The sequence below is a fragment of the Tachypleus tridentatus genome, chromosome 10 (assembly GCF_004210375.1).
Source record: "Tachypleus tridentatus isolate NWPU-2018 chromosome 10, ASM421037v1, whole genome shotgun sequence".
Lineage (NCBI taxonomy): Eukaryota > Metazoa > Arthropoda > Merostomata > Xiphosura > Limulidae > Tachypleus > Tachypleus tridentatus.
This window is the reverse complement of record NC_134834.1, coordinates 79,009,404-79,153,582: the sequence shown is the minus strand read 5'-3', so window position 1 is coordinate 79,153,582 and position 144,179 is coordinate 79,009,404. Positions and strand designations below refer to the sequence as shown.

General features: G+C 35.0%; 1 protein-coding gene and 1 long non-coding RNA gene across 2 annotated transcripts; one reads left to right on the top strand and one right to left on the bottom strand.

The window, feature by feature from the left end:
• Positions 1-85,824: 85,824 nt before the first annotated feature.
• On the bottom strand, positions 85,825-143,500 carry LOC143228385 (ski oncogene-like). Its single transcript, XM_076459649.1, has 6 exons — positions 142,176-143,500; positions 107,794-108,029; positions 105,828-105,920; positions 99,934-100,148; positions 98,402-98,622; positions 85,825-93,304 (listed from the first exon to the last, which is right to left on the bottom strand). The coding sequence occupies exons 1-6, from the start codon at positions 143,103-143,105 to the stop codon at positions 92,879-92,881; spliced, it is 2,121 nt and encodes a 706-aa protein (XP_076315764.1). The 5' UTR covers positions 143,106-143,500; the 3' UTR covers positions 85,825-92,878.
• Positions 108,246-111,069, top strand: LOC143228128 (uncharacterized). Its single transcript, XR_013015208.1, has 3 exons — positions 108,246-108,349; positions 108,504-108,589; positions 110,670-111,069. It is a non-coding gene; the product is annotated as an uncharacterized LOC143228128 (long non-coding RNA).
• Positions 143,501-144,179: the final 679 nt, after the last annotated feature.

Here is a 144,179-nt window from a genome sequence, read left to right as displayed (position 1 = left end):
GTGACCCTCGAATTACGAGTCAAACGCCTTAACACGCTTGGCCATGCCGGGCCCTTGTAATAAATGACTTATATAAACAGTATTCCTACCAACATGAATAGTGTGATTGACCGAACATTATAACGCCCCCACGGCTGAAAGGGCGAGCATATTTGGTGCGATCGGGATTAGAACCTGGGACTCTCGAATTACGAGTCGAACGCCTTAACACGCTTGGCCATGCCGGGCCATTGTAATAAATGACTTATATAAACAGTATTCTGACCACTACGGTGTTTGTTCTGTCTCGGTCGGAATACTGTTTATATAAGTCATTTATTACAATAAAAATTGTTATGACTTAAATTTCAGTACTACTGGTTATCATACATTTGTATCAGGCCGATTATTCTGTATTCTTTATTTAGTCTCTCAGGAATTTTTCAAGAATGAGAAAAGTTTAAAAGCATAAAACCAAAAGATGGCCACAGTAAATAACACTTGTTACTAGGTACTAGTATTAAGCTTATTGTAATTTTATCATTGCATTCTTTATCATGTTCCTTTAGTATTTTGAAGAATTAGAAGAGTGTATAACAACAGTATCCCAATCACATCCCTTGATTTTATACTTTTTGCCCAAATTACTTTGTCAAGGCAAATTTAAAAATCTGAAATTCCTTGTTCGAACTCTCGCCATACCAAGTTTGTTCATTACCAAGTGAGCTGAAGAAACTAACCGTAACACCTCCAGTAAAGCGTTACTTAAGAACTTATTTCAAAGCAAGGTCTGAAAGCTGAAGTTTGTTTGGATTGTTTTATATTTAGCACAAAGCTACTCGAGCGACATTTATGCCAATCGTACCTAATTTAGCAGTAATGGACAGGAAAGCTGCTAGTCAACACCACTCACCGCCCTCTCTTGATCTGTCTTTTTTTTTACTAACAAATACTAGGATTGACGGCAAATTATAACGCTCCTTGTTCGAACTCTCCCCATACCAAGTTTGTTCATTACCAACTGAGCTGAAGAAATTAACCGTAACACCTCTAGTAAAGCGTTATTTAAGAACTTATTTTAACGCATAGGTTGAGGTTTTTTTCAGGCATTTCATTGTGCCTAATATATTGCACAGGTGACTTCTATTATATAGAAGTATGCTTTATTTTTTCACGTTTTGCTATATATTATCATGCGCCTGAGAGACTCATTACATTATTATTAAGAGGTGTGCTTTTCATACTCATCTACTGAAATGAAGTGTAGTCCTCGCGTGGCTTTGCGCGAAATTCGAAACAAAATCCATCCATACCCTACGAAGTCGTTACAATAGTAGACAGCAGACTGTATCATTTTATTTATATAGATGTATATGTATATAATATTAATTCTCAAGAGTCAACTAAAATAAATCAAAAGAAAAGACTGCGTTAAAACAACAAATCCAAACTTCTGACTAATAATATTTTCTAACAAACAAAAATAAAAAAAATGCTGCACGAATTAAAAGGTTCCCAGGGTACAGGAAATAATATTTTTCTTTTCCAATATATGATTTATCCTCTTTTAATAGTAATGTATCAACGCTTCTGTTGACTTCACAATTATTTTGATTTTCTAAAATTTGTAATAAATTACGATATTTTATTATTAGTGTTGAAATATTGATGCAAAAATAAATATTTAATTATTGTCTGCAGGCAGTGAAGGGTAGTATAGATATGGCGCTTCAACACTCCCATATCGCCCTCCTAATTTCTATTTCATTTGATTATTTTATTATTTATTATTATTATATATGTGTATGTGTGGTTTTCTTATTGTAAAGCCACATCAGGCAATCTGTTGAGTCTACCGAGGGGAATCGAACCCCTGATTTTAGCGTTGTAAACCCGTACACCTACAGCTGTATCAGCGGGTAGGGGGAGACTATTATTTATGAATTTCTTCACATGAGACTGACAAACGGAGGTTAAGACTAATAGACGGTTTATCCCCACCGCATCGTGGTACATTTTATATCCCACATTATACCCTGTACTCTGGGGATACTTTTAATTTATGCAGCGTTTTTAGTTTTTGTTAAGGCTTGTTTTTGTTTATTAGAAATATATATATACATATATTCTTAGTATTTGTGTGTTTTATATAAGCTTTCTAACCGTGCGACTGACGTAGGAGTTGCGAGAGCAATGACCCGGATTTAGTAATTGATCAGTAATTCCTTGTGGTGTCATCAACAACCTCAATATATTTTAAGTTAATTGATAGTAAAAGAAAGAATGATTAATAACAGCTTTCAATTAGAGATATTATTTCACTGAGAAGAAACGTTTTCGAATCTGAACCGCTTAGTATCATTGGCCAAATATGTCGTTGTATATTTCACATTACTTATTTAAATTAGGTAGTTGTTTATTTTACGATCCTTGTTTAATAACCCGTGCGCGACTCGTGGAATGAAAATCACGAAATAACTTAAACGAAATGTAAAGTAGTCAAACGGAAAGAACGTCAGACATTCTTCATTGTAACGTCAGAACAGAAAATGCAAATTTATTAATATTTTTTACCAGTTTCAACTAAACTGTCTTTAAACAGAAGTAAAACGAAGTAATAACACAGTCTTCCACCATACTAATTTCGTTATATGGTTTCTGGAAAATTCTATTGTCTGCTGAAATATAAAGACTTTCTACCCTACAGAAAGGTGATCATAAGCTTATTGACGATATAAACTATTTCGAACTTAAATCAAAAGAAGACGTACACTGTGACAATTTAATGTAAGCAAGTAGTGATTTGCTATTAATTACACTGTGTAACAAAATTTTTACTTTTTCTGGTTCCTGGGTAGAGAGTGTTATTTCTCAATTGCTTATGCCTTAAGTAAATGGAAAAGGCCTATTTTTCTCTTCAAACTTTGCTTTTGTGACCTGGGAGCGTATAACGAAAACATGATGAGGCTATATTCGGAGGCTGATACGTGAAAGTGATTTACATTACTGTCGCAAATCTCGAAAAACTACTCACTTCTAAACATTTCTGTACAACTTCAGTGTAAATACATGTAAATCTTGATTCATATGTTGATTTATTCAGACCTTATGTAAATGTAAATGAGCAAATTTGCCCGTTTTTACATAGAAAATAGGTTAATTTCTAAATTTCATTATCCAGGTTACAAAAGCGACGTTTGAAGGGATTAATGGCCATTTTCTGTACTTTTACAACATAAAAAATTAAGAAATAACACATACTCTCCAGGAACAAAATTTTTATATAGTGTTATTGAACGTTGTATTGAGCAGTTCTAAAACAATTTAACTGCAACTGTCACAGAAACTGGTGTGTGCTAAAAGTATGTAGGATTTAGATAGATGAAAAGTGGTTTGGTTTCTTTTGAATTTCGCGCAAATATATTTACACGAGAGCTATCTGCGCTAGCCATTCCTAATTTAGCGGTTTAAAACTAGAGGAAAGGCAACTAGTAATCACCACCTACCGCTAACTACTAGGCTATTTTTTTACCGTCGAATAATGGGATTGACCGTCACATTATAAGGACCCCACGGCTGGGAGGGCGAGCATGTTTGGCGCGACGGGGATGCGGTCCTTAGATTGAGAGTCGAGTGCCTTAACCAGCTTGTTGGGATGTGAATATGCAATCACTGTTACACAGTCCGGGTAGTGTAGCCAATAGGCCACTCCTGGCACTTTACATGGTGCAGGTATTATGTTTGTTTCCATAACAACTTCACTAGAAAGAACTGATTTGGAGTTTCGTAAAGAAAATAATAATGGATAATTAATGATCGCTAAGTCTACATTAAATTCATTTACGGAAGCTAAAAAATACAGATGTATCGTTACATGTTTGCATTTTAGTTAAAATAAATTTAAATAGTATTTTACTTGCATTTTAGTGTAGTGTTTATTTTGAATTTCGCACAAAGCTACTCGGGGACTATCTGCGCTAGCCGTCCCTAATGTAGTACTGTAAGACTAGAGGGAAGGCAGCTAGTCATCACCACCAACCGCCAACTCTTGGGTTACTCTTTTACCAACGAATAATGGGATTAATTGTAACATCATAACGCCCCTACGGCTGAAAGAACGAGCATGTTTGGTGTGACAGGAATTCGAACCTGCGAATTACGAGTTGAATGCCTTAACCACCTGGCTATACTGGGCCTCAGCGTAGTGTTTGAGAAAAATCTTTTATGTGTCATGATATTTTTTTATATTTTTAACACATAGGTTTTTCAGTAATCACAGTTCTAATAACAATGCGAATAATTTTTGCGAAGTAGTTACTATTAGAAGGAAGTTTTTAGTAATATCACATACATAAATACTATACCTGTATTTTAAAAGTTATAATTCATAACTTTAGTTACCATTGGTCTCATTAAACTAACCTTCACATGTGTTATACAGTACACTATTTTTCAAAAAGTATGTTATGTCACAATATATATATATATTTTTTAATCGCGTTTATAGTCTATCAGTACCAGCTTCTAGAAAAGTCTACCGTTAGAAACTACAGCATAATAAATGTTTTTGACAGTTAGGCTTAATCCACATGTAAACAAGGTATTATACTAGCAAACTATTTAATAAATTTAATATTTTGTGGTAAAGTCATGCAGCTGATGGTACATAGTTGCAAAGCTTTGTGTATAGCTGTAGTAACCGCAAGGGAATTTTTTAAACTAAAAGTAATTACCGGACATGCTCTGTGTTTACTTAGACATGGCTCGTGGTACTGAACTTAGAATGTTCTTATATATATTCATTTACAATTCTCTCATTATCACCAGTGCAGAAAAAAAAAAAAAACGTTAGTGGTATTGGTCTATTCTGAAGACCGATTATATACAAAGGTGTTTTTTCTTGAAAAATCAAAGCTAGATATCAATCATTGGTCCTTAACATGATCAAACATTTTGTCGAACAGTAAGTAGAGGTGCCTTGAAGAGGAGACTGTACTTGTTAGAGTTTCTCTTTCTTTACTTTTATATCTCTGAGAGCATGTAGTTCTTGAGATGTACTACTAACCATACTGTGGCTGAGTCGACCAAGCTAGTGCGTTTTTGCCTTCAAATCATCCTTGTATTTTTACGGGGGGAATTTTTTAATGTCTTCACGTTCTAATTGGACAGTGTATGTATGTGTGTGTTTTTCTAATAGCAAAGCCACATTGGGCTATCTGCAAATTGGACAGATCGAGTGCTGTGTTTTTCTCATTGTCCAATTACTGAATCATGTTTTGCGAGAAACAAAAAAAAAAGATTTTCTCGTTTCACATTGTTGTTTTTACCCAGGAAAAACCTGTAACACGATTCTTGTTATTTTAATGTTGTTTTTTCTATATTATTTACTAAACCAAAGACTAGCATCGTATTACAAAACATACACAACCGAGGGATAAAAATGTTATAGAAATAACATAAAAATAAATAAACACAATGAAAATAAAAATAAAGCAAAATATAATTTGGGCTTGTGTATAAAAATAATCTATACTAACACATTCAAGAAATAAAATTTGTGTTTGATCAATTTATTATTAGTATTTGTAAAATTAACGCACACTCACACACACACATTTATATACATGTGCAAATATTTCATTTAAAAACATTTAAATATAGATTTATATTTCATAAAGACCGAAATGACCCAGAGCGTAACCTTGCTGAGCAAAGTTTTCGATTTACTAATATGTATGAGACAGATATAGATCGTAACATTTACGAGTTTATAATACTGTATTTAATAATAATGAAATAGTTTTATGTGGTTTAGAAACTTAATTATTGTATCTAATATTGTCTCAATTCACACTTACGTTCACTGATTGCTCTGTTTTGGTCACCACTACACGAAATTTATACTAAAGAGTCCCAAGAAGTTGGTTTAATGGAAGGCTTTCTCGGGGATCGGTTGAGTATATCCCATATATGATCACTGGGCTTTATGTTTGGTGAATGGTTAGGTCATGACAGGTTTGTGATGTTCTTACCCTCCATCCATATCAGTAAGTGTATATTTACTTATATGTCAAGTCTCCGTATAATGTACTTATTAGATAGCAACTGTATTGAAATACACTGTTTTAAAAAACACACACTAAACACAACAATATTAAAATACTTTATTTTGTTTTCCAATATGTTTTTATCGTTAATCATAAATTTCCGTACTATAAGTTTTAAATTTAATTGGCTACTTGATTTTACTAATTGCAGTAGTCACCACTTGTGGATATAAATCATAATAACTCTGGCGGTAACTGAGAGCTTCATCGGTGGTCTGTGAATCACTTGCCAAAATGGGGTCATGTCAGGCTGGATAACAGTAATCGTGGTAGAAATCAACTTACATTACTTTGTCTAGTAAAATTAACGACCACACTTAGTCATTACCATGCATTTTGAATTCAAAACGATATGGCATGACTAGGTGGTTAGGGCGCTCGACTTGTAACTGTGGATCGCGGGTTCGAATCCCCGTCACACCAAGATGCTCACCTTTTCAGCCCTGAGGGTGTTATAATATGACGGTAAATCATACTATTTGTTGGTAAAAGAGTAGCTCAAGAGTTGGCAGTGGGTGGTAATAAGTGGCTAGTTTCCCACTAGTTTTATATTGCTAAATTATAGATGGCTAGCGCAGGTAGTTCTCGTGTAGCTTTGGGCGAGGTTCCAAACACAAACAAACAAATACAAAACATACTGATTCCTTCCACTGCGGGCCCGTTATGGCCAAATGGTTAAAGGCGCTCGACTTGTAATCCGAGGGTCGCGGGTTCGAATCTCCGGCACACCAAACATGCTCGTCCTTTAAGCCGTGGGGCCCTTATAATGTGACGATCAATCTCACTGTTCGTTGGCAAAAGAGTAGCTCAAGAGTTGGCGGTTGGTGGTGATGACTAGCTGCCTTTCTTCTAGTCTTACACTGCTAAATTAGGGACGGTTATCGCAGATAATCCTCGTGTAGCTTTGCTAGGAATTCAAAACAAAACAAAACTTTTTAGTGCATGTATTTCAGAACTTCATAATGTCTGAAGGCAAAATATGGACATCCAAACAACTGTAAAGTTTATTTCTTTAGTATTTTGTCTAATCACCTTTATCTTACATCAATCCTCAAAGCTTATAAGGAATGCTTTCTTCAAGCTCTGGAGATACTTTGGAAGAACTGATTTCCAAGTGTTTTGATGTACTGCCTGGAGTTCCTCTGGTTTTTGTTGATTTTGTTCTTTTTCCCCATCTAGATTGCCCCCCCCCGCCACACACACACTCTAGAATATTATAGTCTGGGGTCTGCAGAGGTTACATTAAACATGCAAAGTTCATCTACTTGTTTTCTATTAAGACAAATTAACAATTGGGATTTATCTTACGAAAGAACGTCCAGACGAAACAGCATAGTAAACAAGTATTTGTTTGTATCAGGCAGAATCCACAAATGCTCCACCAGCGTTGTAGAGATTATCAAGTTCAGTTGTAGTAAAACAGTCCACACTTACATGTTGCCTCCACCTTGCTTAACTGAGGGGTATAGACAATTTTCTTTTAATTTCGGACCATTTCTATAGCCAACGTGCTTGCTTTTGCATGCCTTAAAAGATTTAGATTTCGTCTTATCAGACAAAAGCTTTTTTTTTTGCACAAGGGTTGTGCGTATTTTTGGAGTTTTTACAAATTCAAGTCTCTTCTATTTTTAACTTTCGAGAAAAAAGGTTTTCATGCTGCAATGCAACCTTTCAGCTCTTGACGCAATTTCGCATTGTAAAATAATCAACTTTAACAACAGTAAAACACTTTCTTGAAATTCTGGTGCAATTCATCCAGAATTACGCCTGTATCAAAGTGAGGTGGAATGGTTTACTGTCATACGTTTATTTCAATATCTACAGGTGTTTCAGTTTGAGGCTTGTGACATTTATTGTTGAATGTGTATTGTGCCTGTCCCTTCTATTCTCTAAATTTGTAGACGATTCTCGGGAATAAGAATCAACAATATTTGTTTTGCGAAAACGTTAGGGTGTTTTCGAATATTGTTGAAAGTTCGAGAAACTCGCGTGATTCGTACAGGAGCTGCTAGCCAAGACAGTTATTATTATTGATCAGCTATAGTCAGTACATTATAAGCCTCGGAAGCTATAATTATGATTAACGCTTATTAATCGGAAAACTACAGAATTTGACCAGGAACGTTTATAGATTACGAATATTACAAACCGTTCAACTTCATTGAATTATTAGGTTGTCCAGAAATAAATATTGTTTTTGAACTGTGGAGTTTGGAAAAGTACAAGCCAATGTTATAAAACATGCCTTAATCAAGGTAAGCACCATTTGCTTCAACACACTTTTGCCAACGTGTAACGATGCTGTTTATGCCCCTGCTATAGAAATCATAGTTTCTATGGTCATTGAACTCCCTCAAAGCTTCTTCTGCAGCTGCTTGGTTTTGAAAGCGTTTATTGCTCCAAAATTTGTCAAAGTGCTTGAAAAAATGAAAATCTATAGAGAAAGGGTCTGAGGAATAAGGTGGATGAGGTAGAATCTCGATTCCCAATTCGTTCAATTCTTGGAGTGTCATCATTGGCAGGTCTCATAACGCCGATTTTGTTGATCTTCATTCAGCTCATGCAGAACCAACTTATCCAATTTCTTCGTCTTTCCAGTCGCACTGAGTTGGATGGCAATACTTGATTTGCTTGTGCCTAGCTTTTCTGAAAACGTACATACTGTTGTTCGAGGTTCTGTCTCAACTGCTTCCTTTATGTTTTCATCTAAGGATGGCTTCCTTCCGCAACCTTCGTGATCTTCAAGATTTTCACCTCCATGTCGAAACATTAGGAACCAACGCTGAACTGTACGTTCAGTAACAGATCCATGGCCGAATGTCTGGTTGATATTCCGTGTAGTTTTGGTAGCTTTTCATCTTAGTTGGAAGTCGTAGAGAAAAATCAGACGAACGTCCTTCTTGTCCATGCTGCCTTGGGAGTTGCGAAAGTTACTTTAAATAGAGTGAAACAGCAGACAATTAAGACACCTTATAATCGACAAACGTTGGATTAAACCAACTAACAATAAGTTACTCAATATTCAGCTTCTAAATTCCATTTTTAGAATTCCGACACTTATTTCTACGAGGACATTAAATATGTTCATCGGGAAAAAGTCAGCGACGTGAAGCCAACCAAGCCAGCTAGTTTAAGCGAGGTGTAACAGAACCAACTCGGAATTAATTTTCTTGTCGTGGACTTAGATCATCGATAAAATATTCAGTTCTAGACCAGATATAAAACTCAGTATTGTCTGTGAGTTTGTAAATTTGTTGTGTATAAATCAGTATTTGTAATATCCATTATTATAACTTGTATCTTTTTGTTGTTTTTAGCCATAGTTTTAATATTTTCGTGTCTGCGGAAATGTTCAACTGGCCGTAGCTCTCTTTATATACATCTATTATTATTTGCTTTACTTCATTAGAAAATGTATTTTTGGTACATTATTATGTACAAGAAAGTAATCTTTGTTAGTCATAGAGTAAAGAACATTGTATTTACCTTTTATAAAAGTATATAATAACTCTGATAATCATGAGTAATATTACTGTAAAACATCAATCAATGTATGGAATGCTATTTGATAATGGACGTCATTGTAACATGTTAGCTACATTATTACACAGTCTAAATCGATCGTGCTCCAGTTTTAGAAACAGAACTGTTATAAGTACTAACGTTTTTATATCTTATGTTCTGCAATTCATTAAAATTTAACACTCGATTTGGAAGGCATTTATAGAAGTAAAGTAATTAGATTGGCATTATTATTACATTTTATGGTGGACAGCTTTCACATGGGAGAGTGAATGGTAGTCTATAATTTATAAACAATGGTGTATATATAGTAAATATGATATTTTCAATCAGTAATAAATTATTATCTATGATGATTGAGCAGAATAAATGTAACAATATGTATTCAACAGATAAGGATTTCTATCATCAGAATATTTTGTCGACGTCTATCGTCTCTCGGTGTGACAGTGATCAGTTTACTGGCTTTAAAAATCTATTTGAGGGTCGCAGATTCGAATCGCTGTAGCACCAAACGTGCTCACCCTTTCAGCTGTGGTGGCGTTATAAAGTGACGGTCAATTTCACTATTCGTTGGTAAAAGAGTAGCCCAAGAGTTGGCGGAAGGTGGTGATGACTAGCTGCCTTCCTTCTAGTCTTACATGGCTAAATTAGGAATTAATAGCGCAGACAGCCCTTATGTAGCTTTGCGCGAAATTTGATAAATAAACAAACATGCAAAGCTAAAATATGGGGTTCGATTTCACACATTAGACACAGCAGATAACCCAGTGTAGCTTTGTTCTGAAACAAACAAACGACACCTACCGTATTCTATAAACTTCTAACTAAACTTTCATGATGTAATATAAGAAAATGGTTATCGTTTTTAAACAATTATGGTACAACACAAAAGCATTTTCAAAAAAGAAGAAAGCGTCTGAATAATTTGTACCGAAAATTCTCCCGGATCTGTGGTTTGTCCCTACACTTCCCAATAAATTCCATTGTTCTTCTCTACAGGGACTACATCTACTAAATGACTCGTGAAACCACAAATTATATCTCGTGCTACGTTATTGACTCCACATTGACATAAGAGGTATTTGAACTTCGCTGGAGCTACTTTCAAAGCCGAGTATAATTCATTAGTAGTTGTTTACATCATGCGCTGTGAGGGCCTAAAAGGTTAAAAACCGCAAACAACGATGGAGCTGGAGAAGGAGAAAAAATGTAGAAATAATTATCTGAGAATGATAGTTTCCTAGCAACTATAAATGCATGCTTTGGTACAGGAAGACAAACTGTAGAAAGAAAATGCGTGTCTTACAAAGATGTACAGAAATGTAAGATTAAGCAATTTTTCTTTCTGCTTTACACTAAAGAATTACTACAAAAAGACAAAAATATTAATTTCAAAATACTTACAAGTAAATGATGGTTGGAAGAGAGCTTAAATTATTATTTCAACCACCTGGCCATGCCGGACCATTTTGTATAGATACTTTGTGGAAACCAAGACACGGTTCAGAGTTACATCAGCTTCTTCACTGTCAAACTATCGTTAGAAGCCTTTGAACTTACAGTAGAGACATCGGAACATCTTTAAATAATAAAAATATTACTTGTTTCATAACGTTTCTAGCTGTCCTCATTATACTTTCTCTGATCTAATGCACCTTTTAATATTTTGGTATAGTTTCCTCTTGTCCGGTTATTATTGATATAACGTTCATACTTTTTATTACAATAAGTTCGTTGACACGAGATTATTTGATCGTCATCTGTCTCAAAGAACGAATTCTTGGACATTTTACGTCACTTTTGGAACACTTCTCTTATTAGCACTCTATTATTTTGGGTCTTGCATGCAGCTCCTATTGAAACATGGTGTATCATGAGTGATTTTTAAATACTTGTCATGTGTTATTTCATTCCTGGGAACCATGACTAGACCACACATAGTACTGCTACTACTGGGAATAGTATCACTCTCTGTAACTGTATAGATTTTATATTGACGTGGTATTTTGTGAATGCAATATAAAAGCGAATAGTTGTACTGTGCATTAAAAATTGTGTGCAAATCCTGCGTTGTACGCAGAGAGTAACAACTTATTTCACGTGAATATGGTTTACTAAGCTTGGTTTTCTATGACCGGTTATTTACGGTACGACCTAAAATATCATCACGTGACTTTTCTCTGATATTGTTCATTTTCACATAACGAAGAGTTGTCATTCCCATACTTTTAACCCTTTTTTCTAATCGTTTCTGTAATTATTTCCAATACATTATATGTGCATGTTTTGTATTAATGTGAGAGTTTCAAACCTTGCTTACCTTATATTGGTGTCACGGATGGTCATATATTGTCCTTGCTTTGTTCATACATGTATGAACAATTGACACTGAAAGGTAAGGTTTAGGTCACTGATCGTCGTAAAAAGATTGTTTTACATTACGTTCCAGTGAGCTTATTACACAAATACATGATAACTTTTGTTAACCCTAAAACTCTTTAGTATTTAGTACTTCTTTGTCGTCTTAGTATATCATATTATTGTGGATAATATACTTCACCTGCAATAGTGTAGTGCTAAATAAAAATGTGCCGGAATACAAAATCTACTGCATAACCGTGTAAGGTGTGATTCGTTTAAAATAGTGACGGTCTTTGCGTTCCCTCTCAGCGACACCCCTGCTTACTTGTGCTAATGGTACTTTTTGCTTAGATTTTATGTATTCTTGTAAGTGCTACGTTATGATATTCCTAATTCTAACCAGCAAAATGTATGTGAGAGAGAAAGGGGACAGATACTTTTGAGTATCCCCGTCACACCAAACATGCTCTCCCTTTTAGTCGTGGGAGCGTTATAATGTGACGGTCAGTCCCACTAAGTGTTGGTAAGAGAGTAGACCAAGAGTTGGCGAATGAGTGGTGATGGCTAGCTGCCTTCTTTCTAGTCTTACGTTGCTAAATTAGGGATGGCTAGCGCAGACAGTCCTCGTGTAGTTTGCGCGAACAAACTTTTAAGTTGTAGCAGTATGAACATTGTATTCCATTGTAACTTCGACTTTTCATTTCAGATTATATACAGTTTCCTGTTTGAGTGGAAAACTTGGATACCAGATATTTAGCGTCAACATTCTGCCAGTTATATATGAAAACCACAAAGAACAAGAATGCTCAAGAGCACAGGAAACAGTTATTGACAAAGAAAAGCTTCAAAGCAATGACGTGGCTATGCTGTTATATCATGCTGTAAGTAAAGAAGAAATTTACCTACTGACTGAATATTCTGTTATAACACGCTGACAGTAAAGTACCTGAGCTATTTACTTGGTACTATAACACGTCAGTAAAGGAGGTCGTGTTCTTGTTGATACAACACACTGTCAGTAAAGGACGTCATTTAGTGAATATGTTGTTATAACACACTGCCATTAAAGGACGTAAAGTATTCTCTCTGATACTGTAACACGCTGTTGGTATAGAACTTCCTTGGTATGATGACACATCAGTAACAAAGGTCGTGACGTAGTATTCATGCAGTTAGTAAGTAAGGATTTCACCTGGTGGATATATGTTGTTATAACGCACTGTCACTCAAGGGCTTGAAGTATTTTCTCTGGTACTATAACATGCTGTCAGTAGAGGACTTCCTTGGTACTGTAACACTTCAGTAAAGAAGGTCGTGACGTGGTGTTCATGTTGTTATAACATGCAGTTAGTAAATAAGAATTTCACCTTGTGCAGGGATTTCCAGCTTAAGAGTGTCCGAGAGCCATAACTATATTCACGAGTCTAGTGGCGGGCAGCGTTATATTTTGTCAGATTAGTGCTTATTGGTGTATTATATTACGTAACGCAAAATAAAAAGTAAATAGATCCATGGTAGGGTTAATTTATGTCCTTTCAACATGATAAAATGAGTTACGATTGGGGAAGGAGTTAATCTGAATGGGACTTACTTTACGTTACGTGATATGTGGACAGGCTTATTTGTGAAAAAATATGTATTTCATTGTGAAAATAAAAAGAAAATGATATTTAAACATGTTCAGTTACGTAATAAATAAACTTAATGAAAAAATGCTGCATATAAAAGAATCTAGAGTAGCAAATATATCTATGATATTTAACGAAGTAAGGACATAAAATTTTCACTGTGAACTTTGAGGTCGCTCAGCAGCACTGACCAAAGTGGGGATGTCGACATGGAGTTCTATCGTTGCTAGTCTCAGGAAGTGAAGCAGTGAAGAATTTATGAGGCAACTTCTGTTGCGGTTCTTAACGAATTTCATCGTGGATAACACACTTTCACATATGTATATGCTTCCAATCATTGAAGTCATTTTCTCTCCAAAAGCACGCAGATTTGGAAATCGATTTTTTGACAGAAGTTTCAAGAAATCTGGTCCTTTTTCTTGTCTGGTTTGCAGAAATGGATCAGATTGCAAATCACATAATTCAAGCTGAACATCAGCTTGTTGATTTTCTATGTCAACACAAAGAGGATTATTGAACAGCTCTATCCTGCTTTTTAACATTTCAAATTTTTCGAATCTTGCGTTAAATTCATCTAGGATTTCTCCAATATTTACACAAAATTTTGAAAATCAAGTGGCTCGTCATATTTCAACTGTTCTGCTAGTTGCTGACAACTTGGAAAGTGGACCAAGTCGTTGTTTTATAAACAAACTTTGGAAACTCTTACCGTTTTTTGAAACCCATTTATGTTTCCCATTAAATCTGATACCATCTGGTTCCGCCCCTGGAGCTTCGGGTTGAGATCGTTAAGGTGAGTGATAATGTCTGTGAGAAAAGCCAGTTGTTTCAGAAAATCCTCACTTTTGAGCTCTTCTTCCAACTGTGTTGTATCCGATGGAACAAAGTGATCGAGGAAGGTATGTATTTCTTTCCTTATTCTAAAGAATCGTTCAAAACACTTTCCGGTACTGAGCCACCTTACTTGGTTGTAAAGAGCCAAATCCCCATATTCTGCCTCCATATTCTCCAAAAACTGCTTCAGTTGTTGATGTAAAAGAGCTTTGTTCTCTCCTCTTATCATGTTAATAACTTTAACAACAAGTTTAAAAACTTCGTTTTGTTTCACTGATTTCCCACACAGAGCTCCTTGATAAATAAAACAATAAAATGTTGGACAAGTTACTTCATTTTCCTTTAGAAAACCAACAAAGCCTAATTTTTTCCAATCATTGCAGGTGCGCCATCTGTCACTATTGCTGAACAATTATTGAAACTTCCGATTTTATCAACTGAATTTTTTATTGCCTCGAAGATATCCTTTCCTTTTGTGGCCCCACGAAGAGCACATACTTTCAATAATTCCTCTTTCGTTGAAAAATCCTCATGAATAATGCGCACAGATATTAACAGCTGACTAACGTCTGTTTGATCAGTACTTTCGTCAAGACAAAGTGAGAAATAAGTACTTTTTTCAACCAATCCAACAAGTTGGTTTTCTAATTGTTCTCCCATATTAGTGATCCTTCTTTGTATGGTTTGGTTGGAAAGCGCCACTGATTCAAATTTCTCAGCAATTCTGGCATTCCCAAACGCCTTTGCCATTTCAACAGCACATTTCTTTACTAAACTGCCATCAAGAAAAGGTTTCTTTGTTCTTGCAAGTTCAAGAGAAACGATGTACGTAGAATTCAAAGCAGATGTCTGGCTTTCTGACAACTTGCTGAACGTTCTCGTTTGTTGTTTTAATTTCTTGCTGAAATCCGCAATCTGAACTTTTCAAGTTTCTCCTTCATATTTATTATATTTTTCTTCATGCATCATTGAATAATGTCTTTTCACATTAAAGTCTTTGGACACTGATATAGTTTGCATACAAACCAAACACTGCAACTTGCCATTATTTTTTATAATTAAATAATCAAGTTCTCAACGTTCCTGGTACACTATATTTTTACTGTTAATCTTACTTTTTTTTAAAAATTTGCTCATGTTTATATTTACTACGGAATTGAACAGTGATAATTTACAACACGTCAACCTCCACAACAGCAAACCGACAAACTAGCAACAACCACCAGCCGGGCGAACTCACTTTGTCTAGCAGGGGGAATGATGGTATAATATGCTGAGATATATGTGATATAAGTTAAAAGCTATCACTATCAAGTTATTACTGTAAAATTATAGAGGCATAAATAATAAACACATAGGTGCACACAAAATAAATTTTAAAATTTCATGAGTGAATGTCAGTTGGAGCTTTTATGCATTTTTACCTCGCAAGTCAGAATTTTTCGTTTCTTCGCTACAAAAAGTGTTATAAAAGTAGGTTATTTTTCAATAGACTCTCGCGGACCTCGTATGGAAATCACTGACCTAGTGGATATGTTGTTATAACACGCTGCCATTCAAGGACATGAAGTATTCTCTCTGGTACTATAACACATTGTCAGTAGAAGACTTCCTTCGGTACTATAACACGTCAGAAAAGAAGATCGTGACGTAGTGTTCTTGTTGATATAACATGCAGTTAGTAAATAAGGATTTTACCTAGTGGATATGTTCTTATAACACGGTGTCATTCAAGGGCATAAAGTATTCTCTCTGGTACTGTAACATGCTGTCAGTAGAGGATTTGGAAGTATTCTGCTTGGTACTATAACACGTTTTACCTAGTAATCTTGTTACTATAGCACTTTGTCTCGTAATGACCGCTCTAATATAACAAGCCGTCATTTATGAAGGACTTAACGTAATAACCTTGATAACATAACAGGTTATGAGTAAAGAAATATGCCCCCCAGTGGCTCAGCGGTATGTCTGCGGACTTACAACGCTAAAATCCGGGTTTCGATACCCGTGGTGGGCAGAGCACCGATAATCCATTGTGTAGCTTTGTGCTTAATTGAAAACAAACAAAGTAAATAAATACTTGAATTAATGACTTTGCTTCTGTAACATGAAGTTTTTAGTAACAGAAAAATTTGGTTTCATATGTGTTTTTACTAATAGGTAAGCTCCCTAGTGGCTCAGCGATATGCCTGCGGACTTACAACACTAAAATTCGGGTTCGATACCCGCGGTGAGCAGAGCACAGAAAGCCCATTGTGTAGCTTTGTGCTTAACTCAAAGGACAACAACAACTAATAGGTAAAGCTTATATGTAACAGCCTTGCTACTTTCCACTGCAGCATGAACTTCTCAGCAATGACTTTAATATTGTAAGTCATCGTTGCTGCTACAACCATAAAAACCGAATTAAACAACGACATGGCGTTTGCTACAATCAAATGAGTGTAATGTATTGCGGGAATTATGTTACTGGTTCGCTGTTTCACGAAACAAAAATCGTAAGTTCTGTAAATTCTTCATACAGTGATGATGCACTAAGCACACTGTTTTGTTATTACAGTAGTGGCACATACCATGCACTAAATGCACTGTTCTGTTATTGTAGGCGGCGTGACATACTGTGTTCTAAACATGCTGTTCTATTATCATATTAGTAACATACTGTGCTCTAAGCACATTGTTCTGTGATAGTTTAAAACAGTAGTGACAATGCACTAAGTTCACTATTTTGTTATTACAGGAGTGACGTACAGCACACTAAATAAGTCTATTTTTATGTTTTCTCTCTACGTTGACTTAGCACTTAGGGACAATATACCTATTACAAAATTTTCAAACGCTCAGACAGAATGTCTAATTAAAATTGTTAATAATTCAGAAATCAAAGTAAATAATTTCGTGTGTGTTATTATCAGCATAAAGGATAATTTTCAAGGTTATTATAAACGCCTCGATTCAGTTGAGCACGTGACAAAAGTAAATGGTATAAATTTGTTGTCCTTTTCAACTGCTCGTATGTTTAGTAATTATTGATTATTCTATCGTTAGAAAAATGTTTAAATTCTAGTCGTATTGTAATATTTTTGGTGTTTCTCGAATGACCAGAAAATGGTTGTTGAAACAAACATTGGTGCATTTACATTTCATTCTACGAACTTATGAGCGAAGTCAAAAAGATAATATGTTACATCAACCACAGAGTATCAAATGCTGGCATACGAAAGACATAATAGAAGTGGTCTAGGTACTATTTATATCATCAACGTCCATGAACATCAACTGTTATGTTGTGAACTAGATTGAGTAAGTTAATTGTAGTTATTATCAAATCATTTACTGATAATATTTTTAATTTTAAGGATTAATAACAATATTATTTATCTATATCATATTTAATATAATTTATTCAATATTATTGTTTAACTATCTTTACCATCACCTAGAAGAGTTGGCGTACCAGTAATTGTTGTTGTTGTTTGTTATTAAGCACAAAAATACACAAAGGAATACCTGTGCTTTGCCCACCACAGGAATCGAAACGAGGTTTCTGTCGGTATAAGTCCGCAGACGTACCACTGTGCCACTGGGGGGGGGGGCGGTGAACCAGTAATCAAATATACTTATTCGTTAGTTTCGCATTTGATGCAAGTACAAACAAGCAATGATTTTACATGTAATATACTTGTACGAAAGGTCTGCCATCTGGTTATACTTACACGCCACCTGCTGTGAAACTGATGAGTTTTCATTCTGGCATGGTTGGTGTACATCATTTTGAGTTGTATATGTATGCGTACGTATTATCTGTGAGAGTTTTAAAAGATAGTCATTGATTTTTAACTGAAATTTCAGTTTCTCTGGAAAGTATTTGCTCAAAGTTAACTCTTCAAATGGTAGACGATGTTACATTATGGAAACAAAGTTCTAAAACTTTCTAAAATGAAAAAAAAATTATTTAGAAAACAAATATTGCACAGTATTCAAAAATAAATTGTAATGCTAATAAGTTTTAATATAAGCGTTGTAAAAACGTATCGTGATAGACAGATGTCTAAACATTTATTTTTATTTTGGACATTTTGGTATCAGCAGGTTACATACATAATAAAATTTGAAAGAATTATACTTTATATTAGAAGATGTATGTGTTTGAGACATACTTGTTGAATGAGGGTTACCTTTCAATACAATACTGAGCGTGTAAACATTGTTTTAACTTTTTAATATCTGATGTATCTAAAAGTTGCGTAAGGCATCTTGTGTAACAATATTTTAGATTTATTTGGGTGAAAATTATACAAAAAATGTAAAGAAGTTTAACTATTTCACGTGTAAAATTTAATTGTTATTATTTAAGTTGTCCAGAGGGCGTTTCACGTAACTAGTTTCTATCGGTAAAGAAAGGAAATTAATTACAAGAGTTTGTTACTCAAGTTATTGAACTATTTGTAACTTAAACTACGGTAAAAGCTTTAATTCTTTTTGTTATTTATTAATATTAATGTCGCTGTAATTAAGCCTTTATTATATTTTTAACACTTTCTTTTTTTATTTAACAAAATTTGGATTGCGTAGTTACCCAGCTACAATAGTTGATTTTCAATTTCAACGAATACGCTCTCCTTTTTAGTCGTGGGGTGTTACAATATAACAATTAAACTAATTTATTGCGTACCCTTTCTAAGAATGAGTTTTGTTGTACCTCTCACAATTCCATATAACTACTTGTGTGTGTGTATATATATATATATATATATGCTGTACGTGTCATTTTTCCCATTGTTGTTATTATGTCACGTAGTATATGTACCGCACTTTTATTTTTCAATTTGTTGTTTCAAATATAATTTAAATTATCCTGTAGTCATAGTTACCTTTTAAGAAGGGGGTGCACCCAATAGTTTGCGCTCAACGGCTCTTGTCTATCACTTCAAAATTAGGGAAGGATAGCGCAGATAGCCCCCTGTAGCTTTACACTATATTCAACAAACAACAAATTATTTTTAATTATGGTAAACAGTTTTGTCCGGAAATACGTTTAAAGAATAGATGTAGGCTATGTTATTTTTGTTTGTTGTGGTTCATGTCAAAACAGCCTAACATGTGGAATGTGTGTGTGTGTTTTCTTATAGCAAAGCCACATTGGGCTATTTGTTGAGTCCACCGAGGGAGACCCAACCCCTGATTTTAGCCTTGTAAATCCGTAGAGTTACCGCTGTAGCAGCGGGGGACATCAGGAATATTTATCTTAGTTTGTTCATAACAGCTTGAATTAGGACATACGCAAGTTATTCTGTGCAACGTAAATAAAAAAATATAAAATATTTCCCAGAAAATATCAATTTACTTCTAATATCGTTTTACATAAAAGTACTATATTTATCCATATCTTAATTCAGTTGTTAGGAAAAAAAATCTCTCTATATATAAAGGGCAAGAAAGCCTTAAGCAAAGATCTGGTTGTGAATTATCCAGTTTCGGTCATTTCATGTTTTACGAGTTGTTTTTTCGATTAATACCAACATGTTATGTGTCGCGCTTAATGTGAAGTAGAATGATTGCATATTACACAGAAGTTATAAAAATAGGGAAAATTCATCTATTTTAATACACACATAATTCCTTTAAGAAAAGGGTGGTCTGGCACTCATTTGCACATTGCAATGCAGAGGTCTGTGAATCAAAACGAGACGAAGCTGTTGACCCAGCTGTAAGCGACCGTGCTGAACTTTTCTTGATACAGATTAATTACATCGTGCTGAGGAATGTTATCACAACGCATAAGACGGGATTTCCAAGTGACAGATTCTCGGGAACATCTTACCAGGCAGATATAGAGTGAAATATCCAAACGTCTAATACTGTCAGGTAAAGATGTCTACGGGATGTACTTATGCAACGTTACCGGAAATTAGATGTACCATGAGAAGAAGAAAAAAGATTAAGTTGAATCATTTTCACATATATTCCATTTTAACAGAAGAAGCATTTTTGTGTATCTGACGGATTAATCTTGTTAATATTACGAACCTTATTTTTAATAAAACGTATGCTACTCACAGAATGTCGTATGAGCTTTGCATTACAAAAGTGTGATTCAGTACATTAAAGTACAGTGGACAAAAGTGCCCGATTTAAGGAACACATTTATTGTTTGAAGTAAGATCAGAAATTTGGTTGTAATAAAAAAAAATATTTTTTACCTTCATGTCGTTATTGGGCTAAAATGGCTAACAGGATGTTGAAATAAAAAAGTTATTATTTTTTTTGTAATTCCCGCAAAGCTATCCGTCCCTAATTTAGCAATGTAAGACTGTAGGGAAGGCAGCTAGTCATCACCACCCACCGCCAACTTTTGGGCTACTCTTTTAACAATGAATAGTGGGGATTGATCGTCACATTATAAGCCCCCTCGACTAAAAGGGCGAGCATCTTTGGTGTGGTGGGTATTCGAACCCGCGACCCTCAGATTAAGAGTCGAGTGTCTTAACCACCTGACCACGCCAAGCCTGCTGAAAGAAACGGTGAAGCCATTTACCAATAGAAGGAAATTTAAAAGACCACGTCCTGAAATCAACGTTTGTTTTTAAATACATTCCACGAGATGTTAATGAAATGTTTGTAAGTTGTCTGAAGAGGACTCGATATTTTTAAAGATTTTATACGAGACTAATCGTTGTTTGTTTACTTAAGTTCATCATCAGAAAATGAGATGCAGGATCGTTAAACAGTAAAATCACATCTTGAGATGCGATAATAGATATATTTTGTTTCCCACACATTGCGTATGTGTAAAAGTGTATGTAGAAAGCAATGCTTTACAATTTGCTTCGCCCCCAGTGGTACAGGGTTATGTCTGCGAGCTCAGAATGACAGAAAAAGGGTTTTGATACTCATGATGGGAGGAGCACAGATAGTCCATTGTGATTAATTACAAACAAATCCTATGTTCCATATGAGGAAAAAATTAATCTTTACATTAGGTCAACTTCAAAAGAGAAAATTTTAATGAACGCCAGCACGAATAATATGTCAACTGATAATTAATGAAAAAAAAAAAATCTCCAACTTGTGTATCTAAACAGTTTAGCTGAGTTAGAATTTCCTAAAAGTATGTGTTATAACAATTTGTTTTTCTGGAGCTCCAGCATTGCTAGCCTTGGTGAGAAGTACGTGTACCCGGAACCAAAAATAACAATTGAAGAAATTCCAGGAGAATGCCTTTTACAGCACTTTATTATTACTGTCTTTTGCTTCTTCTCCATTTTTCTTACTTCCATACTGCCATATATCAGATTAGTTTTACAAAGTTAACATATTGTTATTGGCTTTTCTGATTTAAAACTGGTAATTTTTTTTCCTCCTGATTGAGTCAGTTCACGTGTACTTGTATCACAGTATATTTTACATTGTATAGGCTTTGTAATATTTCAGGAGAATGAAGTCTGTGTGTGTTTCCTTATAGCAAAGTCACATTGGGCTATCTTCTGTGTGGACTGAGGGGAATCGAACCCCTGATTTTAGCGTTGTAAATCCGTAGACTTACCGCTATACCAGCGGCGGATGGAAAACGAAGTATACAATAAGTGTACTTTAGGATTATTAAATAATCATTTTATCTTTTCTAGCAGTTCAAGCGATCTTGATTGTTGTTGTTTGTTTGTTTTTGAATTTCGCGCAAAGCTACTCAAGGGCTATCTGCGCTAGCCGTCCCTAACTTAGCAGTTTAAGACTAGAGAGAAGGCAGCAGCTAGTCATCACCACCCACCGCCAACTATTTTGGGCTACTCTTTTACCAACAAATAGTGGGATTGACGGTCACATTATAACGCCTCCACGGCTGAAAGGGCGAGCATGTTTGGTGTGACGAGGATTCGAACCCGAGACCCTCGGATTACGAGTCGAACGCCTTAACCCACCTAGCCATGCCGGGCCTCGTTGTTGTTATAAGCTCCGATTTGTAGAAAAACTATTCTAAAGTATATGATATTGTTAAACATTAAGCCTGCCCCCCAGTGGCTCAGCGGTATGTCTGTGGACTTACAACGCTAAAAATCGGGCTTCGATACCCGGGGTGGGCAGAGCACAGATAGCCCATTGTGTAGCTTTGTGCTTAATTCAAAACAACAACAAACATTAAGCCCGCTACCTATAACTTTATTTCTTTAATATTCTCAGTTCATGTAATATTTTCATACATTCACTGTTTATTAGAGTCCGATCATGAATCCTTTAAACCAGTTGTTGGAGACTGTTACATTTCTGGTATCATTTGATTGCAGCTGCTTGGAGATCGACTCTTTTTTGATTGTTGTCTGGATTTCCTGTGTAAAATTCAGAGTAGTTATTTTGTAATATTTCCGTTTCATTGGTAAATGCTAGGAGGCGTGTTTTCCAGTTTTGTTCCATCTCTCCTCCAGTCTTCGTCCAGTGTCAGTTTTAATTAGAAACCAGATATTCAAAAAGTATGTGTCAAAAGGAAATAGTTGATAAACAGTAAAAAGGTTATTTTAAATGAAAAAAAGGACTTATTATTGTTCCTCGGTGGACTCAGAAGATAGCCCGATGTGGCTTTGCTATAAGAAAACACACACACGTTTATCATTTATATTCGTTGTTCTTAAGTATATTTTGTTTCTGGGTTTTTTCATCTAATCTGATGCTTTTCATTTCTCAATACTAATCCTTCACTACGACAAATTTCGAACTTTTTTTTAAATTCAAACTTCAGTCCCTTATTTGTCATTTAGATCCAAAATTATTGTGGCGAACCTTAAAGCGGCTCTCCATTTGCAAATATCAAAAGTACGAAAGTAAGTGGCCGGGCATGGCCTAGCGCGTTAAGGCGTGCGCTTCGTAATCTGAGGGTCGCGGGTTCGCGCCCGAGTCGCGCCAAACATGCTCGCCCTTTCAGCCGTGGGGGCATTATAATGTGACGGTCAATCCCACTTTTCGTTGGTAAAAGAGTAGCCCAAGAGTTGACGGTGGGTGGTGATGACTAGCTCCTTCTCTCTAGTCTTACACTGCTAAATTAGGGACGGCTAGCACAGATAGCCCTCGAGTAGCTTTGTGCAAAACAACAACAACAATGAAAGTAAGTAAGTAATGATGTAAATGTATATGAAATGTATATTTCAAAATATTTCTGAAGATGTAATTTTAAAGACTGTAAAAATAATCATACATCTCGTAAGTTTGTTACAGCCCTTGAGTTAAGTTTTGACAAATTTTAATTCTATTTTTGAAAGAAATACCAGATTTAAACGTTTCTTGTTGAATTCTGGTATGTATTTCATTTATTTATTATGTCACGCATTATGATTTGAAAGAGCCTAAAATTAAGTTAAATCGTAATTTTAAATTTAGAAATTAATTAAATGTAGAGATGTATCAACTTTATGATGCTACCCAAGATTGATGTGTGTGTTTTTCTTATAGCAAAGCTACATCGGGCTATCTGCTGTGCCCATCAAGGAGAAACGAAACCCTGCATTTAGCGTCGTAAGTCTGTAGGCTTACCGCTGTCCTAGTGGTAGATACCCAAGATTAATATACACAGTTTTCTTTCTTAACACAAATATATTTTAAAATACAAATAATAACACAATTTCTTATATCGGTTGTTACAAATAATTATTTATATAAAAGAAGTTTTAATAAAATGATACCAAGGCTTCTATATGATCTGGAACGGAATATTTTATCGACAGTTCACGATGAGCGAATTAATTCTGAGTTGATATACGTGCACTTTGTTGACCTCATGTGAGTTTTTCACAGCTGCAGTTAAACGATTTGTAGTATTCGAAATGTAAACGTCCATTGTCAAATATCTATAGTTTCCCAATTAATAAGCGTTAATCATAGTTATAGCTTACGAGGTTTATACTATACCAACTGTAACAAACTAACAATATATTAGTTTGTCCAGAAATAAATGTCGTTTTTGATCTGTGAAGTTTGGAAAAGTACAAGTCAATGTTATAAAACATGCCTTAATCAAGGTAAGCACCATTTGCTTCAACACACTTTTGCCAACGTGTAACGATGCTGTTTATGCCCCTACTATAGAAATCATAGTTTCTATGGTCATTGAACTCCCTCAAAGCTTCTTCTGCAGCTGCCTGTTTTTTGAAAGGGTTTATTGTTCCAAAATTTGTCAAAGTACTTGAAAAAATGAAAATATGTAGAGGAAAGGTCTGAGGAATAAGGTGGATGAGGTAGAATTTCGATTCCCAATTCGTTCAATTCTTGGAGCGTCATCATTGGCAGGTCTCATAACGCCGATTTTGTTGATTTTCATTCAGCTCATGTGGAATCCACTTATCCAATTTCTTCGTCTTTTCAGTCGCACTCAGTTTGATGACAATGCTTGATTTCCTTGTGCCTAGCTTTTCTGCAAGCTTACATACTGTTGTTCGAGGTTCTGTCTCAACTGCTTCCTTTAATGTGTTTTCATCTAAGGATGGCTTCCTTCCACAACCTTCACAAGATTTTCACCTCCATGTCGAAACCAACGCTAAAGTATACGTTCAGTAACAGATCCATGGCCGAATACCTGGTTGATGTTCCGTGTAGTTTTGGTAGCTTTTCATCTGAGTTGGAAGTCGTAGAGGAAAATCAGACGAACGTCCTTCTTGTCCATGCTGCCTTGGGGGTTGCGAAACTTACTTTGAATAGAGTTGAAACAGCAGACAATTAAGACACCTTGTAAGCAACAAATGTTGGATTAAACCAACCAACTAATGATAAGTTACTCAATATTTAACTTTTAAATGTAATCATCTTGTGAACTTCGACATTTATTTCTGAACAACCTAATATATTGTCTCTTCGCGTTGCGTTGATTACCTTTTTATAAGACAGAGAGACGAGTTTCTAGAAATTTCAGCTAAGACAACAATACTGGTGATCAAGTGTTTATGTTCACACATAGTACTTTGTTGATTCTTACACTCGAGAATTTATTGTAACTTTAGTGAATAGGCGGGTATTTCGCAAAACAGATTTGATGTTTTGTGCTTTTTAATTTATTAAAGTATTTCATAATAAAATTAAGCATGCCAAGACTGACAAGTTTTGTGTTTGACTAAAATATTGTTTTAACTAGATAACATATTATCTGTTTTTCAAACGTAACTTAACTGAAGTTAAACTCTTATTAGTATCATCACAATATTGGTTTGTTCTGAATTTCGCCAACTCTTGGGCTACTCTTTCACTAACGAATAGAGGGATTGGCCGTGACTTTATATAACGCCCCCACGGCTGAAAGGGGGGGCATGTTTGGAGTGACGAGGATTCGAACCCGCGCCCCTCAGATTACGAGTCAAGGGCCTTAACCACCTGGCCACACAGTATTGACCTGAATATAAAAATTTGAAAATTAGATTACAATTCTATAAAACACTTTTTCTTTATAACACCAGCACTTTACAAATGAAACCAATGATTAGAAGCGTATCGCTGAAAGGTAACAATTGTTAATGTTTTAAGATCTCCAAATCATATTATGTTAATTCTTTTTAATGCTAGTATGTAAAATGTGTCACAATTTGTTATATTTAATAGTTCTATACATATAAGATCATTTTATATCAACTAGTTTGACGTTAGTAGGATCAAACGATGTTGATAAACGTCACTGTAAGCGATAAAGCCGATAAATGAAAAGAAACATCAACACCGGACCTTGAACCCAGGACCTGTGCTTAAAATTGTCAATGTTCTATCCAACTGAGCTATTTAAGTACAAGTAATGGAAAATAAAGATGATGTAGAGTAGGAATGAAAACACGAAGCCGTACGAAAATCCGTGTATAAATAGCGAAATATTTCTAAAAATGTTTTTTATCTACAACTAAATGTTGAGTTCCTTTCAGTTGCATAAATTTAGGTTTTAATAAAGCATTTAAAATGACTACCGCTATAAAGTCTTATAATGGCTAATTCCCATAAGATTGTATCATTGACTCAGTGGCAACTTATGGAGGTATTTTTTATGGTTCTATGTATTCATCCCAATTTGGTTTCTGTACGTTATGGTATTACCATCCTTATTTTCTCAGATTTTTTTATTACTTGTTACCCATTCCTTCTAATTTTTAAACAGTTCCAATGAATGATACTTGCAACGAAAGCAGCAGGTTCTAGCTTGACGTGATGAGTAGTTGTGTTGATGAACATCATGTGCTGAAGTTGGCGAAATGCTGCATTGCTTCTGCATTCCCTAATTTCAAATGCAACATTTTAGTCTGTAAGTCATTACAGTAACTTCAAGCACAGGTGAATAGGCATGTCGACGCCAGAATCCGTATAATCACCAGAACATTTGGCTTACGCTACTTGCCAGTTCTATGCTTTAGGTCTAAATAGCTTTCGAAAAACTAAGAATATTATAAGAGATATTTGAGACTAGGATGAGCAATACACAATATGCGGCGGCCATTTTCCCCTGACTCACCCTTAGATACTAACCACTAAGGGGTTTAGTGGTAAAAGCTGTTCCTCTCTCCCCTCACTCACAAGGCTTAACTTTGAGTATGAAACTCCATAATATTTTATATTGTTGTGGTCAGGCATTTAGTAGCTTGAATTACCACCACCAACCAAGTTATAGGATTAGGAATCTAACAAGAGTCACAAATATATGTGTACTTTTAATCTTATATAAATTGTGAACCGTCTCGTCCTTCCTAATGTTCGTCTGATTCTCGTTTACGGCAATCACTTTCTACGCCGCGTTTGAAAAGCTGCGCACGCAGACGAAACTTAACATTCACACATAAAATGAATGGAAAACAGGCGATACCAAATTTTATTTCTCAAACAGAATATTCTACACTAAGTTGTTATGAATTAATCACACTATCGTTCATGTTTTAACATGTGATGTAAATTAAATAATAAAAATGTAGATTTACCTTTTGTTACTGTTTAACGGGTCTCACCATAACTTAAATGCTCAACAGTCACCTTTCGCAGTAGATGATACAAGTAGTTCAGAACTTTGGCTCCGAGTGAAGCCAAGAGTGTAATATAATTAACCTTTTTAAAGTCTATTAAATAATTTAAATTAAAACTGCAGAAAATGACCATTATTCCCTTCAAACTTTGCTTTTGTGGTTTGGATAATGAAATTTAGAAATTAACCTATTTTCTATGTAAAAACGGGCAAATTTGCACATTTTCATTTATATAAGGTCTGAATAAGACAGCATATGAATCAAGATTCATATGTATTTCTACTAAAGTTATACAAAAATGTTTATAAGTGAGTAGTTTTTCGATATTTGCGAATGTAATGTAAATCACTTTCACGTATCAGCCCCCAACTATAGTCTTCCATCTCATTTTCGTTTTACGCTCCTCGGTAGCGGCGTTCAAAGTCCAGTATATCTTGGTGGAAGCGCTCGCCTTGCTCCTCTGAGTATGCTCCGATGTTCTCATTGAATTTATCAAGATGAGCGTCAAGGATATAGATTTTCAGGGACATCCTTCAGCCCATTTTGTCGTAGTTCTTCACCGGAACCTTAACCAGTTCTACATAATTTTCGGCCTTGTGATTGCCCAAGAAGCCCCGAACCACTGTGACAAAGCTGCCCCAAGCATTTTTTTCCTTCCTACTGAGCTTCTTGAGGAATTCTGTGCACTCCAGGATCTTCTTTATTTGTGGTCAAACGAAGACACCAGCTTTGACCTTTGTCTCAGAGAGCTTAAGGAAGAAGTCTCGAAGATACTTGAAGGCTAAAGACTCCTTATCAAGGGCTGTTACAAATTGTTTCAAAAGACCCAATTTTATGCGCAATGGTGTGAACAACACCTTCTGGAGGTCCACTAGTGGCTCACACTTGAAATTGTCCCTCCCCACAGAGAACTCAGTCCATTATGGCCAATGCTTCCTGTTGTAATGTGCTGTGGTGTCCCTGCTGTTCCAAAGGCAAAGATGGCAGGGAAACTTGGTACAGGCTCTTTGGAGACCCATCAGAAATTTCACAATTTTGAAGTATCCAGTAACCTCCCAGCCATACTTATCATACTTCAAGGCTTCTAGCAAGGTCTTGATGCTGTTATATTCCTCTTTGAGGTGCACCGAAAGATATTTAAAATTTAAAAGGTCTAAAATTTTTATAGTATAAAATCTTACTATTCTTTTCTTTTTGAGTTTTTTTGCAGTGCTTGTAGGTAAAATGAGGTGTTCAGGGTTTGTCTTGATCCATAACAAGCATGCCGATATATGTCTTGTAGGCTTCACACATTTTAGAAGATGCTATCACAGAATACCTTTTCACTCTTGACTTTATAAATTGACCACATAATAGCAGAATGCGTCTGGAGAATGCTTGCAGCTTCTTGATGCCATCTCTGTTAAAATAAGATACGTCTATGTGTTCAGTTAGGAAGCTAGAACTAAATTGAAGTGGTGAGCCCCTGTATATATATATATTACTATGGAAAGTTCGAAAAGGTTCTTGAAAATTCTCGTAAGTTCAACAACATTCTAAAAATTTCTTGTAAGTTCTACAACATTCTGGAAAATTATTGAAAATTCTTGTAATTTCGAGAAATTTCTCTATCAGCATTGAATCTACCTGGAATGTTCTGGAAAATGGGTAAATTTAAAACTTTCATTATCGAGGTTACAAAAGCAAAGTTTGAAGAGAAAAATAGGTCTTTTCCATTTACTTTAGGTATAAGCAATGGGAAATAACATTTTCTGCCCAGGAACAAGAAAAAGGTAAAAATTTTGTTATACAGTGTAATTGAAAAGCTTTGCGATAGAGAGGAAAAAGAGATGGTGTGTGTTTGTGTGTGGTCTTGTATAGGTCCTTTAGATGAAGTGTTATTTTTCTTTCAGTCACAAGTTCTGGATTCAAACCTGCGTCTCGGAGTTTCTTTCTACTTATCGTTTTTTTTTTTCGCTTATAGTAATGTTTCATAGAAAGTGTAATTTCATTGACTTAATGTGAACTTCACTTATTTACAAAAATTCTTCTGAGGTAAATTATTCCTTATTAACTATTTTCTATGTTACTATATGAATAGGGTCATACTGTATGTAATAAATATTTTCAGCTGTCTTCTGTAAGTTCACATATATTAACTTTTTATAATTTTCTTAAAGTTTTTGTCTTTTATTTGTAGTTAGGCACAGATATACAAAGGATTATCTGTGCTGTGCCCTCCGCAGGCATCAAAATATAACCACGGAGGGAGGGACGTTTCTCAAGAAAAAAGTTTGAAATGAGCGTTTGAAAGCAATACCATTAAAATAGGTATATTCTCCATTATGAGGAGTTAGGTACAGTTCGTTTTGGCGTTTCTTCTAAACCTAGGTTTCGTATGGCCAAATGATTGAAGCGCTCGACTCGTAATCTGCTGGTCGTGAGATCAAACTTAAACATACTCGTCCCTTCAGTAGTGGGGGCGTTGTAATATGGTAGTTAATTCCACAATTCCTTAATCAAGAGTAATTCAAGAGCTGGCGGTAGGTTGTGTTCGTTAACTGCTCTGTGTCTATTCTCTCATCACTTCACAATTAGGGACAGTTAATGCAGATAAACCTCGAGTACTTTTGCGCAAAAGTTAAACAAAGAGACAAACAAATAAGCTTGTTGCGGTGAACGTGTGTTTTATTATAACAAAGCCACATCAGGCTATCTGCTGATCTCATCGAGGGGAACCGACCCCCTGATTTTAGCGTTGTAAACCTGTGGAGTTACCGTTGTACTAGCGGGGGGCAGCTTATTGCTGATTACCTTTTACTATTGTCAAAAGTAATGACTTACCTTACCATGAAGTGTCAGTTTTATAAGATTAATATAACTTACTATTGAGCCACGTTTAAAATCTCAGAGTTGTTTTTCTTTAAGACTACTTTTAACGAGGTGTTCAGGTATTTATGTATTTTATGTACACTGAAACGTATCCATGTTAAATGCCTTATTTTTGCAATATTTGTACTCATTACACTGATAAAGTTTTTTTGTCAGAGAGTAATTTTATAAAAATAATTTAATTATATCATTATTAGTCCACACCAGTTGGATAATCAACATTTTAATATTTCAATTTGTTTAAAAACGTAAAGTTGGCGTTTACTTTGGTTTTGTTTTTTGTTAAACGCAAAACTATTCAATGGGCTATATGTAGTGTACCCACTACTGATGTCAAAGTCTAGTTTTCGTGTTATAAGATTATTAATTATTATAAGATTATTGAAGTATTAACGAATACTACTCGGCGTTTCTCTTTTTTTAAAGTTTACAAAAGTAACCATTTCAATAGTTGGAAACGTTGTGTAAAGGAGGTCTTGTTTGTTAAAATGAAAACGATTACCTGTCTTTCACTGATAAATTGCATAGTTATTGCAATTTTCATAAGTGTTAAAATGAAAACGTTACAATTACACTGCTGACCAAAATCTTAAGGCCAGTGAACATAAAGAAAAATATGCATTTTGCATTGTTAGACTTAACCACTTATTTGAGTTGAGCTTCAAACAATGAAAATAAGAAAATGAAAACAAAAATAAAAACTTTTTAGCATTTAATAGGGAAAATGTGAAGGCTATGAAATTAGCCTAAATACTAGCTGGTCAAAAATTTAAGACCACACTGAAACGAAGCGTTAATTGTTAAACACGTAACAAAATTTAGTCATTTGTGTTCAAGCACTAGCATTGTCAAGATCTTCCACTGACATCTCCCGTGTTACATTGGGTAAAAACATGGCAAAGGCTAAAAGGTTGACAGAGTTTGAACGTGGCAGAATTGCCGAGCTGCAAAAGCAAGGTCTCTATCAACGTGCCATCGCTGGTGAGATTGGGCGTAGTAAAACTGCTGTTGCAAATTTCTTAAAAGACCCTGAGAGATACGGAACGAGAATTTCAAGTTGTCGGCCTAAGAAAATTTCGCCGGCGTTGAGCAAGAGGATTCAAAGGGTTGTCCAGCAAGACACCAGCTGATCGTTGAACCAAAATAAGGTCCTTACGGACGCAGAATGCAGATCAAGAACAATGAGACGGTATCTAAGAGAGAAAGACTTTAAAAACCGTAAACGTCTTCAAAGGCCACGCCTTTTTCCACACCACAAACCAGCTCGGTCAAACTTTGCTGAGCAGCACCAGACATGGGACGTAGAAAAGTGGACGAAGGTTTTGTTCTCAGATGAAAAAAAAATTAACCTGGATGATCCAGATGGCTTCCAACGTTACTGGCACGATAAGGATATCCCACCAGAGACATTTTCTACACGACACAATGGAGGAGGTTCCATCATGATCTGGGGTGCTTTCTTCTTCCATGGAACAATGGAGCTTCAGGTTATACTGGAGCATCAAACAGGAGGTGGATGCATTGGAATGTTGGAGAGAGCATCCTTATTGACTGAAGGCCCTCGCTTGTGTGTAAATGACTGGATCTTTTAGTAGGACAACGCTGCAATCCACAATGCCCGCAGGACAAAGGACTTTTTCATGGCATATAACGTGATTCTTTTGGACCATCCAGCGTGCTCGCTCGAACTGAACCCCATTGAAAATGTTTGGGGGTGGATGGCAAGGGAAGTCTATAGAAATGGACGTCAATTCCAAACAGTGCATGATCTTCGTGAAGCCATCTTTACCACTTGGAATAACATTCCAGCCAGCCTTCTGCAAACGTTTGAAGTTATTCGCAATGACAGCCGTGCAACTCACTACTGAGGTCTCTTTTTTGGTCATTTCCTTCCCTGTTTAGGACCTTTTTTGGTATGGTCTTAAACTTTTGACCAGCTAGTATTTAGGCTAATTTCATAGTGTTCACATTTTCCCTATTAAATGCTAATAAAGTTTTTATTTTTTTTTTCCCTTTTCTTATTTTCATCTTTCGAAGCTCTACTCAAATAAGTGGTTGAGTCTAACAACGCAAAATGCATATTTTTTCTTTATGTTCATTGGCTTTAAGATTTTGGCCAGCAGTGTATATCATCAGCATATTTATAGCTATCGTCGTAGTCGTCTAATGATGCATTGAAAATGTATTCTGTCTTATCTTTTTATGAAAATGGTTATCAATGAAGTGGAGTAACACCTGTGCACTGTAGCACTTTGTATATAATGTTAGGCTTTGTTAGTCCAGAACAAGTTTTAACTTAAATAAGATAAGTCTTAAACAGAAGTTTTATAACTTAAGTACAAACACTGTCTTCCGTTCCTTGAACACTCATGTCTGAATTGTACTGTGTGTTTATTTGTGTTCAATAAAGTTACTTATGTTTACTAAAATATTGTGTACAGTCTCCTGTTTAAGTTCAGTTACTAAGAATGTCAATTCTAACTCTCCTATTATTTTCTGCTAAGTTGTTGCGGTTATAACTGTTGTTTGTTTAGGTTGCCAGTGTATCTCAGAACACCACACTATCGTAAGCTTGCATGGGAAGAGTTTCCAGTTAAACACGAATTTTTAAGATATAATCAATTTAAAATGTGAAATTTCCCTTATAGTCACGTTGTGTAATACTTGACATTCCAAACACGATATTATGTCGTTCTATAAGGTTTGTGAAAATCTAGTTTTCGGGAGACAGTAGCAACACCGCATGAGTTATTAAAATAAAGTTGTTATGCACCTACATACAAACAGTAGCTTTGTTGTACGTGATTTTAATACATTCTACACTTTTATTGTTTGATCTTATTTGAATTATTATTTTTTAATAATTCATATTCTTTAATGTTGTAATATGCTTATACTTTCTGACTATATTAATTCCCCCCTCCCAGTGCCACAGCGGTATGTCTGTGGACTTATAACACTAGAAACCGGGTTTCGGTACCTTGGTGAGCAGAACTCAGGTAGCCCCTTGTATGGCTTCATAAACAAACAAACTACATTAATTATATTCCAAACATTGGATAATTGTGGTTGTTTTAAGGAATCGAAGCTATACTCAAGAACTGTTTTACATCATTAACAAGCTTCATTGTGAATTGTCGTATTATTAAAATATTGGGAAAATGGATGGTTTTTCTTGCAGTTTCCGACAGAAGACATACGTCTGGAAGTCAACTAGTATGTTTCAATAGCTTCTCTTCCTCTAGGACAGAGGCTTAATTAGGTCGCTTGACTCGCAATCTGTGAGTCGTGAGTTTGAATCCTCATAACACCAAATATGTTCGCTCTCTCAGCCGTGGGGCGTTATAATGTTACGGTCAATCTTACTATTCATTGGTAAAAAAGTAACCTAGGAGTTGGTGATGACTAGCTGCCTTCCCCTTAGTTTTACACTGCTTTGCGCAAAATAAAAAAAAACAACAACAAACCCTCTTGGAAAGACCCCCAATTTAAAAAAAAAAAATCTTACATCCTACTTTGGGGCACAGTTGAACGGTCGAACCCCACAATTCGGTATGATAAGAGTATCCAAATAGTTATCGGGGGATATTGTTGACTAGCTGCCTTCCCTGTAGAGTATTACACAAGATAGGGAAACGGGCTAGAAGCGCAGATAAGAAACCCTCAAATAGTTTAATACGAAATTCATTGTTTGTTTGTTTAGAATTAAGCTCAAACCTACACAACTGGCCATCTGTGCTCTGCCCACTATGGGTATCGAAACCCGGTTTCTAGCCGTGTGAGTCCATAGACATACCGCTGTGCCACTGGAAGGCCTACAATATTCAACAAGCAAATAAATTATTATTATTCAGTATTCGCTAATGTGTTTATCTTTCTTAAATTATTAACTCTACTGAACTTGCTCTCTATCCACAGTGAAAGTGAATTTGAAAGCTTATAATGCTAAAAACCTAAACTCGTACGAGTAAGTCATTCTGCTAAAAACGTTGGTTTTAAAGTCAACAAATGCGTCAAGTGGTGAAAGAAATGACAGCTTGTCAATATACAAAGAAATGACAGCTTGTCAATATAAAAAGTTTAACCGCAATATTTCTATTCTATATGTTGACATTTAAACAACTTTCTGTACCAACATATTGAATTATTTGATTCCACTAGTTTGTTTAGAAGAGTCTGTCTTAGTTTAATTAGTTGCATTTTAAACTGTTTCAGACAAAAACTGTTACTAAAATATTGTACTGACTTTAATGAATCGAAACATCAGATAAACTTGTTTCGTTGGTACCTTCAACGAATTACGCATTTACGTCCATTTATAAAATGTTGAAAACCATCCATTAGGAGGAAGACACTTCAAGAAACAAGATAAAAGTGTTCAATTGAGTGATTTTTGTATTCCGTGTTTCGTACATTAGTAAATAAGACGCTGGAAAGAGACAGTGTGATGCACGAGATTAAAACGTAACTTAGTTTTTCTGTAGTTACAACTGACTACCCATTTCCTATCTGTTGTGAAGATGACCAGAAATAAAGTCACGAAAAAAAAATGCCACAATTTTGGCTAGGAGAAAATTAGTCAAAAAATCTTAATAGTCAAATTCAATGTAAAGTTCATTTTAAGTTATTTATTGCAATAACAGCACGATGTATATTTAATATTATATGAAAAGTACACGACATAACACATTATATATATAATAGTAAATTAGGAACAATGTTACTTAGATGTGTAACCATTACCAGAGGAACACAGCTTTACATCTAACCTGAGGAACGTGATGTTTAACCTGACCTCATATTAGAGCAGTCCAGATTACAATTCTTGGTGGCATCTCTTACATTTCGAACATTATATATTTAATTTATTAACATATCGTTAAATATAAGCATTTCTTAATTAAGATTCATAATATTAAGCTGTTTATACAATAGCACTATATAAACAGTCTGTTGACAAGTGTTTTTATATATAATGCAGAGTCAAGCGCACTTTTCAGGCATATATGAAGTCAATCATCACATGAATAAATGGAATAATTTAAGTTCCATAAACTTAATGAATTATAAAAATAAATTTTCAGATTGTGACTTATTCTTACATTCGTTGCGAAAGTTGTCTTTGCTGTTAAGATTTCAAAGGGCCAATAACATGTTATTTTTCATCTTAAAATACAAACGTTTATTAATAAAATTGAATCAGAATGAGTTGTTAGTTAACGATATTTGGTCTTTTTGTTTTACTCATAATAAGGTCGATTTAATAAAGAAATATCCTTCACATGGACGTCATTGTTCAAACTGATCACTTGTGGTTTACACGTACTATGTCATAAGCAAATAATATTGTAATCATTATTGATAGCATAAAACCTTACAATGGAATATCTTGGTTTGTTTTGAATTTTACGTAAAGCTACTCGAGGGCTTTCTGCGCTAGCCGTTCCTAATTTAGCTAGTCACATCACCACCCACCTCCAACTTTGGGCTACTCTTTTACCAATAAATAGTGGGATTGATTGTAACATTATAACACCCCCACAGCTGAAAGGGCGAGCATATTTGGTGTGACAGGGATTCGAACCCGCAACCCTTAGATTACGAGTCGAGTGTCTTAACCATCTGGCTATGCCATATCTCCCATAATTATTGTGTTGTAAATAGTGCGTCACCAAGGAGGGGTCGTATAATAAATTCCTTGACCAAGGAACAACTTGCATGCTAAAAATTCTTATTTGTTAAAGTAGTTTATTTTTATAGTTCGTTTAATTCATCACGTACAACTTTGTTAACTAGTGGATTCATAGACAATTAAATTGTTGTTCTGGGTTCTTCTGCATATAGGTTCTTTCACGTAATAATTTAGTAAATATTCTTTAAATACACATATTTTCACTATTATGCATCAAATCTCAATGGTTTTAGTTATCACCTACAAGTATTGAAAAGTTGACGATATATAGAATGTTTTAACTGATTGGAAATTTAGTATGTCTGGCCAAGTTTAACTCATTGTTTTAAGGTATAAATGTAAATGAATAAAATATTTTGTCGAAGATGTTTTATGTTAAAGCGCAGGTATGAACACATAAAAATGTGCGATTCTTTGCATTTTTAAGTGGTTTTATAAAGACGAAATATAAATCCACAACTACGCTATTCACTTCGACTTAAATACATGTAAACCACAAGAAGTACAAACCTAATGCTTGTTCTATTTTTATCTTAATGATCTCACTGTAATTGCGTGTTTCGCCGAAATCAACATTCTCTGTTTTCTTTAGCTAATACACATAACATACCTTTCTAGAAGTGTTGGTTACTTTCCTTATACTGATTATAAGTATTATATATTCTCAAATTAAACAGTTATATCAGTCCTGTTCTCATAAGAAATATGTATGAAAGAAAAAAGTGTGACCGACAATAATGTCTTAAAACGTGTGAAACTTGAAATTCTAAGTGTGCTTAGACAAAGGATGATGATTAATTTTCTTATATCCTCAAATCTATGTGAATTTCAATAAATTTATTCAAAAGACTAATACGTTATTTTTCGAAACTAACTATAAAAAATAGCTATCGATTTTTTTTATTGATCTATTATTGCATGTCCCTAATAGTGTTTTTTAATGTACCGTCATAAACCAAGTTTATTGAAATGTTTGAAGAATGTTGCGTCAGACAACACAAAGATGGTTGGCACATAATACTTCTGTTGGGAAAATTGTTTCAAAATATAAGAAATCGTACGACTCTTCTGAGTTTCTTTAACAAAATTAACAGCCAGTGTTTATGGATATGATATTTTGTTATAATTATTGTAAATACGTTATTCTCGTAAGTATACATGTAATAGGCGCTTTGATAACATTTTTACTGCATTATTTACAAACGTAGCCACATTGTTAGGGCGATCGACTCATATCCTGAGGATCGTAGGTTTGAATTCCCGTCACATCAAACACGTTCGCCCTTTCAGCTGTAGGAGCTGACGTTCAATCCCACTATTCGTTGGTAAAAATGTAGCTCAAATGTTGGCGGGGGTGGTGATGACTAGTTGCCTTCCCTCTAGTCTTACACTGCTCTAAATTAGGGACGGAGCACAATTAGCCCTCTGTTGCTTTGCACGAAATTCAAAAAACAAACAAAACCATTTTGAAAGCGTTATAAGTCTGTTTGGGTAACTTAAATAATATAACTTTTATTTATATAAGTCTTAAAATAAAAATGATACTTCAGCTACATAACAGTAACATATCAATTTGACAACGGTAATATTTTACACCAAACAATCTTGCAATAGAAAAAGCGAAAAACAATATTTGATACTGCAGCAAACGACATCCTGTCTAACTTGAGCAGGTGTTCTCTGTTTCATTTTGTTTTTATACAAAGCGCGTTTATGAACTTAAGACAAAACTCCAGATATCAAATGTTTATAAACTTCATATATTATAAAGTTTTGCTCAAATACCCATGAAGTGTTCTATCTACAAGGTATACTGGAAAGCCATCAACCAAGAAGTTGTTGTTACTTGGAATTTCATCTCATTATTCGAAACTATCCGTCAAAGTATAGTACTTATTAGTATAATCGTTGAAAGCAACTAGGTAAATAACGATTTGCTAAGGCATCGTTGTAAATCTAGTTTCTTTATTAGTGCAAAGCTACGCAATGAGCAATGTTTCAACCACGAAGAAATGAACTCCAGATCTTAACATCTAAGTCCGTAATTTACTGCTAAAATGGAGTACACAAATCGTATTTACCAGCACAAACCATAACTATATCTATTAATTATTTATAAACTTCATATATTATGAAGCTTTCTGTTTGCCCAAAGAACCTTGAATTATTTCTTGATGTTACAAACTTCCTCGTGAAGGAATTGACGAGTCCTTGAGATTTTAAATGTAAGATGCATGTATATGACTTGATAAGTTTAAATACAAGCCAGAGTTGAGGGGAAACACGGAATACGATTCCTTGCAAACTCGTTTGCCTTCTCTATCATCGGGCCTGGCATGGCCAAGTGGTTAAGACACTCGACTCGTAATCCAAGAGTCGTGGGTTCGAATCCCCGTCACACCAAACATGCTCGCCCTTTCAGCAATGGGGGCGTTGTAAAGTTACGATCAATCCCACTATTCGTTGGTAAAAGAGTAGCCCAAGAGTTCGAGTGGGTGGTGATGACAATCTGCCTTTCCTCTAGTCTTACACTGCTAAATTAGGGATGGCTAGCGCAAATAGCCCTCGTGTAGCTTTGCGTGAAATTCAAAACAAAACAAATAAACCTCTATCATCATGTTCCCGAGGGCGCTAAGTCCACCTTTAATCTACCATGTGATATTGCTGTCATGGTAACAATATTAAAAAAAATATTATCATGTTTACTATTTAGCTTTTTTAGTAGTTGATGAAGATAGTAAAGATACTTCAAGATAACACACAGTCATGTGAAAGAGTTAGAACACCCTATGAAAGCCTGTGTATTTTTGTAACATTTTTGGATATATAGATATTTAATCTCAAATTTAACAATACTGAGAGATTGTAGGAATATAACTAAAAATTAAAACTGAAGAAAAGACTTTTCAAGATCTTCTGTAAATGTTCCTCCACAAAAATGCATATTCTAACTGAGGGAAAAGTTAGAACACCCTACCCCCTAATAGTTAGTGTTACCCCCTTTGGCTGAAATAACTGCAGTGGTACACTTCTTGTAGCCATCTACCAGTCTCTGACATCGGTCTGAAGAAAGTTTGCCCCACTCCTCAATGCAGAATTCTTTCAGCTGTGAGATGTTTGAGGGGTTTCTTGCATGTACAGCCCGTTTCAAGTCACCCTACAGTATCTCAATTGGATTAAGATCTGGGCTTTGGCTTGGCCATTCCAGGACTCTCCATTTCTTAGTTTTCAGCCAGTCCTTTGTGGATTTATTGGTATGTTTTGGGTCATTATCGTGTTGCTGGGTCCAGTTCCGCTTCAACTTTAATTTTTGTACAGATGGTCTCACATGAACCTCAAGAACCCTCTGATACACAGTAGAATTCATGGTGGATTCTATGATTGTGAGCTGTTTAGGTCCTTCTGCAGCAAAGCAGCCCCAAACCATGACACTTCCACCTCCATGCTTTACAGTTTGTGTGAGGTTCTTTTCCTGGAATGCTGTATTTGGTTTACGCCAAACATGTCCTCTGTTCTGCTGTCCAAATAATTCAAATTTGAACTCATCTGTCCAAAGAACATTATTCCAAAAGTCCTGGTCTTTGTCTACATTCTCTCTGGCAAACTTCAGTCCGGCCTTGATGTTTCTCTTAGAGAGCAAAGGTTTCCTCCTTGCACACCTCCCATGCAAGTTAAACTTGTGCAGTCTCTCTCTGATTGTAGAGGCATGCACTTTCACATTAACAGTAGCCAGAGCCTGCTGTAGGTCCTGTGATGAGATGTTAGGGTATTTGGAAACCTCTTTTAGCATCTTGCTGTCTGTTCTTGGGGTGAACTTGCTTGGACGACCAGACCTGGGCATGTTGGCAGTTGTTTTGAAAGCCCTCCACTTGTTGACTATTTTCCGGACAGTGGAATGGCTGATTTCAAAATCCTTTGGAATCTTTTTAAATCCTGTACCAAACTCATAAGCTGCTACAGTTTTCTTTCTGAAGGCCTCATACAGCTCTTTTGTTCTCACCATGGTGCTCACTCTCACTTCAACAGTCAGGAGCACACCAAACTAAATGTCTGAGGTTTAAATAGGGCAAGCCTCATTCACAATGCTGAGTAACGATCTTCTAATCATGTTCACCTGGTGTAATACACCTGTGTGTGAGTTGAGCCATTTTAAGTGGGAATAAATGTGGGGGTGTCCTAACTTTTCCCTCAGTTAGAATATGCATTTTTGTAGAATTACATTTACAGAAGATCTTGAAAAGTCTTTTTTTCAGTTTTAATTGTTTAGTTATATTCCTATAATATCTCAGTATTGTTGAAATTGAGATTAAATATCTATATATCAAAAAATGTAACAAAATACACAGGCTTTCACAGGGTGTCCTAACTTTTTCACATGACTGTAAATGTAGTTCTGATACCTCCTGTGACCAATAAAGTGACATAATATATTTTGGATTTTTCTCTTACATTGTCTTTCATGAAAATAAATAAAACGATTTAAACAACAAAAGAAAATAGATTTTTGGTTGAAAAAGTAATTAATTTGATAAGTCCCCCGTTAGTACAGCGGTAAATCTTCGGATTTACAATGTTAAAATCAGGGGTTCGATTCCCCTCGGTGGATTCAGCAGATAGCCTGATGTGGCTTTGCTATAAGAAAACACACACACACACACACACACACTAATATCATAAACAAAGTTTGGAACGTAGAATAGATTTAAATCAATATTACAAGTTAGTTCAATGCTTAACAGAATTGTTCCTTCTAATAATTCTATCAAAACTAGCCAATAGCTTTATATTATGAAACTTCAAATCTACAATTTTACTAAATAGTTTAGAATTATCCACTAAAGTAGAGTCCTTATTAGTATAAACATTCAATAATTAACAACTTGCTAGTGAATCATTACTTCTTACTTTATTGGTGTAAAGCTACAGGATAGGTTATCCACAGTTTGTCTACAGCTGGGAACCAAATCCCCAAATTTTAGTATTGTAAGCCTATAAACTTACTGTCGACACAGTGGAAGACTTTAAGTTTGATATTTAAAATAAATGTTCTTAATGGATATCCATTCTTACGTACTTTAGGTGGTACATAAAATTTATGGATGACTTTCTAATCATCTAATTTCTATGTATTATCTCTGAATTAATAAATAATCGTTCTCTAGTTTTAATAAAGACCTTTGCAGTTTCTTTTCTTTATGTATTAGTAAGATCTTGATTCATTTTAACAAACTAAATAGATTTGTTCAAAATGTTACGTATTTTACTCAGATAATCTTCTTTACCCAATATAACAATATTACTTCTCTTATCAGATTTAGTTATGACAACATTATTATTCTTAATGTTACAGCATTTCTACCTTACGTGTATTTTGAAGTGGTAATCCAACTTGCAGTTATTAAACATATTACACTTAATTGAATTAGTTCTAATATTACTAAATGACTCCCCCGTTTCTATCTAGATAGATTGTTTAGAAACTTGTTGCAAAAACTGCTCAAGTTTTAGAAAATAATCTTCAAAGTTTCCTTCAATGAGTAGCTTGAATGATTAGATACTACAGAAACGAATGGTTCTGTAAATATATCTTTTAACTTGATATCGTCTTGGTTAGAAAAATTCATCCAGACGATTATTTTCAGTTCCCAGCAGAAACTTACTACTTTGTGTGATTACCCCGGTGAGACAGCAGTAAGTTTACAAAACTACAATGCGTAAAATCCGGGTTTCGATTTTCCGCGGTAGACACAACGGGTTGTCTGATGTGCCTTTTTTGTTCAGAGAAATAAACACTTTGTGTGTTTATATTAATTAAGTTGAAGATTTTGAAAATCTAAGGTAGTGACTTACTCTCTCAATAAATCAAAGATTTCAGTAGAGTAACGAAATGAAGAGTTTTACAAAAGCTTGGCATCAATCCAACTTATTTTGAAGCCTTAACTGTGAAGTCAATGACGAAGAGTCTCCATATTAAAAAACGTTACTTACTCATCAGTAGAGGTCGCTACTGAGCCAAATTATTTCAACACATAATGGGGGTCTATATGTGCATGTACGTAATCCTGTTTGTGAACATTAAGTCGACATTCTTAACAAAAGCCAAAAGTTAGGATCATGTGAAACTGTGGAATTTGGATTACGATATTTCCAGTAATAGCCCAAAACTTGGCTCTCTTTCAAAGAGTATGCAAAAGTGTTAGAAAAGGTCTTGGCATCCTCTCGACAAAATAAAGAAACGGCAAGAAAAGGTGTACGCATAGAAAGATTACAAATCTATAAATATACGTCATGAACAGATAAACAGAGATTAGAAACACACACATATACGGTATGAACAGATAAACAAAGATTAGAAACACACACATATACGGTATGAACAGATAAACAGAGATTAGAAACACACACATATACGGTATGAACAAATAAACAAAGATTAGAAACACACACATATACGGTATGAACAAATAAACAGAGATTAGAAACACACACATTTTCGGTATGAACAGATAAACAAAGATTAGAAACACACATATACGGTATGAACAAATAAACAGAGATTAGAAACACACACATATACGGTATGAACAGATAAACAAAGATTAGAAACACACACATATACGGTATGAACAAATAAGCAGAGATTAGAAACACACACATATACGGTATGAACAGATAAACAGAGATTAGAAACACACATATACGGTATAAACAGATAAACAGAGATTAGAAACACACACATATTCGTTATGAACAGATAAACAGAAAATAGAAACACATATACGTTGTGAACAGATAAACAGACATTAGAAACACACACATATACGCTATGAACATACAGGATCAGGGATTAGAAATACACTGTACACGTTATGAACATACATAACCAGTGGTTAGAAATACACGTGTGTGCATTACGAACATAAATAATTGGGAATTAGCAAGAAACGCTAATACGTTTAGAACGTACGTACTGTGATGTCTGTGAAGGAAGAATGAGTGAGTAGTTCTTCATACGAGATCTGTTCAAAAAATACGCGGACTGACGTCATAAAACAAAATGTACTTTATTTAGAAGTTACAGGTCTGGGACCCCTTCAAAGTACTCTCCTCCCCAACGCACACACTTATTCCAACGGTGTTTCCACTTGTTGAAACAGTCCTGGTACGCTTCTTTTGTAATGTCCTCCAGCTCCTTCGTCGCATTTGCCTTAATCTCGGGAATCGTCTCAAATCTTCTTCCTTTCAAGGGTCTTTTGAGTTTGGGGAACAAGAAAAAATCGCAAGGAGCAAGGTCAGGTGAGTAGGGGGGTGGGGAAGAACAGTGATCGAGTGTTTGGCCAAAAACTCACGAGTTCTGAGGGCTGAATTTTGCAGCAACGCGGTGCATCTTCAATTTTTCGGTCAAAATCTCGTAACAAGATCCAACTGATATCCCACACTCCCTGACAGTCAGACGTCGATTTGCCCGCACCAGGGTGTTGATTTTGTCGACGTGTGGGTCGTCAGTTGACGTGGAAGGACGTCCAGGACGCTCATCATCTTCAATGGACTGTCGACCATTCTTAAAACGTTCATGCCACTTGAAACATGCCGTACGATTCATAGCAACATCACCTTAAGCCGTGTTAAGCATAGCAAAAATTTCAGTCACAGATTTTCCAAGTTTAACACAAAATTTCACAGCAAGTCGTTGCTCCTTCAGGTCATTCATTCTGAAATCCGCCAAACGAAAAAAATCGCACTTCACTTAAAACCGCGTAGCTAATACACAAATGAAGATATCTGCAATCGGGAAATGGCGTCGTAATCAGCTGATCTGTGCGAACCTAGCGACACCAAGCGGATCCCCCCTGAAACCAACTGGAGCCGCGCAATTCAAACAGTCCGCGTATTTTTTGAACAGCTCTCGTATCCCACTTCTGACAAAATATATTGGGAGGAAGAGGTCAAATGTACCTGACCCTCCTGGGTATTTAACAACATCAATACCCAAATACCCACACAGTCAAACTTGGAACAGCCCTCGTATATGTTGCATGGTAACCTTTCTTCTTCTACAGGATTAATTTCTGGTCAAAAATTAGATCATTACATGTATACATGCATATAAAAAAACTGGTATGTTTTTTCTTACAGACAAGGTAAATGAGATATCATTTTATATTTCTCTCTAATCTGGATTAATAATTTTAATGTAACTGTCACATCTGGATTCTGTTAGAGAGACGAATATGATGGCATTTTGTTGTTCTACACAGAGCTACAGAATGGGTTACTTGTGATCTAACCACTGTGGTTATCAAAAACAAGTTGTAACTTGTAAGCCCTCAATCTTACTGCTGCGTCACATTGTAAGCCACCAACCTGACTGCTGACTCATGGAGGAGCAATATGGCGGTAAGAGTATATAATCCTAACAAAAGATATCTTGAATAAAAAGCTAATGTCTTCAAAGTTAAAGTTTATATAACTTAATATGTTTTTGTAATTTATGTTATCGGTTGTTATTAAGACCTCTGGTGGCTCAGCTGTGAGTGTGAAGGTTTATCATACTAAAATATTTGTTATTTTGCTTGGTTAATACAAAAATACCGCTAGTACAGCGGTAAGTCTACGGATTTACAACGCTAAAATCAGGGTTTCGATTCCCCTCGGTGGGCTCAGCAGATAGCCCTATGTGGCTTTGCTATAAGAAAATAACACACACACACGCATATAAAAATACTATAAAAAATAATAATTGGAAAGCAGTGTGTAACTTTATATTGTGAGGTGAGTTTCATGTCAGTTTTACAGAATATTCTTGAAAACACACGTTTAAATAACAAACACAAGTGAACACCTATTCGAAAAATGAATATTTACCATATAACATGATTTTTTATACTACAGTTCCGGGTGTTTTTCAGCTGCAATTAAAGTTACATGAATGGTTCTGTTTCAAAGTAATAGCCCACTCTAGCTCGCGTAAACGTGTGCTGGTTTTCAAGTACTGCTGCAAGGTGTGTTCTTGTTTTGTTTGTTTGTTTTTGGAATTTCGCACAAAGCTGCTCGAGGGCTATCTGTGCTAGCCGTCCCTAATTTTGCAGTGTAAGACTAGAGGGAAGGCAGCTAGTCATCACCACCCACCGCCAACTCTTGGGCTACTCTTTTACCAACGAATAGTGGGATTGACCGTCACATTATAACGCCCCCACAGCTGGGAGGGCGAGCATTTTTGGCGCGACTCGGGCAGGTGTGTTCTTAAATACAGAGCTGGTATATCTTCAAGTTGGTTTTGTTATGTGCATTTAGGAACAAAGGAAAATAAACTTCATAATTCAATCTACGAAACAGAAGACTCGCAGTCTGCCACAGACAAGCAGCAGTTTTACTAAACAGAAGCTCTTTCTATCACAATAAAATTACCCCACAATTTCTTATAGACAGCTATTGTTGTTACCTAAAAATAACGCCTTATGGCCAATCGCAACTTTTGAAACATTTTAATAATGGTTTAATATAAGAATAGTGCATGCAAATTGAGTATACAGGAGCGAGTCTTAATGAATTTCAGCTTGGTTTTAATACTAATGAAGTAGAATACACTTTAGATATTAATAACGAAAGGAGACAAGGACCAGAATAGCTGGAGAAAAATGTGAAATGCTCTACCGTTGCAGATTCTGCGATTTCCCGAAATCCACCCTGATGACTACGGTCAGTTATTCATTGATTGTCAGAGATCATCTGGTCCACTGTGGAGAGATACATTAAAAATACGACTTGACCCTTTTTTCTACGAAAATAACATGCTTCGTCATCTGGAAATATATTATTTGTTGTCATATAGTATGATGGTTTGATATTGTGCACGTCATAAGAAATGTGTAAAGTGAGGTGTTAGAGACATATTGTATGATGGTTTGATTTTGTGTGCGTTTTAAGAAGAAGGTAAAGTGAGGTGTTAGAGACATATTGTATGATAGTTTGATATTGTGTGCGTTTTAAGAAGTAGGTAAAGTGAAGTGATAGAGACATATTGTATGATGGTTTGATTTTGTGTGCGTTTTAAGAAGTGTGTAAAGTGAAGTGATAGAGACGTATTCAACACATGTTTATTGATGTGCATATAGGTCGAGGAAAAGTACAGAATGGTCAACTCACCTTGTGATGAAGTTGACATTGAAACTTCCAAATCAAACTTTGTCCACGCTTGTTTGTTTCTGTTATTCACTATACTAACCTCTTTTAATTTTGAACTGATATACTAGATGGAATGCAGTTAATCAACAACACCAACCACCAAGTCACTTATAAAATGTATCCACAGCCTCAGAGTACATAACGCGATTTTATAGCAATGAGACGAGAGTCATGGGCTGTGAGTTTCACAGCAAACACAATGTCCACTCTCGGTCCATCTCTGTTGATTATTAGACTATGATATCGTTACCAGTAGCATCATTTTAGAAATTGGTCGAAAAGTAAGAGGTTCTAGTGTTCTTCAGATATTTCTATATATCGTTTGATTCTCTTCAAGTCCTTGTATTTTGTATTTCACTTATGGACTACCTCGTTTAAAGTTTCACTTATGGAATATTGTAGTTCCATTCAAGTTCTTTTATTTTGTATTTTATCTATATATTATCTAAATTTTCTTCCAGTCTTTGTATTATATAATTCGTTTATGAACTACCTTGGTTGTCTTCAAGTCCTTATATTTTGTATTTCACTTATGCATTACCGTGGTTTATATTTAACTCCTTGTATTGTACATTTTACTTAAGGATTACTGTAGTTCCCTTTAAGGCCATGTATTTTGCATTTCATTTATAGACTACCGAGGTCCTCTTCAAGTCTTTGTATCGTGTATTTCCCTTATGGACTGTCTTATTTCTCTTCAAGACCTTGCAATTTGTATTTCACTTATGGACTGCCTTTGTTTTCTTCAAGTTCTTTTTGTATTAAACTTACAAATTGCCTTGGTTCTCTTCAAGTCCTTGTGTTATGTATTTCGCTTAGGGACTATCTCGGTTTTCTTGAAGTTGTATTTTGTATTTCATTCATAGAGTATCGAGGTTCTCTTCAAGTTAACACAAACATAACTTTTTCAGTAGCACCTTTCTTATTTATATATGGCCTATTGGTGACAAAACATTGGACCATTAGGTATTTTTTCTTCACGCAAAGTATCTAACATATCTGACCATATTCAACAACACTTTTTGCACTACAATAAGCCAAGAGATGGAATTTTGACTGAGATCAAAGTTATAATACAGCTGAACGCAGTATAAGGAAAACTGAGTATTAAAATCTACTGAATGAATTCACAGTTGGGGGCGGGTTGTTCAGTTTTAGCTTTTCTATAAAGACAAGTCCGAAACCTTTGTTATCAAGGCTGATAAAATAGGAATGTTTGTTTAACACTTGGATTACCAGTGCCCCATGTTGTTCATACTTTAAGCCTGAGTGTTTTAAACCACCGAGTTTCTTGTTTTGATTGGAACACTAAATTGCTTTACATAACTAGAAATCTGGATAACATTGTTTGTCTTTCAGCACTGGAATATAAATCTAAATATATCAGCCAAAAATATATTTGTATTAAAACATTTCAACTGAAATATTACTGTACTGTGTAAAGCGACACAACGTACTAAGACGAATTTGGGGAACATACCTATCAGCACAAGACAGATTGATTAAGCCGACCGCAAAAAACAAAGATAAAAACGTTGTCACCAGTGGGCATATTTCTATACTACGTGTTCAGTGTGTCTTCCTTCATTTACAACTATAGCATCCAATCGAGAAATGGTGTCGTAAACAGCCGAACGTAACGTATTCTGAGGAAAGCAAAACGACTTCGTGTTTGATTGCACCCTTCAACATGTTCAGTGACTAAATAACATCCTGGTAAACATGAACTTTATGGTAACTTACCCTGATCAGTAATTTGCCAGGTTCATATCTGCATTCTCTCGTGGAGTCACTTTAACAGTTTCTGTAGCCAGCGTACAAGTTAATTATCATGTTTTAACATTTAGTTTGATTTGATTAAATATTCAAATTGTTGTTACAAAATAAATAGAGGCAAGTCCTAATCTTTCTTTTAATCAGCTGATCTACCTTTTCTGGTTAGGACGTTCCACAGTTTCACCTTTATACGTTCTACCTCTTTTCACCACGATAACAAGGCCAATGGTCATAGAAATTTATGGTCACCCAGAACTTTCATAAGTGCATCAGTGTTTACCATAGAAATCAAACCTTCTCTAGCATTGCACCTAACTGTAAACCCCATTGTTTGACTGAGAAAATCAAGATAATAAAAGTAATATCCAACACAGAAAATTTCTGTTTTATTTCTAGAATAGTTACGCTTGTATTTTATTATTATATATCTTAATTTGTTAGGTAGTAAGAATATTAAACATGTTCCGGGACAAAAGTTTAATAGTATGACGTGGAATAAACGTGTGTTGAAACAGCCTCGTTTTCATATATTCTTTCTTCCATTTCTATGTAGTAATATGCTGTGTCTGGCTGTTTTATTGTACACCAAAGTTAATTCTCTACTGTTTTGATTGTGTTGTTTAAGATTAAGGTTCTTCATACGGTCAAATGGAATGTGAATATTTCACGTGGTACGAAGTTAAGGAAGGCAGTTCGTTCGAATATAGAGCACGCAATGTGCTGTCTACTTCCTGAAGCAGGTGCGTATAGCAGCACCAAAGGAAGTTCAATCTGGACATGTTTGTAGACAAAATAATTTATTTTTGTTTTTACTGAAACGTGGTACGAGTATCAAATCTTCCACCTTGTGCCTTTCTGTTGGTGCCTCAATAACATTTTATCAGCCATTAGTAAATTACTTCTACTTCAACCTTTCTTGTCTTTTAAATTACATCATTGTAAGCCGTTGTTTACTCGCTGTTGGTTTGTTTTTTTTGTTTTAGAATTTCGTACAAAGTTACTCGAGGGCTATCTGTGCTAGCCGTCCCTAATTTAGTAGTGTAAGGCTAGAGGGAAGGCAGCAAGTCATCACCACCCACCGCCAACACTTGGGGTACTCTTTTACTAACGAATAGTGGGATTGACCGTAACATTATAACACCCCACGGCTGAAAGGGTGAGCATTTTTGGTGCGACTGGGATTAGAACCCGCGATCTTCAGATTACGAGTCAAACGCCTTAACCCATCTTGCCATGCAGGGCCTTTCTTGCTGTTGGCGTCGCAGTGAGGGAATTGATTTTGTACTCAAATTTTTCAAGGAAAATAAATAAACTAAAGTGTTATTTATATTTAGTATATATACTAACATATAAAATTGTTGTTTGTAGACGAAAGAAGATTGGTCACCATAACAGAAGAGTACAAGTGTGACGAGAAAGTTGGTTTAGAATATAATTTCCGGTATTTTCATGTGTAATAATTAAAATTAATTGATAATATTTATTTCTTGTATGCGTTTTAGCAGATCGTTCGCAGTTTGTTTTAAAATAAAATTAGTTTAAGCCTGAGAAGTCTTAATAGAATTAGCGATAAGTGATGTAAAATACATGTTCAGTGTTAAGTGTGGTCAAATACTAATCAAGTGCTTCGTCTACTAAATATTATGAAAGAATGAATGTTTCTACAAACCCTTGAATAACTAACTGTAAATATATTCCAAGTATTATCAGAAGTTGTTTTTTCTTTTTTTAGCAAAGTAAAACAACTAGTTGTCTTGTGTTCTACAACAGCACTAAAAAAATAACAATAGGTGACATGCGAGATGATGTGTTCAATACCCTGACTATGTTTAGCTACTGGAACAATAATTTTTTGCCACAATAAGGGCCCGGCCTAGCCTGGTGGGTTGAGGCGTTCGACTCGTAATCTGAGGGTCTCGGGTTAGAATCCCCATCGCACCAAACACGCTCACCCTTTCAGCCGTGGGGGCGTTATAATGTGACGGTCAATCCCCTATTTGTTGTTAAAATAGAAGCCCAAGAGTTGGCGGTAGGTGGTGATGGCTAGCTGCCTTTTCTCTAGTCTTACACTGCTAAATTAGGGAGGGCTAGCGCAGATAGCTATTGTGTAGTTTTGCGAGAAATTCAGAAAACAAACAAACAAACTTACCACAATGGCTAAAAACATTCACTCGATTTTTTTATTTTTTTTTACTATCGCTACCTGTTGTGAAGTTTCAAAGCCTTATTTAGTATACTCCTGCACTTATTTATAGAAATATATTATTTTATAAGCCAATGGTTTCAGATTTCAAGGGACTGGGTTAAAGGTCAATATGGATAAGCACGCATAATTTTGTGGCATCCCAAGCCTAGCCGAAATATACGATTCTCTCAATAATTAATCTTAATGAAATGAAACTATAAACCGTGGAAATATTATTTTTTCACATTGCATTACAATATTTTTCTAAACGGCCTACTGTTTCAATAAATAAGGGTCCACGAAACAGAACTATGGTATCCATATATTTATTCTAATATGATAAGCTTTGATGCTAGTTTCGTGGTTATTTTTATTCGTTGTTGTTTAGTCCTTTAGTTTCGTACTTCATTTACAATCTCTTGGATTTTAGAATCATGAAAATATCAAGCATGCAAACAGGAAGTGTTTGAAATGTCGCCAACTTAACCTTTCCCTCTTTAGTAGAACCTCTTTTTTCATGGCATGGCCAGGTGGTTAAGGAACTGGATTCGTAATCTGAGGGTCGCGGGTTCGAATCCCTGTCGCACCAAATATGCTCGCCCTTTCAGTCGTGAGGCATTATAATGTGACATTCAATTCCACTATTCGTTTGTAAAAGAGTGGTCTAAGAGTTGGCGATAGGTGTTGATGACTTACTACTTTCCCTTACTCTTACACTGCTAAATTAGAGACGGCTAGCGCAGATAGCCCTCGAGTAGCTTCGCGCGAAATAAAAAAAAAACAATAACAGGAACTTATTTTTAGTAACGTTCTGTTTTCTGTGTAAAATAGTTGGCGCCAATTACTACATTTGTTTCGTCATGAATACACCGCCTGAATCAGACATGACATTTGAAGTTCTATAATAATCCAGTGTTTTTTTTTTTCCTTTTTGTCTTATAATTTAGATTATCGTACATAAGACGTTATTTACTTGTGGTGAGTATCAAAATGGGGTAAATGATGTGGTAATTATATTACCCTCTCTGTATCCATGAAGTACGGCATGTTTTTGAACTAGTGCTTCTTGTGTTATGTTGTTCATAAACCAAGACGTTGAGAGATAACAAGGAGATCGAATGGTCTCTGCAGTACATTAAGTATCTTTATATATTTTCAACACTTTTTAGTCATAGATTATTACTATAAATGAAACATAAATATTTATTAATGTTACTGAACATTTCTTTAGTTCATACAACGAATTCTTATTTCTTCATTCAGTACGTAATAAAATCTTTAGAAACATCTTATCGATACAAGTGTTTGTTAGGGGGGGGGAGGAATGAAACAGACTAGCCCCCCACTAGTACAGCGATATGTCTAAAATCAGCGGTTCGATTCCCCTCTGTGGGCTCAGCAGAGAGCCCGATGTGGCTTTGCTATAAGGAAACACACACACACACACACACAATATTATATTTACACTAACAGACGTTAACGCGCACCAGGTTAAATAAATTATCACATATTTGAAGACCTTAGGGTGTAAATAATAATAGAAGTTACGCCAAATGAGTTTATATAAGCTACACGATCTCAGTATTTAAATATAGAAATTTCGTAATATAAGATTAAAATTCTGTGAACAATACACACTAGTTTTGCAGCATGAAAAATGTAATAAAAAGCAACAAGGCTTAAGTTTGTTAGTGATAACACCTTTTGTTTTTTTCTACAGAAGCTGTTTTAAAATTCGTATTGTTAAAATTTTGACAGGGGCGCACAGATTATCACTCACGTTTTTTAAAAACCAACTGAGACCAGATATAAACGTAGCCTATTGGTTAACGTGCCTGACAATGGATCTCTGGGTCGAATGTTTACCATCTGTTACCATTACAAAAAAAAACACATTCCCGTTTTTCTTTTGGGACCGTGAGTGCCTTGTAAGGATTATAGTGAAACCTAGCCTATCGGTTCGAAATTCGGGAAGGCTAGCATAGAAATGCTCTAAGTACGTTACGAAAATTTCCGAAAACGAAAGCGAAATGCGAGATCGTTTTGTAGTATTACTTTTGGATATATTTGTGTCAATTTAGTGAACAATATTTACTTGCTCATTCACGGCTTTGGTTGAGAAAAATTTTTTATGCAGAGGAGCGAACAACGTTTCGACCTTTTTTTTTTCTTTCTTTGTGAACCTGACGATGACCGAAGAAGTTCGAAACGTTGTTCGCTCCTCTGCATAAAAATTTTTCTCAACCCAAACCAGCCGTTTCTACATATATATTTTTCTATACAAGTGGGTTTTCTCGTCATCACTGTCAATCACTCATTTGTTACTGATTTACTTTTACAACAATTTATCGATTTTGTTCTTTTTCTTTCTGTGTTATTTCACCAGTGACGTCAAGTCGTTCGATCATACTAACGCAGACTTAACATTAATTACACTGGTTTCTAGAATAATTATGCTTTTATTTTGCGTGACTAACAGCCATATTTACTGAGAAAGGGGGACTGATAAGCTCTCCTGAGCGAAGACTGATTAGACCATTAACTTCTGTTTCTTTGCTTCACCGATATGCAATTTTGTGTGTGTGTGTGTGTTTATACAGCACTGTTGTTCTCAAACACAATGTATGTTTGTGCATGATTACAATTGCATGCGTTTTGATTGGCAGATTAATGCGGGAAAGTGCAGTTCAACTCATTCAAGTCGATCGAATGTTATCCAATTAAAGTCTACTGAGAGCAAATTTCGTTTGTGAAATGGGACAGAATGAATTGAAACCAGTATTTTACTTTTTAGTATGTGATATAATTGAATATTTTTAATGTGGTTAATTTTCAAATGTGATACAACCAAACATATTTAGAAGACTTACTCTTGTGCAGAAGAGTCGCATGAATCTTTTATTCGGATAGGCTGGCTATTCTATCATATGTGGGTGGTTGCACAGTTGAAGAGAAACAGTTCTCGAATACGCCCTCTTTCGGTATCTTTCCGTATGTGGTGTATAATATTTTTGAGTTGGAGAGAGCAATACCCTTTGAGGAATAGTTTATGCGGGGATTCTAATTCTATCTAATGATCCTATTTTGTTATTAATCACGTAGCTTTTCAATAATTTACGTGACTTTTCTGCTAAACGTAACTGGAAAATTTAATCCGACAACGAAACTCTGAATTGAATTTTATGTTCAACATCTGTAAATTTATTTTGAAAACTTAATTAATGGACACAATTCCTACTCATCAACTAGATATATTAAACAAAAATAATAAACAAATCAGTGTTTAAAATTTGATCCAAACAAGTAGGTGTGTTAAACGTAAAGAAATCAATAGATACACAGAGAGGGGACGGGTTAGCTCTGTGGAAGAGGTTTGAATTTTGTAACTGGCGAACCGGGGTCGAATCAGAGCAATAATTCAAAATATTCTCCCCGTACTTTTACTTTGTACGTGCGTATAAAAGTGAGAGTCAATCCTTTAAGTAGGGTGCTGCTTTGTTTGTTTGTTTTGAATTTTGTGCAAAGCTATTCGAGGTCTACCTGCGCTAGCCGTCTCTACTTTAGCAGTGTAAGACTAGAGGGAAGGCAGGTAGTCATCACCACCTACCGCCAACTCTTGGGCTGCTCTTTTACCAACAAATAGTGGGATTGATCGTCACATTATAACATCCCCACGGGGGGAAAGGCGAGCATGTTTGGGGCGACCGGGATTCGAACCCGCGACCCTCGGATTGTGAGTCGAACGCCTTAACACGCTTGGCCATGCCAGGCCTAGGGTGCTGCTGACTAGCTGCCTTCACTTTCTTCAGTAGCTCAGAATTCTACACATTAACTAGACGTAATAAACGAATTATCATCAACGAGCACAGTTTCTACCTAGCAACTAGAAGTAATAAACAACAAAAACCAACAATTAATACAGTTCTTACCTAACAACAAGTTGTTATGAACAAAAACGAAATATCTGAACACAGTATCTTTCGATCAAGTTAATGCATAGTGAGCATTTATACTTTATGTGTAACTACGTTCCCTATTTAATATGCATAGCAATGGGTAAATATATGCCTAAACTAAGACACAACCCACACCATATGTGTACACAAACTTACCAGCAGAAAAACAGCCTTTTCAAACAAAACATAAAAAGTCAAAAGCATCGCCTTAAATAAATTCGCGTTTCTTTAATAGTAATTATTCTACGAATGTGTGAATAAAATTAATGCCACGTGTATTGATGTTTTTATCACTTAATACATAATATAGGTGTGGGCTCCCTAAAGACATCGATTGTATAATGTACAAAGCATTGAGTATCTACTTGTAAGAATCATCTAGCGTTTGTCTATTATTGGCTGGTAATTCTTTACCAGCTTTATCTTGTAGCTAAAAGCTTGGTGATTTAAAAACATTTACACATATATTTAAATAGCCGTTTTATGTTTATGTTATTTTCCATTTTAGAACCTTTACTTCAATAGTTCAACAAAAATTATAAAATATTGTTGCAAAGTTTCACTTTTTTTCTGTGCAAGATGTGTGTGTGGCTACTGGTGAGGGAAAAACCTTTATAATACTTGTCGCTACAATATAATAAGGAGCAACTAACTGAAATTGTTTTGTAAATGTGGACGATTGAAAAGGTAGCTGTAAGTAACCTAAAGCTGTATTGTGGTTTAAATAGCTGTAAGTAACGTAAAGCTGCAGTTTGGTTTAAATAGCTATAAGTAGTTGTTGTTGTTTTGCACTAAGCACAAAGCTACACAATGGGCTATCTGTGCTCTGCCCACCACGGGTATCGAAACCCGGATTGTAGCGTGTAAGTCCGCAGACATACCGCTGAGCTACTGGGGAACAGCTGTAAGTAACGTAAAGCTGCAGTATAGTTTAAATACAGTGGAGCGCCATAAAGCCGCGGACCAGTAAACCGCGAAATCGCTTAAGCCGCTGTAGCAAGTCTTGTGAGCGATGTGAGCGAGGATTATCGCGGCTGACCGCTAATTTAAGAACGTGTAAAAACGCGGCTTACTAATTTAATCCTGGCTTTATAACTTCAAGGGGATATTTAAAAATGATTACCTTTAATTTGGGAAATAAATAAAATATATTACAATAGAAATCGACCGTTAATCTACCTTGTCCGCTCTCTATGTCAGCTTTATGGAGGCCGCCATTGTTACCGAATCACACCTCTCCATACATTAAAGTTAATCCGCGGTAAATCCGTGAAAAAAGTGATCAATAATTAAAGTATTATTTTTAATTCGATAATCCGATATTTTTATGGAATTGTATAAATATTGGCCACAAACCCAATAGAATGTTTGTTTGTTTGTTTTGGAATTTCGCACAAAGCTACTCGAGGGCTATCTGTGCTAGCCGTCCCTAATTTAGCAGTGTAAGACTAGAGGGAAGGCAGCTAGTCATCACCACCCACCGCCAACTCTTGGGCTACTCTTTTACCAACGAATAGTGGGATTGACCGTCACATTATAACGCCCCCACGGCTGGGAGGGCGAGCATGTTTGGCGCGACGCGGATGCGAACCCGCGACCCTCAGATTACGAGTCGCACGCCTAAACGCGCTTGGCCATGCCGGGCCAACCCAATAGAAAGCACTTCAGTTTCTGAATTAATAGTGAGCATAACATATTGACAAATTCCTATCCCATGAGTACCAAACGTAAACATGCATCGTATGACGTTCAGCAAAAGCTGAATGTCATAGAAAGAATACGAAACGGCGAACCTCGTGCTAAAGTTAGTAGAGAGTTAGGCATACCTGAGTCTACGTTGCGTGGGGGGGATTAAATATGAGAATAAATTAAGAGCATTTCTTGATGAACTTGATGAGGGTGGTTTGAAACACAAGAGAGCTAGAACAGCACAAGATCCTGAGTTAGACAAGGCAACGTTCAATGCATTTTATGAAGCCAGAAACAATGGAATTCCCATATCTGGACCAGTTATTCAAGCACAAACAGAGAAACTACACAAGGAACTTCATGGCCCTAATGCACATCCAGAGTTTACTGTTTCAAGTGGTTGGTTAAGAAGGTGGAAGCAGCGACAAGGCATATTGCAAGTAAAAATCAACGGCGAGATCAAGTCAGCAGACGCTGTAGCAGCAGAAGAGTTCATCCCTAAGTTCCAAGAATTCGCTGAAGAACAGCAACTTGTTGAGGAGCAGATCTATAACGCAGATAAAACAGGTCTTTAGTATAGAATTTTGCCAGATAGAACTTTAGCTATGAAGAAAGACAAGAACAGCAAAGAAGGCTACAAACAAATCAAGGACAGGGTGACCATGTTGTTCTGCTGTAACTGGACTGATCTACACAAGCTGACACCACTCTGCATCGGAAAGTACAGGTCACCCAAGTTCTTCCATAAAGTAAACATGTCAACACTGCCAGTAGACTACACCCATAGTCAGAACGCCTGGATGACAGCTGCGATCTTTGAAAACTGGTTTCACAAGACGTTCGTCTCTAATGTCCGGAAACGCCTGAGGAACAAGGGACTAGAACCTAGAGCCTGCCTACTCCTAGATAACTGTCCAGCCCACCCGCCTGCAGAGACGTTGAGGTCCAGAGATGGGAAGAATTTTGTCTACTATCTGCCCAAGAACACAACATCTAAGATCCAGCCCCTAGATCAAGGAATTAATATTTCAGCTTTTAAGTCCAATTACAGAAAAGAGTTAATCAAGTCCATGGTAGAAGAAGACAAGAGCGTCCCCGAGTTTCTCAAGAAGGTATGGGTTAAGCAAGCGTTCTATTTATCAGAGACAGCGTGGCAAGCGGTAAAGGCAGAATCGATCCAGAAGTGTTGGAACAAGGCCCTGAGGGGTCCATTCACTGAAGGCAACAGAGAAGAAGACTCAGATGATGATGAAGAAGAATTCCTTGGTTTCACCCCAGCAGAAGTGAAAGAAGCAGAGCAGAAGTTAATGAAAGCTGTCCACTCAACTGTTCCCGTCCAAGAAATTCTGTCAGCGTGGTTTTCCACTGATAATGATGTACCAGTAGCTTCCTCAATTTTAGCAGAAGACACCATGAGCGAAGATGAGGAAGAAGAAGATCCTGCCCCAGTACCTCCAACAGGAACTGCAGATGAAGCCGTCAAAGGACTTGAGGTAGCCCTAGAGTACTACGAGCGTGAGGGAGACAAGCACTACAACTATAGTCCATGATTAGAGACGCCAAGAAGAGGGCAACAATGAGCAAGAAGCAAGCAACAATAACGTCATACTTTACCAAGAAATAAACTGTATTTGAACTATATTATCTGTATTTGTAATTTTTAAAATTAATAAATTGAATAAAATTTTTCTGATAATAATGTAAAAAGTGGATAAAAATTTAATGTGGTTTCGTATATATTCGTAAGAATTTCAAATGTAATAACTCAGCATGAAACTAAGTTTTTTGTTTATATTTGTTATGTTTTTAAAAAATGTGAAATAAAATGGTTTGAAATGTATTTTATTTGTTTTTTCTTATTGTTTAACTGCCAGTTAATAAATTCGGTATTAAAAATTTAATAATTTATGCAACTGCGCAATATTGCTACCACGAGATTTAAAATGGCGGCCCGCATGTAACACGGGAAGACGAAATTTTACAATAAAAAGGTTTATTTTATTGTAATCTTTATATTATTAATAAATTTTAATCAAAATTGTGTTTTATATTTTATTTATTGTAAAGGGGACAAGCGAACCATCGCAATGCATTGGCCGTTTGTGTTAAAATGGCACTGGTCAATTGTATCTGAATAGTCTATACATTAATATTATAATGATCACGCAATGGCCCGGATGAGGCTCCTCGGCGGAGCTGTTGGCAACTTCGGCTTTTCAGTCACAAAGGTTTAAGCCGCGGACCACTTAAGCCGCGGTTAAGCAGGTTGACTCCCCAAATACCGCGGCTTAACGGCGTTCCACTGTAGCTATAAGTAACGTAAAGCTGCAGTGTGGTTTAAATAGCTGTAAGTAACGTAAAGTTGCAGTGTGGTTTAAATAGCTATAAGTAACGTAAAGCTGCAGTGTGGTTAAAATAGCTGAAATAAATCATCAAAAACTGGAACAAACATATCATTACGTCTTGACTGAAGCTGCTTGTACTTAGCCCCCTCTTCCCCCTCCACTATCGCGCAAAAGGATATCGCCTCACGACTCCATAGTTCGAAGTTTTGGTACGAGAAGGCGCGTTGTCTTAGGCTGATATAATAGGCTGTGATGATGTCATAATTCGACAATGCAACATAAAATACATGTCTAAAAATATAATTAGTTAATTAAACTGTCATAAAAGGGATGCTTAACAATAATTAATTAAATAATTTATAAGTTGTTAACTAAATCGTTATAATTAATCATCCTTGATAGGATGCTTAACACTAATTAATTAAATAATTCATAATTAGTTAATTAATACATTTACGATCAAAAGTTCAAAAAAGACACTAAATATTTAGTTAATTCTAAAAAAAAGGATTAATTGATTAATACTAAAAAGAAGAGTGAGTGGTAATTAATTAATTAATAATTAAGTCATCCTACCACAAAGTAGATAACATGTTTCTAGGTGGCCATGACTCATGCAATACGTTTCATCATGTTGGCAATTAGTAATTAATTAATCAAATCATTCTTAAAAGTACAGTTAACACTAATATAATTTATAATTAATTCATATTCTAAAAAAGATTATTAACACAAGTTTATCAGTTAATGAAATTTCCTGTCCTAAAAGGATGATATCTTAATTAAATCTTACTCTTTTAATTATCAATCAAGTGTACATCAATGATGTACAACAATTATTAATTATATTAAAACATCAAATGCCATATTTCCAACCAGCCCACGAATATTAGATATTAAATACTCAATTCGCGATAAATTTATATATACAGACCTAGTCTGTATATAAGAAAATCGTCGTATATTTAGATTGAATACAGGTTTTGTAGGTCTATACAAGGGTTAAATTCAATTATTTCAGTATTTGTCTGTTACCTTTACCCAGCCGGGGCCCTAACTTTCTATCTTTTCACTGTCAGAAATAATGCTGTAGCAACCAGTTTACCTTCAAGAGATATCAACGATCATAAAACTATTGTAAAAGGTGTTTTCCTTCTCCATTATTCACTTTCTAGTCTTTAATACGAAAACATATTTCAGTTGTGTTTTATGTGCTTTATTGGTATGGTATGATTTAAAGTGAATAATCTACAGAAAATGATAAGTTTACCGTTTTAGGTATTGGTAAACTAGTTGTTTAAAGAATAATAAGTGGTAATTCCTTAAAACAGTGGCAGTCTCTTCTTTTTAACCATTGATGACATTATTAAGACAATGATGTTTTCAAATTTCGTTCATAGCATAAGTGACCACGTGATCGTCTTTGACACACGTTCGATGTCGCATTCATGAGCTAGTGTCAATGTTTTGTAAACTTCTAATAGGAAAAGTAAGTCATTCCTTCATTATTTTTGTTGTAGCAAAAATGAATTACTTGACAAATGGCATAACAGCGAAAGAGTGTGTTTTTTATATAATTAAATTAACATGGTGATTGGTGTTCTCCAAGATATTTTATACAATTAGTATGTTCTTTGAGTAATTGTAATAAAACCTGATGGAGATGTTTATGAAAACAATTTTGTCCTTTCTTGGATTTTAAAGGTGTTGTAAAATAAACTTATAGCTGCTATTAGATAGATCAAATTAGCCGTTGTCGATTATTTGAAATCTTCTTCTAACATACAACAACAACGTTTCTAAACATGAGGTAAATAAAATAATAACGAACTATTAAACCAATGATTAAGGCGCTCGATTCGTAATCCGAGAGTCGCGGGTTCGAATCTCCATCACACCAAACATGCTCTCTCTTTCAGCCATGATAGCGTTATAATGTAATAGTTAATCCCATTATTTATTAGTAAAAGAATAGCTCAAGGGTTGGCGTTGGGTGATGATGACAGTCCCTCTAGTCTTACACTTCTAAATTAGGAATGGCTAGCGCAGATAGCTCTGGTGTAGTTTTATGCGAAATTCAGAACAAACTCTCACAAGTGTTTTGTACATTTAACAGTGATCAATAGCTATATAGAAAATGAACGAAGTCAATCATTTATTATTTTTACTACAAATAATGAACTTTAATATAATTAAATTTAAACATAACTTTTACTGTCACAGATATTTGTTAATATCCTACGGTAATAACCGGGATTAAGTATGAACGAAAGTCCGTCTCTGTAAAACGTATAAATTATTTTGTCACAAACTAGTAGAAGTTTTAATTACACTATGTAACACAAATTTTGTTCCTGGATAACATGTATTATTTCTTAATTGCTTATGTTGTAAAAGTACAGAAAATGGCCATTATTCTCTTCAAAGTTTGCTTTTGTGACCTGGATAATGAAATTTAGAAATTAACCTATTTTCTATGTAAAAACGGGCAAATTTGCACATTTACATTTACATAAGGTCTGAATAAAACAACATATGAATCAAGATTTACATGTATTTACACTGAAGTTGTACAGAAATGAACAAAAATGTTTAGTAGTGATGAGTAGTTTTTCAAGATTTGCGACGGTGTTGTAAATCACTTTCACGTATCAGCCCCCAAATATAGTCTCCCATCATGTTTTCGTCATACGCTTCTAGGTCAGAAAAACAAAGTTTGAAGAGAAAACCAGGTCTTTTCCATTTACCTTAGACATAAGCAATTGGAAAATAACACTTTCTGCCCAGGAACAAGAAAAAGTAAAAATGTTGTTACATAGTGTAATTGCATGTGTGTGTGTGTTTTCTAATAGGAAAGCTACATTGAGATATCTGCTGTCTCCATAGGGGGAAATCGAACCCCTAACTGTAAATTCGTAGACTTGCCACTGTCCCAGACGGGGAACTTTAGTTATTGCATAACAAACGTTCTATTGAAGACGTAAAATGTCGTATAAAGTAAAAGTTTGAATTATTGCATGATATTAGTGCATTTTAGAACGTTTTGATTATAAATGTTTTAATTAACTAATCATAAATTATTTAATTATTTAGTGTTGGGCATCCTATTTAGGATGATTAATTGTAAATGATTTAGTTAAAATTATAACTTATTTAATTAATTAATGTTAAGCAACCTTTTATGATGATTTAATTAATTAATTATATATTTATTGAGACACATTGTACGAGTCATGTCCATCTGTTATGGTGGACTGAAAGCACGTTCTCTTCTTTGTAGTACAATTATGTAATCATCCATCATGGCCGCGAATCTGGTATCGAACTATAATTTCAGCCTTCCATAAGTTAGTGACACTTGTTGAATTATGACATGATGGTAGCCTGTTATGGCGGCCTAGAAATGCGCTTCCAACTACGGGCCTTCGCGTACTAAAATATGTGCCCCCCCGCTAGTACAGCGATATGTTTCCGGATTTACAACGCTAAAATCTGGTGTTCGATTCCCCTCGGTGGGCTGAGCAGATAGCCCGACGTGACTTTGCTATAAGAAAAACACAGTAAAATATGTAAGTATCGTGCGAGGCAGCATCCTTTTGTCGTGATAGTTAGGAGAAGCTATCGCTTCAATGAAGTCATTTTTGTTAATCACTGATGCTACATAGAATGTGTAATAATCGTATTTTTTAACTTATAGGTTAAAAACCTAACATTACCTTGTAAGTTCGAATTTTCAAGACTTGTAAACATTGCATAGCTTACAGTATCTTTAATTAAGGGCATAGTCAAAGCGCCATTTTTACCTACCTTTACATAGTTATCATTATTCAATCGGTTTTATTTTATTCGAAATAAGAACTTTGCCATACGTCTCTTATTTATAATGAACTGTAGAACATCGAGTATTTTATCATGCACCTCTACGCGCTATGTGTTTTCTAATTTCCTAGGGTCCAATCTCATTATGTTATAATTGTGTTTCGTATTTTGCTTCTAAAATAGGTATGAAAACGCCCAAAATTTTTCATGAGATATTTACCACGTTAATTGTATTTCCGGGAAAACTTTTAACAACAATGGGTCTACAAGATTATAATTCCTATTCAATGACATTGTTGTAACGTCATTGAGTCGGTAAGAAATTAGTTCTGTAGTAATTAAATTTTGGAAACACCGAAGAGTGCTCGTAAATCTTTTATGCTTATAGTATGACCCGAGTTCTTACTCTCAGGACCGCGTTTTTGTCACCCGTTATGGAAAGATTCCATAACTCTAAACAGCATATAATGATGAAAAACTAATTCATAATTATTTTCAGGCATGGATTCTCTTATTTCATCAAAACTTATTTCGTTTCAAATTATGAACTCGTCCTGATATACCAGCCCAAAATTAGTTTTTCAAATTTAATGTTATTTTTTCTGTTAATTAATACAGTTATTTTGGGTTTTCCGGTTATATAAAAACTCGTTAGTCTTGCCTGTTAAGTGCTTAAATAATCTTGCTTATTGACAAAATTACAACTGATTGTTAACAAATATTTATACATTTCATTGCAAAATAAGTTTCTAAGTGTAAAATGACGATAATTAATTATGTGTGTTTCTCAACCACACTTTAAAAAGTTTTCAAAGTCGTTGGGGGTTGGGGCATTGGGTACTTCAGTGCTGCAAGCTTGGTTGAGGGTATTAATTTGTAAACAAATAGGTGGAAATACCTCCAAGCTTGGAGTGTTTGTTTGTTTGTTTGTTTTTAATTTCGCACAAAGCTACTCGAGGGCTATCTGTGCTAGCCGTCCCTAATTTAGCAGTGTAAGACTAGAGGGAAGGCAGCTAGTCATCACCACCCATCGCCAACTCTTGGGTTACTCTTTTACCAACGAATAATGGGATTGACCGTCACGTTATAACGCCCCCACAGCTGAAAGGGCGAGCATGTTTGGCGCGACGGGGATGCGAACCCGCGACCCTCAGATTACGAGTCGCACGTCTTAACACGCTTGGCCATGCCGGGCCGACCCAAGCTTGGAAATATCCTTAAGAGTTCCGTTGTAAAGTTTACCACGGCAGCCCAATCAAAAAACAATGGGCCCAGCATGGCCAGGTGTGTTAAGGCATTCGACTCGTAATCTGAGGGTCACGGGTTCGAATCCCCGTCGCACCAAACATGCTCGCCCTTTCAGCCGTGGGAGCGTTATAATATGACGGTGAATCCCACTATTCGTTGGTAAAAGAGTAGCGCAAAAGTCGGCGGTGGGTGGTGATAAGAAGCTGCCTTCCCTCTAGTCTTACACTGCTAAATTAGGGACGGTTAGCACAGATATCCCTCGAGTAGCTTTGTGCGAAATTCAAAAACAAAACATACAAACAGTAAACACTTTGTAAAATATAACTATAATAGTACAATTAAAAACACTTTGTCCAATTTTACCTTAACAGTCTAACTAGAAAACACTTTGTCAAATTTTACCATAATAATCCAATTAAAAACACTTTGTAATAGTGTCTTAAAACTTTGTAAAATTTTAACGTCGTAGTCCAACTACAAAACACTTTGTAAAACTTTACCATAGTAGTCCAATTTTAAAAAAAACACTTTGTAAAACTTTATCGTAGTAGTCCAATTTAAAAAAAAAACCTTTTGTAAAACTTTAGCATAGTAGTCCAACTAGAAAACACTTTGTAAAACTTTTGAAAGAACATTATATTCCAAAACAAGAAGTCCCAGAATCGATTACTGTGTATAAAAAGTGTCATCTCTCTTTATATGCTCTTTCTTGTCAATATTCACAAGGTAGAAAAACAAGATAAGCCAAACAAATTATCAAAATAAAATAAACTGTAGACGGAGAATAAGCATTGACCTTTAATTTCTGATAGGTCACGCAAAAGCACTCAATTCACTTTCCTTCTTTAATGACATAATGAGTGAGAATCATGGACTACTCAGTTGAATCACTGCTTCTATCTCATAAAGAGAGTCTTCTTACCTCACAGTAGGTCGATGTCTACAGTATTGAAAGACATTTACCATCTTTCCAGCTAAGTGTTACAACATTGTAATTCTGTTTGTTTTCAGTCAATGGGGCTTCTAATGAAAGCGTATTGAGATTCAATAAGCAGGCCAAGTCCTTCACGACTTCTATCTGAGATACAGTGGAGTTTATTTGTTTTCTCATTTTTTTCTATAATATCTGTGTTTTCGGTATAACAAAGTTTTCACTGTTCACAAATTCGAATTAATTCTTCAACTTCTATAAATTATTTACCACATTTACAATTATTACAACAATTTTCAATTTTATTTGAATCATTTCTCTCAACGTATTTTTGATATAAGTAACTTACTTCCAGCTGGAAAAACAAATAATGTTCCAGCAGTGACAATACATTTATTTTCAGAAGTGGCAACTGACGCATATACTGGTGGTATATCATTTAGATGCATATTGTGAAACTGCTTGGTACGTATTAATAGTTCTATTATTATTATTATACGTCTTATTCATGGTTCCCTTAATGTTGAAAGTAATATTCATATCTTCTAAATCCTTATATATATTTGTTATATACACATGTTTATATATCCGTTACATATATTATATATATATATCTGTTATATATATCTTATGTATACCGTTATATATTATATATATATATCTGTTATAAACTTTTCTTTCAGTATTTGTATTTTCTCGTTAAGTTGATGTTCTTACTCTGTCTATAAACAAACTCCTACTCTTCCTGTAACAAAACTCACACTCTTCCTGTAACAAAATTCACACTCTTCCTGTAACAAAATTCACACTCTTCCTTAACAAAACTCATACTCTTCCTGTAACAAAACTCATACTCTTCCTGTAACAAAACTCACACTCTTCTTGTAACAAAACTCATTCTCTTCCAAAAACAATACTTCTACTCTTCCTGTAACAAAACTTCTACTCTTTCTGTAACTAAACTCGTGCTTTTTCTCTAACAAACTCACACTTTTCCTTTAACAAAACTCCTACTCTTCCTGTAACAAAACTCATTCTCTTTCTTTAACAAAACTCCTACTCTTCCTGTAACAAAACTCATTCTCTTTCTTTAACAAAACTCCTACTCTTCCTGTAACAAAACTCATACTCTTCCTTAACAAGACTCATTCTCTTTCTTTAACAAAACTTACACTCTTTCTTTAACGAAACTCACACTCTTTCTTTAACGAAACTCACACTCTTTCTTTAACAAAACTCTTACTTTTCCAATAAAAAATTCATACTCTTCCTGTAACAAAACTCATACTCTTCCTTAACAAGACTCATTCTCTTTCTTTAACAAAACTCACACTCTTTCTTTAACGAAACTCACACTCTTTCTTTAACAAAACTCTTACTTTTCCAATAAAAAATTCATACTCTTCCTGTAACAAAACTTTTACTTTTCCAATAAAAAATTCATACTCTTTCTGTAACAAAACTCACATTCTTTCTGTAACAAAACTCATACTTTTTCTCTAGAAAAACTCACACTCCTTCTTTAACAAAATCTTATTCTTCCTATAAAAAAATTCATACTTTTCTCGTAACAAAACTCATACTCTTCTCGTAACAAAACTCATACTCTTCCTGTAACAAAACTCATACTCTTTCTCTAGCAAAAACTCACACTTCTCCTTTAACAAAACTCTTATTCTTCCTATAAAAAATTCATACTCTTCTCGTAACAAAACTCATACTCTTTCTCTAGCAAAACTCACACTCCTCCTTTAACAAAACTCTTATTTTTCCCGTAACAAAACTCATACTCTTTCTGTAACGAAACTCATTCTTTTTCTCTAGCAAAACTCACACTCCTCCTTTAACAAAACTCTTATTCTTCCTATAAAAAATTCATACTCTTCTCGTAACAAAACTTGTACTCTTCTCGTAACAAAACTCATACTCTTCCTGTAACAAAACTCATACTTTTTCTCTAGCAAAACGCACATTCCTCCTTTAACAAAACTCTTATTCTTCCTATAAAAAATTCATACTCTTCTCGTAACAAAACTCATACTCTTCCTGTAACAAAACTCATACTTTTTCTCTAGCAAAATGCACATTCCTCCTTTAACAAAACTCTTATTCTTCCTATAAAAAAAATTCATACTCTACTTGTAACAAAACTCATACTCTTCTTATAACAAAATTCATACTATTCTTCTAACAAAACTCATACTCTTCCTGTAACAAAACTCATACTCTTTCTATAACAAAACTCACACTCTGTTTATTAAAAAACTCACATTTTTCCTTTAAGAAATCTCTTACTTTTCCAATGAAAAATTCATACTCTTCTAGTAACAAAACTCGTACTCTTCCGTAACAAAACTCATACTCTTTATATAACAAAACTCACACTCTTCTTGTAAGAAAACTCGTACTCTTCCTGTAACAAAACTCGTACTCTTCCTGTAACAAAACTCGTACTCTTCCTGTAACAAAACTCATGCTCTTCCTGTAACAAAACTCATGCTCTTCCTGTAACAAAACTCATGTACTCTTCCTCCTGTAAAACTCATTACTCTTCCTGTAACAAAACTCATACTCTTCCTGTAACAAAACTCATACTCTTCCTTTAACAAAACTGATACTCTTCCTGTAACAAAACTCATACTCTTCCTGTAACAAAACTCACACTCTTCCTGTAAGAAAACTCGTACTCTTCCTGTAACAAAACTCATACTCTTCCTTAACAAAACTCATTCTCTTTCTTTAACAAAACTCATACTCTTTCTATAACAAAACTCACACTCTCCTGTAACAAAATTCACACTCTGATTATTAAAACTCACATTTTTCCTTTAAGAAATCTCTTACTTTTCCAATGAAAAATTCATACTCTTCTAGTAACAAAACTCGTACTCTTCCTGTAACAAAACTCATACTCTTCCGTAACAAAACTCATACTCTTCATATAACAAAACTCACACTCTTCCTGTAACAAAACTCGTACTCTTCCTGTAACAAAACTCGTACTCTTCCTGTAACAAAACTCGTACTCTTCCTGTAACAAAACTCATGCTCTTCCTGTAACAAAACTCGTACGAACTCTCTGTAACAAAACTTGTACTCTTCCTGTAACAAAACTCATACTCTTCCTTAACAAAACTCATTCTCTTTCTTTAACAAAACTGATACTCTTCCTGTAACAAAACTCACACTCTTCCTGTAAGAAAACTCGTACTCTTCCTGTAACAAAACTCGTACTCTTCCTGTAACAAAACTCATACTCTTTCTGTAACAAAACTCGTTCGTACTCTTCCTGTAACAAAACTCATACTCTTCCTGTAACAAAACTCATTCTCTTCCAAAAACAATACTTCTACTCTTCCTGTAACAAAACTTCTACTCTTTCTGTAACTAAACTCGTGCTCTTTCTCTAACAAACTCACACTTTTCCTTTAACAAAACTCCTACTCTTCCTGTAACAAAACTCATACTCTTTCTTCAACAAAACTCATACTCTTCCTGTAACAAAACTCATACTCTTCCTGTAACAAAACTCATTCTCTTTCTTTAACAAAACTCATACTCTTCCTGTAACAAAACTTCTACTCTTTCTGTAACTAAACTCGTGCTCTTTCTCTAACAAAACTCACACTTTTCCTTTAACAAAACTCCTACTCTTCCTGTAACAAAACTCCTACTCTTCCTGTAACAAAACTCATACTCTTTCTTCAACAAAACTCATACTCTTCCTGTAACAAAACTCATTCTCTTTCTTTAACAAAACTCCTACTCTTCCTGTAACAAAACTCCTACTCTTCCTGTAACAAAACTCATTCTCTTTCTTTAACAAAACTCATACTCTTCCTGTAACAAAACTCATACTCTTCCTGTAACAAAACTCATTCTCTTTCTTTAACAAAACTCATACTCTTCCTGTAACAAAACTTCTACTCTTTCTGTAACTAAACTCGTGCTCTTTCTCTAACAAAACTCACACTTTTCCTTTAACAAACTCCTACTCTTCCTGTAACAAAACTCCTACTCTTCCTGTAACAAAACTCATTCTCTTTCTTCAACAAAACTCATACTCTTCCTGTAACAAAACTCATTCTCTTTCTTTAACAAAACTCCTACTCTTCCTGTAACAAAACTCCTACTCTTCCTGTAACAAAACTCCTACTCTTCCTGTAACAAAACTCACACTCTTTCTTTAACAAAACTCACACTCTTTCTTTAACAAATCTCTTACTTTTCCAATGAAAAATTCATACTCTTCATATAACAAAACTCCTACTCTTCCTGTAAGAAAAATCATACTCTTTCTCAAACAAAACTCATACTCTTTCTTTAACAAAACTGATACTTTTTCTATAATAAAGCTCACACTCTTCCTGTAACAAAACTCATACTTTTTCTATAATAAAGCTCACACTCTTCTTGTAACAATACTCCAACGATAAAGTGAATACACAATAAAAATTTCTATTTAAAGACCGATCAACGGTTGTAAAAGACATTACATGTTTCGACGTTGGTTTACCTCATTCTCTGGAGTGCTTAAAACAAGCACTGTGCCACCATATAAATATAAAAAGCCATAGCCATGTGACTACTAGTTTACGAATTAAAGAGTAAAGATCGCTCTATCTTCATACTTTCTGATGAGTAAACTGGAATGAATGACAACTGCCTGCTGTGAAAACACAAGTGTGGAGGAAAACATTTCGAAAGTCTTTCGTCTATCAAAGAATTCATACTTTATGACTTTTGTAACCCTTCGTGGTTATTTAAGATAAAATTATTTTTACTGTGTTTCATTATTTCGAATATTCACACAAGTTCTTAGAATTTTAGCAAATAGAATTCAACTTTATATCATTTCTGACAAGACAACTGATGTGTACAATTAAATTTATCAAAAGAACAGAGAACCTCAATTTGGAAAGAATAAATGATGTAATGTATGTGGTTTCTTAGGTTATTTTTCCCGCTACAACATATTCTTGAGTACAGAGTAAGAAGAGACGAGTGCCATAAATACGTGCTTGTGTACGAAATCCGCCAAAATAAACAGTTTGAAATTATCAAATTTAATTGTAATCTGAATGCCCTGTAAAACATTTAAACTGTGTTTTTAATTTATGTAGAATTTAAAGCATATTCTCCTACGATTTCTTAATTAAGAACACATTTTAACAATGCTATGGAAGTTACACTTTGTCCAATTTAAATTCCCTGAAAGAGACCCAAAGACTAACTGGAGGAGTCACCTGTTTTAATCACTCGCGCCTCTATACTTTAGTGTATAGCCTGTCAGTCAGTCAGTTGACACTAAAATGACGTCAGATAAGAAACTTTGGCGTTGCAAGTTGTACTGTCGTGATGTTAGTAAAAATGCGCATGCCATTTATTACAAGAAGAATTATGCACTCTGTAGTCTACAACACAAAATGAAAATATGAATTTCAAAACCAAAAAACAAAATTATTTGTTACTATTAATTTTGGTTTTATTTACTGTTGAAACATAGCACTTTCGGGAACCTTGCGCAAGTACATCTAGTACATACATAATATAATATATTATCCTTCATTTTTGCGTGCTGTCTGGACAATAACCTTTCCTGGTTTCTATGAAATAATGTACTGTTGTATAATTCCAGTGAATTTAAACACACAGAGCGTTTAGCTGGAAGATAGAAATTGTTTGTTTTTGAAATTCGCGCAAAGCCACACGAGGGCTATCTGTGCTAGCCTTCCCTACTTTAGCAATAAAAGAATAGAGGGAAGGCAGCTATTCATCACTACCCACCGCCAACTCTTGAACTACTCTTTTACCAACGAATTGTGGAATTGACCATCACATTATAATGCCCCCACGGCTGAAAAGGCGAGCATGTTTAATGTGACGGGGAGTCAAACCCATGACCCTCGGATTGCGAGTCGGGCACCTTTATCACCTAACCATGCTAGGCCTAAGATAGAAATATTTAGGTGTTCTAGGTCTAACTGATAACAAACGGGAATTTTTAAAATACATTTCATTCTTTGAAATGTTATACACGTCATCGCACACTTTTAACGAAAACTGCTTTTTGAACATTTATAATTTATATAGCGATAACATGTAAATATTTCAATACTTAAATGATATAGTTTTGTGTATGTGATATATCTGGATACAAAATTGTAACTAAATTCAGTGGGGCAACTTTCAGTTAAGAAGTAAGATTTTTAGTTGCAGAAACTAAACAATATTGCTATATGTGCACAATGATACCAAGTACTATATCATAATTAAGCATGACAAAATGTTCCAAAGACTTAATAACTGAAACCATAAAATCAATCTATAAAAATGAGATTGAAGTACAAAAAATCTAGCTTCGTTTTCCGTGTGTTATTCTGAACAATGGCTTTTGTACGTTGTTAACACGTACCTTAATTTCACTATGTGTAAAATCAACTTATATGTTTGTCATTATTGATTCAATAGGCTTAAACACAATATCAATAATTTGTTCTTTTTGTAGAGATTGCTTGCTTTTATATCACACAAAACTTCATCCTGACTTTCTTTTAGGATCTGGACCGATCAGAAGCTTTCCTCTAATTCTTTCTGTGTTTTGGTACCGGCAGCTCACTAAATTCTGTTCATAACACAGTACAAAGTCAGAATTTTGACAAACACATTCATCAAGCATACTGTGTAATTTGTTTTTATCGTAACTTGGTTTAGAATTTGTTGTTAGAAAATCAAACTTTTACTCTATCCAGTTATATGTATGATTACTAATTTATTCAACAATTTAAGTCATTCTTTTATAATGAAGATTACAATTTTGAAATGGCAGCAATTGGAAATGTGTAAGTTTTGTTATTTCTACTCACGTTATTATTTTATTACTAATTGAACAGGTATTAGATATATATCAACAACTGTTTATATCTGTCGATATGTATTTTACGCAACGCCCCCCAGTGGCTCATCGGTATGTCTGCGGACTTACAACGCTAAAAACAGGGTGTCGATACCTGTGGTGGGCAGAGCACAGATAACTTTGTGCTTAATTCAAAATAACAATAACTTCACGTAACGATCTCCCAATATTAAAATTACGATACGTTATTACGACATCCTACGAAATTAATTTATAAAATTTATTTTCATTCCATATGATCATCTCAATACCAACGCAGAAATTACATATAATTCTTGTTAGTCCTAGAACAAAAACTATTTAGTTTTAATTTCTGCATGAAACGTTTAGTATTGCTTTATATTCCTTACAAGAATATTTTAATTTTTAAAATGCATTGATAGATGCTCAACAAACTGATTAAATAACGCGAGTAAGTTAATTTACAGTTAGCATATTCTAATATTTAAAACCTTCTGTTGAACCTGGTAATATTTCTATAGACTTTATGTGGTTGTTTGGTTTGGTTTTTGGAATTTCGCACAAAGCTACTCGAGGGCTATCTGTGCTAGCCGTCCCTAATTTAGCAGTGTAAGACTAGAGGGAAGGCAGCTAGTCATCACCACCCACCGCCAACTCTTACCAACGAATAGTGGGATTGACCGTCACATTATAACGCTCCCACGGCTGGGAGGGCGAGCATGTTTGGCGCGACTCGGGCGCGAACTCGCGACCCTCAGATTACGAAGCGCACGCCTTAACGCGCTAAGTGGTTGTCACGGGAGGAAATTGTTTAATTTCACTATCGCCAGAAGCACGAAAGCGTGTGTTTTGCGATTAGTTTCAGTGAATAATTTTGCATCACAGTGAGACCTAACGATTGATTGTAACATTAATACATTTATTTATTTGTGGTGAATTTGTTTGAAAATTTTCGAAAAAAAACAAAAAAAACACGACACATAACGGTTCCTTATGAAGAATTGACAGACTAGTCCTAGGTTAAAGGCGGTTAGTCAACACACCCACCTGGATTATTGGGATATTCTCGTCTTACTGAACAGCGGGAATTAACAGCCACACCTATAATGCATCCAAAGCTCCGGAGCACGTTTATATTATTATTAACGGTTGATATTGACTTAAAATATTCGTAGTAATTTATATTTTCGTTTGGGTACAGAAGGTTATCTAGGCAGACCAAGCCTCTGACTTTAACGGGGATACAACTAGTAAAATTATTCACTGCCAACTCATGCATTACTCAACTCTGATCGAATATTGGAATTCAACGCTCACTATTGTGGTGATCCACGGACTAAAAATGCGAAGCTCTTTTATACGAATTCACAGTCCATGTACACTAAACCTCATTGCTATAAAGTATTTATATTAATCAAAGCTTCAAGTATAGATCATAAGTTGTCATTCAGGGTTTTAGTGAGTTATTCAAATCCTTACATGTGATTGTTGGATCACACAGGTAATTTTCCTTTGTGCTTTTTACCTTTTACTGTAATAAGATGATTTCACTCAACCTTTTTATGTACTCCCTAAACTAGCCGTTTTGAACTATTCGTGGTTTAGGGCCGAGAGTGACTCAATGCCTAGTATGACCCTGTGGTTCTGTGTTTCACTTCCCGTTATAACAAAAAACATTGTACTCCGTACACTGTGGCTACGAATGCGTTATAAGAATGACAGACAAATTCTACTATTCGGTATGGCAAAAATATTCAAGATTTGGCTATGAGTGATGTGGGATAGTTGCCTTTTCTCGATTTCAATACTTCAAAATGAACAAGCAAACAAAATCTCGAAGGTTAATGAACAAAACGAGTAAAGATAATTACGTTCAAAAGAGATCGTTAAGCAAACTGAAGTAAGCTTGAAGAACTGGATTTCTTAAAATTGTAATTTGTTTACTTTTCACCCACGTTTACTTATAATAATAAGCCAGACATATCTTAGAGGTCAGCGTGCCCTGACTGTGACTCCTAGGGCTCAAAGTTCGAGTACTGATGCCGTAGAAAACGTACTCTGAGACTGACGGTGAACTGCAGAAGGTTGAGTCTGTTGCATCAAAACGACTTTGAATACGAAAATTAGCAATTCATGTAGCAACCACAGGCAATGTAATGTTGCAGTAGAACACTGTGTATACATATGCCATAACTACATTATGACATCAGTTGGAGTTAGGTAGGGAGTGTGATGCCACAAGATATTTTGTGCTTTTGACAAGGGAATTTAACAGCCCTTTCCAATGCCAGCTATTCATACATTAAGATCATAAAGATATGTTCTTATTAGGGATTTAGTATTACCAGGACAGTGATATCACTTGTAGTTAATTGCATTGGAAAACAAAGGAATGTGGACCACCCAGAAAGAGACCTGCAATAACTCCTACACAAAGGTTAAAAGTTTGGTTTGGTTTCTTTTGAATTTCGCGCAAAGCTACTCGAGGGCTATCTACGCTAGCCGTCCCTAATTTAGCAGTGTAAGACTAGAGGGAAGGCACCTAGTCATTACCACCCACCGCCAACTCTTGGGCTACTCTTTTACAAACGAATAGTAGGATTGACCGTCACATAATAACGCCCTCACGGCTGAAAGGGCGAGCATGATTGGTGCGACCGGGATTCGAACCCGTGACCCTCGGATTACGAGTCGAACGCCTCAATACACTTGGCAATGCCGGGCCCGTTATAAATGTAATAGCCAATACTGTGCTATTCGATCACCTAAAAGCAACAAAGAGTTGGTGATGGATGCTGTTAACTAGCCGCCTTCTCTCTAGTCTCTCAATTTAAATGTATAGGTGTCTATGCATGCACCTAATACAGCCATAAGTTTCAATTGTTACCTACAGCTTTATACAGAATTCTAAAACAATACATTTATTGTAATCTTTATTTAATTCAATGAGCACAAGAAAAGGAATTAAGATTTTTTTCTCCCTTTCACGATGGCCGCCAATATATTTAGTAAGTGGTCACTTTGTTTGTACCAATATATTTTGTATGTGGTCACTTTGTTTGTACCAAGATATTTTGTAAGTGGTCACTTTGTTTGTCCCAAAATATTTAGTAAGTGGTCACTTTGTTTGTACCAATATATTTAGTAAGTGGTCACTTTATTTGTACCTATATATTTTGTAAGTGGTCACTTTATTTGTACCAATATATTTTGTAAGTGATCACTTTGTTTGTACCAATATATTTTGTAAGTGGTAACTTTGTTTGTACCAAGATATTTAGTAAGTGGTCACTTTATTTGTACCTATACCTACTCATGGGTTGGACCACCTTTAATATGAATAAGAACTGTACCATAGGATATGCGAAGTGTTAGAAAGCATTCTGAAGGTTTTATCCAGTTAGTAACACTCTATGCAATTCATGTAGGCAGTGAATCATGATGACTGATATGTCTTTCAACTTCATTCCACAAATACTCAATATAATGCTCGAATATAAAGTCAGAGGTTGTGGCAGTCATATAAAATGCCTGAGGTCTTTACTGTGTATCTTAGTTCTTGCACGCGCGGTTGGTGGGAGCATTGTCATCCTAGAAATAGCTCACCACAGCAAGATACACATAGAACTTTGCAGCAGTTACTTTGTAGGAAATGTTCAAGGTCAGCTGCGGTATTGTTTTTCCTTTTTAAAGGGGCCAAGAAACCAATGGTGTGTCAGGAAAACATGTTATAAAGCATGAATCTAACATCAGTAGCTTGTGTAATACGAACAACATCAGAGTGCAGAATTATTTTTGGGATTTTTCAAACTCTGTCTTCTCCAGCCTGTACTAAAAGCATAAAGCATAGTCCACTGGACCACGATTCTTTTCGCCAGTCCTTATTAATCCAGTATCTGCGACTTTTTACCCCACTCAAATATTTTTTATTGTTAGTAACCAGATTCAGTAATTCATATCATGGTCTTCTACTGCTATAGCGCATTTATTGCATCGTTCTTCATAATTTACCGTTGGAGATGGATAGAGATTGCCCTCCATTGAATGTCTGCCACTTGGTTTACTGTTTCATGATGGTTAAATCTATTGTTATAATTTCTAATTGCTTTTATCTTCTTTCTGTCACTAGGTGCTCGTAGCCACAATTCCTCTCAGCTGCTGACGTTTATTCATTTTTTTCATTGTTCATAAATTCTATTGATCGATATCTTGGAGCAATTTACCAATGAAACCATCCTTGCTACTATGGCACCTGCTGGATTTGCATCAACTATTAAGCCTCTTTTGAACGTTGCAGTATATCTCTGTTGTTCCCCAAGTATGTTTAACTGGGTACAAATGTGCTTACTCCAGTCCTATATAGTATTGCAGAAATTACCTCATAATTCATGTTATCAGCTTCATTTGAGTCTACATTTCATGTCAGTACCAAAAGTGAAAAGGTGTACGAGGTCTGTTAAAAAAATACGCGGACTGACGTCATAAAACAAAATGTACTTTATTTAGAAGTTACAGGTCTGGGACCCCTTCAAAGTACTCTCCTCCCCAACGCACACACTTATCCCAACGGTGTTTCCACTTGTTGAAACAGTCCTGGTACGCTTCTTTTGTAATGTTCTCCAGCTCCTTCGTCGCATTTGCCTTAATCTCGGGAATCGTCTCAAATCTTCTTCCTTTCAAGGGTCTTTTGAGTTTGGGGAACAAGAAAAAATCGCAAGGAGCAAGGTCAGGTGAGTAGGGGGGGGAAGAACAGTGATCGAGTGTTTGGCCAAAAACTCACGAGTTCTGAGGGTTGAATTTCGCAGCAACGCGGTGCATCTTCAATTTTTCGTTCAAAATCTCGTAACAAGATCCAACTGATATCCCACACTCCCTGACAGTCAGACGTCGATTTGCCCGCACCAGGGTGTTGATTTTGTCGACGTGTGGGTCGTCAGTTGACGTGGAAGGACGTCCAGGACGCTCATCATCTTCAATGGACTGTCGACCATCCTTAAAACGTTCATGCCACTTGAAACATGCCGTACGCTTCATAGCAACATCACCGTAAGCCGTGTTAAGCATAGCAAAAGTTTCAGTCGCAGATTTTCCAAGTTTAACACAAAATTTCTCACCAAGTCGTTGCTCCTTCAGGTCATTCATTCTGAAATCCGCCAAACGAAAAAATCGCACTTCACTTGACTCGCGTTGCTAATACACAAATGAAGATATCTGCAATCGGTAAATGGCGTCGTAATCAGCTGATTTGTGCGAACCTAGCGGCACCAAGCGGATTCTCCTGGAACCAACTGGAGCCGCGCAATTCAAACAGTTCGCGTATTTTTTGAACAGCCCTCGTATAGTTCTTAATAAAGTGATCATCCATATGTTTACGCAAACATATTGAACGAAATTTGAATTATAACTTTCAAACATTGTTATTAAATAAATTACAATGTCCTCGTACCTTTTAATTAATATTTACATAATTCCTATATTATATTCAATTTTACCATATTATTTAGTCAGTTTAATTTTAGTAATCCATTTTCCTTTTTCATCTCATTAACGTGTATTCTTTTAAAAAGCGGTAGTTGTACTTTAACAGTATATGTATTTGTTGATTATACCGAAAGGTAAGAAGAACCCATAATATAATCTTGGTGAATAATATAATCAATTATATTAATGGAAGAGAACATAGTAGTGGAAAAAATTCCCCTAGTGGCACAGCAGTATGTCTGCGGACTCCCATTGCCAGGAACTCGGTTTAGATATCCGTGGTGGGCAAAGTATAGATAGCTCATTATTTAGCTTTGTGATTAATTACGAACAATGGAATGAAACAATTCACAATAATAATCACTCACAGTTACTTCGATTGTGCTGTCATCTATTATCCAATATGTGACTTGCATTTATCAAGTTTGGATGCTAATTTTAAGAAATTTCCAAATTTTACTACTAGCTGCATTTAAAATAAAACTGAATTACTGATTTATAAGTTCATTTTATAACAAAAAATAGAAGCACTGGTTATATATTTCTGATATAATACTACACAAACTTAAATTCTGCCAGTGATTTTCCATAATTGTGTTTTTATACGCTAAAGATTCACAGCACATTGTTGTGAAAGTTCAATTAATTTATTTTGAGCTAAAAAATAACAGTTTACTGGTAAACAGCAGCACAAGAGTGTATCTAATAGTTTAAAGATATTTAGACAAAAATAAGTTACTGTTATTAAACTTTTTACAAATTAATTGTTTTATTAATCAAACTTAAAGCAGATCTATTATTTCAAAAACAAAATCAAGAGTTTATTAATAATCCCTAACACAGTAACATTCAATTATTTGTTTGTTTCTTGAATTTTGCGTAAACCTACTCGAAAGCTATCCGCGCGAGCTATCCATAATTCTAAAATAATAGACAAGAGGGTTGATATCTAATCAAGACCACCCACAGCCAAATTTTGGTCTTCTCTTTAACAACGAATAGCGGGATTGACCATAACTTTATAACGCTTCTGTGGGTGAAAGGACGAAAGTGTTCGGAAGGAAATAGATTTCAATCCCGCAACCCTTAGATTATTAATCGATCGTTCTAACTATCAGGCTTAACAGTTTATCTCAGTGATTAAATGTTATGATATTTAGAACTGCAAAGTAACAATTAGAGTATTAATGGGTTGAAAACATGCTAGTATGAGAGTGTATATTCATTCATTATAAATTCAAGTTATAAGTCATAAACAACATTTAACGACAAAACATTACTACTGCAGAAATCTGAAATGATTGAGGGTAATTCTAGTGTACTGATGTCAAACATTCACGCAGAATTTGTTCATCACCACTAAATTTTGAATTATTTTAATATCTCAATATTTTGTCAGAATTGCGTGAAATATCATACAATCAACCCAGTACAATAGAGTTATGCTGTGAAATTAAGTTTACTTGGACAATTTAATGGATAAAACTTATACACTATTGATAACTTCATAAATTTACCGTAAAATTTGTTCATATATGTTATTTGTTCTCGATATAATTGTAGCGAATTGCACAATTTTGCTTCATTTCCATGGTCACCTGTTCCTAGCGAATTGCACAATTTTTGCTTCATTCCCATGGTCACCTGCTCCTAGAGAATTGCACAATTTTTGCTTCATTCCCATGGTCACCTGCTCCTAGAGAATTGCACAATTTTTGCTTCATTCCCATGGTCACCTGCTCCTAGCGGATTACACAATTTTGCTTCATTCCCATGGTCACCTGCTCCTAGCGAATTGCACAATTTTTGCTTCATTCCCATGGTCACCTGCTCCTAGAGAATTGCACAATCTTTGCTTCATTCCCATGGTCACCTGCTCCTAGAGAATTGCACAATTTTTGCTTCATTCGCATGGTCACCTGCTCCTAGAGAATTGCACAATTTTTGCTTCATTCCCATGATCACCTGCTCCTCGAAACCCTCACGTGTACAGTTTCCTAGAATAATCAAGAAGACCCTTGACTGAACATAAAAGGAGCCTCTCTCTGAGTTGCATCTCACTCATTCACTCGTTTACTTTGCCTTATTCTTCTTCCTCGTGCCACACCAACTATATAACCAAATTCTGCAAAACTTTGTTTTTCAAATATTTTTAACAATAATACTATAAACATATTTTTTAAAATCATTTTAAAATCTGGCTGCTTCCAGTTTAAATAAAGTCTGAATGTGCAGAAATCACCGAAACAGTTTCTGCTACATTTGTGGAAAATATATTACAGTTTCATGAAGGTGCAACTTAAAGTAGTAACATAATACAACTATTGTGGCTGTAAAGTTGGTGACCAAGAAAAACATTGGACTCAATATGTGTTTGTGTGTTGTACAGTTTGCACAGCTGGCTTGACACAGTGGCTGAGTAAAAAGAGAACATATACACCATTTGCAGTTTGCAGTTCCTATGATATGGCCTGAGCCCAAAGATCATCTAACCGACTGTTATTCCTGCATGGCCAATGTTTCTGGATATTCAGGCAACACTGAACAATACATTAGATATCCAGGTGTTGTATATGCAATAAAACCAGTACTTCGTGGAGATGGTCTTCCAATGCCACATCCACCAGTGAATTGAGAGAAAGAAGATTTATCCTGTGAAGAAGACAATAAATCATCTTCATCGTCTTCATCTGGTAAATCTATTCCTGTTGCACCTCAACAAAATATCATGAGGAACTTCTTCTTTTTTGTTTACAGCAATGTAATTTATTAGCTACAGAAACAAGAGCTTCAACTTATTAAGCCACCATGAAAGTATTGTTTCTCACTACTACATACAAGTTATTTTGTGTTTCTGTATGAATATTGATGCACTAATGGAAGAATTAGAAACTGAACATCATACTCAAGAATGGAGACCTTCTGTCGACTCATTTAAAATGTACTTTTGCACAATGGGAATACTAAGTTATCGAGTTCTGTTACTCATGCTAGACGATGAAAGAATATTATTAAAGTATGCAGATTATACACTCTTAAATGCAACTTTCAATGAATAAATAAAGTTATTAAAGAAAAAGTTACTTTCACGATAAATAAGAATATTTTGGATAAATCTGTCGTAGCTTGAAAATTACAGACGACCAGTAATTTTCAACATAATGTTTAGAATCAGAATTGTCAAAATTACTCAGAAGCAGTTGAATATTTTTTGGTAATGGAGAAATTACTTTCGCTGCTGTTGTCCAGTGTTATCATTAATCTTAATGTCAGTTATGTTACTTACTATAGTGAAATGTCAAACTTTATAGCACATAAATAAGTTGGTAATTTTGTAAGGCATAAAAAAATAATTTTGCTCAGCAATAGATCTTTTGATAACATTTTTTATGAGACAGGTTTTTGGATTAAGACTATTTTATGAAACAAATTAACACCATAAAGGTTGATAACATCGAATCTAATATCAAGGAGATTGTCACGGGTAATATTTTATTCAAATCTCACGCGCTTCATTTCATACCACCTTTATGTTCAGGGCTGTATTTGTGGTTAGTCTGCTGGGCTTCAAACCTAAAGTATCCACAAAGATTAACTAAAGAGAGCTAATGGTTCTAGCTTAGTCATTTATAATTATTAAATACTTATAAGAGGGAGGATAACCGATTTTCAGGATTGACTTTCATGATTACGAGAAACCGTATAGGCGGTGAGTGTGGACTGGTTGTTCTCACTCTGATAAGCAATTAATGATTATAAATAGTAAGCTGCAACCTTTAGCTCTCTAATCTGGTCACTTAGTCCTAACGTCATAATCCTAAGGAATGGTTCGGGATGCAAATATCAAGTATAACGATGGTAGTGCCATCTTTACACGATAAAAGAAAGCAACTGTAACAGACTTATAAATTTTTTTTAAAATTATTCTTTCATACTTTTTATGAATTATAGTGCGCCTCAAAATAACAACTGAAATCATAATTACAAATCTTTTAGCTGAAACGTTTGGAGAAACAACATCTTTGTTCCAAACATACTGTTAGTTTGAACTTGCTTTGTAATCACTATGAGTAAAGCCTATACGCTGGTTCAGTGAAATGAAGAAAACGTGTCATTGGCCACTATTTAGTTCTTCATATGTCACAGCTGAAGGATAGGAGATATAACAAATAAAATTAGTATTCCGAAAATTCTTTAATTAAAATATCTCTGCAATGCTTAGTTTATTTATTAATATTTCTGTTTGATATTTTGAATTTCGCACAAAGGTACACAAGGGCTATCTGTGCTTGCCGTCCCTAATTTAGCAGTGTAAGACTAGAGGGAAGGCAGCTAGTCATCACCACCCACCGCCAACTCTTGGGCTACTCTTTCACCAACGAATAGTGGGATTGACCGTCACATTATAACGCCCCATGGCTGAAAGGGCGAGCATGTTTGGTGCGACGTTGATTCGAACCCGCTACCCTCAGATTTCGAGTCGAATGCCTTAAACCACCTGACCATGCCGGGACTTAATATTTCTGTACCTCCTGTAAAAGAAATCTAGTTGGAGCTACTAGGCTAGAGCAAAAATTGTATAAACAAAACTTTGTTTGTTTGTAATTAAGAACAAAGCTACGCAATGGGCTATCTGTGCTGCGATTATCGAAACCTGATTATAAACTTTATAAATCCGCAATCATACTGTTGAGTTACTAATGGAGAAAATTAGTAGAGACAAGTAAAGCAAGAGCAGAGTCTTCAGACTAAGAACATCTAAATGGGTCGTGTAAGTTCTTTATGTCATTATCTTCTAAGTTGTCAATATGAATGTGTTTATAGATATAGTCTGAAAAATCATTACCGATGTTTTTGTAATTATAAATAATATAAAGTCTAGACAACTGGTTTGGTTTGTTTGGAATTTTGCGCAAAGCTTCACCAGGGCTATCTGCACTTAAGGGACTAGAGGGAAGGCAGCTATTCATCACCACTCACCACCAACTCTTGGGCTACTCTTTTACCAACGAATAGTGGGATTGACCGTCACATTATAAAGTCCCCGCTGCTGAAAGGGCGAGCATATTTGGTGTGACAGGGATTCGAACCCGCGATCTTCAGATTACGAGCCGAGTGCCTTAACCACAACTGAACAAAGATGTATGAAATTAAAGTCCGTATAAGATGTGTTTTCAGTTAAAGTTTGCAACGGGAAAAAAACAACACTTATAATAAAATTTTCAGAAGTTCTTTGATCAAAATAATTCGAAGTAAAATGTGTGTACATTTTATAGTAAAGCCACATCAGACTGTCTGTGTCCACCTGGGTAAACATTCCACTCAATTACATAACGGTTGAAAAAATACCAAACTCGTACAATCACCTAAATTGTCTGGGGAAAAGTTTGGCGCTAAGCTTTTGTATTTGGTAGGTAAAATTACCTTCGTTGAGCCTTGCATACATCACGCAGATGATGTTTTTCCCTGAAACTGCTCCAGATAAAACCAGGGAATTTGAATCAGGGAAGAATTTTGTTATCAGATAAACATCAAAGGTATTTGAAGTGTTTGTTTGACCAATCTCAAGCAATTGTTTTAAATGACTTAAAGTCAAAGTAGATTGGTATTGTCGGATTTAGTAGAGAGCAAAATCCAGCCATGAAGCAATATATATGACAACGCACGAATACAATCCTATTTTGAGAAATTATAAAACAATGCATGGCCTAAATATTTTGATAAAAAGTATCAGTCATGAAACAAAGGAGTCTACTATTCTGATAATTGAGCAAGATATTCAGAAATTCTTGCGAGTTATAATGGATCGCTTTGTAACTTCGTTTTTGCTTAATATAAATGATAACAGGAAAGAATCTGAGCCATTAAAGAAATATTGTTACAGTAGAGTCAGCCCATCTGAGATGAAACAAGCATGGAAAAACACAAAAGATATTGAAAAGAACGCTCGGCTTTGAACGCATTGAAGAACGACTGAACTCTAGCACAACACCAATCGAAAGGTTAAATATCAAAATGTTTGTCAACGCACCTACAAACAATATCGGGGAGAAAAGAATTATCAGCTTGCTGGAATTAAACTGTGACCAAAAGAAAGAAATATCACTCTTATACATTTGTTTGAATATGAACTTTCAAATAATCCGCTGGGGATTGCATTGGTGACAGACCCTTAGCGAAAAGTAACAAAACTGAGACCACGAGAGATACTACGACTCGCCATCAGAGGGAAAAAAGTTTAAACATTAACTACGTGATGTGTGTTCGAAAGATGTCACTGATGACTGGTATCAAGATAATTGGAGACTTGCAGAAGATCTGGAAAAGTTTATTGAATCTGCTTTTCTCAAAGGGAAATATTGTTCACGTAATATCAAATAGTTATGATAATAACGTATTCAAGAAAACTGCACAGAGAAAAAAACGCGATTGTGTTGTCTGCGAACAACAGGTTCTACCAGAAAATGTAATGTACACCCGAAAAATTCAAAAAATAAGAATAATCTAAACTGTTCTGCTTTTAATGAATGGACATCGAGTATGCCTAACATCCTAAAATACTCTATCAGATTCACTATTTATCATTGTTAGGAGTGTTTCTCTAACATGAAAGTTGTTTCAACTGTTAAAGGCAAACTGTAAGTGTTGAGTGACATGTATTAAGAATAAAATATCTACCTAATTCTTCACGCCTTGGATTCAAATACTGGTATCGGGACAACCACAGCCATTATATGTATGGTCCCTTAATATCTATATTATACTTTTGGGCAAGTATTTCAGTGAGAATATTAGTATTCAAGTGTGGTAATAAAAGAAACACTTACTACCTTCCAATAGTCAGTGTTGAGGGGAAACGTGAGAGAGAGTTATGTTTTCTTCTGGTACTGTTTCATAATTTGACGGGATGTGACAGTACTAGTTTCTTTAAGGGTAAGGGTAAACAGAAGGCATATAGTATGCTTATAGCCAACACAAGAAAATAATTTGCTTTAGCACAATTTAGTGAGTCTGTGCTATTGACTGTTGAGGTGATACAAATTGTGAGGAATTTGTTTGTAGAATGTATCAGTCAAACAATGGCAACAGTAACATTGAGGTGTGAAACGTTTTGTTAAAAGCAAGTGTCAAATCAAAGTTTGCAGCAATCCCGCGACACTCTATTGAAGAACATTGAAAGGACAAATTATCACAGTGCAATTTGGAAGGAATCTGTGGTAGCACAACTTGTGTTGAACTATCCAGTGGACATGAATGGAAACGCTAGGATGATGGCTTGGAACTTGAGCTCATGACACAAGTGTCAGCACCAAAAGAAATATCAGATTTTACAACATGGCAATACAGGAGGTCTATATATATGCTTGTAAACTGTACAAATGCGTTAAGGTGAAGTTACATTGCATTATTGCCTGTTTATATGAAGATCACTGAGATACATGTGAAAAGACCAGTAATTCGAGAGCATGTAAATGAATTCTCTCGGACAGTGGTCACAAATAACTATATATGCAGATAAACTGGGTGTATGTAATGTAATTAACATTTACAAGCACCTTTAAGTGACAAATTTGGATACACGGAAGAATTACTTATTCATTACACTCAAATACTTTATGTTAACCTGATAATGACCTAAGAAAGTAGAAACATTGTTCTGTACTTTATTTTAATACTCATACCAGCCGTCTTGAAAATACATTTTTATTTCAAGTTGGTTTCTCGTCATCAAGAAGTCCCAGATCTGCACAATCGAGTTGAGGCTACGGCTTCGTGGGGGTCATTGCATCATTTGAATGACTCCACCAACTTCTTTATCAGCTAATTAATTTCTGTATAGATTGGATCAGTGTTTAAAGTTATTATCTTCTTGGTGTTAGAATCGCTTACCAATAATAAGGAAACCACTGGGTATATCATGACGATTTGTTTGATTGTTTGTTTTTGAATTTCGCGCAATGCTACATGAGGGCTATCTGTGCTATCCTTCCCTACTTTAGCAATGTAAGAATAGAGAGAAGGCAGCTAGTCATCACCACACACAGCCAACTCTTTGGCTACTATTTTATCATCGAATAGTGGAATTTACATTCACATTATAACGTCCCCACGGCTGAAAGGGCGAGTATGTTTGGTTTGAATGGGGTTCGAATCCACGACTCTCGGATTACGAGTCGAGCGCCTTAATCACCTGGCTATGTTAGGCCCATATCATGAGGGATCAGTATCCGATGATACTTGAGCTAATCCATTATTCCACCTATTTTACAAATATCTCTTGTCACCTCAGAACAGAAAAACACCCCAAACCATCATACTGCCTCTCTCCCATGCTTCATGATAAGTGCTATGCATTGAGGTATCTTTCAGCTTTCTTCCGCTGGACATACAGTCTACACTTTCAACGAAATATTTTAAATTTGGACTCATCCGTCCATAAAACCCTTTTTTCAATCATCAACAGTTCAGATTTTGTACTTCATAGCAAATTTCAGTCTCTTGACAATACTTAGAGATCCAAGTGAAGATTTTCAACTTCTACATGACCAAATATTCCATTCTTGTTGAGTCTTCTTGATTGTTTATCTCATGCTTGAGATCAGTAGCAGTCTTCCTTCTGTCCTGAAGGTTGATTAAACGAAGATACCTGACATCAGTATCATTGTGTTTAGGTGTTCTGCCTCTTCCTTTCCTACTTTCAAATATACCTGTCTTAGTCTTATGACTTAGGTTGTACTTAATCATCATCACATAAAGCTTTAGTGTAACTCCTCTGCTCTACTAACAATTCTCTACGGTTTTTGGGCCGTGGCAGAACAATCTAACGTCACATTTTGTGTTAAGCACTGTTTTTACCTAGGTTTATTTGTGGAGTTCTATAGAATTGATTTCTTCTATCACATACCGATACGGTATGCCAGCTCCTTTCTATATAGCTAAGATACTGCATGTGATATCATGACAGCTATTTCATGCCCTAAATTTGATCAGTACTTTCATTCAAACAGAACTCTTATGATATGCCCTTGGTACAAGTACATGGGAATTCTAAAAAATGACAAGTATTTTTACCCTGGCGCATTCACTTGTAAACAGGGATCAGTGAAACATTACAATGTTGAGATTTACATTCTGTAATGGCATGTAAGAATTAGTCTCATAAAATGGAAAGAATGAGAAGGTATTCTCTTGTTCTAATACTTTTGCACCGTACTATACGATGTATATTTTTCTTTATACAAAATACAGTTGAAATGCAGTTTCAATAACTTCCGCTCTATGAAATAATGTTTTGAGCGTTTTGTTTTCAAAAGTCTTACTAAAAAAAAAAACGTATTTAAGAATCTAATTCACGAAACAAACGATTTAGTAATATTGGAAAAAAGCAACTTTATTTGTACTTATTTCTACAGCATCTTGATCAGTAATAAACTGAAAAAAACAACATTCGTGGAAGAACCAATGGGTTACAGAAAGTGTCTTATTACTGACACAAAGATAATAAGATAGAAGTTAAATGATGCTGACTATTGTCTCCAATTTTTGTTAAAACACTTATACATAAAAATGACAAAATATCAACAAAGAAAGCACTTGTAATAAAGACAGTTTTTACTTTTAACATTGCTATAGTAATTTAACAAAATGATTTGTGTTTGAATGTTGATTAAAGAACCGCTACTTTATCAAATGAAACAGACCAAATATGTTACGGGACGGAGTGTCATCATGACGTTTGTACAACCTATTGACGACATGATTATAGGTCTTACTTTTACCATTAATGTAGTTACAGTACAATGTGAGCTTAAATGTTGATTAATCCTAACCGTAACGTTATCAAATAAAATATGTTACAAGAGGGCGTGTCATCATGACTTTTGTACTACTTACTAATGACGTGATTACAATATCATCAAAAACGTGAACATGGTAACAGTACTATGGTAACATAATGTTCACTAAACAACAATTATATTGTGAAATCAAACAGACCGAATACGTGATAGAAGGACATGACAACTAAACGATACGAGCTTAAATACGAAAATTACAAAATCATATCACGAATACGTAAACTGATTCTGCTAACAAGGAACGAATTCACAAAACATTTATTTATACAAGCAGAAAACAAATATATCAAAGCTGCCATTCAGAAACATTATCCGAGTTGATCTTAATAGCGAAAAATGAGAGTATGTCGATTCCTTTAAGATGCCTCAGAGATTAGTAATGTTTCATTGATAAATATACATGTGATGAAACCAGTATGAAGCCTAAGTATTTTCAGGGTGCATATTTTTAATACTTTTCATGAATGTCATAAATACATTTCCATAGAAGTATCTACAAAAAGGTTTATGTTTCGTGGCGAGTTATTTTTTTAGCGTAAGCATTATGTAAATTGAGCTCATTTACGTGGAAGAATGTATTGGAATAAATGCATAACATATTATTAACCATAAATTCAATAATAAACTTTTATAACTCTTTAAAACAGAGCAAAAGAAGGTATGTGTAGACCATGAAAACATTGGTTTGTATGAACAACAATTGGCGTCCTTATCTTTAAATAATCGTGATGAAAAATACAAATAACTAACAAAGTTGTGAGATTATATAGTAGGCTCGGCATCTGGTGGATATTTTCATATTATAAAGTTTTATTTTATCCATACATCTAAAATGATGTTTTTAATGAGATCAAAAATCTTATTTTACTTTTGTTTTCATGAACAACAGTAAATCTGTATTAATATAGATCTAACACGGTAAATCTATATTAATATGTATGACATATAATAAAACAGATCACCAAAGTCGTCAAAAATCAAGAAAGATAAGTATACCAGTTTTATAAGACACTAAGAAACTAGAACCGAACAATTAATTCGGTGACGCACAGACTCGAGAAAGTATTAACATTACAACACAATTACCTAACTATTGTTTTCTGACGTTACTGAAGCGTTTTTATTATTGCCAACTATAAGACTATACAGGGTCGAACCCTGAATTTTAGTATTATAAGCCTGCGAACTTACAACCGAGTTAGAACTTGCTATACAATGTAAACTGGTTGTTAGTAAAGGTTATACTTCATTACATTACTTATCCAACTAAAACAGAAAGGTGGATTTTCTCTTTAAAAATAATTAGGTTCAGTACAGAATTTGAATGAATGTCGTCATTTAACTGTGAAATTTGTTGAGTAATCGTAATTACAGTAGCAATAATGAAGATTATATATTACGTCACGGTCTGTTTGCTCGTGTAAGTTTATCTTCATCCTATAAGAAGAAACCTTCATCATGCAATATACAAGTCAACAGTAGATACTAAACATAATAGAACATTCAACGATGACATAAAATGTAAAAACCTAAGAAACAATAATTTGTTTCAAACTTCCATCTACACCTCAATATTACAATATGTAACAAAGTTTTTACTTGTTTCTGGGCAGAAAGTGTTATTTCTCAATTGCTTATGCCTAAAGTAAATGGAAAAGACCTGTTTTTCTCTTCAAACTTTGCTATTGTGACCTAGGAGCGTATAACGAAGACATGATGGGAGACTGTATTTGGAGCCTGATACGTGAAAGTGATTTACATTACAGCCGTAAATCTCGAAAAACTACTCACTTCTAAATATCTTTCTTCATTTTTGTATAACTTTAATATAAATACGTGTAAATCTGATTCATATATTGTTTTATTCAGACCTTATGTAAATGAAAATGTGCAAATTTGCCCGCTTTTACATAGAAAATAGGTTAATTTCTAAATTTCATTATCCAGGTCACAAAAGCAAAGTTTGAAGAGAATAATGGTTGTTTTCTGTACTTTTACAGCATAAGCAATTGAGAAATAACACATACTATCCAGGAACAAAATTTGTGTTACATAGTGTTATTATGAGTGTAGCAGGAATTGGTTTCTGAAACGACAAATCACGTGATTCTTATAAAGTAAATAAAAAGCGTTATGGCTCAACAAAAACATTTGTACATCACCGGCATTTCAAAGTTTGGCCACGAAATAAAGAAAATCTGACCGATTTGATAACTTAGACTAGCAAAAGTCTTGTAAACTATATTGTAAGTAATGATAATTTTTTTGGCTTTTCTAAAATTAACACATAAAACATATGCACCGGTATTTTTATATTACGAACAAAACAGGTAATTACAAAATATGATAAAAAATTTTCATCTTGGATGCACCGTTCTCTTACAAGGAACACGAGGTTTCTTGTTTGAAGATTTTTAAACATTTTGAGCCTTTAAAAGACTTTTGCTTCTAATAGTGTTTTAAGATAAAATATTTCCATATTAGTCACAGAATAAGCTTCAGTCCCAAGCAACATACAGAAACAATAAAAAACGTTTAAGTAAAACAAAAATTCCTTACTGTCTTATTTAAAAAGTAGGCCCGGCATGGCAAAGCGTGTTAAGGCGTGCGACTCGTAATCTAAGGGTCGCGGGTTCGCATCCCCGTCGCGTCAAACATACTCGCCCTTTCAGCCGTGGGGGCGTTATAACGTAACGTTCAATCCCACTATTCGTTGGTAAAAGAGGAGCCCAAGAGTTGGCGGTGGGTGGTGATGACTAGCTGCCTTCCCTCTAGTCTTACACTACTAAATTAGGGTCGGCTGGCACAGATAGCCCTCGAGTAGCTTTGTGCGAAATTCTAAAACAAACAAACAAGCAAAATATAAAACGTTTTCTCTGGCGTATAAGGTAACTTCGAAACTTGAAAGTTTGGGCTCTAATTATTAGTAAAGAAATCAGATTTGGATACCCGTAGTGTGCAGACCACAGATAGTCCATCGCGTAGCTTTTTGCTTAATAGCAAACAAAAGAAATAAAACTATAACCAATGGTCTAGGATGTATTGGGCGGTGACGTAGTAAAAAATATATATTTTTTTAATTTGGGTTGGAACAAAACAAGAACATTCTTATACTCAAATATGCGATGTTTATAAAGCAACAGATGATCAACAATGCATTTTTAAAAACGAAGTTTTAATTTTTTTTGTCTGTATTACCTAAGTACTCCATGGCAACAATTAGGGTAGGGAGCACTATAGAGTAAGAAATGGGGTTGTTTTTTACCCAAATAATTTAAGTGATATAAATACTTTAAGTGTTCATTTAAAAATAAAGGAAATCATAAATAATGGAGCTGTTAGACATTTTAGAATCTCTCAGTGGTCTTTCGATTTCTTAGTAATCCAAATACTTATCACACATCTACGCCACTGTTGATATTAAAAATACTCAAACAAAGAAATATACAACAGTGATTTTTTTATCTCAGATCTTCTTCTCAGAGGTACCATGACAACACTTCCATGTGACAAAAACGCATTGCTTAATGTGTCCTTATCCAAGTAGTTTTACGACAATATACGTAAGACACTGATCACCTCTACCCCCCCCCCCAGTGGCACAGCGGTAGTCTGTGGACTCACACTACTAGAAACCGGGTTTCGATACCCGTGGTGGGCGGAGGACGGATAGCCCATTTTGTGACTTTGTATTTCATTCCAAACAATCAGTTTCTGATTACCTCTACAGTGAACAATGTGTGTGTGTGTGTGTGTGTGTGTGTGTGCATATATATACATAGGTCTACGTGCATAAATTAGCTGATATATTTCTCCATATAACTTAGTTAGTGGCGTTACCTGTCAAGGCAACCATAAAAAAAACAACAGCAGCCCTTACAAGTTTCAAAAACTTCCACAATCCATTGATTCTGAAGAAAGTAGTTCCGACATAATGTTAATCTCAATGTATAAAAGCAAAAGAAATCTGAGACTATAGCGTTAGTTCTTAATAATGCTTGCTGACTTATTGATAACTTGCTGTATAAAAACAAAGGAAATGTCTGAGATAACGATATAAGCTCTTTATATTTCTGATTCTCATGTATAACAAAGATGTAAGCTGTTACCAAATATGGTGCAATTTTTAACAACTTCCCCACTAATTATTATATTTAACATACAGGGTAGCCCAAAAGCTAGATATTTTTCAGTTAAATTTCTTCTATATAAAAAATATTTGAGGTATATCAGCAATGTTTGTCGGTCCTTTGAAAGCCTTTTTGTTAAGCTTATAGATTCCTCACATATTTTCGCACGTTAATTTGCGGAAACAGACAAGAATTGAAAAGAAATAGTATTTTGTTGTTTTTGAATTTCGCTCAAAGCTACTCGAGGGCTATCTACGCTAACCGTCCCTAAATTAGCAGTGTAAGACTAGAGGGAAAGCAGCTAGTCATCACTACCCACCGCCAACTCTTGGGCTACTCTTTTACCAACGAATAGTGGGATTGACCGTCACATTATAACGCCCCATGGCTGAAAGGGCGAGCATGTTTGATGCGACCGGGATTCGAACCCGCGACCCTCGGATGACGAGTCGAACGCCTTAACACGCTTGGCCATGCCGGGCCTAAAAAATAGTATCCAACTTTGAACAGCTAACTTTGAACAATCTGCTAGTAAATTATTTTTAAAATTCCAGTAATGGAAGCTTTTGGCACTCGTTACTCTGGAATTTTAACTAATGAGACATATCACACAGACATAAGAACTTGCGCATTGCAGAGATCAAGATATGAATCTTTACAGAAGGTCATATACGTGCATAATTAAAATAACTAATAAACTTGAGTACAATAAAAGCAACGGAAAGCTAATCTTGAAGGCATGCAATTCCGGCTACGGACAGAATCTTTCCACACAGCTTATTGCATTTGTTTGGCTAGCACTAATATTTATTTTCCAAGTAATGCTTGCTTAAAGTTCTACTGACCAAACACACATTGAAGTTTTGATTAATTAAGAGAAACAAAACTTGAGTTTCAAAGATAATATGAAAACGAATCTCTAAGAAATCCTATGTAAACAAAATGTTGAGGTATGGCATGGCTTGAAGCATAACTTTAATAATATCCAATGTTTCGTGCCTTTTTAGCATCAAAATAAAAAAACACACACAAAAGAAACGAAAAATATAAATGTATGTTATATAGTTATAAATGTAAGTATGACTTAACCACAATGTCTGCTGGTGATATGTTGCATAACAAAACATGGTACAAGAAAAACTGGCTTCATAACATCTAAAGTTTCGTTTTCTGTCTAGTTAGCTTGTTAAAATCTTACATAACATGCCTGTGTAACATGTTAAAGTTTCATATAATCTGCCTATGTAGCATGTTAAAGTCTTACATAACCTGTCTCGGTAACTTGTTAAAGTCTTACATAACCTGCCTATGTAGCTTGTTAAAGTCTTACATAACCTGCCTATGTAGCTTGTTAAAATCTTACATAACATGCCTGTGTAACATGTTAAAGTTTCATATAATCTGCCTATGTAGCATGTTAAAGTCTTACATAACCTGTCTCGGTAACTTGTTAAAGTCTTACATAACCTGCCTATGTAGCTTGTTAAAATCTTACATAACATGCCTGTGTAACATGTTAAAGTTTCATATAATCTGCCTATGTAGCATGTTAAAGTCTTACATAACCTGTCTTGGTAACTTGTTAAAGTCTTACATAACCTGCCTATGTAGCTTGTTAAAGTCTTACATAACCTGCCTATGTAGCTTGTTAAAGTCTTACATAACCTGCCTATGTAGCTTGTTAAAGTCTTACATAACCTGCCTATGTAGCATGTTAAAGTCTTACATAACCTGCCTATGTAGCTTGTTAAAGTCTTACATAACCTGTCTATGTAGCTTGTTAAAGTTTTATACAATTTGCAACTTATTATTATTCAATGTTCTACTCTTATCAGTAGCTACATTAAAATATACAGTTTTATCATATCATGATAAAAACATTACATTGCACCAGCTGTGTGATAAGGTGAGAATGTCAAACATAGTGCCACAACTGTATTTACACTAACACATGTATGTAACAAAACTTACATGTGGTTTTTCTCTGTGTTTAACTCCTTTCCTTTAAAATCCCAATGTACGTGAGCTACAAAAAATAGATTACATGTTAGTCTTCAACCAAGGAATCTTAAACAGTGAGGTATATTTTGGAAACATATTTTGTTTTGACACTTGCTTGTAAAATATTGAATTAAATACTTGTATAAGCACATTAAATTGTACCCACAGTTATAATGTGAACACATGCCAAGAACACAAGTTCAGACTTCTTTGGACAGATGTAATAACACAATAAATGGAAAGATTCACTTTATCTGAATTTTTCTTATACTTGTTATGGCTGAAGTGGCACGACACCTATAAATCTTCGTTTGAAGAAAATTAAAAATAAATCTTGTTCTTTGATTTTTAAATACAAGTCAAGTGTTTAATTACCGTTTTTCTACTACCTTGCCCTGTTTAATAAAGATTCCTCTGTACTGCATCTTGACACACTTTAATCTTTGTCACTGGACATAATGTCCGATTCTTCCTTTTGTGGTGATTTGTTCCTCACGGCAAAACTTTCTACTTCAGACTCAGGAGTAAGAGGTTGAATTTCGTTTCCTTGGTTACTGGCCATGTACATTGCTTTGGGCATATGAGTTTCTTTCATTTGCATAACCTCCTCTTGTAATGTAGTCAACTTTTCTTGAAGTTCCCTGTTTTGGTTTGCGATAGTATAATAATCTCTACAAAAGCAAAGTTTCACGTTTTCTCTCTTGTAGCTTTGTTTCTTGTCACTCCTTTTATCATTTTTATTGTCTTCTCTTGGACTCCGGTATTGTTTTCTTAAAACATGAAGCTCTTTACTTAGAATTCTGTTGATGGTTTGTAGTTCCATATGTTTCTTCATGTTGATACTTTTTGCTTTTTCAAACTCCTTAAGGGAAGAAGAGAAAAAAATTTCATATAATGTATTATATATGATTTTCAATTCATACTCTTCCATTTACTGTCATATCTTATCTTACTTTAGCATAGTATATGGAATTCGTTAAAAGGTAAGTCACCTGGACTAGCTAAATCTCACGATTTATTACTGGATTTACGGCCAGGAATACTACAAATAGGGAGGATGCCCAACTGATGAAACAATACATTATAATCACTAAATAAAACATCCGCGCTATTCGTGGGGTTCAACTGCCCTCCTCATAAATTTACGAGGCTACAATCAATGTCTGATCAAGCTTCTTCAGTACCATCAATTGTGTTTAACTAACACAAAATGGACCGTACCCGAAAATAAGCCCCGTTAGGATAACCACCTGCGGTACCTGAGTATGAAAGAATAGCGTGTATGCCTTGCTAATCCCTCTACCTTATGAAGAAGGGATATGGATCCAGTGTCAAACTTGGCGTCACAGGACCCTTAAGGAGACCAAGAGCACGAAATTAGGGCTCAGTGATCCTGAAAACCTACTCCTAAACCTTCGTAATGCTTATGGAATCTTTCGGGTGGGTTTTAGCCTCCTATAGTCACCTCCAGAGGAGGTTGCCAGAAAAAAAATGTTAAAACACCCATCCGTGGTACCTGAGTACGTTTGGTCTTGTTAACTTGCGAGATAGAAATACAGTTTCAAACACAGCGCTTTCGGGATCCCGAAGCGGGGGAAGTGTTAAGTAAAACACAATCTAGTACCACATTTGAGTTCAGCGACCTTGATAACCAAATCTTAAAACACAATCTAATACCACATTTGAGTTCAGCGACCTTGATAACCAAATCTTAAAACACAATCTAATACCACATTTGAGTTCAGCGACCTTGATAACCAAATCTTAGACCCCTTTATGCTTGGGTGACCTTCCGAGAATGTTTTAGGCGCCCTTGGTGGTAGTAATAGAAATACGAAACATAGATAACGATTCCCCCAAGCCATCACAAGTCTTCCTGTCAAATTTGGTTTTACTAGTTCCAAAACTTAGAAAGTGGTTTGTGGACAAAAAATAAATAAATTCATACACAGTGTCGATTAATATAGGATTTTCATTATAAGTAACGTAGTTTGAACATTATACTTAATTAAATGTGCTGAAACTCTTAGCTGTATATATATATATATATATATATATATATTATTTCTGATCAATGTAAGTAGATTATTTTGATCAGAAATTTGGATTAGCTTTAACTATTATTACTCCTGTAGTTCTGTTACAAATCCCGTAAATATATTACGATATATTAAGTTTGTTAAATGGTTGGTAAATATTAGAAATGCTTATTATCATTAGTGTTGACACACAAAGAGCTAATTTAATAACAATATTTACCTGTCTACGTATTTGTTTGTATTAGGTATATATACAATAATCTGATGAATGTCGTTTAATTACTTTGATACACTTAAATCACAACAATAAATAGTTGACACACGTACTTTATATTTATTTGTAATGCGACGGTTCTGTGGCTACGTACAGTATTGGAAATAATTCTGGAAATTGCGATTTAAAAGGTATAAAGGCAAATCGTAATACTTTATCCTGTGAAAATGAACTATATACTGGTGCATACAGCGTATGTTGATAGCTTACAATGTGAATGGATGTCATTCAACCAATCAGAAAGTGGCATACTGGTACACAGTCTGTAAGAGTACAGATCGTCATACTATGCCTTGCAGTAATATAAATCTAGTTACAGCTCTGAGGTCTGAAATATTGTATGACGAACCTATAGAGATTAAAGTTTTAGTGATCAAGTGTTTTATGTAGCCGCTCTATTCAAATCCTATGAAGAGGTAGAAAAATTAAACATTACAAAATTGATGTTAAGTATCTCAGATTAGTGTGTTATTTTTTCAGAGATAGATTAGTTGTTTTCCAACACTGTTTCAGAATGCCTCAGCACGTATAGAAATATTCTGTTTAAAACTTCCATGACACTAGACAGAGAAATACTTTCGGTGTAAATGTCATTTATTGAAATCACTATTATAAAACAATATCTTTTCAAAAAACAAATTGCAATGAACGTAAGGTATCTAAGAATGTATACTGTTTATATATTTCATATTGAACGATTAGTTAGTGATCGTTGGCCAGGGCGTCTGAGGTTTTTCGGGCTTCATGCTAAATTGTTTTGAAACATCTCAGTCAGAAGACAATCAAGTAAAGATATTACTAATGAAATTGCTCTGAATACAGATGTAAATGCTGCCTCTAGAACAGTAAGATACACATTAGCACAAAATTAAGTTTGAGAAATGCTCCCGAGGAAAGGTAATGAAACCCAAAGACTGAAATGGACATCCGACCATAAACAGTAGAATGAGCAAAGTTGTATTCATCTACTGTTTTAAGATTAATATAAATTCAGATTGTTTGAAAACGATCAACTCTCTCTCTTTCTCTCTAGGTGTTTGAGTACATATATTTGTATACCCAGGAGGGTCAGGTGCACGAGACCTCTTCCTCCTATTGCTAGTATCCATCTGTCTATAGGTGTTTGGGTATCTATATATATATATATATTTGTATACCCAGGAGGGTCAGGTACACTAGACCTCTTCCTCCTTCCATTACTTAGTTGGAATGACCTGATTAATACATTTAGAGTAAATACAAAATGGCTGAAGTAATAGCATAACTTTAAATTTGGTCCTTTTCAGGGCAATGTCCATTTATGTTGTTCTATCTTTCTTTCTAAATAAGTCTAGAACGTAGGTGGCCTGCTTTATTTTAACACTATTTTATTACTATTATTATTTTAAATTTGATTTTATCTTAAATACCTGATGTACAAGTTTAACGGGGAGAGGTGTTTAGGTCTCTCTTCATCATATATGCAATACCTGTCTAGTTCGCATAATAACTCATTTTTTCGCCAATTTTTAATCAAAATATTTTATTGTACTATGTAGAAGTCTATCTGGTATTGTTTGTGTATTTGAGTAACGATTAACTTTAGATTGGTTTGCTTTGAATTTCGCGCAAAGCTACACGAGCGCTATCTGCGGTAGTCGTCTCTAATTTAGAAGTGTAAGACTAGAGGGATGGTAACTAGTTATCATCACTCACCACCAACTCTTGGGCTACTCTTTTACCAACGAATAGTAGGATTGATTGCAACATTATACCGCCCACCACGGCTGAAAGGGCATGTTTAGTGTGACAGGGATTTGAACCCTCGGATTACGAGTCGAGTACCTTAACCACCTGACCATGCCAGACGTTCAACTTTAGAAAAATCAAAACTTGAAAATAATACTAGAGGAAAACACTATGGCAAGACGTTACAAATATTAATACCACTACAATACCGAGCTTGTGCGAAACTTTATTTTTGTTATTTTGTTGAATTATTTAATTAAAAAGGAAGTGAAAAAACCATTGAAATAATTAACATGCATATTTACGATTTTTATTAAGTAATTATTCCACACATCATTCCCCCCCCCTATATATATTCACACGCCTTTGTTGAGTATTCTCTGCCTTGGTTAGAACAAGATGTTAATGCCACTGATGAAGATATAGTACTTACTTTAGTAATGTGACTTCTCCCATCTTTTTTGCATTTTTCACTTCCGAGAAACGTTACTACCATATGGCTGGCGGGGTTAGCAGTAGGTGTGACATCCTCATATGTTTTATTTTGTAATTACTGGAAGCTAGCTCCACGTTGTATTATGTTTCAAACGTTTGTTCACACTAATACCATTTAGATTTCTTTCTTTGACTTCTACGCGTATCCATGTTAATAATGATTAATGTGAATTTATGCAATAAAAACCTTAATAGTAACCAGCCAGATGTTTATGTCAGAAATTTGTGTTACTAGTCTATTTTATTAGTTTATGTTACAAGTCCATTTTACTAGTTTATGTTACAAGTCTATTTTTCTAATCTGTGTTACTAGTTTGTATTAGTAGTCTCTGTTACTAGTCTATTAAAATAATATTTTTAAAATCTTTAATATTCTACTATTAACTATCACTTTTTTACACCATAATTAATCTTCGAATACAAATGTAGGCTACGCTAATTATAAGTTGCAGGAATTTTCGGCGAAGCCAAAATGTTAATTTTTCTGTATATTTTTAACTCGGGTGTTTAAGGCCAAATTAACAATTTTTATACGTTTGTTCATATTACCATAAACAATTTTAAGCTGTAGAAATTAGACTTATTATGATTTACTTGTCTGAAGTAATTTTATTGTTGAACTTAGAATGTTGTATAAATCAAGCCCTGTTGGATATTTTACCACCAAATTCTAAGCATTTTCTATTATATCATAAACCTTTTATAAAATAATATCGTATCGCTTAACACTGTAAGTGTATTAAATTTTTAAAGATAATCCAAGGAGTATTTATAGTAATAAACACAAGTAATTTCAGGTTTGGCCCGGCATGGCCAAGCGTGTTAAGGCGTTCGACTCGTAATCTGAGCGTCGAGGGTTCCAATCCCAGTCGCACCGAACATGCTCGCCCTTTCAGCCGAGGGGGCGTTATAATGTGACGGTCAATCTCACTATTCGTTGGTAAAAGAGTAGCCTAAGAGTTGGCGGTAGGTGGTGATGACTGTCTGCCTTTCCTCTAGTTTATACTGCTAAATTAGGGACGGCTAGCGCATATAACCCTCGAGTAGCTTTGCGCGAAATTCAAACCAAACAATTTCAGGTTTTTGATTATCTCAATATGACTGCAAGCCTAACAGAGTCTAATGATTAGTTGTCAAGTTATTTTATTAACTAGAAATTTAAATATGAATGACATCAGGTATCATCAAAATATTTCACCTTTTTTAAAAAAATTACATAAAAAGAGTTTATACTTAAAAAAAGGAGGATTAGACCACTAGATAATGGAATATGTAACATTAGTTATCAAATAATTATTATAAAGTAACGAGTAACATTAAATTCACATTATGAGCAACATTAAATCACAAAGCTGTTAGTTTGGCAGGTTGTGTGCTACCTTGTTATACATTGTTAAAATTAGGGCTAGTTGACAACACAAACCTTTCTTTCACTGTGATATTTCAAATCTGTCTTAGCCAGATAATCACAGTACTTTAAGATGATAGTTTTTACTTTAGACATTATTTTATCTTGTGCTTCTTCTTGCAGATGATAAATTTGGACCAGGGAATGAAGTTGGTTAAGTTCCTTACTCACATCTACACCTTCAGATGATGGTTGAACTTCACGAGACATTAGACATCCTTCTCTCTCAATATTCACTAAGACAAGAAAGACAACGCACAATAAATAATTAAAATTAGGTTATGATAGATACAAATCAAAGAAGAAAGTTTGCCGTTAAAGCAACAAAACCTGTAATGCAGTACATTAGAACAATGTAAAAATATCTAAACTTGTAAACTTCAGAGTTGAGACCAAGTGATTAATATATGATTTAAAAACTGTTATTAATGTATCATGCTGCCACTCCTACATATCTGAACAACTTTACACATCACCAGGATAAATACATCAATGTAGAAAACTGCGTAAAACAACACAATATAAATGATTTTTAATTTAAGGAGAAGTGAAATCTGTATGATAATAAGATTTTTCTTATAGATTTATTCATTTTTTAATTGTGAAGTTGTTGTTTTTTTAATTTTGCACAAAGCTCCTGGAGGGCCATCTGTGCTATCCGTCCCTAATTTAGCAGTGTAAGACTAGAGGGAAGGCAGCTAGTCATCACCACCCACCGCCAACTCTTGGGCTACTCTTTTACCAACGAATAGTGGGATTGACCGTCACATTATAATTCCCCCACGGCTGAAAGGGCGAGCATGTTTGGCGCGACGGGGATGCGAATCCGCGACCCTCAGATTACGAGTCGCACGCCTTAACATGCTTGACCATGCCGGGCCATTTTTAATTGTGAAATATACCGATATTGGTTTCAATCCATGCAAACTGGAAAGATACAATTGTTACCTATGATTATTGTTATTATCGTATTTAATTAAGACCTTTTGTTAATAATGGATATATAACAAGAAAAACACCATTCCAAAATGAGCAAAAAATTTTTTGAGTTGCTGAATCACACACATTCTGTGATAACACTGGCTTGTATAATATATTCTTTCTACAGAAACGAAACAACCCAACAATGTGATAGCTATTCTAATGATATGAGTAAATACCAGTTCTACAGATACATACAATCCACACAAATAATTTAAGAAATATTTGATAAGGTTCGATGCCACTAAGAAGACCCCAACTCCAAGAACTTGAGTCATTTCTAAGTGATATAGTTAAGATACCTCATTCCACTGCTTTTTTTAAACAATAAAAAGCTTAAAAGCTTTCTGAAGCTACTTGGTATTTGCTACAACATTTTATACCAATTATTTATCTTTTCATTTCCTCCCCTCTCACGCAACAAAAAAAAGATTATATATTTCACAATTCATCCTAGAAAAACAATCAAGGATTTTACGATGCACAAAAAAGTAAGTAAGTGAAACGGTATTTATTACAATGGATGTAAAAACTTCCAAAGTGTAGAAAGGAGAGCTTATACTTGCCTTTAATTGCTTTCAAACGGTTATTTCTTGACACCAGGTCTTCTGACTCAACAAACGTAGTTAGTTGGGGCTTTTCGTACTCTGACTGCTTTTGTAAATCATACCATTCAGGACTGCTATCCCACGATGGTTCTTGCTTGACTTTTTGTACCTTTCTTAATATTTCCTTCTGAGAAGGGGACACTGACTTAGAAAGTTGGATATTGTAATTTTTTCTGATAGCTAAAGAAAAATGATAATGTGATGAGTAAAGACAGTTCATGAAATGGTAAACCAAGAAATATGAAATATGTGTATCTCTGTAAATTTTTTTCCGTATTTACAAACTGTAAATCTAACCTACTTGTGCACCTAAGTCCATCATGGTTTATATGTGATAGGTTGAACAATGACAGAATAGAATAACTAGTCTACAGCCCTTTGTAACAATTTAAATATAGGATAAGATGACAAAATATTCCCTTGAGTGTGGCCGACTACATAATGTAAGATGTTTCATTCGCAGACGAGGTAAATTCCTCGTAATAGTTTAGTTTTAAAGTTGACAGTCTGAATATGGTATTCAGAAAGATAATAACGATGGCTTTCTCAACTCGCATGTTTTTCGTTCATTGGAGATTTCATGTTCACGTCATTTAAAAAATTTACATTATTGAAGAATGAAAATTAATGTACACAAAAGAAATGTTGTATAAATACATTTTCGCGTTTGCATTTGTTTGTTTTTAATTAAAAATGCGTGCGTGTATGAATACGTACTTAGATATTAAGTTCACCAGTAAATACGAAAACTAAGATCTCTGAACCTATATGTCATCAAATCAGATACACAATTTTTAAAACTCCACAAAAAAAATCACTCATATTTGACTGTATATTCCCTTGGATTCGACACATGAAACAAAAAACTAAACATATTAAAAAATTTAACAAACACAACTAGAAAACTTTTCTCACCTGAAAGTCTCAACGATGAAGTCGACTAATTAAAATAAAATTTCCTCCTAAATCTGCAGAAAAAATCTATACATATAATAACTGAATGTCTGCCTTTCTGTCTCGCTCTGTATCAACTGAACGGTTAACTGTATCTATTGTGTATGTATGTATGTATATAAAGATGCTTATTTTTTGAGAATACATAACAACAAAAAGAAAATTTCTTTTTGCAACTCCTAAAATTTAATATCAGTATCAACATCGATCTGTCAGTCTTCTTTGTATTGAATAGTCAATCTGAGAAAAAAAATATTTTTCGTTTCCAAAAGAGATTTAACGACACAACGTGGACTTCCTGCTCCAACTGATTAAAACAAATATTTCAAATATAGAAACGTGAACGGAAAAAAACGAATAAAGAGAAAAACGTGTATCAGTATATATATAGTATTATATTTTATATTGGTGTTTTGTATATGTATGATTTTAATGTACTATGTCAAATAAATCGAACTGAATTCAATTGAATATCTTTCTTTTGACATTTCTTATAAAAATGAAAATTGCCAAAAAGCGTTCACTTCGGTAGTGATTTTTTCTTGCGATCAGTAAAATGACAAAGGACGGTGGCATCTAGCAAAAAAATCCTCTCGGCTATTTAGCCAAACTGGGTATTCTATGTCCTGGGTGCATTCATTGCATAGAAACTCAACAGTTTTGCCAACAATTCATTTCATTCAACCTCCTTTACTTAGAAACGAACGCAACACAGTTTTCCTTGTTGAAATAAAATATAAAATGACAAAATACTGTTGTGAATGGTTTACTAGAAAAAGATAATGCATTGCCTGCTCTGATCCAAGATATTAGGTTGACTTCACATTTTAAATTTATTATTTAAATTATTATTATTTATTTATTATTAAATTTTATTGTATTTAGGAAAATTGCCGTTGAATTGTGTCAATGTACATCTGCTAGTTAAACACAACAACTTCAGTCAACGACACAATGGGTAGTCAACCAACAATCCTGAAGTCAATGAAACATCTAACAAGAAAACACTACTCTGATGCTTACGTTACATACCGAATATCAGTAACAAACTAACTATCATTTGGAAAAAACAAACAAACTTACAATCAAACATAACATTCTGGTAAACAGCTACCAAAACATAAACTATATTATGTGAAAAAGTTTCTGAAAAATACTATGTTTATTTTTTGTATCAAATACAATACAACAACTGTAATGAATTCTACATTTGAGAAACAAGCTAAAAAGTATAAACCAGTTTCAGTAAACAAACACACAGAGACAAACATGGTGATTGTTGCTTAAATAAAATAAACATAACTATAGAAAATAGTAAAATATTAAACAGAGGAACAAATATAAATAAATCAGAAATTAAAGCCCTTTTAAGAGAAGAACAAAAGGTTTTTAAATGTAATATCTAATACCAATACTGTAGAAACAACGTGGCCCCGCTAGTACAGCGGTATGTCTACGGATTTATAACGCTAAAATCTGGGGTTCGATTCACCGCGGTGGGCTCAGCAGATAGTCTGATGTAGCTTTGCTATAAGAAAACACACACACACTCCAAAAACAATAGAAACAAGATAGTAGGAGGGGCAATTACAACATCCCTTCGTAATATCACAGATAAGAATTAACACCTAGAAATATATGTATCTATTTAATCACAATCGAGTTTAATTTATCCTATTGTTGTTTGATAACATTCCACTACACTGTATGCCTGTGCTATTATGTAGAGATGATGAAAATACCACCTCTGCTATCTTGTTTGTATAGTTTTAAAGGATTTGTTTTACCGATCCATTCATTTACTTCCTTTTTTTTTATAAGTTTTATTCACTTGTTGTTTTATTTTAAACTACGTCACCATAGTTTGTTTATTTGTTTTTTTTTAATTTCGCGCAAAGCTACACGAAGACTATCTGCGCTAACCGTCCCTAATCTAGTAGTGTAAGACTAGAGAGAAGGCAGCTAGTCATCACCACCCACTGTCAGCTCATGGGCTACTCTTTTACCAACGAATAGTGGAATTGACCGTCACATTATAACGCTCCCACGGCTGAAAGGGCGAGCATGTTTGGTGAAACGTGGATTTGAGCCTGCGATACTCAAATTACGAGTCGAACGCCTTAACCCACCTGGCCATGCCGGGCCGTCACCTCAGTTAAATTGGTTGACTCATTGTTTTGTTTTTTAAGTTATTATGTAACTAAAAAGAAACAGAAGAAATAAGAATAAGGAATTCAAAGTTTTTGCTATGATATTTATAAACATTCGCAGAAATTGTGACTCAGTCATTACAAATACATTGTTATAAAAGGAAACACTTGTAAAGTTCTGATGACTCATTGAGGACATATTTAAAATATCATTTCGAAGAACAATCTGAGTCATCCCTACATAAGCGATATTATTTATATCATTAAGTGTACTCTCTTACAATATTACGCTGTTGACTGACAATATAATAATCTAATTAAATATATACAGCGTCCCCTGCAATCTTATACTTAACATTTCCAAAGTGATTCGGTCCGACATGGCCAGGTGGGTTAAGGCGTTCGACTTGTAATCTCAGGATCGCGGGTTAAAATCCCCTTCGCACCAAACATGCTCGCCCTTTTAGCCGTGGGGGCGTTATAAAGTTTCAATCAATCCCACTAGTTGTTGGTAAAAGAGTAGCCCAAGAGTTGGCGGTGGGTGGATGATGACTACCTGCCTTCCCTCTAGTCTTACACTACTAATTAGGGACGGCTAGCGCAGATAGCCTTCGTGTAGCTTTGCACGAAATTTTGAAATAAAATAAACAAAATAAAGCGATTCTTAAACTGATAATGAGCCAAGCAGGTCGAAACGTTGTTACTCGTTTTGTGTTTAAATAAAAGGTTCTAATAGCCATATCAGCCGTCTCTACCACATATGTACTTCAATTTGGTCTCTCAAAGTTATGAAATATTCATTAAAACATTTGTCGTAGCAGTTGAACGTCTTTATATAATTTAATTCCTTTGGTTAATGCTTAAAAATACCAATTTAAATGTATAAACAAAGCACAGACGTTAAGTATGTGTTTAATTCCAGGTAACAGAAAGACAAGTGAAAAGAAAGCCCACTAGAAAAAAAAAATCCTTTATCTCTCAAATCCTTGATATTTAACTTCCTTCCTACTTGAACACACACCAACTATAGTTCTAAAGATTAAGCTGCTTTACAGTGAGTTACATACTACCATCAAAACGAAAACTCAATTAGAAAAAACTATTGATAAAGAATTTCTTTGTTTTTGTTTACTTTTAGAGAAACCATTGTCCTAACCGTTATCAGGAAACACCTGAGGACAAAACCTCTTGAAGGAATTAAAGGCTTTATACAGTTATATCACCTTATTAAAAATTACTCTTTGTTCAAAAACCTGATCTACTTTCCAAGGACTATTTTAATAGCACTTATGATACGGAAAACGAAACATTTAACTTATTCACATTTAATACGAATAAAATTTAATGCCTTTCAATTGCTTTGTCCGACTTCACCTAAATTAAACTACATCTTATTCTTCCTGCTATAAACACATAATTACATCTGAGTCACAGCGCTAAAAAATATTAATTCAGATAATTCTTGCTATGTTCTGTTATTTTTAAATAACGGTAATCATTGAATAGATTTTAACTTATTCCTATTTAACGATTTCATATCCAGATTTCCTCTCCTATCGAAGATACAAGTTTTGTACTTTATAGTATTAACTAAATATTCTTCACTAATATATTTACGGTACATAACATAATAATTTCTAATTATGCTATATCTTACGTTACATCACAACCAGCGGCCCGGCATGGCCTAGCGGGTAAGGCGTGCGACTCGTAATCCGAGGGTCGCGGGTTCGCGCCCGCGTCGCGCTAAACATGCTCGCCCTCCCAGCCGTGGGGGTGTATAATGTGACGGTCAATCCCACTATTCGTTGGTAAAAGAGTAGCCCAAGAGTTGGCGGTGGGTGGTGATGACTAGCTGCCTTCCCTCTAGTCTTACACTGCTAAATTAGGGACGGCTAGCACAGATAGCCCTTGAGTAGCTTTGTGCGAAATTCCAAAACAAACAAACAATACATCACAACTGAAAAAAAAATGTCGAATTTTGTCTTTGAACATCCTTTGAGTTTTCTTTACCAGAAACTCTCTTATCAAGATAAGAAGGTAGAGAAGTTTAAGTGTCAAGATAGCACTTTAATTAGGTTTTAGAAATATTCATAATAAACGTTATTTACAAAGTGAGGAAGAGCTGAGTATATTTATAATATAGTTTAATTTCTAACGTCTTATTCATAGGCAAATATTAACTGAGCTGATTTGAGTCATTTTGTAATATTTTCTTTAATACCAACAGTATATGGCCCGACATGACCAGGTGGTTAAGGCACTCAACCCGTAATCTGAGGGTCGCGGGTTCGAATCCCTGTCAGACCAAATATGCTCGTCCTTTCAGCCGTGGGGGCGTTATAATTGTGATAATCAGTCCCGTTATTCGTTGGTAAAAGAGTAGCCCAAAAGTTGGCGGTGGGTGGTGATGACTAGCTGCCTTCCCTCTAGTCTTACACTACTAAATTAGGGACGGTTAGCACAGATAGCCCTCGTGTAGTTTTGCGCGAAATTCAAAACAAACAAACAAACTGGCGCACAAAAACCAACTATGTAATTTTTATACCCTTCCAAACGTATCCTAACGATTTCCTCCCCCTCAACTGTATAACAACTTTCGCCCCTTTCTGTAATTCAAATTTAAGTGCTAAGTTGCTCAATCACACTGAATCCATAAAACCTTTTTCTCAATTTGACCATCTTTAGATGGTGCCTGTTTTTAAAATGATATCATGAAACAATAATGCTAACAAATGAAAGACCTACGTTTCTGATTTGATATCTGGACAAGTTTCGTCATCACTCTGCTCAAGATGTGATCTCTCTGAGCCCATGTAGTCTGACGGACCACAAGTAATACTGGAAATAAATGCCAAGATGGCTGTTTTTACCTTCTATAAATATAACAAAGTAAAAAACACTTACTAATGCCAGTTAAAGTAGAAGTTATAATCAGATAAATCTTATTATACAAAACACTCTACCAATTTAAAAGTGAAAGATTTTTTCTTGTGATTTTAGTTGAAAAAAATATTAATTATGCACTGAAAAAAAATTTGTTTACTGAATAATACTATCAGAGAATAAGTAGAAAATATCGAATAAATATTACGAATACATTATATGCTTTTATATAAGAACAAAACCACACTTGAGTTTCTTTGTATCGACATGCATTGTTGAAAAAACCCAGAGGCAACGCATTTAACTCAACGATATTTCATCACTTAAAAGCCCCGGCATGGCCAAGTTGTTAAGGCACTCGACTTGCAATCTAAGAGTCGTGGGTTTGAATCTCCGTTTTACCAAACATGCTCGCCCTTTGTGGGGGCGTTATAATGTGATGGTCAATTCGTTAGTAAAAGAGTAGCCCAAGAGTTGGCGGTGGGTGGTGATGACTAATTGCCTTCTCTCTTGTCCTGCACTGCTAAATTATGAACGGCTAGCGCAGATAACCCTCGTGTAGCTTTGAGCGAAATTCATAAACAAACAACATCACTAAAAAATAACAAATTTACAATATTCTTTAATTCTATAAAATGAAATAATTTATTATCGATAAATAACAAAAATTGGGGTTGTTCGCGTATTTATTTACATTAAAGAGGGTTAAGTATTATTTAGCGTGTTATGTTAAAACAATTTAAATTATGCAAGTGAACAAGTCACATGCAACCACATCCGATATAAATTAGCGATGGAAGGACACGTATCAGTTGTTGGCATTGTTTTAGAGAGAGCATATAACAGCCCTCTCCAACGCAAAATATTCATACATAACATGTATTCATAATGGAAATTTCTAAGCCTGTGAGTTCCCTTGTTCATAATAGCGTTGGAAAACAAAAAATATGGATAAAATTTGGTCGGGGTTCCCAGAACCATCAGAAAGAGTCCTGTAATAAGTCATACCCCACCGTGGTAAGCAAATCAGTTGAGAATTCACAAGCACAAAGTACACATGGCCTAGTACGCCACATAATCAAAAATGATGCCACGTATACACAAGTTCTTTCCCTGACATATCCGTTCAACCGTCGAGTACTTCTAGCAACTAAATAATGAATCATGTATTCCTGCTAATCCGTACGAAGACATACCAGTGAAACCGCATGATTATAATATATTTCTGTGATTTTGGATTATTGAACAGGGCGCTAGGAAACCGTCATCCTCGTACACAAGGTGGATCATGGAAAACACGCAGAGAGGTGTGTTGTGCGTTTGACATAAGAGTCTAATAACGCAGCCTTGTGCAACAAAAACTTCATAGTATAACTATTGTCAGGATGCACCATCGTCAGATAGAGCATAACCGGAAGTGACTAGATGATCTGTAATGATTGGGTGAGGCTCTAAAATTGTTTCAATATAATGCACCCAAACTGCAAATAGGCAATAAAACAAAACACCTAATATCCTATACCTGCAGTTAAGATGCAACTTTCAAATAACTTATTTTATTAAACTTAGCATTTTAATAAGCATCCTTTTATGAGTATAAAATAAATATATATTTATATATAAATAGCATTTACATTATAAACAACAACATAAAAATAAACTGTAACAAAAACTTTCTTTCTTAACTTACACAGTCTCTGGATGGATCAGTCATAAATTTCAGAGTTAGTAAAACTGGAATTACAAATTTGATTTCCATAATGCACAAAGTGCAAATAATCCATCAATAGTTATACTGAATACTTGCAACACGTAAAGAACTAATTACCTTTCTTTGGAATACGGCATGGTAGTTGTAGGTAGATGTAATGTAGTTTTTGATTCGGCAATTTCTGACCAGGATTTGAAATAAGAAGACATAGGCCAAGAGGCACAAGATTTTTCGCAGTTCAGATTATTCAGCTCTGACTTCCAGGTAAAAGACTGATCTGGATAAGGGCTGGTGAGAGGTAAAATGTCTTCCATTTTAATTTTTTTATGCATTCCAGCGTCTTCAGATATGACCTACAGAGTAAAATACAACATCATTACATGCATATTCAGAGTAAGAGTACACTCAAACCTTATTGGTTGAGACTGTTTTTCAATTTGAATTTTGACTTTGTGTCTGTATTGACTTACACTAAATAACATTTCAAGTATATGTAACATGCAGATACTAATTTATTTCTAATAAAAAAACACATGTATGAAAACACATGGATGTCACCATTTTTTTTTTCAGGGGGGATCTAATCTGTTGTGTTGCATCTTTCGTAGATGTGTGTACTCGTGTCGTCACAAGATCTCGATCATGAATAACTTACATTGAAATAAATGTCCACGTAAGTTTTAAAAATAACTGGATATTACTTACTCGCTACTTAAGTGAAGTTCATGCGTAGACTATATCTATATGTGTGTAAGTTCCTTTTTTACAATTATTTTACACTTTATTAGATAATATCAGGTAGTTATAATTTAATTTCAATCTTTCAGTTCACCGTATCGAACTTCAACAAATTAAGAATGTGTGACTGCGAACGAACAGCCACAGTCTTCTGAAACATTTTATCTGCTTAAGCGTAAGTGAAAAATATAAAGCACTTTTATCTCGATCAGAACGTAATATTACAGAATGGTGTTCAGCTGGTTAGTATTACGTAGAACGGTATACTGATTGACTATTCTTATTGTACTAAGAAACAGCATCGTCCTCCGGTCACACCAAACATGCTCGCCCTTTCAGCCGTGGGGGCGTTAAAATGTGACGGTCAATCCCACTATTCGTTGGTGAAAGAGTTGGCGATGGGTGGTGGTGACTAGCTGCCTTCCCTCTAGTCTTACACTGCTAAATTAGGGACGGCTAGCACAGATAGCTTTGCATTATATAATTTTAATTTGCATTTAGAAGTACGCTACGAGTTTATTTTTTGGCGTACTCACTAGCTTATAATTCAAACAATAGACCGTTCTGTTATTGTAAATCTATAAAATGTTATTCTCTTCAAATTTTGAATTTCGCTCAAAGCTACTTGAGGGCTATCTGCGCTAACCGTCCCTAATTTAGTGGTGTTAGACTAGAGAGAAGGCAGCTAGTCATTACCACTCTCCACTGTTATGCCACCACAGAGGGTTTTATAATTCAACATGAATACGAGATAAAAGTTTGGTCCCTTAAACAACAACAACACTAAATTTAATACTGAAGTTAACATTGAAGAAAATTAATGAAACATTATATATTGATAAGATATAAAAAAAACATTTTGATATATACCATGCATAGACTCGAATTTAAAAATAAACATGAACAAAATTTGCATGCGAGTTAAAAACCTATAACTTATAAGGCAACGCATTAGGTTCCACAGCCTTAAGAGCAATGCCACGTTGAGTTACATGTTGTGTTCACCGTGTGGAATCAAACCCCAGATTTTAGCATTATAAATTCGACTACTTATGGCTTCCCACCCGGGAACAAAACTGAAACTTTAACTGTTGCTTTCTTAATGCAAAGATACATAACTGGCTAGATATATTCTGTCTACTGCGGGACTCCAGCCCTGGATTTTTGCGTTGTAATTCCGTAAGTCCACTGATTCACATGAAATTTAAAAATTTTAATCGACCACAAATGTATTAATAATTTGAGTTTTTAAAACCAGTTACGGAATAATATTTAGTAAAACGATTTTTTTAACTCTCTGTAAAATAATCCATTATTTTTTCTCACGAGCAATTGACTTGTGAAACCTTTATACATGCGATAAGACTATACACCCAGTCAAACAAAGTGTGTAGCTAAACATCGTTGGTAAGCTTTATTTTTAGACTTTCACACGTCAATAGTTGAACATCAAAATTTGCAATTACGAAAAATAAAAATATGTCTTACACGTTGCGACATCAAGTAAACTTTCGCGCCCTTCCACTCAACATCCTAAAACCTGACCTATAAAGTCTACTTAGTTTCACTCTTATTGATTGTATTCCAATCAATTCTATAACAATGCACATAGATTGTTACTTAAACAAATCTCAATGGTAAACAAACAACAAGAGCGATCGGAGAGATTGCACACCAAGTGTTCTGCCGCTCCTTTTCCAGATTTTCGTTTATATTGGATAAAGTTAAATTTTACCTTCGAAAACACAGAAAATCCTTTTCAGACCCAGAATGTAGTGCGATGGGGAATCTCAACCTTAATGAACGCATAAAATTTGGCGCAAATACGATCACATTTTACAGTTATAAACATTATAAACAATACTTCAAAGTGATCCAAAATCCGGATCCGGGTTTGTGTCCAAGCCAAATTTGCGGAGGACTGTCCCATACTGACTTTCCATTTTGTGTACATCAGTCATTTGTTTATAAGATAGGCACGCGGAAACACAGCCAGACACACATATACATGGACGAAACCGACTACAATAATTTTGCCCACTACCACCCCTTTCCGAGGTTAAGGGTAATGATAAATAACGGGCTTGTCTATAGCGAATTTAGGCTACCGGTAAAACTGACAAAAATGCTAAAATTAGATTCAAAGGTTACTACCCAGATGATACATTCAGCAATATTTCAAGTCTTCATTGTGTGTTTTATACAATGTTAATTGAGTGATTATAGTGCTAAAATTCTGTGTTCTATCCCTTCAGCAGGTACAGTTTGCCCATCGTACATCTACGTGGTTAACAACAAACAAAGAAAACTACGAATACGTGTTAAAAGACAGGGTTATTTACGGTGCAGAAGTTATTATATTCATAATCAACATCGTTGTGGAAACGGATTGCGTGACTCAAGTTCCATACGCTTTACAGATTTCTATGTGATCGACAATATACTACGAACTTAATGTTTGTTCTACGTATGATGTGATTTCAAAAGAATACTTGGACGTCCGTGAGTAAAATAATGAGGAGTCATAATAACAGTCGTATGACGTCACTACTTGGAACATATTATATTTGCACCATTTAGTAATGAGGTCTGTAATTAATATTAGGCCTGAGCAGCAATGTTGTAGTTGGCATACAGGTTACATGGAATAAAGAGTTACTGACCGCAAACTTCTGTGTTCTCTATAATACGATTTAAAATTTTCATCAGGATTGAGCGAAATGTAACTGCTGGGTTCAAGGTTTGAAACACACTGTAGATAAATTTAAATATGCAAATCTATATATAATTTTTAATTGATTTTGTTTCAGCAAAGGAGTTACTTAATTTATTACTGTACAAAAAAGTACATCACATGTATATATATATATATACATATATATATACGTTAAGTGATTGCAATGCGCACTCCGCGTCACAAGAACTTGAGAGGAACCACTGTAGTGCATTCACCTCTCAGTCTCGGGGATCAAACGCTCATAAGTGTCGCATCTGCTAATCTGGACATGCCCTACTGAGTTTTAGTTCTTGGGAAGAAAAAAAGGGGACAAAAATAATCTAACCGTAGTCGCACGCTCTATTTTGGGGTTTTGGGAGATGATGGTTTTATGGAATGTTGCACATGCAAAAAGACAGTTTGTGTGTTTTTTGAATTTCGCGCAAAGCTACTCGAGGGCTATCTGCGCTAGCTGTCTCTAATATAGCAGTGTAAGACTAGAGGGAAGGCAGCTAGTCATCATCACCTACCGCCAACTCTTGTGCTACTCTTTTACCAACGAATAGTGGGATTGAACGTTACATTATAACGCCCCCACGGCTGAAAGGGCGAGCATGTTTGGTGTGACGGGGATTCGAACCCGCGACTCTCAAATTACGAGTCGAGTGCCTTAACTACTTATGAATAGAAGGAAAGAGTATGCTCGAACACGACAGCCACACCACACCTGCTATGTCCAGTATCGCCAAGGTCTTTCTATCAGTAGGATGGCTTAACATGCCGTCTAGAATGCGACAGAAATAACTTATGTTAGCGATGTTGTGAACAAAGCTAATTAAGTGAATTGTAAATATTATGCATTCAACTAAGCAACGTATAAATCAGATTTTTCGGGTAGGAATTAATTACACAACATTATTTAATCATTTTGTTTCTAGTCCTTATCAAATTTTCATTAGCATTACCTAATGTTATTATTTAATTATTTTGTTTCTAGTCATTATCAAATTTTCATTAGCATTACCTTATGTTATTATTTAATTATTTTGTTTCTAGTCATTATCAAATTTTCATTAGCATTACCTTATGTTATTATTTAATTATTTTGTTTCTAGTCATTATCAAATTTTCATTAGCATTACCTAATGTTATTATTTAATTATTTTGTTTCTAGTCATTATCAAATTTTCATTAGCATTGCCTTATGTTATTATTTAATTATTTTGTTTCTAGTCCTTATTAAATTTTCATTAGCATTACCTTATGTTATTATTTAATTATTTTGTTTCTAGTCCTTATTAAATTTTCATTAGCATTACCTTATGTTAATCTGGTTTATTAACATTCATAAAAACTGGCGATCCAGTAATTCAGTCTTCTTGTTTTAAGGAAACAATGAACGATATTTAGTATGGCGACGATCATTAGTTCTACTTTGCATTAGTTTAAGTTTTGACTAAAATTAATGAAGCCTTAAATATAAAAGATTTTTATTTTTATGTAATGTTACATTCATTTCTGTCAGTTACTTTAATTGTCGTATTCGTAATTATTGTTACATTTTGTTTTTTTATTATTATTATTACTGTAATTTTCGTGTATATATTTGGGTTACTTTTTTATATTTAACTTTATATATTAGCTCCTACTAAGTCCCCCGGTGGGACTAAAATTCAGAACTTGACTCCCCGCTGTGAATATGGCAGATAGATCAGTGTGGGCTTGTACTCTATAGACGACTGGTATGGGTATTAAAACTTTAATTAAAATAAAGTACAGAACAACATTTTGACCTTCTTACGTCATCTTCTGATTAACAAAGAAAGTTTGCAACTGACTGTTGCTGGGAGCATGTCTAAGGGACGAGAGTGTAAACGGGTACCGGATTGTAGGGGGCGTTGCAGTCAGATGTTTGATTATTAACTAATATAGGTATAAATTTAATTTTGGTTTGAGTTCTTGTATAAGTAGGGCTTATTTGATTTTGCGTTCTTTGAATCTGGTTTCCATTTTTCTGCTTCTTTCTCGAATACAGAAATCGTGGCAGCTGTTGCATTGTATTTTATAAATGATGTTGCTGTAATGTTTGTCAGCTTTGTATCTGGTTTTGAAGAAATTTAATGTTTACTGAAATGTTAGGTTTCATTGTAAGTGTTTCCGAATATTAGTTATTTTGGGTTTGCTCTAAAGACAATTAATTTCCGGTTACTTGATCTGTGAAATAAACGTATGTGTAAGGAACTATTAAAGTTGGACTAGACACATTTCTCAGTAGGATTTATAAATTTAATTTTTTCCCTTAAATTATCATATTTTATCTTTACTGTTTAGTGTACGATTTTGTCATTCACTCCGTGTTATTAATTATTTTTACTTTACCTTCAAATAGATTAGTTTTACTTTTTCTCGTTGCACTATTTGCACAGTCGTGTTGCAAGCGACTTGGGCTGGCCCTCTGGCTTCTGAAGCTGTCTATCCGAATTCCAATCCGTACCATACCACGAAACATTCCTCGCCCCTTCTAGTTGTGGATGCGTTATAAGAGTAACAGCACATTCCTTAGCGTGGATGGTGGGTGGTAAGGTGCTGCTTCTTTCTAGTCAGTAGCTCAAATTAAAGGACGATGGAAGACAGCCTGTGTAACTTTCCCACAGAACACCACACCACAAGAAAAGATTGCTAACCAACTACATAGTAATGTGTTGCAGCAGTACATGTTGCGCTATTTTATAATTACCCTATCAAGCCTTTTGAGCTCCGCTTGGTTACTAGGCGTTGTTAGAAAAAAATATATGAAATTTTGCATACATCGTGTCACGCCTTTCAAGAAACATGGAATCAGTGACGATACTCGAGGCAAACAAATGTTTACATTTAAGTTCCATTTTTTTATTAGTCTTACTTTCATTAAGAGTATTGGGTAAATTAATCAATATAATCTACTTATATTTTGACTGTGGAGATTATTTTTCATTATTAGCTTGGCATATTGATTTTGTACTAACCTAGATTTTCTTAGCTGGCTAAACGTCACGAGATACTATTAGTGAACTTGACATATTACTATATATTCTTCTTTGCTTTTACCCATAACGTACAGTAATTGGAAATACGGCTAACAGTGGGATGCTTGGCTGATAAATCAATGCATCTTAATCACTGAAAGTAAGAGCGGTGTATTGAATTAACTGCATTCATTATCGAGATGATTAATTTTAGTTTTTGGTCGATTTGATCAGAAGTTGATGACATTAATCATTATGTCAGGACCTTACTTTTTTATGTTATATGTAGTAAGTTATAATATATACATGGACGTGTTGGACTGAGGATTCTTGTACAATAGGTGTCTGACTTTTCCGGCGATAAATTCGAACAATAAATGAACAGCACGCGCTCCGCGTGTTTTAAAATAATATATATATATTCAAAACAAGTTAAATGTATGTATAAAAATATTTGCACTATGGGGATCATAGCTGTATTTTATATTCTATACAGTTCTTTTCTTTTTGTCAAAAGTCCACTTAGGCCTATTCAGTTGACAAACCGAACTATTGTTTTCAGTTTCCATCGTTTAGGTACTGCAGTTGTATCCTGAACTTCCAGACATTCGTCTGCTCTTTGGCAAATTCCATATAGGCAGGTTCAATTAATTTAGAAAACCCTTTGCCGAGGCAAATTGTTTTTCTAAAATATAAAAAAAACTGTTACTTTTACTTTAATATATCAAAAAGTAGGCCTTTCACTTCCAAGACGATCAGCTGTGTGTTTAACCAGACTTTTCATTCCGATGGCTTTACTTTCTTTTGCTCTTTTTTCGTTTGCTTGCCGCTATTTATATGTCTGTTATTTAGGCCTTCTAAAAAATCTCTATATCCTCGATATGAATGGATTGTATGCGACGTTTGATGGTTTCTACATCAATGACTTGCGAACCCAACTTCCAATAATCGTATTGTAAAAAAACAACAACTGAACAATCATGAAACATTAACTCACTGTGTCAGAAATAAAAGACTATTTAGTGTAGGTAGCTTTAATTACTTTGTTTTGTAACTCTTTTATATTACCGCCCCTAATTTTTACTAAAGTTATACAAGACATTTTATGAATTAGAAGGCTTTATATGAATGCAAAATGGCAATAAATTCAAAATAACATTCTATGTATATTTATTATTCTGCAAGCAATAAACAAATATCATTCACTGAATTCTTTCAAGATTTACGTTTTAAAATAACCAGTGTAAGTTTAAAGAAATGCTGTACGATATAAAATGAAACAAATAAAGTTGATTCATTCACTAATTTAATACAAACTGGAAATCTAGGTTACTTTTTAGCTTTATGAACTTGACTGTATAAATAATTTCTCAAATGAATACGCAAGAGTTTGACTATGACTTGTATAAATTGGAAGCAAAATTTGATACTAGTAAAGATTATGCTGGGCTGAGTATCGGAAGGTCTATATTCTAGACATTTGTCAGGGTAGATTAGCCCAAGAACTGGCGATAAATGCTGGTGACTAGCTGCTTTTCTTCTAGTTTATCAATTGAAAATTACGGATACGTTTATGCAAATATTTCTTTTTGTAACCTTGCACAAAAATTCTGATTACTGACAAACCAAACTTATAAACTTATTTATTTTGTGGGTGAAAGCGCTACTCAATTAGTTTGGAGAACGGTTTTGTAATTCGTTGCTCCTCTAAATCGCTTGGTTTTATAAGTTTTCCAGCTTCCACGAAGAAATATTAAGTTCTTTTCTAAAATGACCTGGCATGGACAGGTAGTTAGGGCGCTCGACTCGTAATCTGACGGTCCCGGGTTCGAATCCCCATCACACCAAACATGCCTGCCCTTTCAGCCGTGGGGACGTTATAATGTGATGGTCAATCTCACTATTCGTCGGTAAAAGAGTAGCTCAAGAGTTGGCAGTGAGTGGCAATGACTAGCTATCTTCCCTCTAGTTTTACACTTCTAAATTAGGGAAGGCTAGCGCAGATAGCCCTCGTGTAGCTTTGCGCGAAATTTAAAACAAACAAACTCTTTTGAAATATGTTGCATCTTTTGACTCTAGCTAGTTTAATAACATCTCACTACATTAATGTGTTTTCACGGAAAGGGTTATGACATAATTCTCCAACATTTTCGAATGCTCGAAAATCCACCATAAACCAAGTATATATGTATATACACACATCACTGAATTTTTAAACCGTTCTTTAACCTGCGATTAACCGTCTTTAATCCTTTCCAGTCCTTAAACTCAAGGCAAATTTGAAAACTAAAGTCCGATTTACTTAATTTTACAAAGACCCTGCTTATTTTACAACACTTAATAAAGATTTTATATTTGACACAACGAATGCCCTGGATATTCATTCAAAGAGTAAGTAGAGTCTGCATAAATCAATTTTATTTAGCTTTTCTTCATACGTATATTACGTTTTTCACATTATTGGCTCCAATGGTTTAACATCTAAAGATGACAGTGAAATTAAGACACAATTTTATTGTTTTTGTAATTTGTATCTACACCAAAGATACTAAAGTCACCTGCCACCGACTCTTAAGTTTAAACTATTGACCAAAGAGTTTGTTTGTTTTTGAATTTCGCACAAAGCTACTCGAGGGCTATCTGTGCTAGACGTCCCTAATTTAGCAGTGTAAGACTAGAGGGAAGGAAGCTAGTCATCACCACCCGCCGCCAACTCTTGGGCTACTCTTTTACTAACGAATAGTGGGATTGACCGTTACATTATAACAGTATGTTAGGCGCGACGGGGATGCAAACCCGCGACCCTCAGATTACGAGTCGCACGCCTTAACACGCTTGGCCATGCTGGGCCTTGACCAAAGAGAGAGAGGTCAACTAGTCAATATTACCTTTCTACATACCATTTATATTAAATAAACTGACTGTAACCTTTATAACACACTCACAGCTTAAAATTCGGGGAAATATTTTATGGTATTGCGCACACTGAATCAAGCTTACTAGCTCCGAAATCCAGTGCTCTACAGCAGTACCCCCAGGGACATACACACCCAGAGTTTATATAATTAAAAACAATGCTGGCAAAGTTTTGTACAGAATTCGACATATGTTATCTCGAAGTTAAGTTAATTAAACAATGAAACGTTATGAGGTATTTATAGTGTTAAATGTAACTAGAAGTCGTGTGCGTTTTATATAGATGGCACAACACTTACACACTGAGTTTAAATTGTTGTTCTATGATATATAAAACTCTCATTTTCAAATTTGCTATCTTGTAAAGTGTACTTAAGAAATATATAAGGTTCTTCAGAGTTCGTAAGGTGAGAGACCAATAATGCAGAAAGTAAACTTGAAAACACTCTTGTTTTGGTGTTGTATATTAGCGTATATTAGTAATAGCAATCACAGAACGACTAAAGGAAACCACACGCAGTTGTTATATTGCATGTGCTTATAACGTGATTACTTGTGTGCAACGTTTTATAAATGTCATTAAACTGGCATGTTTAGATCATACTTTTGAGGGGGAAAAGGAAGATCTTGCTGGCGATACTGGACACACCATTTTACGTCAGTAATAACAGTGAAATTTTCTGTGTAATTTAGTAATAAGAACATCAACCAGGCCCTACCTAAACTGATTAAACCCAGGAAGCAGTTGTTGAATATAATGTTGCTGTTTCTTTTTATTGTTTTATTATTATTATCGTAATTCCATCGGAATATAATGAAATTATTTGAATGTTCCCGAGGGTACTGCGAAAATTAATCTAGAACCCGTATTTTTTCTTTACTTCACTTGGTTAGAACTATTTTGATTTTAGCAACTACAATAATATGAACAATATGGTACTAAGTGCTTAAATGGAAGAACTAACAGCGGTATTTCTAAAACCTCTGAGAAGTTTGAATGGAGATGTGACACTTAGTACTAAGGATTTATGGGTTTGGTCGAAGCTCCTGGGTCGGCTATGTGGCATAGAAAAAAAGCAACAAATTGACATTCAGTTACCCTTTGCTTTGTGTTTGGTGTACAACATAAAGAGATGTTATCCTTTAAAGTAGCAAAATAATAAATATCTTAAATTTAACTTCCCTAACACACAATATATACATATACATATAACTCATCTTGCAAAAATTAACAGCACAGCAGGCTAGAGAGAACAACTAAAATACCACACACCTAGAAAATTTAGCACAACTGCTAGTTGCTAGTTGCCAGTTGGGTTAATGACACTTGACGTTCGGATCCTGATTTAAGATATGGATGAACAGAACCATAAAATCTGACATTTTTATTCTTTGTTGGCAACATTTCTCTTTCTGGTTTTAGCTTTACCAGAAGTCCAATTAGTTGGGCTTCTTTCTACAGAATAACACATGTTGATGTAATGAAACACACACTGTAAGTTTGGATAAGTGTATATTTATTTCTTAACATTTACAAGTCAAAAGCTACTTTACTGTTTTATATTGGCTTCGATGGGCTCACTTTAATCTAACGAACCGTTTAATTAATATGCTAATTTAAAGACAGCATGTACAACGCATACCGTTTGCGGTGAAGATTACTTATCACACCAAAACTTAAAAACACATATACGTTTGAAAAAAAAAATGTTAAAATAACATCGCACGTACGTTTTTGTAAAAAATGGCTCCGTTCTAACAAGATATAAAATAATCAACACATAGGATTAGCATCCTACGTGTGGCGTCGGATCAAAACACATCTTTCAGCATGTGACATCAAAATAACCAACACACATGTTTATCATAACACAACACAGAAATTTATTCTTCAAAACGTGACATCAAAATGTCAATGCATAAGATTTTCATCCAAATTGTGACGTGTTTTCTTAAGTATAAAGCAATGGACTCTCTGTGGTCCGCCCATCGCGGGTATCGAAGTTCAATGTGAGCTTAGTGATTTACTGCTGGACGACCAGGGTGGGGGAAATTGTAACATCAAATCAAGATAAAGGTCTGTCATCCAAACACTGACAATTGCCAACACAGAATTATCATCGCAAACGTGCGTTTAGTTACCAATCCACAAGATTATGTTTTAGGGAAATCCGACAAAGTAAGTACAAAGAGAGAAGAGGTAAATATCCCTGCTCCTACTAAAGTAAGAAATGAGTTGATGTGATGTGGATTTGTTTATGTGCATTTATTAATAAGATTAATAACTTCACACCCAATTATTGTTTCTATTATATCTGACGAACTAAATCTTTTAAAACAGCAGAGTAAGACAAGAAAAAATAAGACCATCCGTTCTCAGAAACTTAACGGTAGAGCAAGATAGTGAGAATGAATATAATATTACACTTCCAGAAAATACAACAACAAGATGTGTCATCAAAGTATATCTTTACTTCTACGATTCACTTCTTCATACTTGTAAATTTTTACTTTGTTTTTTCTTACCATTTTATCTTTTTTTTGTCTTTAATAACAACACTTTTTTAAAGGTACTGTATTCTAATTTCATAATATTCTTCATTCTATACTGTGTTTAATTATTACCTCTCTTGAAAAAGTTACACAAAAATTAGGTGTTCGAAACATAACTATATAATATTTTTGCCTCTCAATACCACAACGGCACAATTGCAGACTTTCAACGCTAGAAATTGGGTTTCGATACCCGTGTTGGACAAAGCATAGATTGCCCATTGTGTTAGCTTTGTTCTTAATTATAAAACAAACACAAGTTTACATACTATACTAAATCTTTAATGGTAACATCTGTTTAGCCACCTAATCAGAAGAATGTAATTTCTATGAAAAAGAATGCCATCAAAATCTGATTAAATGGCGTCATTTGTATATAAATCCAGGTTTGGTTTGGTTTGAATTTCACGCAAAGCTACTCGAGGGCTATCTGCGCTAGCCGTCCCTAATTTAGCAGTGTAAGACTAGAGGGAAGGCAACTAGTCATCACCACAAACCGCCAACTTTTGGGCTACTCTTTTACCAACGAATAGTTGGATTGACCGTAACTTTATAACGCTCCCACGGCTTAAAGGGTGATCATGTTTTGTGTGACCGGCATTAGAACTCGCAACTCTCAGATTACGAGTCAAGTGCTTTAACCACCTGGCCATGCCTGGTCATAAATCTAGGAATCAGCTACTAATGCTTTTATGTCACTTCAAATAACAAGAATCGTGAATTAACGACGTCAATGAAGAATATTTTTACCTATGTTACTTTGAAGAACGCAATTTCTAGTATGGTTGTACGTTAGCGAATTTCAACAATTGTCGTCGAAATGTTGTTAAAAGAGTATTTTAGGTAGAGTTGACACTTTAAGGAGTGCTTCTTCCTGTTTCTAGCAGAGTAACATGCTGTTTCTGTTTCTTTTACTGATACTATCAAACAGAAGCGGAAATATTGCCACGTTATAGAATCAGACAGCGACACTCCTCTAATTAAAGTCAAAACTCTACCGTCGTGAATTAGTTTACGTGTATCTAGATTAAGGTTATCACGTTTGTAGTTTGTTTATATAAACCAACATCTGTGAATCAACTTTAAAAAGTTAGCACAACGTAAACCATGCAACGACAGTATTACGAAACAGTCACCCACTGCTAGATTTTAACACGAATTATCAAAGTTTTAAATTTACAGTGATGTTTTAAAACATAATTTCGTGTTTTCAAATTAAACACGGGTTTGTTTTACAAGAAAATAAAAACCAACTTTGTTAAAAGGGTAAAATATTTTGCATATTCGTTTTTTGATTTCGAAGTTTTAAAAAAACATGTTGGGTTTGTTGTGGGTTTAGATTAACTTTACAGTTCATGCAAGATTTCAATTTTTCAAACAGTTGTACAGCATATCTTTACTTTTAATATTACCTACTTCGTGCTGGACTTTGACTTTGCTGCTTGTAAGTTTGTTTTTTTCCACGATCCTTTAACTCTTTCGGGTTGTGTGATTAATAGCGGTTTGTGTTTATTTCACGAACTTGACCTAATCAAGGAAAACAAATTTTTCGCGGCTATGTACGCACACGTCTATTTACTAAAATGACACGACAGCCAACCGATGGTATTTTTGTACATGTATTGACCGAGATATTATGTCATGCACATCAAATCGGGCTTTCGTTACATTTTTTTTCTGAATGTAATACGTGATCATTACCGATGCATCATTGCTACAAGTCTTCTACTTTTCAAAAACTGGCTAAAATAATATCATGGCTACTCTGTAAGGATATGCAGTAAGTCTACCGCCAACTGTTCATTTCTCTGTTTGGGTATAACGTTTTATATAACTCTACGTGAAACGCTTTTTCTTGAAAAAGCCACAATGTAGCATATTATTTTAGTATTTAACAAACCACACAGACAGATTACATGAATATCTAACAAGCTACACTGGCAGATTATGTTAATATCTAACAGTCTACACAGGAAGATTATGTTAATATCTAACAAGCTACACAGGAATATTATGTTAATATCTAACAATCTGCACAGGAATATTATGTTAATATCTAACAAGCTACACTGGCAGATTATGTTAATGTCTAACAATCTACACAGGTAGATTATGTTAATGTCTAACAATCTACACAGGAAGATTATGTTAATGTCTAACAATCTACACAGGTAGATTATGTTAATGTCTAACAATCTAACAATCTACACTGGCAGATTATGTTAATATCTACAAATCTACACAGGAAGATTATGTTAATGTCTAACAATCTACACTGGAATATTATGTTAATATCTAACAATCTACACTGGAATATTATGTTAATATCTAACAATCTACACAGGAATATTATGTTAATGTCTAACAAGCTACACTGGCAGATTATGTTAATGTCTAACAAGCTACACAGGAAGATTATGTTAATGTCTAACAATCTACACAGGAAGATTATGTTAATATATAACAATTTACACAGGAAGATTATGTTAATATCTAACAAGCTACACTGGCAGATTATGTTAATGTCTAACAAGCTACACTGGCAGATTGTGTTAATGTCTAACAAGCTACACTGGCAGATTCAGAATGAGAACAGAATATCAACCACTTTCTTTTCCGCCTGCCACACGTGGCGTTGTGGTGAGTATATTGAAGAAGGAATCTACCAAAGAAACTACACTTTCAGATTACAACAGTGTCTAACAAGCTACACAGAAAACAGATCATGTCAATAGCTAACAAACTATAGTACTAAATTATGTCAGTATTGAACAAGCTACATTGTAACAGGTTTTGTCAATGTGTATTATGCCATGCTAGCTGATTACGAAAGATTTACAAAAGTGCAAGTTCGCCGTTATCCAGCTTATATAGTAGGATATTCAAGTCTCTGACTGTCAGACAGTTAAAAACTGAACAATTTACATATTATGTACAAGGTTAAGGACGTCTTACAAAACCAGTAAAGATGTAACACAGTGTTAAACAACGTGTGAATGCAAGACTGTCCTAGCATTTCAAACGCTAGTCGGCAGATAATATAATGGCTTGTTTACTATTACGATTCCAACGTGAGGCGTCGTACCAATGATAAGTTTGCACCTGTTATCTTTTCATGATAAAATATAGGATGTAAGGGCATAAAAGATTAAGGAAACTGAAATAAAACGTTTGTTTTACATTATTAACAGTTGTGTTTATACGTTATTAACAAGTCTTGTTTGTTTGTTTTTGAATTTCACGCAAAACTACACGAGAGCCATCTGCGCTAGCTGTCCCTAATTTAGCAGTGTAAGACTAGAGGGAAGGCAGCTAGTCATCACCACCCACTGCCAGGCTCTTGGGCTACTCTTTTACCAACGAATAGTTGGATTGACTGTCGATTTATAACGCCCCCACAGCTGAAAGGGCGAGCATGTTTGGTGTAAGAAGGATTCGAACCCACGATCGAAAGATTACGAGTAGATTGCCCTGACCACCTGGTCATGCCGGGCCTGTTAACAAAAATATTATTCTATCGTAGCCTTCACTAGCCCTTGAAAAGTAAAACCGCTAAACAGAACTCGCGTAATTAAAACCATTTATACACACATTTTAATATTTTAAAATGAACATCAGTCCATCACCCTGTGGATCAATAGTAATTGTACAAATTCATGAAGCTACAATTTGGGGTTCGATTCCCGACGAGGCTAATCTACAGTTAGCCCGTTGTGTAATAATGCACAATGATAACAGCAACAGTGTTTCATCAGTTGAATATTAGGGGTTGCCTGGCATGTCCAGGTGTTTAAGGCACTCTTAGGGTCACAGGTTCAAATTTCTATCACACCACACATGCTCGCCCTTTCAGTCATGGAAGCATTATAATGTGAAGGTGAATCCCATTATTCGTTGGTAAAAGAGTAGCCCAACAGTTGGCGGTGTGTGGTGATGACTAAATGCCTTCTGTCTAGTCTTACTCTGCTAAATTTGGGACAGCTAATACAGATAACCCTCGTGTAGCTTTGCAAGAAATTAAAAAAAAAAAAACTAAATCAATATTCGGGACAGATAATTAACCCTTTTCGTAGCTTTATATGAATATCCGAAAGAGCGCAAACACTAACAACAATTTCGCACAAAACATCAAAGAAGGAAAGATCTTATCACTTTAACAACATAAAATAAGAATTTCTGTTTTTTTCTCCGTCCTAACAACTTTGCTCAAAGAATTTTTGTGACTCAAGTTTTATACTTCTACTGTACGAATCTCCACTCATACAAAAAATTCCGTTTCATTGCTCTCTGTCATGCAAAGCTTTATTGAAAGAACTAGAACCGACACACAACAGTTTAGAATTATTCACTACATTTTCGTATTTCACACACATGGCAATTCTCCTTAAAGTATTATTCATAAGTTATTGTAATTCCACTGTAGAATGGGATTGCTTCGAAAGCAATTTATTACATTTCAGCCACATGGCGCCATGTTAGACTGATATAAAAGAGTGTGTTTGTAAGCATGCTCATGTAAATTATGTCTGTAAATAGCCTAAGTAATTTTCAAACACACCGCTGTTACAAAACAAAGGCACAGAAAAGAATTATGAAGACTGGCCTTCCTCTTTGGGATAGCATATTTTATTTCTGAATTATAAATAATAAACATCTTTAGTGATGTTTTGGCAGATATCACTAAAATTTAGATTTTAACTGTCCAAAGGGAGTTTCTCCAACTGAAATAGGCCCGGCATGGCCAGGTGGTTAAGGCAATCGACTCGTAATCCGCGATAGGTAATACCATGTAATCAATCATATCCACGTAGGCTGTAACACGTTCTATTTCAACAGCAATAAAACTTAAGAACTTATTAATAGAATAATAGACCATTATTATAATAATAGTACGTCATTCACACCATCTGCCATATCTAGTGTCGATGAGACCATTCGCAAAATACTAGGGCTCATAAGGTTGGTAGAGATAGCAGTAACTGAGACGCTGTGCATATTATGAAAAATGCTTGAACAGCGACTGTTTCAATAAGAAATGAATTAAACTGACGAAAAACCGATTTGGTGGACTGACAATGAGCTATGGTTTATAATTGCAAACTAGCCGAATGTTCACTCGCTTCAAAAGAGAGCTTTGAATACAACAGATTTCTTTGGCTGTTAAGCAAAAACCTAAAACTATCGGAGAATAAAGTTTAAGACCGTTTTTTTATATGTCTGACTTTGATAAAAGATGCTGTTAGTAAAAGCAATCGAAGCATTCAACAAAAGAGATCCACCTCTATGTTGTGTCAGGGAATTAAAAAAAGATTTTATTTCACTGTGGATCTCGATTATCAGAACTTTTAAATAAAAGACAACATTACAATCGTCGCTACGAAGAGAAAGAATAAAGATAAGGGTTGGTTGGTATTACAAAAAATTTTCGCTATTTCGTCCTACATGCAGAATTATATTCGCATGTATACATCTAGACCACACCAAACGAAATCGAGTTTTTCTTTTATGTGAGGGAGGAACCCATGAAATGACTTCGACTACGATTCAGAAGGAGAACAAACAATATCAATCACTTCTTTTAATGTAGGCCCGAGCGTGACCTAGTATTGAGCGTAATAAAAAGGGGTTCTAAGGAGTACTTTCAACAGCAGGTGCGTTATAAGAGTGACAGTCAATCCTGCTTTTTGCTTCAGTTGGCGGGTGCTGTTGATTGGTTTGTTTCTTCTCTAGTCTTTAGTTCAAAATTAGAGATTAGTGTTTCTAAGCTTTGGCCCGGCATGGGTAGGTGGTTAGGGCGCTCGACAAACATGCTTGTCCTTTCAGCCGAGGGTGTGTTAATATGTGACAGCAATTCTACTATTCGTTGGTAAAATAGTAGCTCAAGAGTTGGCGGTGGGTGGTGATGGCTAGCTGCCTTTCCTCTTGTCTTACACTACTGAATTAAGAACGGCTAGCACAGATCGCTCTCGTGTAGCTCTGCTCTAAATTCATAAACAAAACAGACGAACGAACGAAATTTTTAAACACTATAGGTATTTTGGTTTGGTTCGGTTTGAATTTCGTGCAAAGCTACACGCGGGCTATCTGCGCTTGCCGTCCCTAATTTAGCAGTGTAAGACTAGAGGGAAGGCACCTAGTCATCACCACCCACCGTCAACTCTTGGGCTACTCTTTTACCAACGAATAGTGGGATTGACCGTCACATTATACACCCCCACGGCTGAAAGGGCAAACATGTTTGGGGGAACGGGATTCGAAACCGCAACCCTCGGATTACGGGTCGAGTACCTTAACCACCTGGCTATGTCGGGCCAGTAAAGGGGAACATTAATTAATAATAAATGTGAATCTCTATACCAGCGTAACTCTCAGTAGCATCGCGTCATGTCTGCGGACACATGCTACGAGAAACCAGCTTTCGATATTCGTGGTGGGCAGAGCACAGATTACCCACCGTGTAGCTTTGTGCGTAATTTCAAATAATCAATCAATCAATTCTATATTCGCTTGTAAACTTTTCAATGCTTTGTGTGTGATGACAGAGATTCTACCACGTAAGTTTTGATAACAAATAGTAACATCATGATATCACAAATAGGTTTGAAAAGGTTTCAGTGGAGGACACGTTTAGAATACACTCCACATTTAAATATTATTAGTTTTGTATTTTTAAAACTAGAGCATAAAACATTAAACTATGTGAACATTAATATCTATAGCAATCTATTGTTAAATTTAAAAGCTGAAATAATATAAAACCATGCACATTTGTAACACAAATCAATTTTAATACAACACAGTGCAACTCTGTGTAATGCAACTGTATTTCATGACGTATTCATTCTCTCGTCAGCCTGTAACATGATTGTGCAAATACAGGTGTGGATTTCCTGTCATGTTATATCATCTGAACGTGCTTACACAAAAATCAGAATAACTATTTGCCAGAGCCACTTATGAAAAAAAAATGTTCTCCAAAAGTTACGGTATTGAATGTTTGAAAGCATATGTAAATCTGGTACACGCAAAAACGCGTATTTTCAATAACACCAATAGCAACATTAAGTCTCTGCACTTTCACAAGAACAAGGTATACAAGGTCGTAGATCACGTAACAATGTGTTTACAGTTGTACAACATTTATACTGACTCGCGTGAGAAAAAATAAAACAACAGCTTTTGGCAAAGTGGTACGGCGACTGAAAACAAAAACAATATACTTTTTTACGTATATTTACGAATTAAGACCTACGTATTTTTTAAATGAGCGAAAACAAAAGATCTTGGAATAGGAAACGAATCATTGTAATTTCGGATAAAGAAAAGGCTAAATGAGATGGAAAAATAGATGAAAAACAAGAGAAGCGATTGTTTTATTTCCAACTTTGACACTGAAGGAGACAAAAACATTAATTCAGTGAAAAACAAGAGTCAGTCAGTTCGTATCTCATTCCAGCTTCAGAGTTTTAAGAAATATCTAACTAACATCCTTACTTTTACGAATCCCGGTCGCACCAAACATGCTCGTCCTTCCAGCCGTGGGGGTGTTACAATGTGACGATCAATCCCACTATTCGTTGGTAAAAGAGTAGCCCAAGAATTGGCGGTGGGTGGTGATGACCAGCTGCCTTCCCTCTAGTCTTACACTGCTAAATTAGGGACGGCTAGCGCATATAGCCCTCGAGTAGCTTTGCGCGAAATTCAATGTTCAAATTCAAATTTCTTACTTTTATTTGGCGTTGTACCCCGCACGTGTTATTAACTTGACCAATACCGGTCATAAAAATATCGACATTTTTATGTGCTGGCTTTGACTATATAAGTATACACCAAAACGTATGTATCACATGTGATTCGACATATATATATATATGTGTGTGTGTGTGTGTGTGGTAAATGTAAATACACAGACACCTTCTCAAAACAAACTAAAATGAATCTCTATCTTACATCGAACTCTTCAGAAAAACTAAATTCTTTTATTTACTCGTATTCTTTTTATTAGAAAGTTGTAAAGTACTCCTCTTAGTATAGTTTCTTGTATTTAGTATTTTTCTGTTGATAATGTTAAAGTGTTTTCGTCTACTGAAACACTTCATTTGTCAACAGAAGAAGATAAATAAACTAAGTTAAGCCTGAGGTAGTTTATTATATTGAAAGCATAAAATTAAAACACTGCTCGCCTTGCCTAGCCGCTGAACACATTACTTATTTGTACGATAATTCAATAAATATATCTCAATAACCGATTTGAAGCTTTTAGAATAAAATGTCAATGTTATTTTATTGTTCCAGGAGGATTTATTTGGTTTGTTTTGAATTTCGCGCCAAGCTACACGCGGGCTATCTGCGCTAGCCGTTCTTAATGTTGCGGTGTAAGGCAAGAGGGAAGGCAGCTAATTATCACCACTCACCAGCAACACTTGAGCTACTCTTTTACCAACGAATAGTTGGATTGATCGTAACATTATAACGTCCCCACGGCTCTGAGGGCGAGCATGTTTGGTGGAACGGAGATTCGAACCCGCGACCCTCAGATTACGAATCGTGTTCCTTAACCACCTAGCCATGCCGAGGTATTCCAGGAGGATACTGTACAGCTTAAGAAAGTCTGAATGATATTTCTCTTATTTTCTACGAATAAAACAAATGCAAACTTGCTTACAAGCTTCAAAACTTGGCAAGTTGCCATAGAATACTCAAGGATGAAGGCTAAGACTTTTGGTGGAATTCACAACATTCTTGTTGTGACCAGTTTTCTAATTTACACCAACTCAACACAGCTAACAAAACCTTGAATTTTGTCCAAACCAGAATGAACTAAGAAGAGTTCACTAAATAAAGATTCAAGTATGTGATGCCCCGATCAAGTAAACAGATATTTCACAATAGAAATCTGGAAGAAAACCTGACTCGCTGTGCATGACGAATGTTTTTAGTATGTGGCAGTCAAAAAATTCAAACCTAGGTAAACACCTCAGATGGACAATGCTAATGTGATAAGTTATTACGCTTGCTACTAAAGCACTTTTAACGACTCATACTATTACACTTGTTAAGAGTCCAAATTGAATCTTTACCCGCCTAAAACTTCCTTCAAACAAGAAATAAACTTCTTGTGAAGGTCCTGATTATCCAAACCTACTTATGAGAGGTAACGATAACTTTAGCAGCATAAATAATTACTTTTTGCTTTGATATTACGGGCTCCTCAACTTTTTTTACAGGGAGCGATTCGTTTCTTTTCGTGATGCATCCGACCTGTTACGGCCTGGTGGTAAAGGCAGTCGACTTGCAATTTGAAGTCATGGGTTCGAAACCCAATCTTTAACATATTCGCTCTTTCAGTTGTGAGGGCACTATGATATGACGGTCAATCCCACTATTTGCTGGTCAAGAGTAACCCAAAATTTGGTCGTAATTGTTGAATATGCGTCTTCTTTCTAGACTATAATTTCAAAATTAGGGACGGGTAAGGTAAGTAGTCCTCAAGTAGATTTACGCAAAATTAAACAAAATAAACAGTCACACATCTCTGGGCACACACAGATATGTCCGTTGTGCGTAGGCCGCATTATATATACATACATTCCTTTTTTTAACAATTAGTTTACACTCTTTAGATATTCTTTAATATGTTGTTTAGGCAGAATGTTCATGGTGAAACTTTGTAGAATAGACGGCAACTGCCTTTCTTGTGTCTCAACAACAGGCAGTTGCCGTCCATTCTACAAAGTTTCATCAATTACAATACCAGGTAGACATACTATCATTCGAATTCTTTATTTTAGGTACTGTATTGAACTAACTGGTAGTGCGTTGGTGCGAACGAACAGTTACAACCTTCAGTACCACATAGAGTTGCCTCTCAGCAAAAATACTCCTGGCTGTAGGACGATATGGGGCCCTGCATGGTCATGTGGATTAAGGCGTTCGACTTGTAATCTAAGGTTCGCGGGTTCGAATCCTCATCGCACCAAACATGCTCGCCCTTTCAGCTGTGGGAGCGTTATAATGTGACGATTAATCTCCCTATTCGTTGGTAAAAGAGTAGCCTAAGAGTTCGCGGTGGGTAGCTGTCTTCCCTCTAGTCTTACACTGCTAACTTAGGGACGGCTAGCGCAGATTGCTGTCATGTAGCTTTGTGCGAAATTCCAAAACAAACAGGACGATATGGTACTTGGCTGATATACAGGCCCGCTCATCACTACCGTTCAATATGTTTTAATACAATGTGATCGTGTTGATTGTGAAGGTTTCATTCACAACTACCCGACCCACCTGACGATGGCCATGTTTCTACCAATACACTCCTAAAATACTACATTGGTGCAACAGATACATAAACAACGATTTATAACCATAAGGAAAGTTTATTTATGGTGGAACATATATTTCGACAGAACATTGGTCTGTCTTCTTCAAGGACAAAACCTTGGTATGTCATCTTCAGGTAGTAAAACTCTCCTCTTTCTGACGATGTCTATCATTTCACTTTGTTTAACGTTACAGATCCTTGAAAAATTCAGTAACTTACTATATACTACAATCATTCATACAACATACTAAGAAGCTAGATTCTCGTGGCGTCAAGAAATCTTCTAAACGGACATTCACGTTTTCTTTTTCTAAAGTGGCTATATATTAGCATGTATTGTTCACTTATACATTAAGCGGCTAAAGACCGCAGACCAGAGCTCAAAACCCGTTACAAAATATGCTAGTGTTGATCGCAGTTAAATACCCCTTGAACAAGTTCCCAAAATACCGTGTAAATAATGTGCAAGAAAACTATAGAAATTTAGAACTACTAAATGAAAATGTCATTTCTGTTTTGGTTCTCGTAGGAATTTCTCTACCTAAGAGTGGCCACTGTTACTTCAGTTTTATCCCTTCTACTTCTGCATAAACATTTAAATCTCGTAAGTGAGATCGCGAAACATGACTAATACAACAATGTTATTTTGGGTTGTGCTAAACTGAACTGTTTATATTTTGTAACAATAAAATCTTATTATTCCGTCAGATAAAAATAGCTCAAGAGTTGGCGGTGAATGTTGTTGACTGCTTTTCTTCCCTTCAGTTTATCAATTGAAAATTAGGGACGACTATGTTCGGATGGATCTTACACGTAAGCTAAAAAAACACAAGTAATAATTAAGACAAGAAACGTTCTACAGAGAAGAATGAAAGCTCACAGGGACACCACAGCAGTATGTATCGCTAGAAACAGGGTTTTGATACCCTTCATGGGAAAAGCACAGATATTTCATGGTGTAGTTTTGTGCATAATTATAAAACAAAACATTTCTCTCATTTCTCTGAGGTTTTTTGTAAGTATTTCAATTCTTTTTGTTCTTAAATTATCTCTCAGTTCTTTGAGGTTTTTTATATGTATTTTCATTGTTTTTGTTCTTATATCATCTCTCAGTTCTTTGAGGTTTTTTGGTATGTATTTTCATTGTTTTTGTTCTTATATTATCTCTCAGTTCTTTGAAATTTTTGATATGTATTTTAATTGTTTTTGTTCTTACATTGTCTCTCCGTTCTTTGAGGTTTTTGGTATGTATTTTAATTGCTTTTGTTCTTACGTTTTCTCTCAGTTCATTCGTTCAGATCGACATTAAGGTTTGTATCTCTTTCTTTGGTATTATTTTACACGTGATAAGTACAGAACTAAAATCTAAGGTTATTAACGAGAAGGTTCTTCGTGATTTACGCAGTATTTTAACCAAGATAATAAAAAAATAATAGGTTCGTTATTCACTTAGTATCAAGTTAGCTAAGTTGGAACCAGTTCACATAAATTGTGCAACTGATGTTTCACTTTACCGCTAGCTTCGCCCATATATGTTGGCGTTTTAACAAAGGTTGATTGTTATATATGGAGCTTGGTGGCCAAGGTGGTTTAGGGCGTGATCACATGTCTACCACAGCAGCAGTATATTCACATATTCAAACACGCAATACTGCTCCTACATGGCTACATGTAGATTCTCTAATGTCTCGTACAATTGAAGGTCACCGTTACAACAATCAGTGACGTCCATATTGATCGATCCCGTCATTCGGGCGGTCACAGCGGCTGGCTGGAGCCCAGGGGACGAACAGTGTAAAACAACCCCTCCCCAACTTTCAACGCTCTTCCTCCTTTTTTCAAATCCTTTGTAAATCTTTGGGTTCATTTTCTCACCGATGCAATTACAGCAGGGCAAACAGCACTCGGCAACCTCTTAGGCCATAAATTCGTTTTTTACGACAGTGTAAAGTCTAGAATTGAAACAAACGACCTGGGTACCAAACATCGTACTTTACCTCTCTGTTGGACACAATTAAGCGAAACCTTCAGCATTTCATCTATTTTCCTCCTGTGAAAAAATATATATGTATACATAGGATGCTGTTATATAGGTAAATTTAGATTGTTCCCCAAAATTAATGTACATATTCTCATGAACGAAAAATAGATTTTATGTGTTATATATGTTTTTGGAATTTACAATAATTGAGATAACAATCTGTTGTATAACGAATATACACGATTCAATTTACAACAGTTAAGGCAGTGCATTGCATAACGAACATACACGATTCCATTTACAACAGTTAAGGCAGTGCATTGCATAACGAACATACACGATTCAATTTACAACAGTTAAAAATTCTATTGCATAACAAATATACACGATTCAGTCGGATTTGGATAAAAGAAAATATTTGTTTCATCATAACAGAGTGAGTTTGCTATATAAATAAACTGGAACTAAGAAATAAACTTGTGTGAATATTTGTTGAACAGGAAAGTTCCAGAAGAATCAATAACAGTGTTTTTATTAAAACAGAGGGAGTTAAAGCTGCCATAAAACTGGTACTTGCAACATACAGAGGGTTAGCACTATCACTAGGTTGATACTTGAAACACACAGAGGGTTAAAACTGTCACTAAGTTGAAACTTGAAACACACAGATGGTTAAAACTGTCACTAGGTTGGAACTTGAAACACAGAGAGGGTTAAAACTATCACTAGGTTGATACTTGAAACACAGAGGGTTAGAACTGTCACTAGGTTGAAACTTAAAACACACAGATGGTTAAAACTGTCACTAGGTTGATACTTGCAACATACAGAGGGTTAACACTGTCACTAGATTGATACTTGCAGAGGATTGAAACTGAAACTAATGGTACTCAGTTTTAGAATTCAAAATACAAGAGGGCTTTGAACAAACTCAAAGTTAACGCTAAACAAATAAGTAGTTGAAACCATTAAAAATATTAATACCTACAGCACAAAGAAAGGTGAAAATGAGAGATTGTTTACTACCCAAAACAAAATAAAAATAAAATAAAACAATTTTAGAAACAAAAACCCTTAGAAAATTGAAACTGATTTAATTTTAACACAAAAAAACAGCAAAGAATGTTTTAACAAATGTTGGTTTGTTAGAACCCCAAACAAAAAAGGTTGGAAGTGACGTTAGCACCCAAAACACTAAGAAGGCTGAAATCTACTTCTATGTAATTAGAGCATCTAAAGTATAGTTGAGGTTAAAATATATAATATGTACTCTCCGAAACACAGTGTAGGTTTAAAAGATTTTAGATTTAGTAACAAAAACTCATAGGAAGTGTTTTTATGTTTTCTTATAAAAAGTCACAGTAGGCTATTTGCTGTGTCCACCGAGGGAAATGGAACCCCTGATTTTAGCGTTCTATACGTACCGCTATCCCCCAGGGGACTATAGAAAGATAATATCAGTTTATAAATTATAGAATTTGGTAATTATTGGACAGACATGGAAATATTTTTCTCTATCGACAGTACTCTCGCTGGAAAAAGAAAATGAAGAGAGACTGTCTTCAAAGTGATAGTTTCACAGTGAATCTAAGAGAGTGGAAGCAGACGTACTTTCAATATAAAATGCCGATGTATTCTGTTGCTCATTGTGTTATTTCTACGAATACCACATGGTCTAGCTTCCTTCCCCTGATATGTTGAATTCCTGGAGTTCGTTGCATTTTCTAATCGTTGTTAGTTTCAGTCGTTGATAATGATTAGATGTAATGACTTAAATTTTCTGTTAAAACCATAGACTACCAGTTCCACACAAAGATGAACATTACATAATGGAATATATGGAATAAAAATCATCGATACGTATCAACGTGAACTTGACGATTATACCAGTAAAATGTAAAGGAAGGTTCTTAATTTTTTTTTCAACATAAAGTTAGCCCATATTCATAAAGTTCAGTACTATATGTTTTAACGTTTTCTATTGTTTGACCAGTTTTTTAAAAATTAATCGGTAGAAATAATGCAAAATCAAGTCCATTTCAAAAAAAAAAAAAGGAAAGCATTTTATTTCTTAAACTGAAAGATCTATACATTTGTATACTTTAAGATAACTAGCTATAACCAAGTGATAGGCCTAATTTCACAAATAAATAGCGTTAGTCACTTACTTGCTAGCTTATCCTGTGTCCCTAGTACTTTAGTACTTGGTTGAAACATAAACTCAAAATTTATTGTACTTCCAAAACGAAGGATTGATTCACAAGGTTCTATGTGGACTACCAGAAGATAAATAAAATCACTAAAATTAAGCCTATCCATTATCAAATACTTACTCTATTTGGATCAAAATTATGTTCAAACATTTGATCTCAGGAGCAGGACAATCGATGAAGCAAGTAGAGATAAAACAGTCTTTACTAAAGAAAATGAATCATGACAACTTGTTGTGCTATCATTTGAGTTACGTTATGTAACTGCTACATTTAAATATGTAATGGAGTGTCTTCTGTCTGGAATATTTTAGTGTCAAATTCATATGCACTGGTAACATAAAAACACATGTAAAGACCTTTAATGATGATTATGATAGGCTTAGTAAAGTTCTGAATTGGTTGAAGAAAGGGAACCTTAAATTGCATCCCAAGAATTATAAGTTATTTCATCAACAGGCAACAGTTTTAGGATGCATATCAGAGTGTGAGTATCTATGTCTCCCTAAACTTCAAGAGTACAACATTTACTATTGTGCATTGATCTGGATGGAAGCTTGGAAATGCTGACATTATCTCGAAGATTATTTATTAAGTAAGCATGTAAATACAGTGAAATGAAAGACCCAGAGTATAAAAGAGTACAGTTCAAGATAATGTAGAACTAATGTGGTCCAAAACACGATTGAAACATAGTCAGCGGTCCAAGAATAGTGCAGAAAAACTTATGACAAGCAATCACTCTATTGAATCCAAAACAAAAATGTACTGGATACAGTGAGATTTATTATGCAAACAAGATGGTTTGTTATATTGGAAATGGAAAGATACCAGTAAAGAGAAACGATGACTGCAAGTGGTACTTCCACTTTCTACAATCTGATGCACTTCATCATCTGTACAACCTTCCAACAGCTGGACACTAGGTGTTCAAGAGACACTGGAGAGGGTAAGAGAACACTTTTATTGAATTAGGCACCGAAAAATCTGTTGAGAACTTGTATAAATCATGTGGACTATGCTGTGAACAAAATGTTTATGAAAGAAATAGTGTTGTAGATGCAGCACTGTCGTATTGGAGTACAACTTATGATAATTGATGTGATTGGTCCTTTACTTAGAGTGACAGTGGAAATAAATACCTCACGATTGTGGTAGCCTATTTTACTAAATGGTCAGAAGCACATGTTGTTCTTCACAAGCAGAGCCACAAGCAAGAAAACTTGTCAATAAATTATTTTCAAGATACTGGTCACCTTGGAACTTCATTCAAATTAGCCTTGTTTGTGGAAATTTGTAAGATTCTTGGAATAAAAAACATAACAATAGCCCTCCATACATCTTACAATAGCATGGTGGAGAGATACAACCATACACATACACTGTTAAATCAACTAACTATTTATATTGGATTTAGTTATTAAACAACATAAATGAATCTACAGACAACACGCCATAATCACTGATGTTTGGAGGAAAATTAATGTGCTAAAGGATCTTCCGTATCCACATTCAGAAAACAGTCACTCAACAGTATTACACAGAATACGAAGAGAAACTAAGAAATATCATTGGAGTGATACATGACTTTACCTAGGAAAGACTTAAATAAACTAGTGATAATATGAAATACCACTATGACATTCATGCTGGAAAGACTGTATTATATCCAAGTGATATAGTATGGCTGTACAAATCCTGTCCTAATAAAGGAAGATTTCTAAAGTTAGACAGGTGTTGGGACAGCCCATATGTTGCACTGAAAAGAATCAGTGTCCGTTAAAGCTGAAAGCCATTGGGATTATCTTTGGAGATATGGCTGTGAAGGTACAGTAACTGTGTAATTTCAGAGACAAATTTTCTAGCAGAATTACTCGATCATCACTAACCTAAAGAAAACTTTCCAGTGATATGACAGCAAGTGATGACACGGGACAAGCTGTCATTTCTGTATACCATAATCCTCAGAAAATAAAACCACCAAAAATACTTGATGAATGAACAGTTTAGTGTAGCATTTTGTTTGTGTTTTGGGATTGTTAGTGGACTTTATTGTACAGGAAGGAATACTATACTTTTAGCTATATTTTCAATACTTTAATTTATATGTTCAATAGAGGGAGCTGATAATGATGGTGATGTAATAATCTAGATATTTTAGGAAATTTGGAGAAACAGGAGTACAGTATAAATACCAGTAGTTAGTTAGTGAAGTATTTAAGGAATGATTCAGTTCCATGCTTGTATTAAGAATTATTGTATCTATCAAGTTAAGAGATTCAGAGTTGCACACCAGAAGAAATTATCTAAAATAATGTTATTTAAGTTAATCTTTTGATTAACAAGAAAAATTTTAAACTTACTTGTAATATTAAAAATTATGTTTAAGGTTTGTTTACTAGAGGGAGCTATAGGTATCATGATTGAAAGACATAGTGAAATATCTATAAACAAAGATATAAATGTACACGGTTACTCAAAGTGACGTATTTAATGAGACGTTATTGTATTTGTCCTTTTATTCAATTACTTGATGAGTTACGTGTTTATTAATTAAAGCTACCTTAGTTAACTTAGGATTATGTCTCGTACTTTATAGTGAAACACTGTGTTCGAGTTTTGGCCTACATCTGGAGTTAACACTGAAATACTGTTTGTGCCCTTGAACCTACAATTGTGTTCAAGCGAACCCTAATTTATACTGTTACACAAACTGGAGTTTGCGTTGTTTTCGTCTTGTAACCTAAAAGAAAGTGCTAAATGATAGATGTGATAGAACACGTTACGACGTTAAATTGGTTTCAAAAGCGGGATTAGATTAGTGAAAATGAAATTTACCTCGACTCAGCTTCAAATTTTAAAACAAATTCCAAAAGCAAGATTGGAAAAGAAATAGAAATAAAAAGAAAGTCACACAGTAGTATTCAAAGAAGAATTGAAAATACAATTAAATCTTATTGAAGACTAGAGAAGCTAAGGAATATGTACAACAGAATCACAACAACAAAAACAGATAATTAAGGTATAAAAAATAAGTCACAGAATAAAACGTCAAGAAAACAAACTGGTAAATGCAAAGATTAAATCAACTAGTGACACCTATTTCTGCATCTATTCCCAAATTCCAACCTAAAAGACCATCTGTTATAAAATATGAAATAGTAGAACTTATTCGGTCTACACTTATTACCAATAATGATCTGCCATCTGTTGCTGCAGGAATTTTATAAACTACACCAATCATGAAGTTACCAAACCCAATTCCAGTAGTTAGCTACTTAGTTCAACAACATCATTCGATTGAGAAAACATCAGACTATGATGCAAAGGTACCAATGGAAATATATCAAATACAGTTTTGAAATAATTTCCGATATAAACAGGTAGGATAATGAATAACAAGCTATTTTTCTTAATATTCATTCAAAAGAACTAGCTTTAAGGCTATTAGGTATCCTTCCTTCTGACAGCTGTAACAAATATCAAGCATCATTAGCTGTCTTATCCAATAAGTTAAGAGTGACACACCAGAACGACGCATCACAAATAAAATTCTTGAACAGGGTACAGAGGAAACAAGAGACCTTAGTCCAACTTGCAAAAAAAAGGCTTGCTTAATTAGCTTTCCCGGATTCTCTTCTTAAAACGGTGGATTTTTTGACAGTTGACTAATTTATAGACACCATAACAGATAAATACATGAGAATTAGGAACAGACTTCTCGAACAACTTGTGTGCCAAAAGTTTAGTACTTCACGAATTGTGTACGAGCGGAATACTTTCCACTATTTAATCCTAGAATTAATGGTAAACCCCAATGACGTTTTAACTACACCCTTCTAAACTATTTATGTACTGTTTGTAGATCTATGACTTAGTTCTTTACATGGTTGGTTATACAAATATCATCAATATTACAAAGGACAAAATTACGAAGCACTGTAACTCGAGCGCTTTCAAAACATAGGAAAAAAAAGTACGTGCCTCATTACACTTTCTCCAGTTAGTATACTAACACTATTGTTAACAATACGTTAAATTCAATTAGTTCCCTTCCCCTTATCCACTTTGTAACAAAGTTAAACAGTCATGTGTCTCTCACACACATTGAAACTGATTGGAGAATTAAAGCTGATGAATACATTACAAAAGCATATTAGATTGCCACCTTAAATACTAGTCAACATTATGTTGGTTTGCCACTTCAAACACCATTCAACATTGTATTATTTTGCCACTTAAAACACCATTCAACATTGTATTATTTTGCCACTTAAAACACCATTCAACATTGTATTGTTTTGCCACTTTAAACACCATTCAACATTGTATTGTTTTGCCACTTTATTGTTTTGCCACTTTAAACACCATTCAACATTGTATTGTTTTGCCACTTTAAGTAGCATTCAACATTGTATTGTTTTGCCACTTTAAACACCATTCAACCCTGTGGAAAATCTATATCCTAAAATCAACGATATTCAGCCATTAATTAGTTCCTTATATAACAAATTTTTTTTTTTCGTGTGCCATATGTGGTGTAATTGTTTAAGATTACCTTTAATATTTCTTAATTTCTATTGTATAGTTTGGATAACTTTTTATATTATAAATTCTGTTTAACGTGTTCTTATTAATCGATCCTCATATTACATCTTTATTTTACTTTATCAATACTCAATTATTTATTTTTTAAACAAAATCTTTGTAATTTCATCATAACTGACACTTTATTTTCCTGTTGTATTTATTGCAACAACTATTTAAAAACTAATCAAAATATTTCCGAGTTGTCATGGTGATACACCATGGTGTTACTCCTCATTCTTACACTCGTCACTTTTCCACCTTCCTTTTGATTAAGAAAAGTAGACCTTTGGAAAATATTCTGGTTATAGAGTTTCGTAGCGTGGCACGAACAGGTGGTTAGGGCGCTTAGCTTGCAATCTGAGAATCACGCATTCAAATCTCCGTCCCACGAAATATGTTCGCCTTTTCAGCCATGAGGTTTTATAATGTGAAGGTTTGTTTTGAATTAAGCACAAAACTGCACATTAGACTATCTGTGTTCTGCCCACCACGGGTATCGAAACCCGGTTTCTAGCGATAATTTCGTTTATATCACTAAATGCTACTAGTATTTCTTATGTATTTTACACAGAAAAAAAAGACACTATTCACTTTTTATCACGTTTTTTGCACTGATAGTTTTAACTTGCAAAAACAGAAAACTACTTGATGATACAATATCTGGACCACAACCGTAATGCCAAGTGTAAAACGAGTGTGTAATTTAAAGATCAAAACGAAGATCCAAGGATATAAAGAACGTAAATCTTCTGAAGGAATTCTCTGATGTCATTCTTCGCTCAGTTTACCAGGAGTCCGCTAGCTGGCGATGTTAAAAAATAAATGGAGACTATTTCAAAATAGCTTTCACTTCATAATACTTCTCTTACTGATATATAAAAAATCCGCTCAAGTGTTACTCGTTCCTTCGCCTTAAATGTTTTAACAAACACGCCATTCATCGAACTTTTGAGAATCATAATTTAAATTAATGCGCTTTCACTGCGACGTGTATTTAGTCTTAGATACTTGGAGTATCTCACTCTGAATATAATACAGCAAACGCGATGTCATCGCTCGTATCTCGTGCACTGCGAAACGAGTCTCGAGACCTGTTTGATATGGTAACGTAAGCAGTTGTTTGTCTGCTCAAGGCCAAAGCTAAGCCAGAGACAACCTGCAGAGGAATACATAATAAAAGCAATATAAATCGGACAACAAACACCACACAAGTTGACCACTTGTTGAACCATATAACGACTTCGAAGTTTGTGTGGTGCACGATAAGATATAACTTTTAACACTGAAACGTGTACTAAAATAATATGTTCATTTGCACAATTACGTTTTGTTTTCATTATATCAAGTACAGTGTACATATTTTACAGCCTAGTGTTTACGAACCAATGGTTAAATCTTTGCGTGTTTATAAAATAATTGTCAAGTTTCGAATGTGGGCTGGAACTTTTTTACAGTAGGTGTTTGATTTTTTTGGTAATAAACAGACAGCACATAATCTACTTGTTTTACAATAATGTATTGAAAACAGGCCAAATAAATATACTAAAATTTGTTTCATCATTGATTATCAGCTGTATCTAAAGCTTTAAACAGTTCTCTTTCTTGTCAGAAGTCCACACAGGCTAATTCAGTTACTTTAGAACTCAACTGACAAGACCAGTTTTTTCTTTGCTCTATTTCTTACTGTATAATCTGCGACCGATTTATTTACGTTACCCATGAGTTACCACAGTTGTAACCAGAAGTTTAAATACTTGTCTCCTTTCTTCAAAGTTCACACACGTGGGTTCAATTACTTGAAAACACCCTTTGACGAGACAACTTATTTCCCTTTATCTCTGTTATTACAATACCACTGTGAAACGAGTCAACTTATTTCCCTTTATCTCTGTTATTACAATATCACTGTGACGAGACAACTTATTTCCCTTTATCTCTGTTATTACAATACCACTGTGAAACGAGTCAACTTATTTCCCTTTATCTCTGTTATTACAATACCACTGTGAAACGAGACAACTTATTTCCCTTTATCTCTGTTATTACAATATCACTGTGAAACGAGTCAACTTATTTCCCTTTATCTCTGTTATTACAATATCACTGTGAAACGAGTCAACTTATTTCCCTTTGTCTCTATTATTACAATACCACTGTGAAACGAGTCAACTTATTTCCCTTTATCTCTGTTATTACAATACCACTGTGAAACGAGACAACTTATTTCCCTTTATCTCTGTTATTACAATACCACTGTGAAACGAGACAACTTATTTCCCTTTATCTCTGTTATTACAATACCACTGTGAAACGAGACAACTTATTTCTCTTTATCTCTGTTATTACAATACCACTGTGAAACGAGTCAACTTATTTCCCTTTATCTCTGTTATCACAATACCATTGTGAAACTTAACTCAAATATTGTCCATCTTCACTTTCACTTGTCCAACAGGCCTAGAAGTTTCTACAAGCTATAAGACTCTATGATTGTAACAGTTCTCACTTAAGACAACGACAAAAACATAGAAGGTTCGAGTAATATGACGTCAAATTACAACAGTTTAACTAAATACGCAGTGTAGCAGTCTTACCGAGTTACATAACGAAATTTGAAACTATGGCCTTTAAAATAATGACTTTTAACACATTTGTTATGGTTTGGTTTGTTTATAAAATCGCGTAAAACTATACAAGGGCTATCTTCACTAACCGTCCTTAATGTAGCAGTGAAGAAAAAAAAGGTTTTGTTATGAAATATAAATAATTATTACATAACTCTTACACTAAACATGGCTCGGCATGGCCAGGTGGTTATGGCGTGCGACTCGTAATCTGAGGGTCGCGGGTTCGAATCCCCGTCGCACCAAACATGCTCGCCTTTTCAGCCGTGGGGGCGTTATAATATGACGGTCAATCCCACTATTCTTTGTAAAAGAGTAGCCCAAGAGTTGGCGGTTTGTGGTGATGACTAGTTGCCTTCCCTCTAGTCTTACACTGTTAAATTAGAGACGGCTAGCGCAGATAGCCCTCGAGTAGCTTTGCGCGAAATTCAAAAACAAAAAACAAACCTTTTCCCTTTCTTTGCACGTTTTGTTTGTTGTTCTGATGTTATTTAACAAAACGGAGCGTGTGCTCATTGTTTCCTTTTTTCTTGTACTTATCTTGATGTTTTTGAATGATACCAAAGTATTTTGAAACTAAAATAAACAAGAAACGTGAAAAAGGAAGTTTCTTTGTGAGTAACACGTCACAAAAAATAGTACGATTTTACTTAAGCTTATATTAAATAATTCAAATTAGGAATATCTTTGAAATACTGCCAGCATTTATATGTGAAATACTTTTTTGATGAAACGTGGTGCTTTTCTTCGTTTTGGTTAAAATACGCAGTTAAGGCTAAAACATTAAATGTATTGGAAAGTTAACTTTTCATCCCTCATTATTTTTGTTTTTTATATTAGTCACTTACGTGTTTCCTCATCCGGTTGTGAGTGTGTTCAAATCTGGTTTTAACGTCTTCCAGATGTTGTTTTACTTTCTCTCTGTTTCCTTCTTCCTTGGCTATCATTAAATAAGCCCGCCAGTTAGAAGAATCGAACCCCCAGTGGCACGTGCGGTTTTCTTTTGCACGATGTGCATGGCAAACAAAGACCTCGGGACTCATAATCCCGTGGCACTCCGTGCATTCAATGCACCTAGCGGAAGGAGTAATGTATAGGTCAGGGACAAACATTCCCGCGCACTTTCCAAAACATCGGTGGACAACTCGGAATTTGAATAAATGTTTTTTTTCAGCATCACTCTGCGCTTGTGGTAAAACTACGTATCGCAAGGTTGAGCACAGTCTCTCAGCGTCCGTTTTTGTGATGAGGCCACAGCTGGGCGCGTTAAGGGGCAAAACGCCTGTAGCTTTCAGAATCTCCAGTTGTTCTGGAGTGCAACGAGAACAGAAAATATGAAGTTCGTCACAGACACTGTTTATCTGCTGCAAGCTGAAGTCCTTGAGAACAGTATTCAATATCTGTGGTAGACAGAGTCGATGTTCACCGCCCACTTTGAAACATGAAATTGTTTCTCCTTCTAAGATGGTCTCAGATCTTTCACAGCGACTGCGGTCCGGTGGTGTGAAAATTGGAGGCAGTTGAATGGGAAAAGGGGGAGGCATCATAAACGGTTCAGATTCAGACGATTCATCTGATTTAACAATAAGAGACACATTTCCGGAAATATCTAACTCGGGATGCGTAATCGTGCCTCCGGTTTTTTCCATCGTCCCCGCAAAATCCCACGTAGCCATGAATGTATTAGGTCCTTGTAAGCTAGCCGGCGCAGAAACCTGATAACTCTTTAAAACTTTCTTTAAGTGTGGGGTATAAACTCTGGTAGACGGTTCTTCCATGTTGATCAGCTAGTACACGGTCCACTTCGTAAAACTGTAAATCACACACACACACACACAGACTAAACTTCTCCTTTAGTTATCATCGACAAATACTGCGTTCGATAATCGGTTGTGTGATACCCGTCGATCAGCGAATGTGCGTGGCTCTCCCTTAAAGACCACGCAGACGTAAGCAAGCAAGCGCCTTCCTGGCTAACCTCAAGTACTGTATATACTAGTATTTGCAGTCAGGGTTTTGTACCACCTCTTATACGCTTCAAAATAAAGTAAGCATTGGATATTTTGTCTCGAAATAACGTTTATCTTTCGCAATCTGCCTTTTGAGTTGTTGGGTCATGTATGTAGGAGACTGGTATTTCCAGAATATGCGCGCGCTTATTCGTTTCTAGCCAGCACGCTATACACATTCTCTCTTTTATTGCAGGTAACGTCAGGTCACGTGATTTGGAGATGCATACTAACTTGCTCATACTTCGCTGTTGGAAGGGGTAAAGGCCAAAAAAGCAAAAGAGAAATAACAGAACGTTTCGTTAAAGCACAGAAAATAAGTCTGGAGCAATTACTGACAGACAGCTATGTGCACAAAGTCTCATATAATTAATAACGAACGGTATTATAACATTTTAATAAAATGCAGAAACCATAATAATAATTATGTTCTTTTTAGTGGAATGACACATTTAAAACTAAGTAATGTGCATGAGATATTATATAATACGGTATTACAACTCACCTTAAATTAGATCCAGTTACCTTTTTGGATGAAAATAGGGAAAATGGTTTATTAAACGTGCTATTGATTTCATTCTTATTCATAAATATTATAATGCATTGTTTCTTTTGGGTACTCTTGTTAATAAAGGTATTTTCGGACGTAAACCCAATAATATTTCACGAAGTCTAGCCACCTTAGGGAATTTATTTTAGTCCTAAATTATTCTAAGCTAACAATGCTGAATACTGGAGTCTTGGCTTCTTTAGAGTTTTCCTGCCTGTTTACAGGGTGGGACAATGAACATTTCAGCTTCTGTGCTGACGACTCAGTATAAAAGATAACGTTTTCCTACTTTT

What these genes read in the sequence shown, in the direction of transcription:
- LOC143228385 (XM_076459649.1), bottom strand. Translation starts at nt 143,105, where the DNA reads ATGGAAGAACCGTCTACCAGAGTTTATACCCCACACTTAAAGAAAGTT. An exon ending in ATGCCGTATTCCAAAGAAAG is followed by an intron (nt 105,921 to 107,793) that starts GTAATTAGTTCT and finishes ATTTATTTCCAG; the next exon opens with TATTACTTGTGGTCCGTCAG. An exon ending in AATATCACAGTGAAAGAAAG is followed by an intron (nt 93,305 to 98,401) that starts GTTTGTGTTGTC and finishes TCTTCCCTTAAG; the next exon opens with GAGTTTGAAAAAGCAAAAAG.